Source organism: Tetrao urogallus, assembly GCF_951394365.1.
Source record: "Tetrao urogallus genome assembly, chromosome: 4".
NCBI classification, from domain to species: domain Eukaryota; kingdom Metazoa; phylum Chordata; class Aves; order Galliformes; family Phasianidae; genus Tetrao; species Tetrao urogallus.
In genome coordinates, this window is record NC_136817.1 from 63694733 (window position 1) to 63838911 (window position 144179).

Sequence of the window (144179 nt, forward strand, 5' to 3'; positions counted from 1 at the left end):
GCTTTTTTTTTTTTTTTCCCCCTGTCTCTTCAAAGTGGGAACTGAACATGAAATTTGGGGAAGAACTCTGACCCCCATGACCCTTACAGTACTTTTAATATGTCAGGATCTCAGTTGATTTCTCAAGGCTTTAAAACGGAGTTATTGACAGCAACGTGAATTCCTGAGAATAGAGCTGATGACTCTGCTGGAATGAGTGGTGCTACCCTCGTTTTCACACAGATTTCTAAGACAGAGATTGCCATATGTTTGGAGCTGAATGAGTCTGTTGTTACTCAGAAGGAGACTTTGCTTCCAAGGCTTACACCATGTTTTCTTAAATTTTCAAAGGACAAAACCTGGCTGTTTTAATGAACCTAACTCAATAATTCCTAATCCTAAAGTTAAACACTAACAGTGAGGCTCAAAAACTGGCCTCCCAAGTTTCAAAACACAAATCATGACCAGAACCCATTGGTAAACATTCCTGAAAATATGTTTTGTTTTGTTTTCACCCTCATGCTCTACTGCACCTTGGAAAAACTAACTCACTCCTAATATTAATCCTAGAATAAACAGATTAGAAGCTCCCCTTCTCCTTGCCCCACGAAAAGTAATGCCTGTGAAAAGACCTTTTTTTTTTTTGTTGCATCAATGGAACCTGAACACCTGTCTATTTTATGGACTCTTTAAGAACAAATTATCTCCTATTTTGAAGCAGGAAAAAAAAATTCACGGGATATAGAAAAGGCAGTTTCTACTCTTGATTAACAAAATTTGTGACTTCATAAAAAAAGTAGGAAATCCAGTCCTTTTCCTCCTGAAATGAGTGGGTGCCAAGTATCCAGTCAGAGCTGTCTCACAGCTCTTTCACAGCAGCAGTGCATGACTACAACCCATTAGGAGTACCCTGAATGACTGCCGTGGTGCATGGTTTCAACCAGGCATCTGAGCTGTGATTTGGTTGCTGGTAAGTCATTAACATCAAGATAGCTTCTATGGGCTCTGCATCTGGCATTTTTTCTGTGCTTTTCCACTCTTGATGCAAAACTAATGCCAATATATGCATTCATCTCTGCAGATCCTTTATCCAAATTTTGTTGTCGTACAAGGAGCACCTTACCATACATGGACAATGTCATTCCCATAGCCTTTAATGCATGCAATTCCTATGGCTAGGTTTGGTACATTACTCCAGATGTAAGGTGAGGTACTACTGGGGAAAACAAAAAATAACTACATGACATTGAAAACACTGTTAGAGACAGTCCCTGGGAAGCTGAAGTTGCTGGAGGGAGCCACTGATTTGCCTCTGTTGATTAGATTCCCCCCAAGTTAGCTAACACACCTCCCTGTATCACACATGACTGCTAGAAATCTCAGATAACAGCATGCACTCCAGATTTACAGCCAAAAATGGACATCTTGGGATACGGGGAACTGCAGTTTATGAACATTTGGTTATATGTTGGGTCAGACAGAGTTAAAGACAATCTTGGAGCATAGATTGGGCCATCTGTTATCAAGGGAATGGCTGAGCTGAAAGTGTTTGTACTTTAACACTTCAGGCTCAACTCCTGCAAGCACTGGAGCTTGAAAGTGACTTTCTTTGTTCATGTGAAGATGTTGTTCACAGATATAAACTTTGGGAGCTGGGTAGCTTTGAATTAGGAAGGTAACTAAGCAAGCCAAGACACCAAGGCAGGAAAAACAAAGAAGGGAAAAAGAAGGGAAGTTAGAGAAAAGAAAGACAAACCAGATAGAAAGAAAGATGGATGGATGGAAAGATATCTATTAGAAGGGAAAATGCTGCCAAGACATCAGAAATCTTGCCAGATTCTGGGAGGTGCCAGACTGTCCCCCGAGGGCCAGAATAAAGGCCAGTTTTTGTGGGTCTCACCTCCTCTTCTAGAATCCACATGCTGAACATAACAACATGATTTGCAGAAAAATAACTCAACGGGTATGTGCGTGTCATAGCCTGACAGTCATTACTCATTTCCTGAATACATTAAGTGCAGTTTCTTCAACATTACAGCAGTGACAGAAAGGTTATTGGGGTGGGGGAATTAATGCATTAGTACCTAATTTAAAGGAGTGTCTCAACAGAATTGATATAAATATACCTATGAGTAGCAGATTTTCATAGCAAATTTTCTGCTGGAGGTCCAAGAACTAGAACATAGTTTTCAAAATTTTCCCCTCTTCACAGGATCTGACTTACTCCATGTTTCATTTACTGTGTAATTCAGGACAATATCTGACTCATCAAGAACATGTGCTTAAATGTCTTAATATGTTGAAGCACCATACTATGCAGAAATGGCTTTAATCACACTAGTGTTCTAATACAGACAAGGACTGCCATGTGATTTTACATGGTTTTACCCTTGCTTAACATTATAGTCCATTGAGCTGACTATGGTTTCCCTCTTTGTGTAGTTCTGCAGATTTTATAGGTATTGCACAACAGTATCAATAGATGGATGGAATTACTATTCAGCATCAATAAATGATAATGAAGTAACATTATAAACTACATACTAAGCCACTTGTGTTGCTTTTACAAATCTGCCATAGAGAAATTCCCAGACTGTACTACATGTACCATTAGCTGTACACAAGTTATTTTGTGTCTTTGAGATTTTTCTGGTGGTGATACCAGCCAAAATATTTTCATTTCAGGTACAGCAACAGTAATCTATTTTCTAACACTTATATGAAAAGCAGTTCCACATATTCAGTGGAAATCCAAGCCTATCCACAGGCTGGATATTAGAAAAAAATTCTTCTCTGAAAGAGTAGTAAAACATTGGGACAGGACACTCAGGATAATGGTGTAGTCACCATCCCTGGAGATGTTCAAGAAAAGGCTAGATGTGGCACTTAAGGAAATGGTTTAGTGGGCACGATCATGATGGGTTGATAGGCTAGATGATCTTGGAGGTCTTTTCCAACCTTAATCATGGATTCTATGATTCTATGAATCTCTCTGGCAAGCAATAGGTCATGTTCTAAAAGGTACTAGAATTAGTATTTGTCTTTCCCTTAAAAAGAAAGAACATTGCAATGAAACATGGGAGGAAATCACACCACAGCCCATTAGGAGTCAGCGCTTTCTTCAGTCATCTGTGTCTACTTGGCTTTAGATAGTAGATCCTACTTCAGTTTTCCAAGAGACCTCTGCAAGACCACAGGCTGGCAGAGCTGTTTTGAAGGCTAATATGAGTCTCCCTCTACAACTGTGTGGACTGTTTCTAGGGCACCACCAAATATTAAGTCCAAACCCTGAAGAAGAGAGTTGAACTGAGGGAGAATAATCTTTTCCTTTCTGCATAGCTCTGATCAAACACTGGTGATCAGATGTTTGTAAGAGCTGCTATGTGGGCAGCTCATGTGGGTTGCTTAACACAGTTCTGGGGTCCCTAATTATTTTTGCATTTGCTGCACTCCTGGTCAGCCTCCTAACTCAACATCCTAAATGACTTCCAGGAAACATCCACTTTTTGCCATTGGCATGAGATCTTTTGCAGCCAAATTGGGCAACTTTGACCAGTGATGCACATATCTACATATCTCTTCAATTTATTTCAAGCCTAGAGCAGCTCCATAACTAGAACAATGTACCATAGACAGTTATTCACACAAGCTTGGTTGGATGGATATGAGTTTCACATTTCAGCAGAATGTTCAAGGAAGAGGGGATGCCCCCCTAAAAGCTCGTGGCTTTCCTCCGTTTCACAATCCTACTGAGTTACTGCTGGCCAGATCTACAGGAGTCCCATCACAGTAAATACCTTCTTTCCTTCTCTTGCAGACTCAGCTGCATGGTCAGCTTTGGCATGACACTGGAAAATATAACTGCTATTAAAAAAAAAAAAAAAAAAAAAAGAGAGGAAAAGAAAAAAGATTTCTAGTAAATCTCAGACTACATAGAAGGCTCCAGGGGTACAAATGACCAGTATCACTTAATGGGAGGATGGTGTTTCTAAGCAGTAATATACATGTCTGCAAAAGGCCAAATTTGTGATCAGAATATTCTAAAGCACAGTTTATGTGAATTAAGAGCTGCGGAACAAGATATGCAATTAAGAGTGCTATGGGCTAAGATTAATGAAAGCTCTCTGTCTGCTATACAGATGCCTGTAATGAACATCATCAAGGTCCAGGGACTCTTGCCACTCTCCGGATCCCTGCACGTTCAAGGGCACCCTTTAATTGAGATTAATCTCAACACAGTGTGTTGCAATCTCAGAAGGTTCAATCTTTTGGACAACTAGAGCCCCACATGCTCCAATCCATTTTGTATTCAGCCTCATGGATCCTCAAATTCCTCTTTTTCACTGCAGCCCCTGATGGCTCCTCCACTCCTTTGTTTTATCACCTCAACTGGCTCCTCAGAAGCCACCAAGATGTCCAGAAGCCCCATTTCAGTTAGACCTGAGGATGAGAGAGATATCTGGCTTGGGAGAGCCAGAAGATGAGATCAAGTGCCTGTGGCACTGTATTCCTGCACCACCAAACTGGTCCCCAAGCACAATGCTCCAAGGCATTTGAGGTGATGAGGCTAGCCAGGGAATGGCTTGTGGCTCTAGGCAGACATGGGACCTGAAGGGACTCACCTGAATGAAGAGAGACAATGCAGATAAGAGTCAGTAGTTGGGCTTTAGTTACTCTAGTTGTGGGACCACTAATCCTTTGGAACTCACACTGATGAAGAGATTTACTCTGTTGGCATTTCTCTGACTGCAGCTCCTTCTGCTTGCATGCCATTGTATTTATGCATGAGGAAGATATGGCTAGCGTAACATGAAGCGTACTAAAGCCAAGAATTCTCTACTAAATCCTGTATCAAGTCTTCCTTTAAAGCTGTTTTGCACAGCAGCTTTAGGAAAGATGTTTTAGATACCTATTTACAGGCTGAGGCTATTTAAAGGTGTAAATGTTCCCACAGCTTTCCTGGGAGAACAAGACAAAAACTTAAATACTCCTCAAAGATAAGCAACTCTGCTGGGTTTACATGCTGGATTAGTGTTTTTATGGTTTCTTTTATCTTCTGTGCAGAGGCATGACTCATGCTTTTTTATTGAAGAAGTGCATATTATTACTGTGGTGCAGTCCTATGCTAAAAACATTTTCACAAGGGAGTGGAGCATGGGGGTGTGTAAGAAGCTTTTATCCAAACAGTTTTTTCTTCCCTCTCTGAAAAAACTGCATCATGACCTCTAAGGACATGGTTTGGAGGCCTAGACATTAGCAGGAATGCTTCTTCCTCCTCTAACCCATTCTTGTTTTTAGCCAGACAGCAGTTTTGCTCACATCCAACTTCGTGGTCTCAGTATTGGAGCTGAACATACCTGGTTTAGAGTCATCACCTGAGTCACTGAGTTTATCCATCTACTGGTCTCTGCAATGACCCAGAGGGAGATTTGGGACTATTTGTATGGCATGTGAAACAACACCAGCCCATTTTATTTTTTGCCCACTGCCACCACTGTGGGTGCAGCCAGCAATGCCCTTGATTGCTTATAAGCTTGTCACAACCCTGCATAGCAGCTCAGGACTGGAGAAATACACTGCCTATAATAGCAGTCACTTGTGAGACCTTGCACATTTAAACACATTGAAAATGCAAGATATAAATCAGCAGAATGAAATTTGGGCTGGGGCTGCTCACTGAACAAAAAGCTGATAGATAGCTTATCTCTGGAGAAGCAACTCATTTACTGATAGCTTTTAACTGACTATGAGGGCCATGTTAAGAGAGACAAGAAGTGTTTTGGTCAAGGAGGGACTGGTGTGAAGCACAGCAGAGATTCTGTGACAATCTGATGTTCAAACACACAAAGTATCCCCGTATCAGCTGACTGTGACACCAGCACAGCCCTACTGACTCCGTGAACATTAGTCCTTATCCATGCTAACACAAAGGTTCAGGACACAGGATTTCAGACCACCGGGTAGTTATATATCATTGTGTGTGGTAATGTGATATTTGTTTGCATATTAAAACCACTCTGTGAATAAGAGATCTTATTGCTAAGACAGTCTACTGTGAAAAAAGAAAATTGTGTAAATGAAATGGAAACCTGTCTACTCTCAATGCTTTCTTTGCTAAAATAGATAGACAGCTACATACTTCTCATGAACTTGTTTCTGAGAAGTCAATTCTCTCACAATGCCAGAAATATAAGGCTGGATTTGAGTCGGAGTTCAAGAGGTAAAAAAAAGGCACCATCTACAGTCACACATGACCCTCAGCCATACAAAGTGTGAAGGGATATACACATTCAGATACTGATGATGCTGTAGCAATAGCAATTTCCTATTGATCCCAGGTGTAAGACCTCTGCACGGATCTCTGCAAGACCTTGTCCAAATTTCATTTTTATTTTAAATCAGTTTTAACAGGCAAGAAGAAATTCACAAGAACATTCACCTTCAGGCTTGTTCTTCCCTGAGAGTTTTCTATATCCCAATTATGTTCTTTCTCTTACATTTGTTTGGAAGAGAAATAAAGATTACAGATTTTCAAAGTAATGTTTATCTTATCCTCACTCTAAGAGGAAACAAACACATGCATCAAACACATTGACATTTGGAGATTCATCCCTCTACAAAACAGCTGTAACAGCTCTTCAACAGATATGCTTATAATTAGTGAAGACTGTAAAAGGCCAAGGCTGATTTAATGCTGCATAATACCGACAGTCACCCAGGAGGAGACATGCAGGTGTGCATAAATAGAGGAGCTCTGATTTAGTTGCAAGAGAGCTTTAAAGAAAATCAGACCCAAAAAAGTGAATTTGTTGTAAGTCCAAAACTTGCCTTAGACAAACAGCCGGTACCATTTCCATGAATATCATGCAAAACCTTGTGGGGTTTTGCACAGTTTTGACACCAGCTGCAGCTGTAGCTGGGCAGAGACTTGCTTCAGATTCGACTCTCCAAACGAAACTCAAGAAGTAGAAATCCACAAGAACTTTTAAGATTTCATACTGTGGGGGAGAATCATTAGAACCATAGTTTTGGTCTGGAGAAGCATTAGGAAGACCAGCACTAGTGTCACAACTAGCTAACTCGGGCAGTTACAGACTGTAGAATATGCTGATCACATTTCCTGTTCCTGGAAGTTTCAGGGTTTAGATGAGGTTTTGAAAAAAATTTGGAACTGTCACTTGTTGAGTGACTATCTGAACTGAGTGAAGACATCCAGACATACTTGTGGTATCCAGAGATCATATGGGCATGGGACCAGCAGTTTGTTCCTGTTTGTCTCAGTATGAAGTTAGGTGCCCAAATAAGCATGAGGAGCCCAAGCACTCTATTGGGTTTGGATCTCAGCACTCAGAAGATTTCTGCTTTCTTTCAAATTAAGTTCCAGTTGGTTTGGCACAATAATAACTGGAGTTACTCATTACCCTGCACATATCTCTGTCTAGGAATCTCGACCTTTAATATCACATTGCCAACACCTTAATAATATGTTTCTTTATTAAAGGTTTGGGAGGAAAGCAAGAGTGTTTTATATCACTTCTCTGGTGGCATTTTATTTATTTATTTTTTCCAGATGAAGTCAATGTGGATTAATATATGTAAATGACCATCTTTATATGTCTCTTCTTTTACAGACTTTTACTCCAGCTTTAGTGGCCTTTGCATGTGATGCATGTGTGGGATCCATGTGCCTTGGCCCACACTGTTCTATTTGCCCTTCCAGAAGAACAGTAGCTCATGTGTAACAATGGCCAAGTCCATGTCGATGTCTTGCAGGACTTGTGTTGTCTCGACTACATTATGACTGTGTTTGGGCAACCAAGTCATGGATCCTGCCTGTAAAATCCATAAGTTTTTTGTTTTTGTTTTTGTCTTTGTTTTATTTTATTTTTTCTCCAGTTATACAAATTATTCCTGGAAAAGATACAACTAAAAAATTTGTTTCTCATTTTATATTGAGTGGAAAGGACAGTTCTATTTTGTCCACAAGGAGCAGCTCAGGAAGATGAGAACATTGTCTCTAATAACATCCTCTTGCATTGCAACTGAACATCTGAAAAGGAAGAAACTCATAAGAATAAGGAGTAATCTATTCTTAAGAATAACACTTTCTTTAAAATAATTTAAGATTTATACAGTCTCAGCTCTAAATAGGCTGAACATTGATTTGATGAGGGAGAATTTGGCAAAGCGAATTTATCCAACAATGTGCTGGCTGTGAAACGTGAAATGGTGTAAGATTTGCTTGGTTTTAAGTCTTGTTTAAAACATAGCTTCTTTCCCTTCAATGGTTTCCTTCAGCTCCCACCCTTCTCCTGCAAATATGATGGGGCCAATATGTAGCAAAGTTGGACACATTATGTTTCTGCACTGATTCTGTGCAGAGTTCTGTGACTTCAGATGGTTCTAACATGAAACCAGATGAAGAATTTGTTCAGTCCCAAAGCTTACATGCAATTCAGAGGAAGAACTCATGTGAATTGAAACTAGAGCAAATAGCTTTGTAATCCTCTTCAAAGAGAAACAGCCAAGCAAAGCAGAGATTCTGCTAATAGTTCAAGGAAGCTACATTGATTAATGACCTCAGTTTATTTATAAGCAAAAATAACTAGAAATGAGTTCTAAAGGACTATCACATTCCTGTCACTTAGGGGACCTTGACTACAATGCAGACACGTTGACAAGTGCATGGCTTGGATATGAAGATCGTTCACTGATTTTAATCCGTATCCATCTTAAGTTACAAATAGGAATTATGTCAAATACAGAAGTGTTACAACATCCTAAAGATTTTTTTTTTTTTTTTTTTTTTTCCCCAGAATACAGCAATGACTGTAAGGGAAGTTGTAGTACTTGAAAATATATGGTACTAGACTTGTGTGTGTTTTTAATGGTTTGTTCTACTTTTTGCCTTTCACTTCCAGAATTTACTTGGAAGTGTCCTTACCACTTCTGGTGTTAGGACTTCTAAATGTGGTTTGTGAAATAATAAATAAAGAAATGCAATTAACCAATTACTATGTTGAACACATGGCAAATCATGTAAGAAACCTTAAGCCCTCAGATAATACTGAGGAGTAATGTATGAACAATCTGCTCTCTTCTGGGAATCTTTAAAGTAGCAGACCTAGAACTGACACTTCCATACCTAGTCATGGTTTTATTATTTTTTTTTCCTTCCTACTGGCTGTAAATTTGTATTCTTGAACTGCTGTGAAAGCTAATCAATGAGTATCACTTTATGCCAACATGCAGCCCGGTCACTTTTATGCCTAATGAATGACCCAATTGCATTTTAGCCTTCAGAGTCACTCCTTGCTTTGTGCAGTTCAAAGTGGACACTTGAAATTGGCAGTTTTAGATCGAACTAGAATAAAAGAAAGCTTGTTTGTAAACTGCAAAAAGCTTGAAGGGATCTTACTGAGAGCAGGGAAAGCAGCTAAGTCTGAAATCTAAATGGAATTCAGGCTCTCAACACTGTGTTCCTTCAGGCTCTTTGTCCTTTTGAAACAATATGTTTCTGCAAACTACACTTTGCTGCAATTTGTTGACCTTGGCTGAGAAATCCAGTCCTTAAATAATTGACATGAAATCAGAGTGAAATCATGAAATTATGCTGGACAGCCCTTCATACCATCATACCATGGGTCCTTAGGGATTGGTGGCAATGATGGCGCAGGTGACTCACAGTATTCATGTCTCTGTACTCAGTTTACTGACTTGAAGAAGTGACCACTTGTAATGTAAAACTGTGCTTTATTTTCTGCAGGAGTTTCCTTGTCCTGTGCAGTGTGGGCACATGCTGTTGAAGAAGAGCCCAGCCTCTGTGTGGCTATGGTTCATTCAACAGCATTGATGGAAATTAAGTTTTTAAGGTTTAAGGAAATGCCCAAACAAAGCAAAATGACACCACCAAAAAGTTCATAACAAAGTGAGTCATAGCATAGCCAAACAAAAGCCTGTGCTATTAAATTTAATTTGCAGTGTCTGTCTGCATGGTATTTTAATTGCCTAAACTTTAAAAGTGTACATATTTATATATACATTGATTGAGATCCAGCATTAAGCTATCTCAGCAATATAGTTCCAAATTCCCTGTGGTTTGATTTTTCTGTCTAATTTATGTATTTCTAGAATATGTTAAATTATTCCAACCTGTTGATTAGGAGGTTCCCGATCATGAACTACAGCTTCCTGAAAGAGCAAAGGTTCAGTCCTCTTTAATTACACAGACATAAGCATGACAGGGTCCAGTGATTGCAAGATGAAGTGAGGAAAGAAAGCTGAATATGAAATAAAATGTATATATATATATTTTTTAATGATAAGCATAATTATTGTGACAGATTCCTAATAATTGTGGTGAATCCTGTGTTCCCAAGACTGGATCTCTTTCCAATACAAATACTGTGACTCATCTCTCAGCTGTTGGCTCTAAGCAAAGAACCACATGAAGTCAAGCTTAGCATGTTAAATGCTTCTTTCCTCTGTTTTAATTTCATTTAATGTGCAGTTCCTCTTCATGAGGATTACCAGAAGATGAGGAAATACCATGGGCAATATCAGGGAATGAAATTCCCTTTGCTGCAACCTTTCTCCTCCTGGAGAGACTTTTTCAGGAGCAAATGTAGATGCATCTGTGGGTACTGGTGACAATAAAGGAGGATCTTGGTGCATGTGAAAGTATCAGGAAAAGCTGAAACTATGTGAGACAATCTATGCATGAGAGAGAAGAGAAACTTCTGGAAGCCTCCGAAGAGGAAATGAGAAAAAAATCAAGGTTTCCTGGTCCACATATACAGTTAAAAGATGGAAACATTTCTCATTATGCGGAAATAATTGCATCATTTTTGTGGTTTAGGAAGTCGCTGGAGTTCTGTGAGGGGTTTAACGCCTCGTAATTCACAGGGTGTGCATGTGCCTGCGTGCATGTTCCTGCACACTGCTGTTCTACATGTGTGCCTTGCTCTGTTGGCCTGTTTTAGGTTGGTTTTGGGAGGCAGCTCTGTCACAGCGCATGGTGAATGTGCCTCACTGTGTCTCAGTGATTACACCGAGGAGCAAATGCTGATTCCTGCGGGACCACACTGTATGGGCCACACTGACACTGGCTCTCGGTCAACTGAATCTCAGCATCTGTAAGCAGTATCCATCTTGGCTGGAGTTACATAGGAATGTTGGGCTTAAAACCACTTCTAGCTGAATTACTGCTCTTGAAGTCCTCCCTTTTCAATGGCATCAGTGATGATCAATCTAAAAAGATTTGGGCTGGGGTGGGCTAGAATATTTATTGAAGGTTGAGGTATCTGTGCAAACTAAAACAGCACTGGTAGCTCCTAGAAACCCAAAATTGTTCTATGATGTTTCTGACACGTCTTGTTCCAGAAGCAAAGGGGAAAATTAAAGCCTAAGTACTGAGCCCATTGAGGATTCCAGGCCAGACCCAGAGGATTATTCATTATTTGGCTTAGTGGTTGAAAGATAATTTTGTGCTTTTGTAGATGTTGATTTTGTTCCCATAATGGTTTAGTTGCAGGCATGAAATGGAGTAGCCCGAGAACTGCTTAATGTGACCTGAATGCAAATGGCCTCAGAAAGTTACCAAACAGGAGATATTTCTAAGACAGAAGGATAGCCTGGCCTTGCCTTGTATCAAAGACACAAAAATTATTATATGGCTTCTGAGCACTGTGTGGATTCTATTGAAAGTTTAGGGGAACGGAGGATCTGCAAGAATAAAAAGCTGTCCCATCCTTTGTGAGTATCAGGTTTTCCTTTGGTTCAGAATTCAGTTTTTTAGTGATAAACAACAGAGGGATCACAGTCATTTTTCCACCCTTTTTATCATTCAGTCTGGCCAACTTTCAATAAAAGCTTGTTAACTCGTTTTGATAAGGGGAACTCCCACAGCATCTATATCACAATCAGAATAGCATAGCAGTTCCCATTGATAAAAATCTGTGGGATCATATTCCTGACTGCTACTTTTTAGCAACATTTGAAGTTGACTGCACAATTCAGATAAATAATGCACTTTAACTCCATGGTTACCAATGTAGTTCTGAAAAAGTACCGTTACATATTAAAACTGGAAGAAGAGTGGCATAAACACCCTAAACACTGTACTCCTCTGCCATTATTATTAATTTATTACTAACTGAAAGTGTGAGATTCATAAGTTCACCAAGTGGTGTTCACTTAGCTCTGCAGGAAGAGGTGGCAATGCATATAGTTAGAGACCAGCTACCTAAAGACGTTTTACAAAGCAACTCAAAAGTGTGTCTGACAGGCTGCTTCCTTCGGGTGTTTACTGCTTTTTGGCTGAGCACCATATGCCACTTCGTGCAACCCCTCATGACCTGCATATGGTTTACCAAAGAAATAAACAGCTTCTTATGCAGGAGGAGACTGCTAATAAAGTCTAGGATTCTGTTGACACAGGTAGATATTACCTGAGCATCTTCTCTGTTGCTAGAATGGATGAACTGCTCTTTCTCCATTTGTAACCTTTTTCCTTTTCTCAACTAAAGAGTAAATGACAGACATTGCAAGGCAGAAAATCTAAGGGAAATGTGTCTTTCCTTACAGGAAAAGAAGATAAAGGAGAAAAAAAAAAAAAAAAGGAAAATAAAAACCAACATTAGAGTGTAAAAACTTTGGTTTCACAACTTTTTTTTTTTTTTTTCCATCTGAGAAATAGAAAAAAAAGGATACATTTCCCACAAAAAATTCTATCACAATTGTGAACTTCCTTTTCATCGAAAGCAGACGTCATTTATGAATAATGTTCCACTGAACTCTACAGAAAGCTATGCTGTAGTTAGCTTACACTTACACTTGGAGGTTTAGCTCCATTTCAACTCACATGCAGATTGTCATCAGACCAAAAATCAGTTTTTACACCTAAAAATTAATTCCTAATCCACAGGCAGCAGAAAGCCGAAGCTGTGGATAGATCTGCTTCTGTTCAGCTTCACCAAGCACTTTCCTCTGGCAACACACCCATCTACTTTGAGGCCAAGTCTGATGGCTCTGGACACTGAGAACCTGCTGTTCCTGTTGTCCTGTGGGAGGAGAGGATTGCAATACCAAGCAGGCTAACGAGCAACTTGTCTTCAATTTCTCCTTATATCAACAGTCTAAACCTTGTTATTTAGGGAAGGAGTTAAGGCAAGCAGGGTAATAATCATCCAAAGTGTGATTTTAACTGTGTCTTTGGGGCTCTGGGAATTGACTGAACATGTCACAGAGAAATACTCTTCTTCGAGTTCTTCTACTAGAACTTGAGAAAAGATGATTAGGTTCCAATCTGGATAGCTTAAAATCATAAACTCACCAGAGAGCTTTAGGTGTATGAATAAATGTGGTACTGAGGGACATGATTTAGGGGGCATGGTGGTGATGGGTTCATCATTGGATTGGATGACCTTAGAGGTCTTTTCCAACCTTAATGATTCTGTGATTCTGAGATAGTTTCTTTTTCTTGATACAAGGCTGCTATAGATTATCTGCTTGCTCAGGGAATTTATCCTGAAATTTATCTTTCATTGAAGCTACCCATTAACGAAAATTGCCCAATTGCTTCAAAACTACTTTTAACTTCATTTGCATTCTCACTCACTTTTAACTCTCCTATAAGCACCAAAGTGCTGAAAGAATACAAGCAGCACAGATGGATATGAGTGTCATAAAATTGCAGAATGATAGAATTGTTAAAGTTGTAAAAGACCTCTGAGATCATCAAGTCCAACCATCAACTCATCCCCACCATGAACACTAAACCACATCCTTTAGTGACATATCTCCACATTTCTTGAAAACCTCCAGGGACAGTGACTATCATCTGCTTTGGCAGCCTGTTTCAATGTTTGACCACTTTTAAAGAAGTGGAGAAATTTTTTTTCCTTAATACTCAACCTGAGCTTCCCCTGGCATGACTTGAGGTCATTACCTCTCATACTATCCTATTGTTCTTTCCTGAAGTGCAAGATCAGGACAAACTCAACATCAAAACTCAGTTGGGTGGAAGACCAATTACTCCAGTAATGCTTAAATTCTATCTCAGAACAGCAAGTTCTCATGGTCTTTTCAAAAATACATGAATTTCTGAGCGAAGCAAGTTCCCACATCCCCAGCACTGATGTTCACATTGCATTAAGGATTTGAGTCTTTGCCACCACTAAAACCCAAAGGTACCTCAGTGGCACCTTGGGTGCCAAAACCCACTAGATGCTGGCCCCGCAAGACCAGCCACCCTCACCCTTTGTGAGCCTTTTGAAAGAGAGATTGTTCATACCCTCAGCCCAGAGTTCCCCCACAAAGCCAATGTGTGATGGCTCAGCCTTCTGACAGCCCATCCACCGACACGTTCTGCAGACAGGCTGCAGCTGGGGGCTTGGGGCCTGTGGAGAGCCATCCTGGGTGGGAGGACTGGCCATCACAGCCTGCTCAGCAGACCTGGGTCCTCCACTTCCACTCGCCTCTTTGTTTATCGATTCCTAGCTAATGAGCCCTGCTCCTCAGCAAAGAAATTTATCCAAACTGATAGTAAAGACGAGAGCTGCAGGAAAACAGGGAGAGAGCAGGGGGATGTGTTTGAACTTGGGGCCTTCAGCCCAGCTAAGTGGAGGGGAGAGTGTTGTTGCAGTGAAAGGACTATTAAAAATACAAAGTACAGACTCTCTGGGGCCTCAGATGTTGTTTTACTCTATGAAACATGATTTCTTATTTTTAAATAGCTGTCATGCTTGTTAGTTTAATTTATCCCTTCTCAGCTGCAAACTACAACATTTTATGAGCCTGACTGAGGGCATTTTCACACAGGCTCTGTGGCTTTGTGAACAGCACTGCCAGAGCCCGACTGTTCTAAGCCAGGATCATATTTTGTACTGAATTATACCCTGTCTGCCCTGCTCACACCAGTGCAGAGCCCCCTGAAAAGCCCATGAGGTTACTCAGCTCTTTAAAAGGGGTTTTGGAGAGGAAACACCTTGAAACCAGCTTGTGAGGTAGGTTCCCTTGTAGGATCAGAGACTCCAGGAGGATGATGCTACTGGGTTCCCATTATGCATTGGGGGGTTTTTACAATTTTATCCAATAGTTTTGCTTTCTGCTAGCTCTTTAGAGTGGCCAGATAACTAGGTCTGCTTTAAAAAGCGACTACAAACTATTATCCGTAAAGGACATGTTACTGAGTAGAGTCGTTGAAGCCAGACTGTTTTCAGTGGTGTGCAAGGGGCAACAGGCAGAAACTGAAACAAAGGAAGTTCCATGAAAACACAAGGAAGAACTTTACTGTGAGAGCGACAAAGTACTGGCAGAGGCTGCCCAGAGAGGTTGTGTAGTTTCATTTTCTGCAGATATTCAAGACCTGCCTGGATACTTTCCTGTGCAATCTACTTAGGGAACCTGCTTTAGCAGGGAGCTTAAACTTGATGATTGATCTATAGAGATGCCTCTCAACTCCTACAATTCTGTAGATCTGTGATTCTGTGAATAGCAGAAATATCACTAATGGCTTGTTTTAGAAGCAGAACACAGACCCACATGTCCTTGTTTGGTTTCAGCTGGTGTCTAGACACAGCAGCGACAGTTCTGTATCTTTGTCAATAACAGTAAAGCCAATTGTTAACATGCTTATCACTAACGTGTGGAATGCTACCTGGGAGCAGAGCCAGTTTGAAATCTCACCTTATATGTGCAACTTAGGTCCTCTTGGACCTCTCATGGATCCAAGATACACATGGAGTGCTCACTGCCCTGAATTTCCCATGTGTAGAATGTGGGCCAGATTTGCAAATGAGCCAAACCTGTCCTTAGGTGCAGAACACTGGGCAGATAAAAGCTTCTCTCTGGACAGATTGATCACTTGAGCAGCAGGAAGGATTCAGGCTGTGACTTAGTCTAATTAGATGGGCAAATAACATCCGTTCCTCTCTATACTTTGCCTGGTTTAGCCTTACACAATTGACCTTAGCTTTTCATCAGCTGCAGATTCATTCAACAAATCTAAAACTGCTTTCCAGGAGGGTGTAGGATTAGACACAGCGGAGCCAGAGTTGCTGGCTGTGATCAATAATCTGGTTGTCAGTTCCTAGGTTTTCACAAACATACATTGCGCTATGTGAAGCAAAACCAGAAGCAGATCTTTTTGTAATACATGGGAGGGCTTTACAGGGAGCCTTCCTTCAAGCAAACACAGGCAGGAGGTATCTCGAAATCTGGAAGGCATGAGAATGAAACTATCATAGAGAAAGAGAGACCACAGAAGACATCTGTAAGCCTAACCACATGAGACATCCAGAGGCAACTTCAAAATTACTAATACTGCCAATCTAGGAAAACTTCATTGAAGCAATATGCTACAGAAATGTCATTCAGGGCTTTGTATTGGTATAGGATGATGACTGCTGCATATGGAAAACAACCCATCTGGGCTGAATGAAATGATAAACACAGAGCAGTTTTATTTACTTATGGCACTGCCAAAGCTCTAGAGCCAACTGTCTGTGTTTCCATTGTTTTGATTCAATTTGACCTTGGTCAAATCCGCTTTGCTTTCATGCTGCTAGGAAATTGGTATTGAGACACAGGGGTCATAAGGATTGGTGTGAACTTTAACAGTTCTTGGATTTTGAGTGTTTACTAATGCAAAGGTGGAAAGCCCCTAAAGTGTGAAGACTGTTAAAATGCAATCAGAACATAATGATAGCTTGGAATTATTCCAATGGGAAAGAGATATTCTACTGTTAGACACTTATTGTTAATAAGGTATTTAATTCAAATCCCTGAGACCGAAAAAAAGAAAAGAAAAAAAAAAAGAAAAGGAAAAAAAAGAAGAAAAGGAAAAAAAAGATTAAAAAATGGTATGTAATCTGTTTTGGGGAAAAAAAATTTAAAACTTGCAGTATCTTCAAATTACTTAGATTTTAAGCTAAAGAGTGATGAGGTGATTTACTTCATCAGCTAAACTACAGGTCTCCAAGGAGAGAAAAGCAAGCATTTTCTCTATCTTGCATCAGTTCCCAAGAGTTCAGTGGGAAGAGTGGGAAATGAAAATGTCTCTTTAACAGCTCTTCTTTCTATGATGCCATTCATTCCATTAGGAAAGAAGATCTAGCTGGAATGTTCAGCTTTAGATGAATCTTTTTCTTTAGCCTCTTTTTCATTATAGCCTCTTATTTGAACAACAGGGGAACACCATGCTGCATGGTGCTGCGTACCAGTGGCGTGTTTAACTGAGCCTGGGGCATTCCCTTCAAGGAAGGGAGGTCTCTGAAAACTCCGTTCCTGACTTTCCAGTGCACCTGAATGAAGGACAATGTCAGGGGCTATGAATATGAAACACTTAACAAGAACTGATATAAATCAAAATACTTCAAAGAATTCCTATCCCCAGTGTAGAAAAAAAAAACAATGAAAAGGCTTCCATTGGTCTTCAAAGGCATTAGATGATATTCTTACATAATAGGAGGGACAGATGTTGGTGAAATATAGCCCCATTTCAGCTGTGATGAGAGTCAGTACGAATGTCTTCTCCAGTTTCACAGCCTCTGCAACAAATCTCATGGAACCACATCACCTTGGAGAAGCACTTTCCTGATCTGTGCACTAAGTGTCCATGATAGTCTATTCATAACATCTGCTTGGCAGCACTTTAGGATCACACAGTTATCAGTAGGGATTCTCTAGTAATTAGGGGATGGCTATACGGAGCATGTAGATGGTCAATAGTTTTCCTAAACAGCCTGTCTCTCAGAAGATGGCGACATAATGAACGAGTGTCAGGAGGTCATGAGTCAGAAACAGATTTTGTCTTGCTGGGAAAAGTTATGTTTACTAATCATTCATTAGGTGTCCCAGATGGATGCCTCCAGGCAGAAGGATGGGGAGGAAGATCACCTTACCACTATCCCAACTGACCCTAAAAGAGCAGAAATATTAGCAAATGTTATTGCTCTTTATTCCTTTGTTTTATATCTGACCACTTAAACTCCAGTGAAAAATGCTATGCTCTCACTTTTAAAAACTGAAATGATTTTTGCTGTCACTATAATTTAGGTGTCTGGCAGCTGGTCCTTTTGGGACAGTTGCTGTGATAACCCCAGATGGGTGATGCCTCATGATCTCTACGGCCAGTTGGGACATAAAACATCCCCAGCTCACGAAAAAGATAAGTTGTGATTCCATTTCCAGCTCAACACTGGGACTCCCCGTGGTTTTGAAATGCTTTCACCTCTTTAGTTATATGGATGTCTCTCAGCCCAGAGCAAACCACAAAATTAAAAGGAGAGACTTCTCCAGAGCAATTATAGTTGGTTTTATGAACCACAATGTTCATTTACTGTGGATGATGGATGAGTCAATGAAAATGAAACATCCAAGATGGATGATCCAAAATCAACAGAGCATTTGAATTTTTACAGAATTCTAACACATTTTTTACAGTTTTGATCAGAATGAAAATGTGACAGCTGGGAGGTGTGTGTAGTAAAAGCAACATGTGTGGTACTGGGATTTTGTATGACAGTAACTAGAGGGTACATGGGCTAAAGCAAGAATTCACCAAGCCTGAAGGAACCTCCAGTTCCTCTGGAGGAACTGTCTTCTTTTCCACTCCTACAAAGGCTGACTACAGCCATTACTGCAAGTAATGTTTACTTCAAGTAATATGTATTTTCCATGGTTAAAGTTAGATGTGACAAATCTCTCTCTGGTGCTTCGGTCTGATAAAGGACTGAAGCAGCTGAAATTTAAGTTGATATTCTGCCTAAGCCCTGCAAGAATTTATTTTCCTCCTCGCTCAGATACCCATTGACCCAACTAGCTACAATCTCAACAAGGAAACTATATACACCTCTCAATTGGAGTCAAAGTAGACAAATTAACAGTAAGATTGGCCCACTCTTAGCTAGATTGTAGCCTCGATGTAGACAGGCAGACTGGGACATGGAGAGACAGAAGAAAGAACAGCACCTCCACGACACTGTGCCATCTGTCCGTGATATATCTGAAGTTGCTGTGTTTGGGTGGCAGCCGAGAGCAGAGGCATATGGTAGAAGCTCCCCTCCGTAGCTTGGTCCTACTTGCTTTACATATGTATGTTAGAAGGCAAAGAGTCCTGACAAAGAGCGCAGTCCAGTGCATGGATAGGTGGGTGCAGATGTCGTGGGTATTCACCTGGGATACATGTATAGTGTCTCATGTTGTCCCAATGTGGAATGCAAAGGATATCTGGGCTAGGCAAATTTGAACAGGTTTCCCTGAAAAATATCTTTTACTTCAGCTCTTCTCTCTTCTTACAGTGAAGAGAGTTAGTTTTGTGTACAATTCAAAATAAATATTTGGGTTTTGGATGTTGACAGCTTGTTGGATCCTCAGTTTTTAAGATGGTAATACTAACTCCAAAACCTGAATTAGGAGAACTCAAGGACTGCCAAAATGATTGCGGGGAGTTGCACCTGTGTCTATCATACCCTTATAAGTCTCACACTTCTTCAGCCTCAAAGTATAACAGCTCTATTGTCTCTATTTTACAGATGAAAGAAAAAAGAGAGTTATGAGAATGGGGCATGAATTTGTTTGTGCCCAAGAGGCCTGCACTGTGGAATGGAGAAGCGCTGTGCTGAAAGAAAATATTGAATTCAGGGATTCAGCACTCATGCCCACGTGCATTGGACTGCTGTCTGTCGTTGGGTTTAAGAAAATCCTCAGAGAGTAACAAATTCAGTTGATGTGTCACCATAAAATACATTGCCTCCAGATGAGTGGAACCTTGCAAAACGAGGCGTGTGTTCAGCTCATCGTCCCCATCCCACACGCTGCGAGAGCAAGTGGAGGGCAAGGAAAGAAGAGAGAGGTCAGGGCTGAGACAGGACGAGGCAAGACAGAGCTCTCTAGGTTATTATTGTTCCAGTAATTAGAGCTATAGTAATTCCCATTATTCCCAGGATGCTTACACAGAAGCTGTTTGTATTCCACAAACCTCCCCAGCTACTCAGAATGGATTTACCTAGTGCAAGGTAATTTGTAACCCCTTGTCTGTGCATTTGCTTTGGGCCGTACATGCTCTAAATGGGGCTGAAAAACCTCAAGGGTGGGGGGAGACGGAGGAGGAGGGATTCTTTGCTCTGATGAATTGAAGTGTTGTTTGAAAGAGGCAGGCAGGATTCCCGATATTGCTTCAAGTTTGGAGGGCAGCGCCAGGAGCCGGGGGGGAAGGGGAAAGGACAAGTCCTTTAATGAGAAAAGGGGTTTTTTCTTTTTTTTTTTTTTTTTGCTAGCAATTTTAATTATCACTAAAACCTCCAACCCATTCAGGCTCCTGAGAATACAGTTGGGCTCTCAGCTGAGGTCTGCATTTATTAAAATCCACCCGTTAAGCTGGGAATGCAGGCTGGTTTCTGTAGTGGTGTCACCGCTGGTGCTGCGGGTCTCCTGGTTCTCACATTACGCACCACGGACTCCACCACTCCGCATTAGCGAGGCCCAATTAAACCAAGCAGTTGATTAAACAAGCCAATCAGGGTAATTAGTTTAATCAGATTCCCTCGGTAGCCAGCACTGAACTGCTTGTAAAAGGCAGTTGAAGAATGAAGTGCACCTACTTAAGCTCCTATTTTATTTTATTTTTTTATGCTTGAGGTAATTAGAATTACCCATGGTGAGCCGAAAATCCAAAGGCCCAAATGGGGAGACTAGGAGGGGAGGGACGATTAATGAAGGCGATGATGTGTGAAGCAAACAGAAAGGAAGACAGGATGTGTGGTAAACAAATGGAGAGGAGGTAGCCCTCTGGAAAAGGGCACAATGCACAGCTCAATGGCTCTGTCTGAAGTGGCCAGAGACGCCAGGGCTTTCATGCAGAGAGAGGGCCACTACCTTCCTCCTCCCTCCCAAATGTCACCAAGCCACGGGAAAGCTGGGAGAGATGAGAGGACTTTCAGATGGTGGCTGCTGGTGGGCTTCCCATGCTGTCCCACGGCCTTTTTGGTGCAGGGGCAGCCCCAATGGGTTAACCAGGTTGGGTCCCAGGTTGGATGGGACACTTGACCATTCTCTATCCAATTTGGACCCTCCAAATTTTTTTGGTGACTTTTGTCTCACTAAACATTGGCCAGACTTTTTGTATCAATTCTGCATAAGAATAAATTAAGAAGGACTGAAAATGTGGATTTTGATCCTGCTTCTGTCACAGACTGCCCCTTCATCAGCAGCTAACTGGATTGCATATGGGAGTATATGCAGTATAATGCAACAGGCAGTGATGCTACCCCACAACATCCTGCTATCCTCCAGCAATTGGAAAGATGGGAATTTGAGATCTTCTTTTTTAATGCTCATGTATTCTTCTTGAATTTTCCTCAGAGATTTTTTTTTTCCCCCCTAAATGCTTTATAAACTCAATTCGTTCACCCACTGTGCCTGCAGGTTCTACATCTGAACCACACAGAGGGTGAAGGGCTGTCTCCTTTAGCTTGTTTTCATCTGAATAAGTCTGGGAGGTTTTCTGTACCCTCAACCCTTGGAGAAAAGTCATTATCTACCTCTAACCCGCTTTGTCCTCCTTCTTCATACAACCTTTGCATCTTGTCTACCCTTTCTTGAGCACCAAAGTTCTTACAGTATTCAAGAAGTGGGTGCTGTGTGACTTTGTACAAATGAATGTTACAACAATTTCTGTTGCATTCCTACTTATTTTACTTTATGGAATTATACTTCTGCCCTCAGTAACCTACTGTAGTAATGAATTCTACAAATCAGCTCAGCAGCTTATCACCTATTACCTTTAGAGACTCAGAGATGGAACAACAAGGTCTGATACTTTTGTTCAAGACCATGGGTCTTTAAGAAACACATTGCCAGGAAGCACTCAAACCTATCTACTCTATCTGTTTATGCTCAGGTAATTGTGCTGCAATATGCTAAAATACACCCAGACTTCTAGAAAGAAAAAGAAAAGACAGAAAATGGCAATATACCCATAGCCTCACTCTTTCCCTTGATCTGCAAAAGTCCCCAGGATCATCAATCTTGAATCTCTGAACATTCTCCTAAATGGATATTTTTTTCATTTAAAGCTTCATCCAATCTAATCTCACTACACTTACAGCACTACACATTTATAAATCTTTCTCACTATATTTAATGAGTGGCCAGAGCCTGTGACCCCCAGGAGGTTATAAGAAAGTTCTCTGAAATAGGTGCTTTCTATTCTCCTAGCTCATTATTTCCTCACACAATAATTTTCAGAGCTATATCAAATACATTAACTGAAGATATTCTTGCAAAGCACTTACAGTAATTACTTTTACCTGATACACTGCGGTGTAGCACTCAGAAGAGCTAATTTCTCTAGCAGCTCTTATCTATCAGCAGAGGAAAACAACCAGGCTTTGCCATGCTGACTATTGGAGGCTGATAAAATTGACTAATTAAATGTTCTTGGCTCATTCAGCTTTGAAATGTTTTGGGTGGGTGTGCTCTTTTAAAAATCTCTGTCTGCCTATGTCCTTACAATTACTGCAGGTGAGAAGTGCTTGTGAAGACTTTATGCACATCTTCCAAGAAAGTAACCAGACTCAGATGTGGCACAATCAGATATGTCTGTCTTATACCTCATGCCTACCTGCCTCAGACACATAAGTTGTGTCCACACTTCTCTTGAAGGACAGCGGTCAGCCCTAAGTGAAATGGACAGCCCAACAGAATGACTTTTATAGCACGGACATAAGTAGAATCAGTGCTGAATACATACTAAAGCAGGAGAGAGCCCTTAAGGATGCAAAACCTGCTGAAAGAGGTCTGCAGGACTGTGAAAAACAGAGGTTGCTAGATTTGGACCACATAAACTAAATGAGGTTCAATAAGGCCAAGTATAAGGTATTGCGCTTGGGTAAGGGTAACTCTAGATAAGTGTACAGACTGGGAGAAGAACTAATTGAGAGCACCCCTGCAGAAAAGGGCTTGGGAGTCCTGGTGGATGAAAAGCTGGACATGAGCCAGCAGTTGCTCTTGCAGACTGGAAGGCTGATGGAATCCTGGGCTGCATCAGAAGGGGAATGGCAGCAGGGACAGTGAGGTGATCCTGGCCCCTGTTTTGCACTTGTGAGGCTTCATCTGGATTACTGTGTCTAGGCCTGGGACCCCCAGTCCAGGAAGTATGAGGAGCTGCTGGAGTGGATCCAGAAGAGGGCCATGAATATGATCAGAGAGCTCTTCACTTATGAAGAAAGGCTGAAGGAGCTGGGCTTGTTAGGTCTGAAGAAAAGATTCTGAGAAGACCTCATTGCAACCTTCCAACCTTTAAAAAAAGGGAGTTTGTAAACAGGAGGGAGGCCGATTCCTTACACAGTCTGACAGTGATAGATCAAGGGGAACAGTTTTAAACTAAAAGAAGGGAGATTTAGATTAGATATCAGGAGAAAATTTTCACTCAGATGTTGGTTAGATCCTGTCACGGTCTGCACAGAGAAGTATGGATGTCCCATCTTTGGTAGTGTTTGAGGCTAGGTTGGACTGCCCTGGGCAGATCTGGTGGGGGGTAATCCCCAGCTTATGGCAGGGGATTGGAACTGGATAGGTTTTAAGGTCCCTTCCAATCCAAGACATTCTACAGTCGGAGATACTGGACCAGTTCCTGGTATTGTAAGTAGTTGGCTGGAGTAGTCCAAATCAGACAGGGGGACAAGTTAAGAACAAGTCAAGGCTTCATAGGCATCTGTTGATCAGTGTAGATACACCCAGACAAAATGCTCTAGATGTGGGATAGAATGTAGGTAACATCCTATAAGAATACAAAAATGAGTCACGAAGGAAAGAAAAATGTTTGTTTGCTGAATGTAACTTACACTGATCAGAGAGATCTCATCTCTGGATATTTAGATGCATCCAAAGGTTGTTAATTTTGTTAATGAGCTGGGAGAGTAGAGGGCACTAGTAACACCATGAAAACAGATGACTTCATTAAGAGTTGGCTGAGTCAGTGTTTTTTTTTCCCCCAGGAGGCCAATAGATTGCATTAGGAAGCAGGAAATGGCTTGTAGAGCAGCTACAAGCTTTTCATTCCAGGTGGAGGTGGATAGGGCTGAGGAGACTGAGTTATGGAGTTGGAGATGTAATCATAAACATGATGAGAGGTGGCAAGGAGTGGCAACCACAGGCCACATTGCTCGCATAGGAACACAATGTCACAGCTGACATTGCTCAGATAGGAACAATGTGCCTACAGCCTCAGTTCCACCATTTAAGCCATTTCAGTGGGCAGTTCTTGCAGTGGTGCAAGTTTGTAGAGACAATGCAATGTCTCTGGAGCCCTAATAAAGCAGACAAATAGGAGAAACTCCTGTGGAGAGGCCTTGCAGACACCCCCTGTTACCAGCCCTGTTAGGTTATTTTGCGTGAAACTCAACATGTAGATGGTGTTTGAGTGAAGTTTTTTGGAATGACCTTTTAAACTCCTCACTGCTTAAGTGTTTTTGGCATTAGGGCTTTCCCTCCTGTGTTACAGAAATGGTATTCACAAAAAGTCTTGAAATTTGAATCCAAATCCTCCATCTAGATTTGGGTTCTGAATTTGAAATCAATTTTAACTCTCCCAGCACTCCCTTTGAAAAAACACATGAAATCTTCCATCCCTGGAACAACTACAGGAGACAAGGAACATCTGCAATGAGAATGGCCATAGCAGGCATGCTGTACAGTACCATGTGTCAGCTTTACAAATTCCCATTAATCCCACGACTGTGCTGGGTTTCACCCATAGGAAGACAACTAGCTATGCAACACGGCTAGCAAAGACATTCCTGACCTCGTCCTTGTAACCCACAATGTAGATGAGATATCTGTGATGCTGAGAGAATGAAACGCTTCAGTTTTACATGAAAAAAGGGTATTCAGGCTTCCCTGCCCAGGAGTACAAATTATTAATCACTCCTCACAAGGAATCCGCAGATGGATGTTTAACACTATTCACCGCGACGTAACTGCAAATCAATTAGTTCATTTTGTCCTACCCTGAGGCTGTCTGGCAGACAATGGCAATGTCTTGTGCAAATGCTTTTATAAAGAAGACACAGGGGGAAGGAACCACAAAGGCCATTGGTTCTAACGAGCAATTAGTAAAGTGTGCAGGGCTCGCTTTCTTTTTTTTCCTTCTTCCCCCTTTCTTTCTTCAATTCATTCCGAGGCTCTAATTCTGAAAATGATGCTTTTCTTCCCGACTTCCTGTTTGTCAAATGAAGTGCTAATCAGCAGCTTAGAGCTCTCTAGCCAGCAAGGGGAGGATGAGGTAAGAAAGAGTTGGGAAAAGTGGAGAGCCAGGGAACAATGTGAGGGAAACAATGCTCACTTATGCTCTTCAGGCCTTCTGGGCAATGAAGGCTGTTGCAACTCCCAGGAAGAATAACCTGCCCTAAAAGACTTGGTCATGGTACTTGGAGGAAGCAAGTCCCTTGCTCTGGGGGATTTGGGGAGGGCTGCCCAGCCAAATCTGGTACCCACCAGTATGCTGAAATGTCTCGCCCATATATAATCAGTACAGAAAACTCTCAGGAGGAGATGGGAACCCTTTCCAGTGATGACAATGAGATGTCAGGAGAAAGAGTATCCTGAAACAGATGTCTCACTGCATGCCTGAAATTAAGTGCATTGAAACCAAACTTGGCCCATCTGCCTTCCCCTTGGAAAAGTGCAATGGGAAGAGCCCCGAGGTGTCTCCCCTGAGGATAAGACACACATGCTGCTGCCTCTCTGGTGAGGACAGTGCAGAGCATATACACTGACAAAGCACAGGTTTGCTTTCAGACCTTCTTAAGATTGCGAGATGCACCAGTGGATGAGAAGTAGAATTCCTGCTGGTGAAATGAGTCATTTAATATAGATGTCCTTCCCAGGACATAGAGCAGCCTTTAGGATTCTCACTCTTTGACATTTAAGTCCTCCTCTGTCATGGTCATAGAATCATAGAATCATTAATTTTGAAAGAGACCACTAAGGTCATCTAGTCCAATCATCACGGTGCTCGCAAAGTGCTTCCAACAGCAGACAGCAATGCCTACAGGGGGCAAATCTCTAAGAATTCCCATGTCCTTACTTCTCTCTTACATTTCATCTGCCTGTACTATGGATTTAAGGCAATATGGAGGTTGGTGACAGTTTGTAAAGCTGAAAAAACAGAATTGAGATATTAGGTAATATAAACTGCTGCAATATAAACCTCTGGAATAACAACTGAGTACTGCTGATGTACTTAGCACCCAGCAACCAGCAGAGATGGAGAAGCTTCACAGTGTCTGGGCATGCATGGTCTCAGAGTGCACAATATGAATTACACTGGGGAAATCTGAAGTTAGTCCTGAAGTCTCAGCCCCTGAAACCATGTGCATATGCGGGGTTTGGATGCAGTTGGTGATGTGTGGGACAGAACTTCAGGAAAAATTTCCTCTGAGAGGAGGTGACTTGATGTGGGCCAAATCATTGCATAGCGTTCAGATGCTGCATTATAAGTACTTGTACATCCACCTGGATGTATGCTAGTTTGCTGTGTTTTATAGGATTATTTTATAGATGCTCAGGGATGTATGCAGCTGTGTTAACAGTTCAGCAAATGGGTTAGTCTAGAGATTAGACCGGAATACATTAGGCTAACCCCTAGTTAAATATGCTACCTAGACACATTCTCACCTATAAGCATTGCAGTTGGCTGAACTGGGGCAGGAAAGATTGCATTTCCTGAGAGTACAAATAATCTGGCAGTCTGTTCTGCTCAGAATAGATACTGCTGATGCCTGCTATTATACATCCACAAGCTCTCAGTCACATAAAGCTGTATATTTACTTGTGTGCTGCCAATCGTATTTTTTCTTTTTGTTTTCCAACTAGGCACTTATATGGGTAATGACTGAGATGCCTGTACACAAGCAGTTAAAATCTCATAAATGGTATTTGCACAACATTTGAGCAATATATGCAGCCATCTGGAAAGTCTATTCCTGGCCAATCCCTGCTGGCATCACCTTGTTCTGAAGATATACGTGCTCTCCATGTAGCTGTCTAGTTAGCAGGGCTAGTTATTTGATTGTGGTTTCAGGACAGATTTTTTAGTACTACCTCTGCTTTTTCCTCTCCTTTTTTGGCTTGCTACTACCTGAACTTTGCTGCTTGTCAAGTGACTGCCTGGTGGCTTGTAGGAGATTTGTAGGAAATTTCAATGTCATTCCTTTTGTAGAAATGCCTCCTCTGCAAATGTGCTCTCACAGTAGAGAGCTGGGAGCATCACAAAAGACAGGTACCAGACTGCGTATCAGTAAGTTCAGGGTTTCAGCTGTCTGAAGCAATGAACTAGGTGGAAATTGCTATTTTCATAGGATACCATCTCAGGCTCTGAAACTGTTATTATTATTTCTTCAGGGATGCAATTTAGGTAACCTGCCTTTTTGGTGAGAGAGTCACATTTCTTAATGCATTTATTCTTGCAATCTCTGTGTCGGGTAAGGACATCCTAGTTTGCTGCTTTAATAGATGAAGAACTGTGAGAAAAGCCTTCAATAACTCTTCTGAATACAGCTGGGCAAATTTTTCTGTGCAAATATTTTGTTTGCCAAAAATGCATTTATGATCAACTGAAGCTGTCTGTTCTCTTAAATCTCTTGGATTAGTGGTGAATAATGTCTTAAGCCAAGAAAAAAATAACAGCCAAACTGAACTTTTAGAAGTTTTTTCACCATCCAACTGAACTGACTGGACCACCTTTTGCCAAAAACGATGGTCATGTTCACCTGTGGCTGCTAAATCTTGTTACTTTCTCCTGTCTGGTGACAGTACTCGTTTGACTGACTTTAAGGTCCTACCCAAAGTACCAACCCTAGTAAAGTTTTACCACTACTTTATGTTTTGGGGAAGGTTGGAACCAGAAGAAATAGTGAAGCTGAAATAGAGTCAACCCTCCTGGTAATCTCTTGCAGCTTGTTAGAACTTTGGTTGCTCTAACAAAATCTTTCTTTTCCATTTTTTTCTTGCCTGAAGATAGCTGGAATCTTAAGATCTCACCTAAGTCACTTCTTTCATTATATAGACCCAGAGGCAGTTCAAGACCTCTGTTCCCCAGGCATTTAAAGAAGTTTCAGATTTTGTTCCAAGTACTCAGAAGATCTTTGGTACAGCAAGTTCTTAAGCAATGATCTTCTAATGTTTTGAATTAGAACCCAATCACTGACCATCCTTCCTCCCTATCAAACTCTCAGTGTCTGTAGACTCAGAACACCTTTAAAGAAATTAAATAGTGCAGGAAGACAGGAATGATCTAATATTCACATCTCTTTTCTACTCCACCTATAACCAGAACTTTTTTTTTTCAGAAATGCTTTGTTAGAAGGCAGAATTCCACTTTATTTTGCTGCTTATTAAACATTATATTGATTTTAATAGATGATTGTTCTTTTTTGTTTGTGATCTTTTAATAGAGATACAAGAGGTGCCTAAGCAAAAGAAGACCCCTTACTTGAGTTTGTCTTGAAAACCACTGAAGTCATACATCCTCAGCTTAATTCTAACAGCCTTTGCATCAGGTTTGAGCAGATAGTGGCTTCAAGCTGCAGTGGCAACAGATTCTACCTCCTTGTCATCAGCTCCCTGTGGATAACCATGATCTGAAATAATGCAAGAGGCCTTTTTTCTTATCCCACCTGCAGCAGTCCACCTGGTACTTGTCATCCTCCCAGAGCTGAGGGAAGGAGCTGCTATGCTCAGTGCATAGCAGAAAGGTACGCAAAGCAAATACTCTACTGTCTGCAAGGTTCTGCCACCAATCATCCGCAAACAAGAAATTAAAACTGATCATGACAAAATATCTGTTGTCTCTTAAAAAGTTGATCATCCAGATTAAAGCATGCCATGGAGGTGCTGAGCTTCAGAAGGGCTTTGCCAGCCACAAAATGTGCTCCTGGTGAAGCTGCACTTGCTAGACAGCATTCAACCCTCTCCCAGTGTGCTCAGCTGCTAGCTTGGCATGGTGCTGGGCATCCTGGACCTGCCAAGTTCAGAAGTCACAGCAACATGAGGCTCCTGAATTTCCCACGGAGCCAGCCTGCAGGGGGCAGCAAGTGTGTCTGAAGCAGAAGAGCTCCCCTCTAGTCTTCCCTTAGACTGTCCCCAAACAGAATTGTCACAGGATTGAGCAGAAAAAAGATATTTCTTCCTGTGAATTTCAGAAGGTTTGATTTTCATCCTACATTTGAACTAAAAACAACTTCTGAAAAAAAAAAACAACACAACAACCCTCCAACAACAGATTTTGAAATCATGAGTCGAGGTTACCTCACAACTCAAATATACAAACTGGGCCCAAAGAAGAATATTTAAAGAAAAAGGAATGGACAAAGAAAGAAATGAGAGAAGACAAATGAATGAGGTTTCCTCCAATCCCCAGTAAGAAGCACACAAACCAACTTAATTCAAGTATCCATAAGCCGTCTCAAATTGCTCCAGAGACCACATCTATTTGGCAGGACCTGAGCTGGATGTAAAGCATGGGATCGCTGTGGGAGCATGCACTGGTTCTTCTTTCCTTTGGAAGGAGTCCATGGCATCCCTACATCCTTGAGGCTCCCAACCTCAGTGTACGTCTACCACACTTCCCATCCTCCTGGATGGAGCCAAAGCTCAGGGCTAGCTGTCTTCCCCATGAAAGAAGGAGGTAGGGAAGGTGATGGAGATCTGGTTAGAACAGAGAGAATGGTCATCACCTTTTTTACCACTTCATGCAGCTCTGATGGCCCTGCTTGCCTCTAGCAGCCTGCTCTTTTCCTAGGCAGCCTTGTTTCTCTGGTATTTCCCACTTGGCAAACAGTTTGCATTCAGGCACAGTCAGTATTAGTTAATCAGCACGTTTAATACATTAGCATGCACATATTTAGCTGCATCCACGGAGCTTTGTAAGCTGCAACTCTTGTAGTTTGGGCTGGAAAATTAGTTTCACAGCTGCAGAGGGTAGCTGTTCATTTATTTACAGTCCTTGGAGACCTCACTGAATGCAATGGCACAAAACAAAATGAGGCCTCTAATCCAAAAGCCAGGAAGCTTAAGCACCTGTAGAAACAGTTTTGCATTCCAAGGGGTAAATTATCTCTAATCTTGTTAAATGACTGCACTGTGAAACAATCGAAAATGCTTTCTTCGATGGCCCATAACCAAACACAAGAGGTCCATTACTCCTGCATGTGAGGAGAGCCAGTAATCCTATAGGAGGACACAGCTGATCACAAAACAAGGGCTGCAGTCAAAAATAAAGAAGAAATGAAATAAAGCTTGAACTGTTTGAGAACGGATGCTTCCAATTTTCTAAATTACAATAGCAACTTGTTGCCAAGCAATTACAGTGTTTCATCTGTTTTTTCCTGCTTTGCCCCCCACCTCACTTGTTTTTCTTCAGCAGATGCTGTTTCTGAACTTTGTCATTCATGTCCCTTTCTCCATCCTCCTCTAATTTACAATTGATAATGAGCCACCACCCAGAAACTGCCACCAAAAAGAGTAAAAGTGAGATGCCTTTGTGCTCATTCCTACTCTGACCCGGCAAAAACACCTTTGACAGTCATGTTAAATCGCTGCTTTACAAAGCAGGCTGCTGAATTTTATTCTCACTGGATGGTTCAGGACAGATGCTGCACATAACTTTGACAAAATGCCAATAACCATTCATTGCACCAGTGATAAAGGGACTGAGAAAATAGTAATTGTGTTCCACAGAACTCCAGTAGTAATTAAAGCCTACAAACTTCCTACAAATTAAAATAAGTGCTTAATTTAAATAGGCCTCGCTGGAGTGCTGGAGCCAGACTTTCTGTGGCTGCACTACCCTTGGTTTTGTGAAAGACAGTCAAGATGAGTGACTCAAGTAGACTCAGATCCACTAAAATAGGTCACTTCAAAATGAATGTGCTGATACGTGCCCAGCCCTGGACAGTTACTCACTTTCTAAACAACCCAGCACTCCCCACTCCCTGTGCTGAGCACCATCTCGGAAAGTGCCACTACCAGTCCACTCATTGCCCTGGTTGGGGAGATCAGGAAATGTAGGTAGATGTCACTCAACTCTTCAGCTCTGTGTGTTCCTATGAACTGAGGATGACAGAATTGTAGAATCGTTTTAGTTGGAAGGGACTTTTAAGGGCTATCTAATCCAACTTCCCTGTAATGAACAGGGACACCTCCATCTCAATCAGGTTCTCCCTGTCCAGCCTGATTTTGAATGTCTCCAAGGATGAGGCAATGACCACTTCTCCGGGCAACCTGTTCCAATGCTTCACTGAATCTGCTCCTCTTTGCAGTTGCTAAAAGATCTCACCTTAAGGTCACATTTCTCTGGTTTTTGATTCATTGCTTTTGCATTGCTCATTCAATGCAGAAACATCAAGATATTTTTTTTTCCCTGAGAAGACTGTGGTGAAATTAGTGAGATAAAGGAGGCAAATGGTACTTATGTCTCTTGGAACTAGCTTACTGAGCTGAAATCAATGAAGTGTCATGGATCTGTATCATCTGAGGTTTGAACCCATAAGAAACCAGACTTGAAGTACACAAAATATAAGCCGCCTAGCAGATGATAGGCAGATTCCATGGGGGACATAGGGTCCTTCTTGGCTAGCTGATGGATATTGGAAGAACCAGCAAGTTGTAGGGGTGGGAACTGGCCTGAGCTGAAGAAGCTGGGTGGAGGGTGGGCAGGAAGAAGGGAAGCAATTACATCCAGCACATCTGCTGTACAGCATTTGAACTCACTTTCAGTTTTCAAACACACTAAATTTATATACACACACACCCCACACAGCTGACAGTGTTTTAAGCCCATCTTTAATGAAAGTAGAAGAATGGTGTAGATTTTTACTCTAGCTCCTATATCCCTTATCTCCAGCTCTGCAACTCTACTTTTATGCAAGTTTGAGATTTCTGTCAAGTTCAAGAATTAATTAAACTGTCTGTATAGGCATGGCTGGGATACACAGCAGCTGCTAAACTTAGATTTCTGACCCTCCACAGATTCCCAAATACTTCAGACTGGTCCTATTGCTCCTTCTACTTCCCATCTCTCCCCCTTCCTTTCCTCCCCTTTTCTGCCTCTTCTCATGTTATTCACCATTTTCTTAAAGGACCTGAGAGCTAATAGATCACTTCAAAATGAATGCAACTGCTCCCAAGTTGTGAGATGCTGTGTTTCCTCTGCAGCACATCTATGCACTATTCCACTAGATAAACAGCACCAAATGTCACCTCCGAATCACATCCTGCTTTCATTCTCTCCCCTTGCATTCGGGGCTCAAGCTTTGTGTGAGAATGATTCACTTTCTCACTGAATGCAGAGTGAAAGACCATTTTCAGCACTCTCCCAACAGCCATGCACAACCAGCTATTCATTTCCAACGAATTTCGTTTGGAAGACCTTAAACACCACAGAGGATAAAAGGAAAACTATTCAAGTGAAAATAAGATTGGCAATGATAATACATTGTCCAGCTGTCAGTGCTTAGTTAAGATGAATAAATATTAATACCTTTTCTTGCCTGGTTTTCTAATGTGCTTGAGATTTGTATGTGCTTCTATGAATCTGTATGCATATGTGTGTGTCTTTGCTGTTTTTCCCAAATTACTGCTCAGGCCCATAACCAGTTTTAACTAATTAAGATATTAAGCCCCTGCAGGTCTTTCGAAAACTGTTGCCTGGGAAGCACAGAGAGATAGTAATGACAAAGAAAATATAGTTTGATCAGAAACCTTGCTAAACACTAGAAACTGCACAGTAATCCACCCTATAAATACCAAATCCAAAACCCAGAATTAGCATACCTGGAGACCAGATATCTGGTGTTCAGAGGCAACTTTTCTCCCAACACTGTAAATGTGGTTCCAACCCAAGCCCTTAGGTAGGAGTAATATGTTACTTTGCTGTTCAACCCATGTTGATTAAAACAAGATTTTCATTCCAAAACCCACAGTGTCATTCCTAGTTCCCTCAAGAAGGAGGAAGTGAGCATAGCCAGTTATCCACTCATGGCAGACACACTGACGGAGAAATCTCTCCATGCTGCATCTCCATGTATATAAAAAGGTTGCTTGCTCATACTGAAGACCATTCTTTAGTAAATCCTCAACTATGTTCTTGTTGGATCTAGAATAAGGATATTTTGCAATGACTGTATCAGCTCAAAAGGTGGGACATCACATTAAACACACAATGCTGGGTGAAGTTACCTTGCCCTGAAGAAATTTTGTCATGGTATCCCTTATTCATTAATAATGGGAATGGTGAGAATTGCTGAAGAAGAAAGAGAAGTCAGATGAGATCAGTCAATACAAAAGATGCTGGATGTATCTTCGTTTAGAAATAGGGGGACATTTGAGCTTCCTCAAAAAAGAGGACGTTTTGAGCCTGATTTGAAGACTCCTTTTATAATACTTTTAGTTAAATTGATTTATCTTGTGATCACAGATCCAAAGTTTTTCTCTTCTCTAGAAAGAGAAAAGAATCTTTAGAAAAAAATCTAGACTATCAATGGAAAAAACGGCGAAGATCTGCAAGGGAACCAAAAGCTTGCTGAATGGAGCCTCCACAGCTATGTAGGTCTGGGGGCAAGAAGAGGAGCAGCAGGACTGGGGAAGAAGTCCACCCCATCATAGAATGGAGAGCAGGAATCAGCAGAAAAGAAAAGAAAAACAAAATAAGAGAAAATTGAGCTATCCAGAAGCTACCTTGGAGACTACACAATAGGCTGCAAAGATGTAAAAGGATTAAAAAAAGCAGAAAGAACAGATGAATACCCGTTCATCCACTTGTCTCCAGGCAGGGAAAATAACACCACTGGTTCATATCAGCCCCAGAAATGCAGGAGGTGGGAAGGTCCTTCTCAAAACAAACTAGCTGACTTGTCATTGGAAAGGAGCCAGAGTGAGTGACAAATGTAATGAGGTTATAGAAATGAATGTGAATCCCTAAAGGAAATCAAGAAAATGTATGCCCATTTAGCAGAGATTCCAAATAAATGAGTCTTGAATGATTCTTTCAGCTTTTGGAAAATGTAGGTGAAGTTGTTGTGTGAAGGTCAACAAGAACCTGAAGTACTCATCGGAAAGGATGGTTATGGGATGTTTGATTATGGGGAATTACTAGTAAAAAAGAGACTCAATGGGTTGATCTCAGTAAAGAGGATAGAATTGTAGGATTAAATCCAGCATATATGAAGGTCTCATGAGAAAATGAGAAATGAGAGAGTAAGTTTGAGAGACATCTGCAATCCTCACACCTGGATTTGGCACGAGGGAAGACAAAATTCAGTGCATTAGGGAAAAAATGATGCATACTAAAATGTGAGATGATGGAACGTGTTCTGTGAAATGAAAATTTACTGCTGCAAGAAATAATCAAAGAGGTAATTTGATAACAAATGTTCTTTGCCTAATACAGGAGGAAAGCTGATATTGGCCATTAAAAAACACTGTAACATTTATTTACTAATTAAAGAGATGTTAACAATAAAATGGAAAAACTGAGCTACCAATGCAGGATGTAGGATAGGATATCATAAAGATAACGTGGTGAAATAGTCACTGTATCTGGAATGTAGGAAATGAGGGATATATGCTGGTCAGAAGAGACAGAAACAAAAACTGGAAAATTTTCAAGCTGAGTCATACCAGAGATCTTATATAGGCTCCCGGGCTGGATCTAAATGTTTCTTATATGTGTGGAGCAGTATATCTACAACTGAGAACTGTTCCATAATTAGAAGCTTTAATTTTGGACATGTGTATTGGAAAAAAAATGCTACAAAGAAAGTTCAGCCTAGGCAGTCCTGGGTGTGGGCTGGCACATTCACTGATTGATTACAAAATAAATATGAGATGATGAGATATTTTATTTGAATTTGTAAACTGCGAGATCTCTAGAGAAGAGAAAAACTTTGGATCTGTGATCACAAAATAAATCAATTTAACTAAAAGTATTATAAAAGGAGTCTTCAAATCAGGCTCAAAGAGGTAGTTGTAAAGAAATTAGAAGAATTAGCTATAAAATCAACAGGTTTGTAGAGTTCTGGGACTGCTGTGCAGAATATCTTTTTGACAGCACCTTTGCTCTTATGCCCTGCTCAGGGATAGGGACCAGAATTGTGAAAAAAATCTCCAGACTGAGTCCACTTCAAAAAAAGATATTCAGAGTGAGCAAAGGGAAGTGTTCCAGAGAGCGAAGAGCAAATTTGGCCAGCAAAAGAAGCCATGCATTTGAGGTCAAAAAGTGTAGAGGGCTTATGAGAACCACAAGCAGTTGAATTGAGTTAAATCATCAAAAGGAAATTAAAACCAAAACCAGAAGAAGAAGAGAAAAAAATTCCACGAGAGCAAACAGATTAAAAATATGGCACCAAAAGTGAACAAATTCTTTGCCTCAGGGTGCAGTTTTGCACGATGGAGTGAGATGGCTTTAGAGATTTCTTACTTCTGCCAGCAAGTAGAGGTCCCGCTATGCTTTCCCATTTCTCCATCGCAGTCAAGCAGTTTCACCCTGTGCCTTGTGCCAGCTCCACTCATTAGAAAAGCACCCCAGTTATCCACAGGGCCAATTTTTCTGCCATTTTAGCAAGTTGATTCGGCTTGGGAAACTGCTTTTTTAGTACCCAAGTTGGTTCAAGGGCTGAATGGAACCATGGGGGAGACAAGGGAAGAGAGAGGCAGGATCTTCCCCTTGCAGCTTGTATGGTGTTGGAGTGGCTCAGCTGCTTGTGAAAGCACCACCTTCATTTTGATTAAGGACATGGGTGAATTTGCAAGTGAAAGCAAATGAGGATGAGGCTATAGAAATGGACCACATAGGAGGGGGAAGGCAGACTTGGGGACAGATAGTCTCTGTCCCCAGAATCTGGAAGAAGAAGCATGTGAATTGGCTAGTCCAGCAGTAATGATGCATTCATTCAGTCATGGGTAGCTCATGTAATTGGAAAATAGGATTTGGTCTCAATGGGTAAGTAAGAAAAGCAGAGAGAGGGCGAGATGTTCAAACTACAAAGACATTAGTTTGACCTCAATGTTATCAAGGGCTTTATAATAATTTTTTGAAGGAAGATAAAATAGTAACACAGATGTTAACAGAAAATGGATAAAAGGCAATCAGTTTATCACAAGTGTGTTGTATCCTTTTTGCCTACTGTGTGAGCTGATCTGATCCTCTTTATTCAGTCCTGACACAGAGGCCGGGAATTGGCTGGTTTTCTTCCGTCAGAATTGTTCTACTCATTGGCCATTCACCAACAAAAAAAAAAATCCCATTTCAATAGCCTTGGGAAATAGATGTTCAAGCAACACTCGCTGTAGCTCAGTGGGTTTCTAGGGGCCTTGCAAGCAGTGGGTACAACAAAGTGATGTAGCTGGGCAGCAGTATGGCGGCACTGCATGCGTGCTGTCAATTCGCCTTGCAGCAGGGCGCCTGTATACTCTCACAGAGCAAAATCTTATTCTATTAATGCTGTGGCTTTCCAAATGTCCTTCAAAACACACCGGAGCCCTCCAAACAACATCTGTAATTATGTGTTCTTCCCTAGGCTCCCCTCAGCTCTTTATTATATTTTTGAAGGGTTTTGCTTAGAATGGTCTTTATACTCTGAAGGCATGACTGAATTGGAATGGGAAGCGGGGTTTCTTCTCATTGTAAGGTAAGCAGGGCTGCCTTCCAGTTTCCCAGCTGCAGAGATTTATAACCACTACTAGATTCACTAGGTGGCCAAGGTTTTATAACCCAATTGAACAGAATAAAACAATTTGGACTGAAGGCAATTGATGCAGGACTCGATGACTTTCAGGAACTTGATGTATTACTATGATCATGTAAGTTACAAATTATATATATATATGTATGTATTTGACAGACAGTCTTCAAAAGCAATGCAGTTATTGGGAATGATTTAATTAGAGTGGACGTGCATGCAAAGCATCCCTGGGAATTAAGAAGGAAGCCTTAGACTATGTGGAGAACTTTCAATCTGTGTTAAATTCTGAAGAGAGGGGCTTGCTTTTTTTAACAAAGCCTACACTCCCTTGAATATGAATTTCCTTTGAGCATCTCCTGAGTCAAGCACATCCAGCCCATTCCTGGCTTATTTCATGCTCAGTGCAGCGAAGGAGAAGTGGCATCACTGAAGAGACTACTTTAAATCTCCTTGGCCAAACATTAGAGAGACAGGACAGAGTTCAGGACAGCTGGCTACCCTTGCAGCAATTGGAAAGAAGCAATAGGACATCTGAATGCTTCTCTTCCAGGATGTGCTTTGAATGGGGAGGCCTGCATTGGCAGGAGGAAAATACAAATCCCCCAAGTAGCTGCAGGAATGGAGATATTTGGAGTGGCTATGCATGTTCCCTTGTAGTGGCAGAAACTTTGGTTCCCCAGCAAGCTTGCAGCAGCAGAGTCATTTGGTGAGAGGGAGAAGAGAGGAGGAGTCTGGCATCTGAACCCAATCAAATAGAAATAAAGATGAAAATTAGAGATCAAAAGCTAATAAAATGACAAGGAAATATCTCAACAGGAACCTTATCTCCAAGGCTGGGATTTCTTTTGGAATAAAAATGGCTGCTAATGACTTCTCTCCATATAACCAAACATGTTAGCTGCTCCCACCCAGACGCCTGCCACTTATGCTTCCCCGCAGTTTTCATTTGCTTTATTGCTTTCAGATGTAGTTGGGTCTGAGTTCCTCTGGTAGCTGTGTCATTGCCACCAGCACTGGGGGGATGCGGCTTCGGCTGACGGGGCTGCGAGGCGTCAACGCTCCTCTCCAGGGACTGTCTGACACGAAGGCAGAGCTGCCTAACTGCAGCCGGATAATTAAAAACGGTCGATGCTATTAAATGAACACAAGTCCCGGCAGCTCTGGGTTTATTCTCATGTCACAAGGCTCACTCAGGCATCAGGAAGGGAGGCTAGTAATGGAGCAACTAGTGGGAATGATACCTACAAAGAGAACTACTTCTTTACGCACTACTACAGATCTGAAAGGACCTTTTAGGTTTGCCCTTTTGATTTAGTAGTGCAAGTTAGCTAAAACTCTGCATATCTTTTCCTTCTGGTTTGAAACACTCCTCCACATTCATTCTGCTCCTGCCCAGGCTCCTCAGAAATCTTTCCAGGGAAAACAGTCCTGGATTTATTTACAGCACATCATTATTTGTTTTAAGAAACTCTTTTTGGGGAGAAAGCAAAGAGAGATCTGAGCTCACCATTGAGGGCCTCAAAATGAGCTCTGTACTTCCAAGGTGGGGGTATTTTAATTGAAAGGTTTACAGAGGGAGAAGAATGCAAATGCAGGGTGAGAGCCTGTTTCTCTCGATGTTTTCCATGTGCCGTGTTTCTGTAGAGCAAAATCCAGCAAGACCCCACAGAGAACTGTAAGCAAACTTTCTCTCCTTGGCAATACTCTCACCTTGAAAGTAAAACCAGGTTGTTATTTATTTATGTGTTTGTTTTGTTCCCCGGAGTTTCCTCAGGTTACTTCTGTTGCTTACAAATCCTCCCACACGTGCACATGCATCCTTGCTTGTTTTCTACTTTAGCTGAGAAACACTGATGAATGAAGGTGAGGCCTTTCGATGCCCCAGGACATCCCATGGGAAGTGCTTTTTACAGAGCAATTTAAGGGTTATGCGAAGTAGGAAAAGTAGGGCAGAAAAGACCATTACCTATGTCTTTTTTTTTTTTTTTTTTTACATTTGCAGTTATCTAAAGAAAAAAAATGCAGCTAAAGACTGCCCTTGTCCCCAGGTGGCTTCTGAAGTGGCAGCACACAGAAACCAAGCACTAGTGAAAGCCAGTGCACAAAAGCTCAGTAGTAGCCATGTCAGTTGGTTTGCAGTGGTTCATCTCCTTTTCCCACACAAGTTATGTATTTGTTTTTCATCACTTAGAAGTATGAAGGTTGGAAAAGTCCTCTAAGATCATCTAATCCAGCCACCAACCCATCCCCACCATGCCCACTAACTCACGTCCCTCAGTGCAACTTCTCCACATTTCTTGAACATTTCCATTGACAGTGACTCCACCACATCCCTTTAAGCCACAATTTTCAATCTGCAGATCAGCACAACCCTCTGGACTCGTGAGCTGCTTGAAAAAGACTGAAAGCCTGTTGTCAAGAGGCATAGGTTTCTGATACACAGGCCTGCACATCTGTGAGGAAATGTATAGGGATAAGCAGGTCAAAATGCTGGGTTGCCTCTATGGCAAGGTGTGACTTAGCAAGGTCACCTACACTGAAACTGAGGAGAGATCCTAGGGCTGACACCCCCCTGCTGCATTGTGTTTATGATGTCTGCAACTCCTGACCTCCTGTGAGAGGCCATTCCTGTCCTAAGGAATTTTACCCATCAGCCCAGTCAACCCTGGAGCATCAAACATGTACAGTCATTACTGGATGAACATTCAATTCCCACTGCAAGAAGTTTATTGCTTATGACAGCAAGGTTAAAGCCAAACAAGCATGCTGATTGATTTCTACCCAAGAGAAGGCTGAGTTTCAAGAATGCTGTTTACACAAAGGGCTTGCTTCTGATCTACCATCAGGTTAATTTTCTTTCATATCAATATAAGAGAGATGTGAATGAGGCCTTTGGCTTGCAAAATATTTTAGAGCTCTTTGGGGAGAGGCAGCTTTGTAAAAACAGAGATTACAAAGAGAACAATCAGTTCTTAATTCAAAGAGAAACCACGGGAAGATGTGCCTTTGATGCTAATCTTCTGAAGCGCCTGGCATTGCCAGTGAGATGCAGGCTGGTATGCTCTGGATAAACCCTAGCTGTTGACATTTATAGGGCTCCCTGGTGGTCAGTGGGACTGCCCCAAATATGCACCAACAGAGTCTGGCTCAGCCTTGTTTTTGCTGGTAGATCTCAGTCTGTAAGTCCCAGTGTAGTTTTGCCTGTGGGTGCCTGAAGATGCTTTTATTTTAGAATACCTGCAATATTCAGCCACAACTCAGTAACTCAGAAGACTCCTGTAGGAAGTGAGCATCTTGGGGTACAAAAACTTTTACAAGGAGTAGAATGACAGAACAGGAGTGAAAAATGTTTACCATTTTTTCCCAGTTCACTGTGGGCAAATATCCCTTCCTGACAGACAGTTCATTTAGATGCCAGATGTATTGTAACTGTGGATAGGATTTATAGGAGCATTCAGGCAGACTGAGTGCCTGCTTTCCTTTCATTCTCTCTACAGTTCTGAGACCTGCAAGTCCCTTTGGCATGAAACTCATACATATTATTATATTCACTGTAGCCATTGCAGTCATCCTGGAATGAGTTTCTCTGGACTTTCTTGTGTTGCTTTTTTTCTTTTAAAAAATTCATTGTTTTGAAAATCTTAGGCCTTGTCCTGCCTAACATACCATGTTCAAAGGCAGAGAAGGGCTTTGAGTTTGTCTGTGGTTTTGCGGGCGAACTATGGGAGAAAATCTCAAGGAGAGAATAAGAAATTTATCAAGATAAAGAGTATGGGTTGAGGATGGATGATGCTTTCTGGAAAGCCAGGGTGAAACCCACAAATAGATGAGAACTTTAGAATGACTGAAAACTCAGGAAAATTCATAATTTTTTAAGATAAAATCCCCTCACTCCACTTCCAAGGGGCAGCTTTATTTATTACCCCTTGCCTTAACATTGTGGAATCTGTAGTAATGGAAGTCTTTAAAAACAGGTTGGATAAACAAATATTAGGCTGACTTTACGTGGGACTGATCCTCTCTTGGGAATGGACTCTGAGCTCATGAATTCCTTTCACAATCACAGCAACTCTATAATATTCTAACTATTAAAGTCTACCTGAAATATGTGTTTTTTTTAAAGAAAGGAGATAGAATCCATAAGTCACTGAAGTTGATAGGCAAACAGCTCATAACCACTTTATCACTGGAAATCACCTACACAAAGAAAATAACAGTAATTGGTCCAGAACGGCAGCGGGCCTTAAATTGACTCTGTCTCAATAATGTTCACTTATAGCAGCTCAGAATTTGATTTATTTTCTTATTTATTCTATTTATTTTCTACCATGACTATAAAGCAGCTCTGTCACTGTCACTGCTCAACAGCTTTGTCAGGTAAAATCATAGAATATCTCAAGTTGGAAGGGACCCATAAGGGTCACCTAGTCCAACTCCCAAAAATCCATTCATTTAACCGTTCTCTTGGAATGAGAATGAAGAACAGAAGATTCTCAATTTACAGAACAAATCTTAACTCCATATCTAATAATGGCCTCAACCCATCAAAAAGAGTTTTCTTAATTTTAGTAACAACCTTAATGACCACAGACTATGCCTGAATTATCAGGTTCTGATATTTTCATTTAAGAGACCTTACCCCAGTCTCCCACTGGAATCAGTGGAGAAACCACAAGGCATGACCTGTTACAGCTTAGAATCATAGAATCACCAAGGTTGGAAAAGACCTAAGAGATCATCCAGTCCAACCGTTCACCTATTCCCAATAGCTCCCACTAAACCATGTCCCTCAACACAACATCCAGTCTTTCCTTGAACACCCCCAGGCTCGGTGACTCCACCACCTCCCTGGGCAGTCCATTCCAGTGCCTGACCACCCTTTCTGAAAAGTAATACTTCCTCATGTCCAGCCTGAATCTCCCCTGCCGTAGCTTGAAGCCATTCCCTCTGCTCCTATCACTAATGACACGAGAGAAGAGGCCGACCCCCAGCTCACTACAACCTCCCTTCAGGAAGTTATAGAGAGCAATGAGGTCTCCCCTGAGCCTCCTCTTTTCCAGGCTGAACATTCCCAGCTTATGTCTTTAAACATGTCTTTTAACATGTCTTTTAAGTCACTTTCTAACGTATCCCTTTAGAAGCTGACTATATTCTTCCTCTCATATAATAAAGTTAATTTTCATTCTTCCCTCTATTTCAGCATGTCAGGAGGTGTAAAAGATTTCTGAAGGTCTCAGAATTAAATTCAGAGATAAGAGCAACAAAGTACGGCACTGAGCCATTCCACACTTAATGCAGTTACTCTTCAGAACTGTCTTGGAGGGGTTTGCGGACAGCAGGAAAAGAACAAAGAGGATTTGCTGTAAACCAGAACCGCCACTGGGGCTTGAAGAAGTGACACTGGGGGTACTAGAAGGACAAGCAGGATGCTTTTTTTCAAAGCTTAAGCCAGAAGTTGTTGAAATTGGGTGGGAAAATTTTCCTTTATCCTTCTAGGCCTTTGGCTCAGGTCCAAGGACAGAGAAGTTGTAGCTTTAGTTTGCACATTCTTTCCATGCAAATTCCATGCAATTTTACACCACTGCTTCCAGCCATTTTGGTCAATGCTCCTTCTGATTCCTCTTTGAGAGCAATAATTCAGTTGTCACTCGGGGCCTGATGCCATCAGGACAGCTTACAGCACCAGAGATCTTCAAGTGAAAATAAAACTGTCAAGCTCATCTGGCCTTCTCTAATGGATATAAATGAATTCAAGAATGCATGCCAAGCTTTTTATGAACTGTATGCCTTACAAAAAACACTGCCAGTGAGGTTGGAAACCCCATTCCTTATGCCTTGTAGTTTAGGATATATATGCTGTACTGGAACACTAGAAATAGCTAGATGTATTAGTTTAGGCTGTTTAATAAGAATGTCTAGGCTTATGAATTGTCTTAATTTGAGTTCTTCACAAGCAATATGAGTTCTTCTGTCTTAAATTATTCTTTTTTGGTGGTTTTGATATCACTACTATTACTGGTTCCTGGCTGACTGGATACTTCACAAAGTTTGTCATGAGGTCATGATTTCCTGACATCTTGGTGCTATGGAGTGACTGCACAGAGAGAGAGCTTGCTGCCATCTCACAGAATCACAGATTTTGCAGCTTGTCTATGTTTCTACCTAATAGGCACAGTATGAAGCCACTCAATAAAAATATCTAAGCAACTGGAACAACAGAAAGCCCAAAATGCAGAGTCATTTCACACAAAAAATCAACTTTTTCCTGCTGCTGATGACCCAGCACTTTACTTCAATCTCACCTTCAGCTTGCCTTTTGTTCTTGCCTGTTGTCCTATTTCCTGTTTTTATAGTTACGGTAGCAGACACACTAGCTAGAAACAGCTTTTTGTCTTGGGTCAGGTGAGCCAATACTTTCCACCTCTTTTTTAAACTTTATTTCTACACTTCCATGTATTGAAACTTACTTGATGACATATGTACCTCTGTATCTTATACCTCTTGCTTGTGCGAGAGATGAGTATAGTGCTTCTATGAGAGTTCTAGCTTTGGCTTTTGCCAGTCCTCCCTCTGAGATCAAGGGAATTACAAATCCACACATTGGAAAAAGCATTTGTAAAGGACCAGAAGCCAACCAGTTGTTACCTGGGTGGAACCAGAGGAACTAAACAGAATTTTGCATAGGTTGATGTATGTAACATGCACACTGTGGAAGAAGATCAAGGCTGCCATGGGACCCAGTCAAGAACTGCCTTCCTACATCAGACACATTCCAGATTACCTCCTCTGGGAGATGTACACACTGTCTGTTGCCCTCCTCTATTTTGTGCACCTAAGTGAATAGGCTGAACTCATTAGCATTCACCCTCTGCCAATAGAGAGGAAGACTCTTCCAGAGAGTGTTTCAAAGCAGCTGACATAGGCCAATCCTCTGAAGAAACCTCTGCAGGACTTGATTTCTCTCCTCTGCACCATTTACACCATTGAGAATGGTTAACTTTAAAGTTTGATGACTAAAGTAGATGAGCTGAATCCTCTCCCCTCCATTTTAAGTGTGCTACAGGGACACAGATACAGTGTGTATTGCACTCCTTAGGAGAAAGGAGGAGGCTATGACTACACACTAACACATTACTATGCACTGTGGATGCGTGATCTGAGTGCCCCAAATAAGATCTCTCTCAGTCCAACTCAACTTCACCTCAAAATTATGAGTCATATAGTCATATACTGCTGGATATATTTCTGGCTGCCCATCATCTGAAAATGCTCTTCTAGACTCTCAGAAAGCCTGATGAATGTTGTATTTAGTTACAAAATTTTGGTTTCTAACTTCCACAGACTTGAACACTTAAATATTTCATAAGATAGAGCCTTTAGATACCTTCTTGAGAATTTTGAAAGCCACATCTATGCTAAAATGAGTAGATTCTAATTTTTCTTAGGAAATGACTTGTTCTTAGCTTGCCAAGGACACCAGACTCTTACCTTTATGTAACTGAAGAGTTGGTAGTCACCAACATGACATCTTGTATAAAACAGGCAACCAAGAATGAGTGAACAGCCATACTAATATGTAGTAGCACCTACATTCCACACACCAATTGGAGATGAATAGTCATGTACATTCTCTCATCCTTGTTTGCAGTCCACCTCCCATTAGGCTTACTTCCTATGTAGACATAGGCTCATTTGCTCATCAAATAGATCTGAGGTGTCCAGTGCTGATCTCATTCTTGCTAAAGAACCAAATGGATTAAAAGCATTGCCTATGTTTCATAATACTGCTGTAGCTCTCATAATCCACCACAACACTGTTAATTGGGGTCTCTATTTATATCCTAAAAGGATGCTTACGTTATGTTTTTTTTCCTCTCCACCACATCTCTTTCAGAATAAGGCTTTTAATGCAGGACCTGCCTCCATTTCCAGAAAGCTTCACAAGCTTATTAAGCCTACTTGCAATTTAAATGATTAATGAAAATATTAGTAAACACTAGCATACAATCAAATGCATCTCAAAAGATGTGGAGCTGATTTGAGGAGAACACAAAATACTATTACCTTGTAATTAATTTACTCACCTAATTCATCATCTGATTTTAATTACTTACAAATAAACATCCCTGGTGCTTGCTGGGGAAGAGGGTTTGAGCTCGTGCTTTATCATCATTAGCTTTAAATCATGAACAGGTAAACCATGGAGATCAGTGTAAATTACCCCACAAAATTCTTAATTTTTTTTTTCCTGAAGGAGCAATCTGAGTCCTCCTCTTTACTCTTGCAGGTTATCTTGCAACTTACAGGTCCAGGAGGTCCCTACCAACATAAACCAGAGGGTGCTGAAGCTTCAGTGTTGGTGTTTCAAGTCTCTGGAGCAATGACATGCCATGGAAGAGTAAAAGAGGTGTCTTGAGGCCTGATAAAATCAGAGAATTCCTAAACAAAAACACATGGATGCAGCTAGGAAAGGCACAATTCTGTACCTTGCAAAGAAACTCAAGAAATTCTTCCTGGATCCAGCACCTGGCAGTAAGTTTAATTCAGTGTATTTAATCCTCAGGGTGATTTGATATAGCTAGATATATTCTGCGTCCCATCTCCAGCTGCGACCAAGCTCTTAATCTTCAGAGGAAGGTGAAAGGAAGACAAAAAGGCCAGCCTAAAAACCAAATAATGTCTCAATGGGGAACATCTACATCCTTGTTATTAAAATATTACATAGCTTTAAAACATGGACACTGTTTGTAATATTTTACTTAATTTCCTGAGGAAATGAGGATTATGCAGCTGTGCTGTAGTTGTTTGTTTGTCTGTCAGGTTTACCCCCTGCTCAAAACTTATTAGGACTGTTAGCTGATTTCAATGCATTTTGATGTAAGGGGGAAGACATCATAATATTATGTTTTAAAATATTCTGAAAAATTACCAGTGCGGTACAGGAAAGAAACTAGTGGGAAAGGTCACAGTGTGAGCTCAGCATAGTTATTAAGCATGAGAGAATCAACATGGAAAGGAGCCACAAGAAGCCCAATAAATATTCCCTAAGTCCCAGTGCTTAAGGAACAACTTGTTAATGCATTTCTTTCCAACCCCACTAGAATTCTCATCAAACTGGCCCATTCCTTAGGATTCCTATCATCTCTTTGTTTTATCTTCTAGCAATACTGCTTCTAGCTTAGTGCATCTTTCTTCCCTGTGACACTAACCGCATGACCCTTACCTCTACCTGGGGTTTGCTCAGAAACAAACTCTAATTTTGATCTTGCAGATCACCTCTTAGGACACAAAAATATGTTTGCCTTTACCCTGAGATTCAGTGAAAAAGAAAGAGAAAATCTTTTTTTTGTTGCATTTTTGGAAAATGATAGCTAATATTTTGACTTGATGACATTGATACTGCTTTTCCTTGAAGGAAAGCCTGGCTAAAAGTGCTCATGAACAACATAAACAAAGTTTCCACTTTACTATAAATTAAGCTAAACATTTGGGCCTCTGTGGTCATTCCAGAGTGCTTAGTAAAAGATGTCCTGCATGGTCCACATCACAGAAGTGCGAGATGTCCATGCACCTTACTGAGTGCTTTCTCAGCCACTGAGTCGCCAAAATGTTTTTCACTTAAGGCCAGCTATTCATTGACTTCAAATACAGGAGGAGAAGGTCTAAATGGGCAGAGACTCAACAGCCTTGTTAAGCATAGAGAAGGGAAGGGCTGAAGGGCTGGATTTGCTCTACAGAAATTCTGGGGTTCTCTCAGTGCATGTGCACACACCCACTTGTACACACATTTGCTCACCTGGATAAAATGATTCAGGGAAATACTTAAAGAAAGAATAGGTATTTCAAGCAAACTGGCAGAAGAAAAAAAGAGTACAAAGTGGCTGTAAATAAGCTTGTGTCTGGAAATTAGAAAACTTCCAACCATCTGACCTTTGAGGTTTTTCAACAGCATCCCAGTGGAAAGAGCAAAGGCACACAGGTTGTTGGACTGAGGCTGTGTTATGGGATGGCAGCAAAAGCAGAAGGCTGTACCCACTTAGACAAAGAATGAATATGAGAAAAACTTAACTGGTGGCCAATATATTTGCCACTTGACTGAGGAAGTGTTAAGCCCTAATTTAGCCTCTCAGCAGCTGAGCTCATATTTAACATAACTATATGACTAATGCCCTGACTGTACTTCATGCAAAGCTGTGCACACCCTGCAAGGCTTTGCAGGAATGGTTCTAGGTAGGCTTTTCCTAGTCTAGCAGGGATAGAGCCATACATTTTAGGACTGTTTTCCTGTCAAATAGCAATGTGTTTTGGTTTTTTTTTTTTTCTTTTTTTTTTTTTCTAGAGACAGAAGACCTTCCAACAGCAAGACCTATATCAAATCTGCGATGCCATTTATTCCACACTGGGCTGATTCATGTCACACTGCACCTTCTGTCTGTCCCATGGAGAAGTCCTTTCCTTCGTATCAGTGCACCAGGAAAAGGGAGAATGGGCAGGGGAAAAACCCAAAGCACAGCATGAGCTTACAATTAACTGCCCCTTGTCCTCACACAGGCAGGCAAGAGGGGCAGTGGAGCAAGACAGCTGTCTTTCAGTGTTTCCAAGATACATTTCAAGCTCTGCACAGCTGGAGCTATTCAGTAGCTTGTGGAGGAACTCTGTACCCTTGCCAAGGCTCTGCAGCTGCCAAACCCTCCTTTATTAGCAGCAGCGCTTTCTGTCCTCCATAGCCGAATGCAGAACAAATCTAACATTATTTTTCATCCAATCTTCCCAAGCATGCTAAGATAATCATAATAATCACATAGTGTGATTATTAGTGTGTATGCACTCTTTTCAAGTGTTTTCTTCTTTCTGTATTCTTGTATGTACACATACACACAAGCACACTTATAATGCTCTGGATGCAGAGTCCTGTAGATCATTGAACATCTCTTTCCTATTCTGGTCAGCTATACATGTCAACTACACTTAAACCCCTCATTTCTCATTATCTGTGGGCTCACCCGTAAACAAGTCTTTGTTTGGGTCCTCCTGCTCTTTGTAGGTGGTGTTCCCACCCCTATAGATGGCCAGAACAGCCCTTAAGTCCCGTGTAAGTCTGATATTAACCGTCTGAGTAGTTCTCAAGTGCTCTCCATGTCTCTTCTGAGCTGAGGTGAAGATAAGCCTGTGCAAATACCTACACTGTAGAGTGACGCAGGGTAACTGTGCAAGAAAATTCCTGCTTCCTTTCCCTCTTGCTGCCTATTTGGGATTCATCACTGGTCACTTACTGATGCTCAATTTTTAAAGCATTTCTCTGGTCAAGGGCCCAAAGCAAAATAAACTTACTTAGGGGCCAGTCATGTATTCCAAATAATAGGAATCCTATTGCTTATCTAAGGACAGTCTTGGCTTCATTTACCACCTGAAATTTTTCAGGTCAGGGCTTGCTCAAAGTGCTAGTGCAGGAATGGGTATGAACATCACCTCTTCTGGGCAATAAAGGCTTGAAAAAATAAGACAAGCCACAGGCAGCCACGGCTTCCCTAGCTCTCCAGGCAGTTGCACAAGCACAGTTGCAGGAATTATAAGCCATTTACCAACAGCTGAGTATTGTTTCTAAAAGCAAGTTCTAACATTGCTCTTAACATTCAATGGCTATTCATAGAATGTTTAGACATGTATATGATAATAATTCTCTAAGGACTAACAATTATAGAACTGTTTGAGTTGGAAGGTACCTTCAAAGGCCATCTGGTCCAGCTCCCCTGAAATGAACAGGGAATCCTACAGCTCTATCAAGGTGCTCAGAGCCTGTCCAGTCACTTGGCAAACAATGATGGTGTACACTATGTTAACATTAGTCTGATTAGATGAGTACTTCAATTTCCATTTTTAGGTCAACAAAAGTAAAGCAGAGAACTTCTGTGGCTTTCTCATCACTGTTGGAGAAATCTGATTCAGAACTGGGAATACAGCAAAGCTACTTTATTCCTGTTAGCTTTGTACATTTTATTGCAGAGTCATGGAAGCTGAATATCTGTGTCTTGAAAAGGACTTGAAAATCATGTAGCCTGACCACTTGATCAAAAAAGGGCTAGTTTGAATCAGTTGCCTCAAGACCTATTCTAACTGAGCGCTGAATATCCCTGAGGATGGATATTGCACAACCTCACTGGAATGCCTGACTGCCCTGATATTGTGTGGTGGTTGTTTTTTTTCCTATTATCTACCTGGAATTCCCACAGTTTGAAGCTGTTTCTATGGTCTCTTGCACACTATACAACTCTAGAAAGTTTGACTCCTTCACCATATTTTTTTCTCATAAAAATGAATTGTGGCCAGTTATTTCACCACCTCTTAAGACTCTCAGCTTTATTGCTGCAGTTTTAATAAAGTATATAGTATATACTTTATAGTATATAGTATAGTATATAGTATATACTATAGTATAGTATATAGTATAAAACTATATACTTTTAATAACTAAAAATTCTTCATTTTTAAAAAGATTACTTCTGATGACATGGCTGAGTATTACCCAGAGACTATGGAAGAGATTGCGTTTGGTGAAGTCAGTTATTTCACTCAGTAAAGTGAAAAATCAGTCCAATATATACATCTTGTTAGCCTCTACACTTGGTTATGAGTTCCTGATAAACCCTGGCCATACTAGCACATCACTACAAAAGGAGTTTCTCCTGGGATGCATCCTCTACAGATGCAAACTGTCATCACCCTATTAAGTCATTGGGACCATGATGACAACACTTGCTATACTACACTAAATGAAATTTCACTCAGAAAAAATGCATGAAAGTACATGAAAAAGGATGTCAAGGACACCAAGGAACCTGAAAAGTGTATGTAGTTTTCTCTTGGTACAATAAATTGATGCCTGCTAGCTATGGTGGAGCCTAATGAATTATTTCATATTAAATTTATAAAGCTGCCAAGTAAACATACTAATGTTTACTTAAAGAAATGTATTTACCTACTGGTTCCCATACTAACTCAGTACTAACTGGCAGATATATCTTCATAGGCATATGCTTGTTATAAGCTTGCAAATGGCTGTAAGCTAAATAGATTACATCTGTCTTGTGTGTTTGCGAGAAATATTTAATTGTGAGGGATACTCAATTCTTATATAGAAACACCCTTGAAAACACCCTTTTGGCTTGAAGGATGAATAGAAATTTGCAAAGGTCATTCCATTAATTCCTCATCATTCTCTCACTGAAGACCAGACAAAAATTATATCACAGTCACATAAAGCAATAATGTCATCCAAGATCTCAGAAGATCATAAAAGAATTCACAAATTTCTGATGTGATGCAATGGATTCCTATGGAAAATGCTGGCAGAGGCTGGCTGGTTTGCAGCATCATTCCAGAAAATAGCATTCACATTAGTGTAATGGGAGGACTATGTGGCAAGAGGATCATAATCAAGACTCAGTGGTATTTCTCTATAAGTCATATGCTATCAGGGCCAATTTTACAAGAGCTAAGACTGGCCCTATGTCTTTTTAACTCGTCCTTCTAATGCAAGGAACTGTTCTGGCATAAATATTTTTGTGTCTGCTGTGGTGAAGTAGAGTCCTCCAAATGACTTTATCCTGCTGTTAAAAATCAGCAACAGAGAGAAAGAATAACTCCAACAAGTTGAGTAATTTATAGGAAAAGTACCTCTGAGAAAATGCTCCATAGCTGCTTTTAACAGCAGTTTCATTCCAGCTATAAAAAGCTGAGCAAGCTAGACCCCTCTCAGATATTTGCAGCATAGTTGCCCTTTGCTTTTTAATTTTTTGAATAGCTTTTCTTTGCTCCAAAAAAGTCATTTATTGCAACTGACATCCTTTGGAATAGGAGCAAAATTCCATGAGGCTTCAAGTGAACCCTAATTACATTGCAAGTAAGTGGCAGAAATGGTCCTATGTTTAGTGCTATGGCTCTGCCACTGGGCGAAGAGCAAGACGGATTTAATTTTAGTCTGGGCATGGATTGTCTGGAGTATTTTTCTTATTTTATATTACAGCTATTTCTAAAAGAAAGAAGGAGAAAGAACCATAACTGCAAACACATCTGTGTTATATATTTTCCTTATGTGACACTGCAACAGCTTCAGTCCATGAAAATTAATGGACTGTAACAATATGATTGGAATTCAGATACAGGGTTGGCACCAGAATGAGGAAACGGACAACACTCCCTGGTTGTAGAAACAAGCAGATCACCTTTTCTCACTTATGTAACGTTACAAGGAGCAATAATCCTACTAGTATTGTCTTCATGTTACCACCAATAAACCTGTATGCGTAGTATAGGTTTCCCTGCCACTAATAAGATACACCGACATGACTCAGATGATTATATGATTTTTTCTCAATTACTAAACATGAAAATTTGTCCAATAGCATAATTTCCACACAAGGGAGTCTGACACAATGGGAACTTCAACAGATCTTACAAATCCAAGTTATAAATTGTAAGTAGCAGTCCCACTGGTCTCATGCATGATTGGTCTCCCAACCTGTGATTACAGGTTCAGGTCCTAATAGAAGGTAAGTCTTGCATGTCAAAATAATAAACATAGGAATAATATGATTATAATAACAATAAAAGTAAAAGGAACTGCTTTACTTACAAAAGGTTAGAAGAAAAGCATACATGAAATGGATGCTGCACAATGATATAGTATCTTCAGAACTACAGCAGTGAATATGAAAAGGTGTAGATTTAAGTTTGGTCCAGACAATGTATATTTTCAGTTTAAAATATATATATATATATTTTTTTAGGAAAAGGGTGGTATTGTACTGATTGGGGTTGTTTGGGAAAGCTGTATGTGTTCTGTCATTAAGAAAAGGTGAGACAAACCTGTGGCGAATTACCTAGTTATAACTGCTTCTGTATAACCAGATACGGACTAGCTGGCTTCTTGAGGGCCTTCAACACTCCAGGGTTCAACGATGAAGGATGTTGCTAATCAGTGTTTGTTTTGAAAAGCTGATGCATACATTAAAGGTTTCATTTTTATTTCTGATAAGAAGTTACCAAGATACAGTCTCTAACAGCTCCTCTGAATGGAGCATCACTCATCACGGGTGCACATTGTTCTGATACAGCTGAAGAGGAGATAAAACATGTGAGCTTTAGCCTCAACAAGAACCCTAAACCAGAGTATTTAATCCATCATCATTGGCAGCAGCATTAGAAAGCACACATCACTCATTACCATGGCTTGGTTCGTTCTATGTGACAACATTGCATATATAAAATCAATTTCATACTATCATATGCAGAAGGCATTTATCTTATTTCCTTTGAACAGGGAAAGAGAAAGTGGAAAGTGCACAGCTCATAGTCCATAGCAAGGACTAACATTAGTTTTCAGGTGTGTCTATGTTAATTCAATTTCTCTTCTTTCAGCCCAGGGGAAAAAAAAGAGCCTCTCACCAAAGGAATAGGTGAGGCTCTGTCTATGGAGACTGTAAAGCAGAAGACAGATGTGTGAAGTGAGAGAAATGAAAACAAGGTGCCTGCCCACTTATCTTTTGGGATATTTTGCTTTTGATTCAGAGCACTACTATATCATTTTTCCAAACTTAAATAACATGGATATTGGTAAGGACAGTCCAGTTCCTGTCAGTGTGAGTATCCAGTGATATAGGTCTGGCATTATTGTTCATACTGCTTATTTTACTAATTCCTTGTCCTAGCCCTCCCTGCTAACTTCAGTTCACCTGTACTGTCTGACTTAACTGTGAGATTCCTGAGACAGGTACCCAAGAAGTGAGATTTGTCAGATCTCCCATATGGATTTAATTTAGCATATTTTATATTAACAAGTGCTTCCTATCTTCAGATCAGGACCCCTGTGCGACACCCACAGTCATTGAATAAGTTGACCTCCAGCTTTACAAATATGGCCCCAAAATCTTGTGGATTGACAAGAATCACATTTTTCAGAATACTGCTAAGGGTTACAAGGTGTTGGTTATTTTGGTGCTTTTCCCATGATAATTAATCAGTAACCTTCCCATGCCAGTTCACAGCAGCGCCTTGTACTCAGGCCTCTGGGAGCCCTTGGCTGTTGGACTCATTTAATTGTGAGTACAACTGATGTCAATTTGTTGTTTCACTAAGCAGGGCACCCTGCCAGTTCCTTCTGTGACAAACTGATTTTAACGCTATTAGACTCTCATTGCTACTGCAGTGCATTAAGTACTTTATTGTTGAAATATGTGCAATGGCACTAATGATGGATTTACTGTTCCCCTGAGGTGTGCAAGTGGGGAAAAATACCCAGACCTTAGAGAAACACAGCATCACTCCTGTGGCTGGGTACACAAGTATTTTGTCCTGGAATGGCCTATGTGAACCTTTAGGTACAGTGGGGTCCAAAGCCCCAATTTGAGATACTACTGACAGTGATGAGGAGTAGGTAAAATGAAGGAGGAGAGGTTCGTGGTCTGGCAGCTCAAAGATAGTGCATATTTTGAATCATCTGTCATCTCCTGGACTTAAACATGATGATAGCTCCTCAGCCAACTGAAGATGAACAATAGTGGGTGATCTACATTTGTCAGGTATCCTCACCTGTGGGACAGGACATGGCAAGGATTTGTCTCACTACAATGACATAGAAGAATTACAATGCTATGAGACACCCTAAGTGGAAAGGTGGCTCTTTTCAGGAGCACTTAACATTAATGAGCATCAAAGATGGCAAATGGGAAAGGCAGTGTGTATGTCACTCCCTACTACCTCCGCTATATTCAATATTTCAAATAAATTTTTGTTTATTTTTCCTATTCCTTTTGCTTGTGGTAAGTTGATACACAGTTTGGAAATAAACCCTCGGCCTCTTAATAATTTTAATTTTAAAATCTCAAGACCCATACTGTGTCTTCCAATGTTGATCAGTCGGCATTTTGGCATCTGCCATAGCAAAACTTGGTCCTACATGGCTGAACGAGGAAGGCACCAAGCATCCCAAGGTCGATGACAAGAAGGAGAGGGCTTCTTTCAGGAAGCAATTTTAGCATGGGTATAATTCACAGTGAAGCTGAGCTGAGCACACACTTAAAGGATTTTCTGAATAAGGACAGATGCATGACCATGCTTAAGAGATTTCCTGAATCATTCCATAGGATGGCTTTTTACTGGGTTCTATAAGATTTGACTGGAAACCAGAAACCCTTTTCCTAAGTTTTTGTGGGTTGTATATTTGTTCAAACTTTCTCTATGTTGGGGGGTAGAACAGCATTTAAGCACGAAGAAAATGAATGAAACAAGATACCAATTGAAAACAGAGACTCCATCATGGAGAAAATGGTCATTTAATTTTTCTTTCATTTGTTATTAAATTCAAGAAAGCAATAAAGTAATAAAAAATACAACTACCCAATTTCATTAGGTGGTTGAAATAAATGTATATCATCAATGGAGATATTAGGTTGCATGAGTGTCATCACCAAGCTTTTTTAATGGCCTTCCACTACCAAAGGGCTGAGAGTTTCACTCTGGGTGCACAGCCCCAGCTCCGTTTAATTTCAGTGGACACATGCTCTCCATCTGTGTGTCTGGGATACTTCCTACCAAATGTTTCAAAGAGGAACATTTCCCACATGCGTTCTTCTGAGCTGTCAGAAACAGCCCTGTAATTTATTGATTTGACCTGATCAAATAAAATGGGTTCAGCTCCAACCAAAGCAATTTTAATAAAGTTGGGTACAGTGCACAAGAAACTTTGTGGAAGGCTTCTGAAATAAGGTGCAGAAGTAAAATGCTTCTGGCAATGTGCTCCCACAGTCTCAAGCGAAGAGAACAGTGCAATGGAATGAATTGCTGCCTGGAGCAAAGCTGCAGTAAGTGAACTTTTGGGCACTTAGCCTGCTTCAGAGGCAAAGCCAAACACCTTTAAGTCCATATAGGAGCAAGCAACATCTCCTCCTGCAGCTCTGAAGGAAAGATTTGCTGAACTGAGCCTGTAGGATGACTTGCTGGACACGACTGGTTTGGGACACTGGGGTTTGGCTGGGTGCAGGGCAATTGTGCTTTACATGTATATATGTGCTGCTTATAAAAGGTCTCACTCACTACCTTCTGTAGCAAAAACACACATGGCAAAAAATTCAGTCTGATGAGGAAGTTTGCAGCAGAGCCTAATTGCACCTCATAATGGTTCTTTGTACATGAAATGAAATCCAAACTTGCCATTTCTTACAGCACTTCCATGTGAAGTGTGTTGTAATAGTGTATAGCAAGGGAACTAAGCATTTTCTAAAACATTCAGGATTTATTTTTGAATTCATATACATTCATATACATTTATATACATTTTGAATTCATATACTTGACATATTTTACTGATACACTTTTTTTGCTCAGAGCTTTGCTCTGTGGATGTGCCATGGCAATATCCATGTCTAATTATGTAATATTTTTATTGAGAGAATTATGCCCACAGCTTCCTTCCTGACAGGTACAGAGGTTTGGGCATCTGTCTGGGACATCTGTTCATTTCTAGCTGCAATTTTGAGCATAGTGCTTTGCTGTCTCACTCCAGAGTCTACTTCAGCAGGTCTTTTATGCAGACTTATATTGAAAAAGTAATTAAAAAATTAGGAGAAAATGTTTTTTAAACATTAATGAAAATAAATTTTTCTTCTGTGCTTCAAAGAGGCCTGATCTAAACTTGATTCCTTTTCTTTGTTGGTTTCAGTGAAGTTGCTCTGGGATTACATCAGAGTCACTCAGTCTCCTCTGGGAAATTGATATTTCATGCACTCTGCTGCTGGCCAAAAGCCTCTGTCCTAGGAAAGGGATGAAGAATACATACTTATCTACAAAAACAGACCCCTGCAAATCTGTCCTTTGAGGACTCTGGGAGCTGGGGAACTCCGAGCTGATAAATGGAGGAGGTTGGCTTGTTCTGGAATGTGAGGTTGATAACTTCATGAGGAAAGTCCCAAACTGCTTTATATATCATACTGAAGTGCCTGGTGGAGTGATTAGGAGTTTGGTTGCCCCACATGGACCCTCTGTAATTAAAGAAGAGATCGAGAGGCACATTCAAATCCATCCTCTGCACTCCACTGTCTTTATCAACCATGGTGAAAGCCTGGGATTATTAATATGTTAATATGGGATTATTACTGTTTTATTGCAGATACTTCTACAAGGATCTAAAACAATTTAACAGTGTTGAAGAAACCTTTACCTATATTTAAGATATGTTCTTGAGACAAAGCCTATTCAGAGCTGCATTCAGGAATTCACTGTAGCGCAAAATGATGAGGCTGTTGAATTTAATAATTTACTGTCAGGCATATTTTGATTCTAAAGGTTGATTTTGGTTTTATTAATTAGCTCTCCCTGTTGACCAGCAAGGACAGAATTGTCTCTCATGTAGACACCCAGTAAAGAATCTGCACATAAACAGCCAACGTGGTCAGACCTGACAGAGAGTGGCTGGGAGGTGCAGAACTCTAATTTCATTTATGAAATGATGATGATCTGAGCCTGAATTGTTGTTATTTTTTGCTATATGAATAGTCCACGAATACGATACTTATATTTACTCGGTGATCTCATGAAAGAATTACTGTTCTTTCATTCTGGCAGCACTGCCAGGGGACTCAGTCCTGTACAAAGATGAAGAAACATGCAGTAACATGAAATTCTGAACACATCCCACACTTTAAACTAGCAAATTTGCTTTCACCAAATAGCTGAATGTTTGCTGTCAACAATCTTTCACGCTTAGATAATTCAGCTCTTGAATATTCACAGAAAGAGGTTGTGGTCAAGTCCAAATTCATGTTTCAACCTAAATGAATGTAAAAAGTCTGGTTTTCCTCCCACCCTCACCCTGCATATTCATGTGCTGTGCACTGAAGCAGCACACTTCCTCATCCACCTAATTTCCACTGAGTTTCAGGTATGTGCTCATGTTGAACAGCTACTTACATATGTTTTTCTTGAATGAAGGAGCACAGATCTGGCCCCAGAACCACAGAGAGTGCAGTTTGAGTGAAATTCCCAATGTTTCTTGCCTATGCATTCAGTGGACAGTTGTGATTGGGCTCCCTGCATTGCCAGTGGAAGAGAGTGAGCTGCCCATAGACAGGTACATCACACTGAAGATCACCCTCTACCTCTTGCCATGCCTACAAAGTGAGCTGAAGGAACCAGCTAGGAATAGGTACTTGATTTTGAAGGAAATTGAGTTTAGGGAGATGAACTCTACCCTATTGTTGGTTAGGACCCAGAACAGAATAGGCTGGAGATATTCCAGCTCCAGTCAGTTTGAGTTGTATCTATTTTCTATATTCAGTTATTAATGAGAAGATAGAGAAGTTGTGATGTTTGTGTCTTATACTATCATTCCTGAAATGGAATGCTGTATGCTCCAAGCTCCAGAAAGGGTTTATTAAAAATTTTTTTTTTTGCTTATTTTTGATGCTTTTCATAGAAATGTACATTTTTATTTACCTGAGTTAAATTCTGGATTCTGCCCAGGTTTTTCTCTTTGGCCTCACTAACAGTGGGTTTCTGTCTGTTCCTACAATCCATCTGTGTTCTGTCCAGAGAAACGTTTTCCCAGAGCAAACCCCATGTTTGTGGAAGATCTTGCCTTTGGAACAGGGGTCCATGATTTCTCATGGTTGAGTTCAGTGATTAAAACGGCAGCTACTTCAATCCACCTGTGGAAACAAACAGCACTGCAGCTGTGGGTTTGCTATTAAAATGAAACACCACTCTCTCTGAAATACAGGCCAGGAGGCTAGATGTTCGTGATAACGCTGGGTGGGTAATTCCTTCTGCACAGGGAGTCCATCCTGACTTCCAAGCACTCATTTACCAGACACACCTCTGAGACAGACATCACAAGCTCCTGATGCACTGGTGGGGCAGAAGAAAATCAGTTTTGAGTTATAGGTGCTTATGCTGAGATCCCTCTAATGTTGGGAACGTTATGCCAAACTCACACCAAGTCCCAAAAATTGAGAACTGCAGCTGGTTTATTTCTGCAGCAATGTCTCCTTCACCTTGCCCATTATACCTGTGATTTCATCATGACCACAGTGCTTACTGCAGGAGTATTTTTGGCATCAGTATGTTCCTACATTTGAAAGTGCCTTCAAAACTGAGGACTCCTGTGGTTTTAGGATTCCTTTTTCCCTTTATAATGGAGATGGACAGGAATGATGTGTGGGTTTGTAACACAAGTTGTGATGGGAGTCCTTATTTCCTGTTTTTTTTTTTTTTGCTACAGTATTGCTCTGGCTGCCCATGCCTGCTGCACTCATGTGATTTTCAGTCACCTCATGACACAGCATAGCAGTAAATTCAAATAGTGATCTCTGTTATGAAAATTGATATTGTATTTTTGCCATATTACTTATCCAATGCATGATACAAGAAAGACGAGGTACACCAGTTGGAAGTGCCCAGGGATGTGGTGGAATCACCATCCCTTTAGGTGTTCAAGAACCATGGAGATGTGGTACTTAGGGACATGGTCAGTGAGCTTGATGGGGATGGGTTGGTGTTGGACTAGATGATCTTAGTGGTCTTTTCCAACCTTAATGATTCTATGATAAAGCTTAATGCCATCCAGCTGGGCTTCATGATGTTTTAAATGATTTTTTTTTTCTTTTTCTTTTTTTTTTTTTCCCATTGGGCACCACAAGCATATCCAAAATAAAAGTCAGCCTCTTCTACGTTTCAAGGGCCTGGTGAAACACTCAAGCCAAGAAGAAAACCCTGTTTAGTGGCAATCAATGGGATGTTCATGGGATTTTATATCTCTTACAGTCTGAATTAGCCAACTGAAGATGAAAAATCAGTGAATAAATGCATTTATTTTGACTCAGATTAGCTGATACATTTCAGCACTTGCAGTGAATCGGGAACTATAGCAAAAAACCTCAACTACCACCACGACCAACAGAAAAAAAACAACACAGAACTGCCTTTTATTAATTACTCTTTCAGACTGGCTTAATTTATGTGTCTTTGGTAACCTGGCTTGACAGCAGAGCGAGTAGGGGAAAATGGGTCCAGCTTGGGAATGTTCTTCCCACACAACCAGCTGCATAAGCAAAGATAAAGTTGAGAAGTGATGACCTAAAGGATGCCCTGCTGGCAGAGTACAACTTTGTTTTCTTCGGCTGGCAAATATAAAAATATGAACCCTCTGCTCCTCAGATGGAGGGCAGAATGCAGAGCTGCAAACAGGAGCACCAGGATTAGCCTTGTTAAAAATCAGAGCCTTGTGTGCAAACCACTGGTAGGTAAATAACTCTCTAGTTCATGTGTCTGAGAAAAATGATAGAAGACCAGAATTAATTAGTAAAAGGTACTGACTGTGGAAAATGGCTAAGTGTCATGCTGAAGGCTTGAGTGTGAATACTTTATTAGTCTGTTCTGAGATGTTCTGCACTGAGTCTCAGAGATGTTCACAATGTTGGAACAGCTGCATCTTAACTCTGATTCTTAGGTTTACTTGAATAAATATCACCAGGGCTGAGACCTATCATAAAGGGCTTTAGAAAGCTGACAAAGTAACAAAGACGCCTCACAAAATAGGTCTCAGGCTGAATGCTGGGCTAATATTCTCTAATCCCACAGGACTTTTCAAACAAACATATCCCCACAGAGGTCTATTTACTCAACAACTGGCTTTTAAAATAGGTATATTACCAAGATCCAGCATTCTGTGCCTCTGTTTATATTCTGAAAATCAATATCACAAGAAGAGGAAAGGGTCTTTGGCTGTTATTATCCTTGTGACTTTATAATTCCTTCTCCCCCTATTGCCTCCTGAGATGTCTGTGAATAGCTAGGAGTGAATAATGTCTTAATTGCCCATGAAAAGTATACTTAACTGCTAATATAAATATATACTCAGAATGAGGTCTTCAGGCTACAGAATGTCTTATTATTTAGGAGCTACAATTATTAACTCAGAGGGTAAATGAACTAAGATATGCTTCATTCCTCAATTTTAAGACTGTCAGATTGTTGATACAAATAAAACTCAAGTTTTACTTTGTTTTTAGTTTATGTTTGTTTACCTCTTCCCTCTGATTCTAAATGTGCTTGTTAAATGGAAAATAAAGATCATAAAAGGAAAATAAATATATCCTATACTTCATTATTCTAGACAAAGTTTGCATATTTGAAAGAAAGACAGTCAGTTCATAGATGACGATAACAGAAAAAAAAAAGCTTAAATCACCAGGCATTTCTTTTCATATTCCAGCCATTGCTCAGGGGCTCATCTCACACAGTTTTAGAAATTTGAAACTTTGGCATTGAGTTTATGCTTTCTGCCTTTTTCTCTTCAAGCACGTCTCCTGGCAGGAAAGACTATCTCAGCTGCAGCACTGAAGGAGCAAGCACAAAATGTGGAGGTATCTAGGGGACTTTGGCTCCTGACTCCTGCCATACACCTCCAAGCTCAGCTCTATGAAAAAACAATATGCTCACAGAGCAGCTGAACATGAATTTGCATCTATTTGTGCTGTCTGTCAATAAGCACCAGCAAGGCGGCTTCATGCATCAAATAGAGTTGTAGAATGGCTTGGGTTGGAAGGGATCCTAAAGATCCCTTCAACCCCTGGCCATGGTTTGGTTGCCCCACTGCCAGATAAGACTGCCCAGGGCCCCATCCAATCTGGTCTTGAGCACCACCAGGGATGGGGCATCATGACTTCTCTGGGCAACCCGTTTCAGTTCTATCTTCTCATCTTAACACAGTGATCTGGGTTTCAGCATTGCCCTCTCCACAGGGCAGAACCACCAGTACTGATACACCACAACAAATGGAATAGCAGGCAACAAACCTTCCTGCACTTCTCTCCCTCAGAGAGCACACAGATACCAACAGCTCAGCAATCAGGCAGTATGCACTGTGCTGCCAGAACATTGCTTTTTTCTAATGTAAGAAATTTATTTATAGGGAGTTTGTTTGTTTTTATTTGTCTTCCCTCAGGCATGTGTTCAAGCAACAAAGCTCGTGGTAACCATTCTATCCACTATTATCTAGTTCTTCTTGGCAGTAGAGTTCAAAGGAGCTCACAGAGCTGGAAAGCATCAGTACCCTTATTTTTGTCCACGTGGAAAATGAAGCATGGAGATAACAGTGGCCAGCTCAACAAACACCATTCCCTGTGCAGTAACTATGTACTATGTCCTTCTCCAGAAAACCACAGCACTGTGTAAAAGGAAAATAACTTTATTGATTGTGAAAGGCTGCTGAAATGTCCTCACTCAACAGATTTGATCAGATAATACAAAAACCATGAACACCTTAAAATAATCCTGCTGCTATGTCAGCGACAGAGAAGCGGTTGTCTTTTGTGCTAGAGATCTGGAGTTATCTGCTTGAGGAATTCTCTGCTCTTGTACATTTTTATGCTTACATTGTTCAAGGGGTACATGAAGCCAAAGGGGCACTTTCAGCATACTGCAGTGGGAGAGGAGCATACCAGACTGAATCAATGTAATTCAGTGTTACCCTGGTGCTTTAGCTAAAGGGACAGGCTTCCTTGCAGTGAGTTTGGAGCCAAAAGGCAGCATGATGACAACAAGGGCCTCCCAGCCCTTGAGCTTCAAGCCTGAGCTCAAGCACTAAGTTTCAAAGGCAGCAGACACGTGGTGATCTGCAGACCAAGCCCATTGCTTTCCATCTGTTGACACAGTTCCCCTTGGAGCCTCATGGCTTGCAAGGCCAAGCTGAGTGAGCTGTATACATTCTAATAGCTCCATCATGTGCAAACGTGTGCTGTTCTGGGCTTTTACTTCCAGATGTGAACAGGGCTTGGTAGTGCAGTGTTTGGGAGCAGTGCGAGGATAACTCCATGAGCGGCCTTACATGGGGAACTACCAGCCATATGAGCCCTCTCCCCCTTCTCCAGGTGGATGCATGTGTGATGGTTTGTAACTCAAGAGTATGTATATATCTTCATAAAATCTCCCCTCTCAAACATTGGGGACTCATGGGGAATAAAAAAAAAATCACAAAAATGTTGCCTCTTCATGTTGTTCCAAGGCGAATGATCTAACAGGGGGTAAGCTCTGTTTTGTCTCGCAGTTTAAAGAGTCTGCAATGAGGTTTTGATCCTTGCTATGTGGATTAGAGAAGTTCCTTATAAATAAATGGTTCTTTGAAAAAAGCATCCCCTCACTTCAGTTTATACAGCCATATTGTACAGAAGATGAGCTTGACTTCTCTCTGATTGGATCAGACTTCCTCTCCAAATCAAATGTGAATGGGATAATTTCTTGCAGATACAGATTATCCAAGCAAAATAATGAAAGAGACCTGGCACAAGTACAGAACAGAGGAACACCCAAGATCCTCTGCCTCTGCCTTATTATATCTGTGGATGTATGAATGGTTTTGTGGATGAAGAAGAGGAGTGTGCCCCAGGCATCCAGTAATGCCTTATAGCACGGATGTGCACTCCTGGAAGGTATAAAAGAAATCAGTATTTCAATAGCAATATTTCAATGTTTTCCCATTTTGATTTGAGAATCCAATGGAAAAAATGTCATAAAATCTACATTTTGTGGGTTTGTTTATTTTTTTCCATTCTTCTCCCTTGTCTCTGTCCCCATTTTTCCTTGTTAAAATATTAACCACATGATGTCCAAGCCTGGTGCTTTTGTTTTTTTTCCCCTCTTTCTCCTTTCCCTTATGTGCTTTTCTTAAAAATTCTTTTACCATCATAAAATTACAAAAAGACAAAATAGCAAACGAACATCAGCTCTATTACTGTCAATATTCGAAGCTTCGTCAATATATTAGATTTATAGAGTCTAGGTTGTACATCCTTTTGCCTGTGCATTTCCAATGTAGAGACCATTTTAAAAACCACAGACTAAAAGAAGAAAGTCCAGGAGAGCAAGACTTGAGATTGTCTCATTTTTAATCTAATGCTGAAATGACTCACTTGCATCACTGTATTTTGAATTTCATGAAAGAAAAGTTTCTTTACCTAACTCTGGGGGGGGAGTTTGTTCAAGCAAGGTATACAGGGTTAAAAACAACAGAGAAAATATGAGCATTATGAGAAGAGTACAGATTCCCTAATGCAGCCTGGACATCTTCCAATTGCCATTTTTGTAATACCATCTTCCTTACAAAGGAAACTATCTGGCATTTCCTGCCATAGGCTTTAATTGCAGGCAGATGATCAGTAATTTTATTTGTCAGTGTGAGCAATCTAGATGACACAGCTTGCAATCTGTGGCACCAAATAGATAAATCAGATGACGCAATGGAAACCCTTACTCTTCATGTCTTCGTGCCTGGGCATAAACCAGAGCACCCTCTACTTTGAGGGTCCCAGAGCACCCTCAGCTTTGTCCATATGGCTCTGGAACTTGGTATCCACACTGAGCTCCTGACTTTGGTGCACACAACAGCTCTCTGCCTGCAGCCTGCCCCAAGGCAACAGTTGGTTTGTGGGGCAGCAGCTCATGTCTTCTCCTTGGGATGTCTCTCAAAGGACCATGCAGAAGTTCCTAAATATACTGATTTTGATACAAGATCAGGGGAATGAAACAAAGATACAAAGCCCATTTTATCCATCAGGGGTTTTGCCAGTGGCTCCTGGTGTGCAGCATTCCTTCTATCAGGGAGTGACATCCCCCTGCTTCACTTCATCCTTCTTTTTCAAGTAGAGCTGAACAGAGTCAGCAATGTGACTTGTCCAAGGCCACCCAGAGCTTGGGATAAGATTCAGTCTTCTTGCTCCTGAGATCAAGGGTGGGTTGGGGCATTTTTTTTTTAAGAACAAGACCTTCCTTCCTGTAAGTTGCTGAGAACGCTGGCATCTGCCATAGCAAACAGTCCCAGCTTCGCCTCTATGCAAGAATGAACTGGGCACAATTTCCAAGCAATCTGAGGGCTGTCTGCTGGGCCATGGTGAAAGAGGCTTCCAATCCAAACAAAGCAGGGAAAATGTTTTGCAAAATCACTTCTCCATCCCCTTCCTTCCCACTCTTTCTCCTTGTGTTGTGTTGACAGGAGATGTTTCTCCTGGCTGCAAGCTAGCTGCTCGGACATCTTCCATTTGGGCTTCTGCAGCCCCCGCAGGTAGAAGTTCTGTTTCACAGGTAATTTCAGCATTTTGTTATCTGGCTTTGCTCCACATGGGCATTAAGTTTCACCTTTTCTACAAGCTACCATGAAGGAAACTGTCCCCACTCTATTCACATAAATAAGACATAAATTGTTAACAAACTAATAAATACATAAATACATTTTCTTGGACTGTTTCTAATGCTTTATTTCAAGAAATTATGATACTGAGTGTCTCCATAGGAGTCAGCTGTGGGTGAGGTGATGGGAGAACCCCATGCAACACCAACCTTTGTCCACGTGTCCTAACACTTCTCCACCAGCCTTGTGATGACCACAGCCACTTTGGTAACAAAGCCTATGACAAGAGAAAGAGAAACTGTAAATCCAAAGTTAATTCCAAAAGAAATGTAAAAGCAAATTTAATTCCAAAGTGTCAAAATATCGCATTTTAGCACTCTCAGAGCTTTCCTTCTATTTTTCAAACCATTTTGCAAAACTTTTTAGTTGAGATGACTCTCAGAACTATGAAAAACCCCCATCAAATCTTTCCCAAGTAGCCTTAGAGGAGTTCCATTTCCTAAAGAAATTCATTTCTAATGGATTAAATGTCATTCTCTTGATTTTTAGAATGCAATTATATAAAGGGAGAGAAATGAAAAGGAATGGCTATCAGTATACACACACTGGAATCCTGATCATAGCTTTGCCATTCATTCTGTTGTGCTTAGGGATACCCCTTGGTACAGCCACTTTTTTTTCTGAAAAACAAAATAAATATCTTTTGTAGGAGCCTATTCATACTCCTGCTAGGAAGCACAAAAAGTAACCAGAAATACCCATGTGCTGTATGGCACAGCACAGATCACTTCTTCACCGCAATTGCATTTCCCAGTTCCAGAGGTTTTGCTTTTCCACTGATCTTATTTATTTATTTGTCTGTTTATTTATTTATAATCCCTCCCCCCTCCCCCCCCCCCACCTCCCCAAACTGTATGGCTAGGAATGCTGGGAACTCAAGATATGTGGATTTTGTAAAAGTTGAGAACCCCATCCCAAAAATCAAGCCGCCTTCTAGGGTTTGAAATTTGGTATCCAAAGAGAAGACTGCTATAAATCATCAGCCACTTCTGGAAATCTCAACCACTTCTGCAGAAAATGGGAAAACCTTCAGCTGGAAGTTAAAAGAACAATCCCTAAGTGGTTTTAGCAGCTACTGTGTGTCCCTGCCGCACTCAGTTATTTGAACTGAGACTAAGTTTCTTCCCAGGCTCCTAGCCCAACATGGCATGTTTTCTCTGCTGGAGATTCAGTTCTTGTACATCATGTAGTAAATATCAAAAAGGAGGTTTACAGACCAGTGAATAGAGAAATCTCTTTCCAGGTCAATGCAAGAAATTATAGAGCATTGGAAAGCCCTAGTTTTATCTCCTGCCAAAGGAGGGATTAAGCTACAATGATTCCCAGGCCCAGGGTCTTTTTTTTTTCCTTTCCCTCTGCCTTCTTTGAGTGCAAATGGACAGAGACGAGTTTTCACTCCAAACAGCTGTCTGTTATTTGAATGGAGTCAGTTCCTAATCCTGCACATGACTGCCATCAGAGGCTGCTGTAGTGGAAATGTTTCTAGTATCAAAACAAAGCCTCTGGCACAAAGATCTGCTTGAGAGGGCTCTGTGCGTAACCTCTCCTTTCAAATACTATCTTTTCTCTGAAGGCATTGCTCTGCTGGCTACCAAACTAGTCATTATCCATTTAATTAAGAAAAGATGCACTCTATTTTGCATAATTATAAAGGAGGAAAATCAATATAAGATGTTCAAATGAAAATCAGTTATTGGAATCCTTCTATTTATTTTTTTCTTTTAACATGTGTTTATCCTCCTTGAATTTTCATTTGGAAATCAGAATTTCAAGTGAAGTAGGCTGAGATAATGAATGGGATTTCTCTGAGAACTATAATTCCCAAAGCTCAGCTGCTGGAAATGCTCAAACCAATCACTGATACTAAAATATCTAAAAGCTGAGGTAGTATAAACATCCCAAGTATTTCTCTAGTGCCTTGCCAATCTATGTGTTCTTCAAAAACAACAGAAGTCTACATTGCATTCATTCCAAATACCATCACCTTTGCTTGCCTCAAATTAAGGGGAAATAATTCCAGCAGATGCAATAATAGGACTCAGTTCATGGTATCATGGAAGTGACAAGTTCTCTTAGCGGTATGACTGACAATTTTCTTTCAGAATTTTTGCAAAAGAGTTGCTCCTTTTGCATCCTGCCCTACCTATAAAACTATGACAGAAATACATACTATGACAGAAATTTCAGGTAGGAAACTCTACATGTTTGTACAGCATCAAGGACACTGCACCTCATCTGGATCACACTTCTTATACCTGGAAGACCTGCCATTGACAGAGACTCCAGACTGGGAATAAATTTTAGGATTGTAGAATCATTATGGTTGGAAAAGACCACTAAGATCACCTAGTGCAACCATCAACCCATCACAACCATGCCCACTAAACCATGTCCCTCGGTGGATTCAAGCACATGCCCAGGCTCCAAATCTGAGACTGTAATTTCTGAAGTACACAGAAATAGGAGATGTATCCTCCACAACCAGAGCTATTCTGTTGGGCTGTGGTGCCTCCAATTTCCTCAGAACATAATTCACATACCTCTCCCATTGCCAGAGTAGGTTTTGTTCAGAGAGGAGTCAAAATGATCTTCTCACTTCTCTATTTCAGCTCTGGTCTTGAAAGATCAAGAAAGATGTACAAATCTTTCTGATTTTATCATCCTTCTGCGTTTGCACAGAATCACATTGAACCCATCAGTCTTCTTGATCTTTCAAACCTGCACGTACAAATGGTGTGGGACAGACTTCATGAATATATATCCAGATTTCCATTGAGATGGAAAAAAAAAAAAAAAAAAAAAAAAAAAAAGGAGGTTAGCTAGTCTGGGGATCATTCTATCTCTTCCTTAAAGGCTTTAGTCTGAACAGTAGAATTTCAGGAATTTTAGAAATTAAAAAAAATTGTTTCTCATATACTCTGGATTTTTCTAAGCATAGGCAGGCAAGGTGAAATGAGATGCTGTTCCAACTCCAGGGAGAGGCACTGCTGACAGCAAAGCACTGAGCTACAAGAACACCCCACGGAGCAGTGAGTACTCAGTTCACCCAGAAAACTCACACTGCCAAGAATAATTTCTTTGGCTCTGAAAGCCAAGGACAGAAAAAACAAATTTCACTTTCTAATTTAGAGTCATATTTAGGTGTTATAAGGACAGAAGGACATGATCATAGAATCACGGAATCATGGAATGGCTTGGATTGGGAAGGACTTCAAGGATCATTTAGTTCCAGACCCCTGCCACAGGCAGGACTGCTTTCCACTAAATCATGCACTAGGTCAGGTTGCCCAGGGCCCTATCCAAACTGGCCTTGAACATCTCTAGTAACAGAACATCCACAGTTTTGATGGGTGGCCTGTTCGTATGATATTGGTATCTTCAAGGATGGGAGAGTTCTGGATGATGAATGTAAGTGTTGCAGCAGAAAAGAGAGTGAAGAGGGAAAAGTGGTGCACAAATTGGCAAAACTCACACTGAAGGAAGGGCTGGAGGCTTGATGGGCTTTGACAGTCCTAGCACAGTTCCCATAATGACATGCCTAGTGCCTTAGATAGTGAAACATCATGTGCTGAAGCATGTCTCCCTAATTAATTTCTGTATTTGGCACAGTAAGTCCAGATACACTGACTTAATGCTCAGTTCAAGAAGTGCTGGAAACTTCTGAGTTGCCTGCCTACTAGGGGCAGATAGTATTTGGTGGCCATCACACCAAAGGAAAGTTAAAAAGAAGGGTTTAAAAAGATAGCTCAAGAGCTTGGCCAGAAGAAATGGCCTCTGGTGACAAAGGCCTCTAGCTCAATCCATTTTGCTCTGGTGCATCAAATGCTGAGAGAAGGCTCCTTGTGGCCAACAAGGGGCAGGAGCCAGGGGTACAGAGTGGGTTGACTTCTGCACAGCATGTGCTTTGGGTCTGTGCAAAAGCAGAGTGATGATAAAATCAGAAAGAGTTGTTTATTTCTTTGCTCGTGTATGTGAATAGAAATTCCTTCCAGTGCTGAGGTAACCAATCCTCTTGGAGGCAGGATCCATCCTGTTTTCAAAACTCCCTGAGTGACTTCAGCCCAACACCACTTTCCTGGAAGGCAAGGATCTGGTCTACAGCATCTCCCTACAGCAATCTGTCCAGACACACAAGTTAGTGGTGCAAAGGGGCAGGAATGAGTGAGTTTGCCAGGAAATCTGGATGTCTCAGGCCAACCTTTCCTCCAGATCATGTGTTTTATAAAGCTGCTTATATAGGCAATAGTAATGGGAGTGAATCCTCATATGGCAATGGAAACTAAGATTTCACTCAATATCACAACTTTAGATGTGGGTGATTATCTTAAACAAATGCTTTTTCTACTGACAGGAATATTTTCTTTCCAAGTAAGCAGCAATGCTCTCTATGATAGTTTATTTTACAAGTGAATTTGGTGTATTTAGGTTGCAAACATTTTTCAGAATTTTAGAAGAGGGGGGTTAAAAACAGCTAAAATGTTTGAGGAATAAATTTAAACAAAATTATTTTTGGACCTTTCTCCATCTTCTTCCCAGAGAATATCTATGTTAATCTACAGTGTTTCCAGTCAGAAACTGAATGAAGTGTTTGACTTTCTGTATCACTTAGAAAAACAGAAAATGATCAAAGCCTCTTCACAGAGTGGATAGGCAGAGAAAAACTGATCTGTAGTGCCTGAAATAAATATTTCACCATCATGAAACAATAAAGAAGCACGTCCTGTTCATCCAAGTGATAGACTGAAAGATTGGCTTTGTGTTTCCTTCCAAGCAACTTTATTGGTATGCGATCCTCTGCAGATCATGTTCAAAATTTCTGTAACTGATACATGGGACAGCCTAGAGCACTTCCCAAGCTCAATGTACAATGCCTACACTCCTTGAATTTTGGCTGTTCCTGAGCCTTGCCAGAAACAAATATGTGAACACAGAGAGGAAAAAAATCAGAATAGTAGACTCATGGAATATCCCAAGTTGAAAGGAACCTGTAAGGATCATAGAGTCCAATTCCTGACAATGAAATGCTTTTAATAACTGCTCTGCAATACACATCCCGCAAGCCACGAATGCTCCAGAGGACTTCTGTCAGGGGTGGCTTAAATATATTTTCTGAGAAACAGCAACTCTTCACCACCCTGGTCTCTCACCACCCAGTGAAGTGTCAGGGAAGCCTGGGAGACACTACGCTCTGGATGGCACCAGGAGGAGGAAGATGAAGGACTGGAAATAGATAGCTGGATCCTTGGGTGGTCATGCATGAGCAAGGGGAGAAGGGATGACCCCCCTGACAAAACCTCCTCCAAGCATCCCAGTGCTCAAAAAGATGAATTGCTCCCACTGGGTACATAAAGAAGAACAGGTTTCTGCTGCAGGACCCACCAGATAAGGGTGTCCTGGCTCTGCTTCCCCCAGACTATCAATGCACACCTCAACCACGAGCTTCTCCCTTACTTCCTCTTGCTTTAAAACAAAAGGTCTGTTCAGGGAATGCCAAAGTACAACTGGATAAAAATGCAGAAAAGCCATCCTTTTTCCCTCTGCTCCTCTTAGGGTGTCTGAAAGGGTATGCTCAGCACGCAAAAAAAAACCTGCTGACTTCACACTCTGCTGGAGAAGGCGATTTGAAACCAACAAAAATAATTGTCACTGTGTTTAGCCAGAGTCAATAAAAGCACTAAGGGCCTGGCAGTGTCAAATCCAGGAGAAAATAAATTGCTGGTTCATGAGCACTCCCTGCAATGTATCCTGAAAAGACATTTTCTTCCCTTTCTCCTCAGAAAAAAAAAGATAGGGAGTGAGAGGCAGTGAGCTGAAAGGGGGGAGAGCCTGGCAACATACATTTCATGTCCAATGATATTGTTTTTAACAGTGAGAAATATACTGCAGGGTTTTGAATGATGACATAGGAAAGAATAAATAAAGGCCCTGCTCTTACAGATTCCCTGTTGTCTCACATAGTAAATCTGCAGGGAAGTGTCTTACCCATAGGGACAGGAAAAAGAGTTGCAAAAGCAAAGGAGTGACTCAATTTACCTTTTCCAAAATGCTTGTGATTTTGGGTACCCAGCCTAACACGCAGACAAGGGGCTGTATTTCAGGGAGGGAAATTGCTCAACACAGTTTCAAAATTACTAGCATGCTTTAGCTTTGGAAAATGAAGGTGCCTTCTGCTACAGCTACAGCAAATCAGACCTGGGGGGCTGTGTCCTCATAACTGCCTGGTTTTATTCTCTAGTTCTGCCAATCTGCCACATAGCATTGCCCTCTCCACAAATCTTGCCTCACCAGACCCATTTTGAAAATTGGAGCCAAAACCAGAGTTCTAATAGTTTCCAGAAAACATGAGAGTATGAGGGAAAACCACATCCAAGTGATCTTATATTGAACGTTTAAATAAATTGAAATAGATTATGGCAGAATGTAGAGAAGAAAAAGTCAGGCAGAAAATAAACAGCACTATTTGTGTTTCATTTTTTGTCTTGTTTACCTTACCTTAACCTTCTTCTATTTTAGCCTTGTTTGTTGTGACTTCATTTTCAACCTGAAGCAATGTCCTCGACATTGTTAGACATTCAGGCAGATGTTAGGCTTGCAATTATGGACGCAGCTCTATATGGCCCACTCTGTGTCTGAAAGACATCTCTGTTAAGGAAATAGCAACCCAATGATACTGACCTGTGTCATCTTCTAATTATTCTAAGCACAAAATACATATTAATTGAGTCCAGAGTAATTCAATGGATGTGAAGACAGTATCTAACCTGGAGAACTGAGAAGCCCCAGAGGAAAATCAGCAGCACTCAGAAAAAAAAACTGGTCTTGAGATGAGACAGTTATTGAGTAACAGAATTGTAGAATCATTAAGGCTGAAAAAGACCTCTCAGATCATCCAGTCCAACCACCCACCTACCACCAATATCACTCACTAAACCACATCTTTAACTGCCAAATCTCTATGTTTCTTGAATACCTTCAGAGACAGTGACTCCACAACCTCCTGGGGCAGCCTGTTCCAATGCCTCACCTTTCCTACAGATAAGTTTTTCGTAATATCCAATCCGAACCTCCCCTGGTGCAACTTGAGGCCATTACCTCTTGTTCAGCTGACTGTTCCTTCTTTGGAAACATCCCAACAGATGGAGAGTGGCAGCCTGCAAGCAGGGAATGGATGTGTTTATGTGTAATGTTGGCCCATGTGCAACAGAAATTCCCAAGAAGGCAGGAACATCCCTGCCACACAAACAGAGGTAAGAATAACACTTTCTGTCTCCAGGGCAAGAAACCTACGTTGCTCAGACAAGGTGACCATCATTTGCACTTCTCTCCTGGATCTGTTCTGAAGAAGACAAGACCAAAAAGCAGGCTGTTTTTCTCCTGCTCACCTCTGCCATTCCTTGGCTACCAGCCCAGGTGGGTTTCACATAGTCAAAATGAGTTTTCATAGAGAAAAGCAAAGGAAGGCCCTAATGAACACACAGCTGCCCAGCACTGGAAAATACCCACTGCTGTATGCAAAGCCTCATACCACATTTTTAATTAGATGTGACAGCCCAGGGTTCAAGCATCTGAGGAATTCCAGGCTAGATGAAAAGGGACCGGGCAGAGATCAATAGGGATAGAGAGGCAGTGATAAGGAGAAGGACCTGCTTAATCTTGTTTTTATCTCTGTTTATTTATCCTCTGTCAGCGGTGCTCTCCTGATCAAATACACAGGCATGTAGAATCCAGCGTGCTTACTCCTTGCAACATGACAATAACAACAGAGTCAGTGTTCCCATCCCTGCCTGCCCCAGTGCTGGGCAAACAGGGCCTTCTGCTTGCTGACACACAGCAATTGCTGCCAGTGTTTGCTCATCAGCTCATCAAGGCACTCAGTGCTGCCATGTCTCCTTTCTCTTCCCTTGCAGCTGATAACAAGTGTTGCTCTTCTCTGACAACTTCACATTTGACAACTTGCATAGGGTTAGAAACCAGCAAGATGCTTTCATGAGGTGTTAAGGAACAGAGGTCCTTGGCCATTGCCTCCCAGCACCTCGAGAAGCCCAACTTTTTTCAAGATGTTTTTACAGCACATCTGTTTATTGTTGGTTAAGGTGGAGAAATCACAGTTTGCATCCATACAGAGGCACTGTGCAGAGAAGAGAGCAGGGTGCAAGGGGCCTCCTGGGGCTCCATGGGGAGTACTGCTTGGAAGCAAGCCAGGGCTGGGTACTTGCTCATTAGACCTCCTTGTCAGGGTTAAGTGGGGATTCCGTCTCAGATTTACACCCTTTCTGATGGCTCTGTTGTACGTAACTCCAAATTTGGGCCCTAAATATATTTCTCTGCTCCTTGGGGTTTCATTAGCCTGTTTATACAAATGCAGGGGTGCTGGGCATTCTGAAGAAACTTGTAGCAAAACATGGTTAGGATTTTCATGAAACATGGGGTCTAACATTCCTATCTGCCCATTCCTTCTGCACTGCCTGAATACACAATCAAGCTACACCCCAAGGCAATTGCCTGATTTAGAACGGCTGGGGGTATAGTTAGATTTTTGGAGAGCACACATGCTGTGACTCCTGAGGAAAAATCTGTCTCTAAAGCACAAATATATGGCAGCCCATACTTAGCCATATATTCTCTGAGATATTTCCAGCCCTCCAGGCTTGTTGAACAAACCAAGCAAGGCTATTTTAACATATCGAGTGTATTTCCAGGATGATTTGTCTGCCAAAAGTGTAACATGCCTTGTTTTCCCTACAAGGCTTTTCAACTGAACGCTGCAGGAGGTAAAATACTTCCAGCATTGCCCTAATAACCAGCAATCCCTACCTACAGATTAGCAATTTCTGTAAGGCACTCAACAATATTAATCATAATTACTATTAGCACATGAAAGATTTAACATCTAGTCTATGTCAGCGTAGACAAAAGGTGTTGATGGCATATTTATGTACCTGCATTGGCTGTGACACTACTGGGAAGAAAATACAGCATTTTCACATAGATTAATTTCCTTCTAAAATTAGCTACTCCATTGAAATGCCCAAGCTAAACCATGTCAATTAACATGCTGTGGACTGCAGAGATGGCTCAGGAAGTGAGTGGTCTCCTTTGCATTTTCTAGAGGTTGCTCATTCCTGCTGTTGTCTAGGGAGGAGATCTTAATTGATAGTTTCCCTTGCTTAAATAACTAAACATGTAACAGATTCATCAGGCCAAGGCATTTTTACAAACAATTTGTTAACCCTCTCAGACCCTTTGAGATAAGCAAAGGCTTCACAAGTGTTTTATACCAAGAGAGAAATATTTGCTTTACATGTGTCTGCTGGGGACCCAAGGTGACTTTGAGATGGGACAAGCAAAATGTTTTTGTCTGTCTGTTCAAAATGGGTTACAAAAATCTTCTGTCAGGATCACCAGCCAACAAACAGCACCATGTTTAACAACATAGAGCTCCCATGGTTGCTCTCATAAGTGATATTTGCAAACAACCCAGAGGCAACTATGGTGTTTTCACCTGGGATTGTCCAGGTATCTCAACTACTATCACAATTTTAGGCACACCTTCACGGATTACCTAAGCAATGGGATGTAAATTCACCAAATGTTTTTCACCTTTTAGTTTAGTTTCTTGTTAACTGGCTTTGATGTTTTTTCTGTGTTCACACCTGGAAGAAACTCCAGGTGTCTCCTTCAAATCCTTTCCCTAAGACCTGCCCTTACTTTGACCTTGTCATGACCCATGTAGGTATCAGAGAGCTGTTGACCACTTCTTATCATATCAGTCACAGCTATCTTAATATTTCTTTGCTCTCCAGTGTCTAGTTAGCTATCTCTATCTCCTGCCAAGTAGACAGAAGTACTAAACATCTTAGATGACATTCTGGTACAGATAGTAATTGTGATTTAAAGAGCGTTTGGGGCTTGCAGTGGATTTACAACAGCGGATGGGGTAAAAGCACCATACCTACCTGCTGAGCTACCTATGATCTAAATGGGCTCAGGTGGAACTGCTTTATGCTTTAGCTTTTTCAGACCAAGTTGCCCTTTCTGTAGTCCAAAAACTTCAAATGAAGCAATTAACAGTATTATTTTCCTCTGGTCAGAAGAGAAATACAGGAACTAGAGCAGGCATTGAATCCCAGCACACAGGTTCAGATGTAGTTTTCGTCTCTCGTCCCCTACCAGTTTGAGAATATTTGCACCTGGAGTCACCTAATAGTAAAACAAAGAGGGAAGCTGTGAAATAAAGATAAGAGTTAGGGGTTAGATTCAGAGCTATCATTGTATTTAGATGTGAGTATATAGAGTGGGGAGCTGTGTTGCTTATGCCATTTTCAAGATGAAAGAAAAAAAAGAGGGAAGAGAAAATGAAAAAAAGGATAGTGAAGGAGAAAAAACAAGAAAATATATCTTACAGTATCGTGAAGAATGCAAGGTAAGGGAAGGCACTTTGTTAAATCTTAACTGTAAGTTAATTTTTGGCTGAATTTTCTTTCAAATATTTCTTTAGGCTTCTTAGCCTGCATTTTTCCTTCATTGGAGCAAGCTGTCTCTCAATCTGCTGAAGAAATAAGGCTTTATGACATGTTCATTACAGATGAGTGGGGCACAGAACAGACAAGAGCATGCATGTGGATGGGACAGTCTGGTGACAGATGCAGACTAAAAAGTCATTATGAGCCTTTTGAGAAGTTCTTTGTATTAGTGATGATCTCTTAGAAGTAATGACTGTCCTGTCCTATTTCTCTTGATTTTAGGCAGGCTGCTTTGCATTGTATGTACAGTTTTTTGAGAACTAATTTCCATGTTTTCCTAGGAGGTCACACTCATTCAACTGCCTGTGCAACCAGAGTAAGGGATTTTTATTTAAGACTGCTCATCCAACCTGATGCCCTCAATGAAATTAGAGTTTTATAAGCTAGTTTCTGAAAATCAGAACCTATTTATGATCTCCCATCAAGACTGCATTCACCCACAGCAACAATGATTTCCATCTAAGAAAGGGAGTACCCATCTTCACACTATACCTCCAAGACTGCTGTTCCCAATCCCAGCTTCTGATGAGAGGGGATTGATAGGGTAAGAGGGAATGGCCTCAAGTTGCACCAGGTGAGGTCTAGGTTGCATATTAGAAAAAACAACTTCTCTGAAAGAGTGGTCAGGCATTAGAACAGGCTGCCCAGAGAGATGATGGACTTGCTGTCCCTGGAGGTATTTGGGAAATGTTGAGATACGGAACACAGAGACATGGTTTAGTGGGTAATACTGGTGGTATGTGGACAGATGGACTACACGGTCTGATAGGTCTCTTTCAACTTTAATGATTCTATGATTCTAGACTGGTCAGCACGCTCTCTGATGTTGCCTGGGCAAGGATTGTCACCCTATGCCAGCATCTCTTCATGCAGAAGAAAGCTGATGTAACTGTAAGATGTGGCATCCTATAGTGTATGGTCCACTTGCTGTCATGTGGACACAGCTTTAGAGCACTCCAGAATTGTCCATTGGTAGGCATAAGGAGGTAGATCAGGTACAGGCATTTCTTATTTCAAGAATCTTAAAAAAAAAAAAAAAAAAAAAAAAAAAAAAAAAAAAAGATTTCTCCTACTTCCTCCATTGTGACTGTTACTCTGATGAAATATTTGCTTATGTTTAGATTTGGAGTGTCCAAGATAGAGATTGCTGATAAATTCTTTCTCTACTTAGCACAGTACCTGATAGGCATCAGACATTTATGGGAGAATGCCAGGCACGGATTACACAGATTTAATAAATAATAAATAAAAGTACTGTTGAGGCTGGCTTAATTTTTAATTGCTCACTGTATTTTGAGATGGCTCTCAGACAAGTAAAGCAGCTTTGCCTATTACTGCACTGTGTCTAAAATGAAGGCAATATTTGAAAAACTTGAAATTGAGAGGCCAAGGTACCCAGACATATGAACTGGGCACAGCACTCTGATAGATGATGTTCCAGCAAGAAGACTGATTTTGGGAAAGCAGACTGATACAGAATTTAAGAATTGTACAGTAGAGGTAAGAAAAGATCTGCACAGTATTCAATAAATTTCAAACTCCTTGTGATCCAGATGGTCCCTCTGCTCTCTTACTGATGTGTGATCATTAGCAGGGATGTGTAGCCCATCAGTAAATCAACCTAAATACTTTGTTATAATGATCCTCATTACAGAACATTGATAGATTAACCGTGCTCCATTTCAGTTTATGAGCAAAGCTCTTTGCTCTCTCTGGCAGCATGATTAATGTGAGGTTTGCATACTTAACATTAGAGACCAGTATTTATGGTCTTAAAAACATCAAGAAAAAAGGAAAATGTCTGCTGTGACAGCTCATATAGTACAAGTGTCAAATCTTATCAAGGATTCTCTCATCCATTTTAGCTATCATTTACCAAGCTGACCTGGCAGACCTCAGAGCCTCATTGTAGCATTCTTTGTATGGCAATCCAGTTAAGAGCAAGACACAGGCTAAGTGAGACACAGCTTAACACATTCATATTCTCAATAAAACTGTTACTGTGAAAGAAATCATCAGCAAGACAGGCGAATTCATTCTTCTCTAATGGGAAAAGATTCTCCCTTGCTGTACAAACAAACTGAGCAATGATGCCACTATAGTAGTGGGTGGGTGGAGCAAATTCTGAGTAAGGGTAAGATTGAGGTATGGCCCAGACCAAGTCATCATTAAGCTTTGCAGTGTACAGTTGTTTTCAATGTTTTAATCAAGGGGGATGAAACTTAACAGGGGCTTGCAAAAAAGATCTCGCTGCTATTCAGCTTGAAAGCTTCAAGGAGCACAAACCCAGCTTAAGCTTACTAATTTTTTTTTACGGGATTCAGAATCCAAAATCCTGAGTGAGGGAAGCAGATCAAATAACTCAGTCTGGACATCTTCTTGTGAAGTCAGCCCTCTCAAAAAGACCTGAACTGCCCTCCACCTCCCACACATCAGAGATGTGACTATAATAGGCTCTGCCTGCTTGAGGAGCTGCACTGCTCGGTGGTTGCCATCACAACATGTTTCGGAGATGAGCTAAGAGGCAGCTTGACCTGGATGATTTATTAATACTCTCCTGTAATAGGTGTTACTGAATGACTAATACTGGCCCTATTCAAGGTGGCTAAGCATTCAAAGGCACTTGATCATGCACATAATTACTGATACCTGTCAGTATCATTGGCTTCAAGGAGACGTCAACATGAGTCTAGGGTAAAACACATGCTTAACTGTTTTCATGAATCAAGGCCATCGTTTGATTAAACTACTTGTGATATTTGTGAAAGTACTGACAAATTGCAGAAGTCTCATAGGCATAAATTTGCGTGATTATTTGTTCACAGGTATCAATGACTATCATCCATCTTTATCTGAGCTGGTTCAAAAGGCACGTCTCTTCTCTACTGAAGGTGAGTGTGTACCAGGAGCTCCAATATGCTTCAGTGTCAGTACACATTGCAGTGATTTTAGGCACACAACGGCAGTCAGGTTCTGGGATCATCATTTCTAAACATGCCTTATCACATCTAAAAACAAACTATGTCCAGGATCAGGGTGTGAACCAATAACATACAAAACAATAAACAGGACTAAGTTTGGAAGGAAATTGAGTAACATTTAATAATTCAGTCAGCTTTATATACAGGGCTCTGAACCAAATGAGCAGGCAGCTTTTTAAAGAGGAGACCTTAACTGGCTGCTGAGGAGTCATAGTTCCTGATTTCAAGGAGAGAACATACCAGTGGGACATCGGAAAACACGCAACTTGCATACATAACTTCATGTAGAGATACACTAAGTGGGAGTGAGAACATCTGTAAAAGACAACACTGGGAATTTTAGCATACTGAAGATATCACTATGCCACACAACTTACAGACAAAAGCTGACTCCAAGCAAGAGTCTGAAGGCCTTGGTGTTCCAAATCACTCTCACTATTTGAAGGCCAACATGTTATCTGTTGGGTTTTTTGTTTTTGTTTTTTTAATGATAAAGAGCTCTCAAATTCAGTGGAGACTTCAGTTTAAATCACTGCCTTTAAGTGCCTCTGAGGTCAATGACAGCTCTCCTGAGTTGTGCAGAGATAGAAGCTTACAAAATATCTCTACTTGATGTAAGGGGAAGGACTTACGCAGAGATTTACTGGGGAGAGGACGGGTTTGTGCCACACTTAAAAGAGAACATGCTTCTACGAGATAAATTCATTTTCATGTTTATTTATTTAGAGTAGAAAAAACGGTGCTGCCTAGTAGAGCATATGCTAGGCATAATGAAAGACAAACGTCAGCTTTTGAAGGAAAACACCCATTCATCAAAGGACACAGAAGAACAAACAACTTCTTCATTAAAACACAATTGAAAGGTGGCTTCTTCTCTCTACTCCACCTGCTTTCCCAAGTTGGGGGTTGCATGGGAAACTGCCGCTCACTTCACTTTCTTGTTACTCTCTGTCTTGAAGAAGATGAAAGTCTTTTCTCATCCCAAGAGTTTCTTAAATCTCAGAGATAGAAAAAAAAAAAAAATAATAAACAGTGGTCCACAGTACTTCAACAGCTTTTTCTTCACTGTTTTGGAGATGGCAGCATTCGCATTCAGTCCAGCCCTGTTGTGACAGATCCCAGCTGAAGGATAGAGTACATACCTGCTAGGCATTCTGTGCTCTTAACGAGTCCTTTTGGTAGGTGTTGGAAGCTGGTAATACGATACATCCCCAAGATCCTACTAAATAGGAGGAAGCAATCAAAATCTTCTAAATTTTCCCAGGATGGAAAAGCAATTTCCTCCTCCAGCTGGAAGAATGGGGGAGATTGAAAGGTCTCAGGGAAAGTAATTATGCCCCTTTGATGAGTCCATCAGGAAGCCAAGACTGGTTCATTGGCGTGAATAAATATTTTCATCTTTGACCTAACTGTCTGCGTAAATCTAACAAAAAGAAATCACCAACTTAATGTCCCTAGTGTCTATACTCCTATGTGTGATGCTGATTAGTTTTGTGAAGTGTCACAGGGATATATGGAGAAAAATAAGTAATGAGGAAAAAAATAAGAACAATAGCCAACTCATATAGTTGATATCTCAGATAAATCCATCCAGGTCTGGGCTCTGGCTGGTTTACGTTGTTTCCTACCTCTTTCTCTGCTTCTTCTGGCCACTCCTCTGTGAGGTTTTTGATTTATGTCTGTAATAATATCAGTTGTCTACATCTCTGGAAGCTGCAATTAATTAATTTTTAAAAAGATGAAATAGGACAGAGAAGTACAAGCACTGCTATAGTTGTCCCTTGAATGGTCTTTTAGCATAGCAACAGACATGAAAGCTAGAGATTAGAAAATGATTCAATCACTGCTTGATTTTTGCAAACTTTTAATATGAAATCTGACTTCAGTTCTTTAAAACAGAGGGTCAGCTGAGCCCAAAAAGATCGTGTTTACAGTTCACAGTTATCAGCAATAACTTGCTGCTTAAAAAACAAGGGAGACTTTGAGACTCCTCTTAAAGTGCAGATTAGATATAAATAGTAATGAGTAAAAGAAATTCTGCTTTGCACTTGAAATCTGAAAACTGGACCCAAGAAGGAACAATACAGCTTCAATCCAGGAACACCTTGTAAAACCAAAGCCTAGAAAAATGTAAGTAGTTAAAATTACTCACCATCCTGATCACATAACATTGGTGTTGACTGTTCTTTGGATGTAACTGGAAACTTATTAATGATGATCCACTTTAACTGGGGATTTTCTTAACCTATAAAGTTCAAGTAGCTGTTTCTTCTCCCCAAACCACTGATCTGGCTTTGCTGTCTTTGAAACTAAATAGACCCCTTGTGCAAGTGACCTTATTGACAACACTCAGAACACAGGCTTTTATTTTCAAAATGTTAGCAAGCAGACACCCAGGTTTAACTTGTGACCTATTAATATATCTAGCTGGGACATAGCAAGGCCACAGGCATCTCAAATTGGACATTCGTTTGAATAACATACTACTTTGTGCCCAAGTACAGCCCAACCCAAGGAGTTTTGTGGGCCAGGAGAGAGAGGCAACATAAGCTGAACCACCTGGGGAAGAACTGGGACAGGAGAAGGCAGAATTCTCAGTCTTTCTTTCCTATTTTTTTTTTCTGGTTTTGATCCAGGAAAGAGTAACCTGGATGAATCCTTCAGCTGTACTGGCTCAGCTGTACTGGCCATTGTGTGCAGGGCTATTAGCTCACACCTTTTCATCCATATGAAAAATAGCAACAGCCCATTCCACACCTCTCCTTCCATCTCTCTTCAGGTTGTTTGCTGGTCTCCCAGTATGCTGCTAAGGAGAGGAAAGAAATAGCAGCTTTTATAATTAAGAATAAGTGTACTCACATAAGAAAAGGTTACTGCACTTACCTTTTCTTCCATGTCCTATAGCAGTTATATAGGATCTGTACCTGGATGTACATCAGTCAACTTTCATGCTACTCATAATTATGTCACCTTACATATCTGAGGTTTCATAAAGCTTGTGCAAACAGTGACTGAGTGAGTGGAAAACATCTGACTTAGCTTCAGCAACCAAAAGTCTTGACATTTGGTCTAAAAGATCAATGATCAATGATCAATGGAAAGTAAGACATTTTCCAATAGATGTTAGCTTCCAGATCTCTGAGGGTGGCGTGAAAGTGCCAATCTCTTTCTAATAAATAAAAAATGCCAGAGATCAAATCTCTTCCAAGAGCAGATTTTTTTATTATTGTCATATTTTGGGAGGATAACCTCACCAGGGTTAGCTACACTGCTAGAAAATGCATTCTCTCATACCTGCTCCTACCAGCCCATTGCCAAGGGCTACCTCCCAGCCCCATCTGAAGGGCAGATAATGTGAAAGCCACATTGACCACCTCTAGATAAATTAGCCACGGCAGCTGATCCAGCCCTTTGAATTCGGCTCTGCTAATATGGCTTATCTTGCTGAAGTGACAGGCAATATTTACATGCTCCACTCTGCTGGTAGAAGCCAGGGCATAGCAATAGCACAGAAATAGAGACATGATTAGTCAGGAATAGGAATTTTTTCCAGAGACATAGCTGGGGCCAGAAACAGTGTTGGATAACAGGATAGAGTAGAAGACTTCCACTTTTTTTCTTAGTTTATCAAAAACTAAAAGCTATTGCAAATCCTCAAATGATTTGAGGATTAAAGCTTGTCTGCTTTAGTGTTCTGATTTTCTTGTCCCAAGCAAAATGAAAATGGCAATCCTAGATGAAACTAAGCAGTCAAAATACTCAGAGATCTGTGCATATAAGCACATACCTAGTTTTCAAAGTAAGCCATGAAGTTCCGTTGCTTGGAAAAAAGACTAACACATCAGGCAAAGCAAATGCAGTGGTTGAGAAAGCCACTTAAAGGCAAATAAATGAATGAGAAAGATCCTAGGAAGCAAATAATACACTAAAATTTACTTCATTGTAAAGAACAGGGTATCAGAGGTCACCATTTCTGCTACTAGTCAGGAGTCCTGCACATGGAGCACAGAACTGAGATGGCTGAATGGTACTTACACTGCATTGCACCTGGATCCGACTCTAGAAGAAAAACTGGGTACATGCTAAAATCAGTGTAGGTGAAGCTACTGTTCGAGGATTTTCTTCTTGCTGCAAGTTATCATCTCCTCTGTCATGTCCACCTGATTGTTATCCCAAGTTTAAAATGGGTCAGTAAAAGTCCAAGAGAAATCAAGAACTGATCATTTACCTCCAATACATGATGTGGTTCTTGGAGGAAAAGGCCTAATTCATGTTTACCTTTCTGAATCACCCTGCTCCCTTTGCTCCCTAGGTGTCAGCAGACTAGAGGAGGTATTGTGAAATATTTCCAAAGCCAAGTGGAGCAGAGATGAAAGGTGGGCAAGTTCACAAAAATTTTGGATCATATTTCTCACTGGAGCTGAGCAGCTGAGATCTGGCCATTACAGTTGAAGAAAGAAAAGATTCAAGGATTTATGTGGTGTTTTAGCAATCTAAGAACTGCCTTCTTCTAGAAGAATGCTGTATGAAAATATTTAGCTCACTTAGTCAAGTATGTCTTGTTCTTTGTTACTCCTGTACAATAGAAAAAGTGACATGCTCCCAAAGAACCTGTTGTGCTCACAGCATGGCTTTAGTGCTATGACTCAAAATGAAAGACTCCCCAAGTGCTGATTCCCTCACTAATGAAGGTTAAACTCATTACAGGTGAGCCAAGCTTGAAACAGCAGGCCCAGACTTTCTCCTGCAGGGCACAGCAGATGTATCCCCACCAGTGAACCCAAGCATGCCAGCCCCAGTAGCAGTTTTGCAGGTGGCTTTCCCATCCTGGAGGCCAGGAGAGGCAAGATGTGGGCTGCTTTTTGCCAGCTGGTGGTAGGGCCTGGAAATGCTCCCAAACACATCAATCACCAAAGATAAAAGTAACCAAAGACTTCAGCATGCTGCCAGTTCCTCAGTTCAAGGTAGGCTACTGAAAGCTATAGACCTGTAGTTTAGGTATCCCTTCTACCCTCTCTGAGCAGCCTAGCAGCTGTGGAATTTCACCTGGACAGGGCATGAGGACCAACTTCTCTGCAGATTTCCCTTATCCACCTTCCTTCTTGATAGAAGAAAATCTACCTTTTCATTAAGTTTTATAGGTAGATCTCTTCTATCAGGAATAGGACACAATTTGAAGATTAAGAAAATAATTAGGTACTCACATAGTGAGAATCTATCATGTGGAGCCTTCTAATCTCCTACAGAAACAGTTAAAATATACAGAGTGATTGAGCATCATAATCATAGATGTTTATTGACCTTTGAGATGCTGTGGAGCATCAGACATCTGTCCAGGGTTGGCACAGGCCACTGAGATGCATATTCCAAGAGGACAAAAAGTCCCATGCAGCCTTGTACAAGCTACTGAGGCACCATGCAGTTGAGAATTGTGCCTCTATTCCATGCTTTGACACTTAATTTTTGTGTTCTAACCTAGGTGCTAAATCCCACCCCAGCAGTCTGGTGAATCCAACCTGGTATTTCAACACGTGGGATGCATGTCACATGGACATAATATATGCATAATATAATTCCAATGAGAATATAACACTTCTATATCCCAGTTTAGAGAAACTCCACTTCACTCCTCTTTGACTCTGGAGTGGAGGTGATGCCATGTATTTTTAAAGATCATAGAATTGTTTGAGTTGGAAAGAACCCTTATAAGTCATCTAGTCTAACTCCCCTGCAATGGACAGGGATACCTACCGTTGGATCAGGGTGCTCAGAACTCTGTCCAGACTGACTTTGCATGTCTGTAGGGATGGGGCATCTACCATCTCTCTGTTCAATTCTTGTTGCCTTGCAGCCTTACTATTCTTGTTGTAAAAAAATTTCTTCTTTAATTCCAATCTAAATCTCTCCTATTAGTTTGAAACCATTTCCCCTTGTCCTATAACATCCTCATATTTCCTGCAGTCCCTCTACATGCTTTTTTCTCTGCACAGTTAAACCTTGTTATCTTGTAGAGTTGTCCTAGAATGCGTGTGACACTGCTAAAACACTTCAAAGAAACTTATCAAAGCCCATTTGCATAAATGTAAACTTCAGAAAAGACAACAACAAAATATTGTGAAAAATGTATGCCCTTGAGGAGAGAGAAACTCTGAATTCAGTGAGTGTGTGTGGTAGGGTAAGCGATGGCTGAGTTTTCTCCTGCAAACAATGGGTCTTTTTGGAGCAATTTTCTGCAAGTTGAACATAGTTTTCTTCCTCTTTCTGAGTCTGCAAGCCCAAATATGTCAAAATCTCAATATTATTTCTGTCATTGCTCAAAATAATCAATTCAAAGAAACAAACAATGAAAACAATTTAGTAACGGCAAGGCACCTTGGAAAGGCTTCTAATAGATAAAACTTCATGGTTAAACTGTCTGCACATGTCTGTTTATTTTATTTTATTTTATTTTATTTTATTTTATTTTATTTTATTTTATTTTTTCCTGAGGTTTTAGTTCTCTCTCACACAGGAATATCATGTGTTAAAGGGCTGTCAGACTGTATGTTTTCAAATGAAAAGGAAGAATGGTATTTGTAACATCTAATGAGAACTGACATCATATTGTATTACGGTTTTTCATATTATCAATATTATTGTACTACAACATACATGCACACATTAGATTAGGGTTGCTTTAATTTCAGCAAAAGTCTACCTATTTCAAATATCTCAGGCTAGTTTTACAAAATAGAACAATTGTTTAAAACTTTCTTCATTGTTTTGAAATGAAGTAACTATGTCAAACTGCCTTCACAGGGCACAGGATTTTTCCCTTGTCATCTCTGTAGCACTTTGAGCTGTTACAAACAAAAAGGTTCATTGCTATTTTGACTTAAAACTGCATTATTTTGTATGAGTTACTTCCTCCAGGTAGATTAATATTAATGCCAGAACAACTATGAAGACATGCTGTCTATGACATGAGAGCAACAAGGGTGGCATTTTTCAGATACTTCCCATATGGGTACCTCAAACCACTTCACAGATCGCATAATCACTGTCTTTGCTTATCAATGAGAGCATTAGAGTAATAGTAGATTGATGATTTGTCTTATTAGATAAGGTTGATAAAGCAATGCTAGAGTCTACACTTCCTTAGGGCTCATTCCACTCCTTAGTGTTTGGCCTTCTTCCTTTTACTGTATCACAATATCCACAAACACACAGAGAAAGGTGCCCGCTCTGCAAACCCTTGGTCACTTGTATGTAATTTTCTCTTCCCATCATGGCAACGTGAAGCCTTCCTGAGTTGGTAAGAAACACATCTTTTTTTCCACCACTTGTGATGTTATGTTTTACTTTGTCCATTCAAAGAGAGGTTCAACTCACTCATTTCCAGTATAAAGTTTAATATACACAACAGGCCTGAGTTCATAAAGTCAGAAATGTATGGAATGAGACCAGAACCATTTCAAAAACGTGAAAAATATACATTCAATTATAAGTGGATCAAGATGATTTATTTGTGCAGTAGTGTTGAGAATATATGTTGAAAAATATTGCAGTATAGTTCATCTTGCTGCTAGAGGTGAATCTGAGTCACCATGCTTGGATCTCAGTCTGAACTTTCCCAGAACTTGAGAGGAAGCCTTTAGATCTCACTGGGAAACACTAACTTCAGCATGTTAAGATTTTATTTATTTATTTCTAGGGTTTTTCTACCTGGAAACATCATGAATGTCAATCTATGCAGTCTCCTGCTGGGGCTTCTATCTAGTCTCAGTGCAGTAATGCTTCTGACTCTTTGTTTTGTTGAACCAGGAAGGCTGGAAGGACATTAAAGAATTGGTTTCTTGTCCTACAGAAAGATGACTTGACTCTCCATCACCTCTTTTCATGTCTAGCCAGATACCAATAGCCTACAGCCCCTGGAAGATCTTCTTAACATCCCAGTCATTGCTGGAGTGGTCATTCAGACTCTGGAGCAAGAGGGAACCTACCTTTTTTGAGAGAACTAGTCCAGATGTTCTCAAAATCTCTTCAGACTCCTCCAGCTGAGCCAACATTCCTCTCAGCAGATAAGCTTGGCCACTCGGTTCATTCTCCAGATGACTTCATCTTCTCTGACTGTGGCCACTTCCCTGTCTCCCATTTCTGCATGTTCGAACATGCAATCTAATAATCTGAAAGACAACCTGTAATGCTGTAAAGCAAGCTGCTCTTCTCATTTCCAGCTGCCAGGCATTTCCTCCATCAGGCACAGTCATAGAGTGCCAGATAGCTACCAGGAGGAATTAGTCATCAAGTAACATTTGCTTTGGCTTAGCATACATTTGTTTAAATGTTAAAATCTCAGCCTGTTCTTTATTCTAACATGTTTTGTCATTTGCCTATAACCACCTCCAGTATGCTTTGTAGCAGCTTCCTTAGGACTCTAGGAAAAATGTCTCAGTGTGCACTCTGTTCCGGGCCTTTGCGTGGTGTATGAGCATGAGTCCAGGACCCAGTTAATGAAGGAGGCTCATACCATGTGGGCTCTGCTGAGTGAATTCAGTGGAGTATGCCCTAAATCATGTGCAAACACAGCATTTGTAAGCTATAGTTTCTGCTGAGTCTATGACAGCATGGTGCCAAGAGTAATGTGGAATTTCAAGATAGCCTTGTGTATATAATAAATTACTGCAATCAGTGAATTGTTGACCATGGGAGTCTTTTAAATCCTGCCATGATTTTGCCATTTAGAAGAAGCTCCTGCTTCACATCATGATGAACAAGAGATCATTTAGAGCAGTGAAAAGCAAAACTTTGTCTACAGAACAAGCCTTAGCCTGGCATGAAGGTAACGTTATGAAATGCAGGAGCCCAACATACAAACTGCCTGATTTGATCGAAGGTGTATAAACTAATCCCATGTGTTTTCTGCCTTATCCTTAACTACTAGATCATTGGGAGAATACAATGCATGAGCTATTCTGCTTGTGTTATAAGTTACCAAATGTGTACTAGACAAGAGACAATCTGCTTCCAAATCACAGAAATAAATCTATTCTAGGATAGGTAAAAATTCAACCCTTTTCCATCTGACCCCAAATTCTATTTTTGTAAGAATTTGTATATTTCTACAAAAAGCTTCAGCAATCCGGTGTCTTCATACAGGAGATATGAAGCTATTCAGCAAGCACTACTAAAAAATGTTAAATGTAAGTAAACTGCTATTGTCAGCACTCGGGACTTCAATATTTCATCTTCTGTCTGCCCATATTTTTATTTAAACAGTACTTTTTCAAGATGTGGAATATTGTGGCTAGATTCTCATCTGTTATGTTTTCTTCCACCTTTAAAAGTAGAGTGGTGTTTCAGAGAAAACAGCGTTTTGGCTTTTCTAACTACTATAACTGGAGGGCAGTAAAAAAAAATTAAAAGAAGAGAAAGCATTTTCAATCTCTTGATCATGTAGGCACAATGATCATTAGATCAAAATGATGGCATCACTGTGATAATTGCTGCTATTGGAGAGCATGTCTTTTAAGATTCTGCTTTCTCTAGCAAGTGCCTTGTCACAGCAAGGAGTGAGTTGGTAGAATGAGCAGATGGTGCTAAAGACTCAACCCGCACTTCTCTGTGTTTCAGGAAACTTTGATTTGGACCAGTTCTAGTCTGTGCCCGAGCACTCATCTTGCTTTGGCTACTGAAGTGCTTGAAGTGTGTTTCTGACCCACAGCTTGCCAAGCCATGCCCAGCATTTATGCAGAGTACAGCTCATCACCAGGGCTATATCAGAGCTATGACACATGAAGGTTGAGGCAACATTTTGTGCTGTCTCCAGTGTGGCATCTGCTCTTTTTTGCTTTTTCTGCATTTCTGTTGATTTTACTTCTTGTGTTTCTTGAAAGCCCTGCCAGTGTGTCCCAGCTGCCATAATTCTTTGCAATTTGGAGGCAGAGAAAGCTCCAGGAAAACTATGACCTGTGGGGTGGGTGCCTAGGAATGTCCTCCAGGTCAGTAGGCTGAGCCATACTGCTGTGTTACGGCAACAGAAGGCCAGGAGTTTTTCTTATGAAACCCAGAGATTGACTGAGCTGTGAGAAGCAGCTGGTTTTGTTCAATGCCAATGAATATTGCACAGAAAAGGGTTCCTGAGTCTCAGATGAGCATCTTTCAGTTGTTTGTTTTTTTTTTAATAACTGCAACCTCAGCTACATAAGCATAAATGAAAAATGCCAATGTCTGCCTATCCTATAAATAAATAAACAATAAAATTAAAACCAACCTCAATATACACAACAAAGACCAATCATGGGATGTTTCTCTGTAAAACTTACACGCTGCCATAACTTCAGGCTAAACAAGTCTGAACCAAGAAGGGTTTTGTCCCAGATCTGTATATTTTATGGGAAGCTGATGCTTGTTTTCCATGGGAAACTAATTTTTCCAAAGGACAGTTTCAGCTTGGCGGCTCAATACTGTGCTGCTGTGACAAGCTGCTCTTTTAGCAGCGCTGACAGATTTTTGAGAAATATTTATTTTCTCAACTAAGCTATGAGGCCAATGACAGGTACATTCTGGAATGAAACAGAATGCAGGGAAGCACTCAAGAAAATATGGAATTTGGAGCACAGCTTTTTACCAACGTAGCCAGATAGGACACAGGTTGAAGTCATCTTTGTGTAGCTCTCAGCAAAAAGGCATTAATTATGTGGTAGTTCAAGTTTGTTCACCAAATTAAAGAACCCAAGTGGAATTTTTTGTCAGGTAGACTCAAAATTTCGGGGATTTTTTTTTGTTTTCTTTCTTTTTTTCTCCTGCCAATATGTAAGATATAAATCATCCTGCTTGATTCAGACCTTCATTTTTAGGCTAAAAACAAGAAATAAATCAAATGAAAAATATGTTCCATTTCCAATTCTGACCTTGATGAGGAAGAAAACTTGACGCTAGTGAAAAACTGTTTCTGTTTAGTTCTTAACCAGTGATACTTCTGAAGTTTTAGTGCATGTTAAGAGAAAGCATCAAGCAGAACAAGATCCAAAAGGCACAGACACGGAGTTTTCTCCAAGTTAAATGCCGTCTGGAACTAATGTGATGCCTTTCTTATTCATTCAGGTAAGAAATCAGACATGTGAGCCTGGACATCTATTCAAAGCAGTGCCTAAAAAATGGATTTCTCACATGAATCAGGCCACAAGTACCCGTAGCACATACAATGTTGTTTTGATTCCTTGCCTATCATGTGACCCTAGCCAGTGTCAGCTGTGGTGATGCTGTCTGGCACATGATGTCTAGCAATTACCTTTTTTACAGAGGACTTCCAAATGGATGGTTATCAATCACCGAAAGCTGCACAGAATAAACAGAAAAGGGACCTGTAGGGTTACTGGTGAGAAAGTTCACTTTGGGATATCAGCTTGTCCTAAATCCCTTCTCATACACCATCAGTGACCTGAATCATCATTTTCCTCCAAAATTCTTCCTGGTGGCTGGAAACTGGCATTTACTCTCTTCTTGCTTTTTTTACTGAACAGTTTGCACACAAATGTCTATGTGGGCAAAATAGAATAATCACATCCAGTGTTACACTTTCTACATGTATTTTGGATTATTTCAGCACTGAAAAGAGTTCATGCATAACCACAAACACCTAGAGAGCAGAATTCAAGAGATATCCAAAGAAGATGACTTTCCAGAAACTGAGCTGACTTTTGAATTATTGGCTTTTAAGATTACACTTTGCTTTAAAAAAGAAAACTTTCACAACCTTTCTATGTGAATGAATATTTATAAAAAAACAGCTCTCTAGTTTTCTCTACTTCTAATTGTCCTTACATTTCTAGAAGTTGTGCAAAAAGCTGTCACTTGTCAAAATGGGCAAACACGAATGGGATAGACAACAAGGTCAGACAATTTTAACACATAAAGCACTCACCACAGCAAGCAGTATCTTGTAAACTGGTTCATATCCCACTGTTCTGACTTCATACTGACATAATTTGGAAGGTCACATAAGCACATTGGAAAAACAATGAAGCCAATGGTTGAACACAGTGTAAAGTTTTACATGAAACATTGATTATGAGCAGCCAATGGCTGGCTCTTGTGTTCTGCCAATAAGATACCTGGAAGCAATTGACTTCATTGAGAGATTAAAACATTCATCACCACTCAGGAAGCCTAATATGCATGAAATAGTCAAGCTTTCTATTGGTAAGAGTACAAAAACATTTGCAAGAATGCCCCTATGCCTTTCAAAGTAAGGTAGGACCCTTGTAACTGAGACAAAATAATCCACCCTGTAAAGTCAGCAAAATGGTCCTTTGCAAACTTTCTCCCAAATAGTAGTCTGGTGGGTAGTGTCTAAGCGAGGCTGGAATGCTTCAGGAGCCATTCCCAGCAGATGGCTGGTCACAGGACCACGGATGTTACCAAACATTTTTGTGTTATTGGTTTAGGCAAAGCTTCAGCATAAAAATTTCCCAGTGACATAGGAACTTGATGAGGATCCCAGGGTGCTAGAAGCGTAAAATACATTTTCTACAGATTGATTTCTGCACTTTCTCCAAGCTTGTCTGGTTGTACCAGGAAACATGGCAGGTTGTCCTAAGTTAAAACATAATATTACTGTTAGAGTGAGCCCTTGGGAGCCCTGAAGTGCACAGCACTCTGCAAATACATTACCAAAAAAAGCCCTCCCCCAAGTACGTGTAACAGGAAGAGAATAAGAACCAACTGGGGTGTAGATGGAAGGAAACAATGCAATGTTCCTGGGCAGCACAGCAGGAGATGACTCAGCTGTAAGCGCTGCTGCGTTTTTTAAAGGCATGATTGGGAGTTTTAGAAAGTGTGAAGAGGCATTTTCACATCTGGGCAACAGTATCAAGATGCTGCAGATCAATCTTCACCCATTCTGCCCAGTGAAGCAAAGCATGCTGAGGGAAGACCTGCTAATGCAAAACCCATCTCTCCTCCAAACGGCAACTGTCAAGACACCTCTCCTGGGACTCCCTGTTCCTCGTCTTTCCCTTCATTTTATAGCAGATGTTTCACGTTTACACATATTTTTCCTATCCTGGCAGCTCTGCAAACTCACAGCTGGATTTGTTCCCTCTTTGCCTCATCACCATCAGCAAAGGAAGCCAAATACTCATCATTATATGCAACCTCATGATGTCCAAATTCAGCTCTTTTTGACACTTTTGCAACTCTATTAATTCAGGTGGTCTTAGGCAAGTCCAGAAAACTAAAAATGTCTCTCAGAGCATAGTCATGACTCAGAGTATTTGAGACGAGAAGACTCATAGCCACAGTTCTTGGAAATAGGTAATGAGATCTATGGCTGTTTATTTTAATTATATCTCTAACACATTTGCAGAGCAAGGCAAATATTTCATTTTCAAAATCTTACTGCTTTTAAGCCAACTTCATCATCTTTGAAGCCCAGCTCTGAGCTTTTTATAGTTTAATAGAAACTTGAGAACCTTTGAAGTTGTGAATTTTACTGTCTCAGGAACCATCTCAGAAGCCCCAGACTCAGATAAATGTCTGTGACCTGGCAGCAGTAGAGTTAGACTCACTGAAGCCCAAATCTCCACCATGGGAAGGAGTCATATTTACTCAGAAATATTTCAAAGTACAAAAGCATTCTAGATCAGCTGTCTGGTTGGAGAAAATTAATCTGCAACTAATTGTTTCCTTAGGATTTTCATCATTGTTCACTACAAAGAGTTTCAGTTTTCCCATTTCTTTGCTGAGGAGCAGTAAATACAGCTGCGAGACTTTGCTGAAATCGGTATCAACCTCAGTGCCTTCCACAGGGCTATGGTGCTTAAAACAAACAAATAAGCAAAGAAAACAAACATATATCAAAAAACCCACCAGAAACAAAAACAAAAACAAAAAACAACACACCACCATAATAAATATTGCAAAGGATGTCCCAAAGCCTTGAGTAAGTCAGTTCCACTTCCTCCACTGCAAGGACAAATGACCATGTTTCTTGCACATTTTGAGATATTTCTAGCAGATATTATTCCAGAGCAGTTACCTTTGTTGTGTAGCTTCTTCTGCCAAGGTTGACAGCATGGATGAACTCCATCACAAAGAGAAATCTTGTATTCCTTGTGCATTTTTGCAACTTTGCTCTTCACCTCCAGATATTCCCTCCTTTCTCTCATTCTCTTCTCCTTCTTTTACTCAAGAATTTGTGATGTTGTTTATCCTGAATAAATAAGGAATAATATTACATGCAGCTTTCCAAAAGGTGTGCATTTTTTTTTGTCCACTTCTTTTTTTTTATGTCCACATCTCCTGTATGAGGAAAGACTGAGTAACCTGAGTCTGTTCAACCTGGGGAAAAGAAGACTGAGAGGGAATCTGATATATAATTTATATATATCTAAAGGGAGGTGGGAGGCAAATGGATGTGGCCAGGCTCTCCAGTATGTAGCAATAGGACAAGAAGCAATGGCCCGAGACTTGAACATAGGAAGTTCTGTACTAACACACTGAAGAACTTCTTTACAGTAAGGGTGACAGAGCACTGGAACAGGTTGCCCAGAGGGGTTGTGGAGTCGTCTTCTGTGGAGACATTCAAGACTCATCTGGATGCCTACCTGTGTGACCTACCTGCTTTAGTACCTGCTTTAGTAGGAGGGTTGGTTTTGATGATTTCTTGGGATTCCTTCCAACGCCTGTGATTCTGTGGTTCTGTGGTTCTTCATAGAATCAGAGAATAATTTTAGTTGGAAGAGTCCTTTAAAGGCCAGATGTTCCAGCTCCCTTACAGTGAATAGCTCAGGTTGAATGACGAATTCAAAAGAATACCTACCAGGAGTAGGACGGAGAGAGAGCTCTGGGCAAGAAGGAGCTGTGAAGGCAGGTAAAATGCACCAAAGAAGCACAGGAACAGGATAGTTCTTCCTCAGCACACAGAGTTTTCCCCTCCTTGGGGAACAACATGGGTCAAACACTATAGCTCAATCTATTATTGAATCATGAAAGAAAAGAAAAGGTCATCATGGTAAGCAGTGACACAGTGGAAGGTCTAAAGATTTGCCTTTGAGTTCTCTCTTGAAACCTTCTTACACTCTCCCTAAAAAAACACCAAAGTGTTCAAAGAGATTTCACCCATGGAAAAAGAATGGAAATCAGATGAACAACAACAAACTCAGGTCAATAATATGCAAACTAAAGGTGAAAGGATTTCTCTCCACCCAGAGAGAAATGTTGGGTTGCTGCTTCTGCAGCAGCTGACCGTGCTACTGTGTCTCATTTAGGATGTAGGCAAGGTTGTGCTCACTCCGAATTATATGACAAGTCAATGTTTTTTAGAAGAAAGAAAGAAAGGCAAGACTGGAACATAACTACCTCCTGCTGAAATACTGGCTGACATAAAGATTATCTCTTCTTCAGGTTAGAAATAAAGTTGGCATGAAAAGTTAAAAATACAAGACTTTAATTTGACTTCATAGTATCATAATAAAAGTGCATGTTTTTTTGTCAGAAAAGACAAAAAGCTCTCCACCATGTAGATATAAATTTTATGCTGAATTTTATGTGTAAGAACCTATTTTGTTATTTACTTTTTTTCCCCAACTCTCCATTTTACTTTTATTCCAAAATAAGTGGCATGTTTGATATAAAATAATGCATTGATTTCTTCTGAATTTAATCCGGGATGCAGGGTGCCTTCACCTGGTTTCCTCCCAATCTCCCTTAAAGCCCAATAAATCTGTGACTATTTCCTTGCTGAAGTCTCAGGGGATATAGAATTACTTCACAACACCTCGAGCCCAGAGCCCTCAGCATGGCTGATGTAGAGACAAGATTAGAAGGAAGCTGCTGAAATTGGGATATGAAACAAAAATAATCCCCTGGAAAAGAGCAAAGCACAATGACAAAAGCAAATCCTTATTGCAATTACATCATGATCATTTAAGCGTTAGAAGAAGGAAGGAGAGAAGGAGGGAAGGAGGGAAGAAGGGAAGAGAGGAAAGGAGGAAGGGAGGAAGAGAGGAAAGGAGGAAGGGAGGAAGGGAGGAAGGAAGGGAGGGAGGAAGGGAGGAAGGAAGGGAGGGAGGAAGGGAGGAAGGGAGGGAGGAAGGAAGGGAGGAAGGAAGGGAGAAAACCAAACCACAACAATGATTTTCTGTGCATTTGCCTCTGCCAGTTGTTAAAACAGTAGCAAGTGTCATATGTTTCCAGTTGTAGCTCATCATTAACAAAAACACATGGTGGGGATGAGTTGACAATTGGACTAGATAATCTTAGTGGTCTTAATGATTCTATGATTCCATGATTCTACAATTCATTTGATAAGGTCATGGGCCAATGTAGTTTAGTTTTATCATAGTACAGTCAGTAGTTCCTTGCTTTTCCTGTAAAGGGATAAAGTATGCTTCTTTTTTGCTTCACTTTAATTTTATATAGTTCTATTTTTAAAAAGCCACTTACAGTCCCTATGTTGCTATTTTACTGCTTGATCCATGTCATATTAAACTCCATGTTCACGTAAATTTTATTGAGCATTGTATTACTGCTGGCTTTGAAGAACAGTTTCATATGTACACATAGGTTCAGTCTAAAGGAAACAACAGATTGCTCTGGTTGCCACTTAACATAATGCATAGTTCTATGACTGTGATACACAGCATGGTGTGAAGGATTTCAGTCACCAACACTGTAAGAATAGACTTCTGCCACTCCTTGTCCCCAGCAAGGGAGAAATAAAAGCAACATGTTTGGCCACTATTTCATTTGTATTCACCTGAGGATCAAAGTGCAGTTGCATAGATCCAGTGCCTCTGCAAAACCACCTGTTCCAGTTCCCCCATGCAGGGAATTTCCATGGGCAGAGACTGTTACTTGTAGATTTTTTTCTGCATACAGCAAGAGATATGGAGATTACGGCCACCCTATAGTATGTGGCAGAAGCTCTCATGTACTTTTCCTAATGTCCCTGTTTTTAAAAGCTTATTCCCTGTATATTTTTGCAGACAGATCCTTAATGGGATTCTGAGGTGGGAAGGTTTCTGTGGTATGCTGATGCTTCAGACTCATCAGGATTGTGAAACTTGAAAGGGTTGGGTGGTCTTTGGTGGCACAGGAATTGTTCCACAAATATCAGAATCCACCCCATCATCACTGAATATCCTACAGTTACATCAGTGGCTATATCACATTAGGGACTCTTCAGACATTCCAGTGTCTCACCTCATTCCAAGATGATACAGATTTCACATGGCCCAGGAACCCCCTTGCTAGTCTTAGCTCTGCTGGTCTTTCTTCCAAGTGGAACAAAATTCTCTTAACAGAATGAAGGCAAATTGCTCAATTTGTGCATGTCCCTATCAAAACGACTTTCTCTTCCATCCTTGTAGTTTTAAAGCAAGATTTGTAGACATGTCACTACAATTTAATGATCTCTCTCCTTTCTGCTGAGTGCTTCTAGCATTACAGAAGCTAAACCATTAAAATATGTGTTTCTGTCACAGCATGGACACTTGGCTCTAAGTATTACTTAAAAGACACGGGTAAACACAGGAAAAGACATCCCGGCAGGAGGGAAGTGATTGTGGGGACAGTATGTTCTGACAGCAATTCAAAATTACCAGTAGGCTGCAGAGTAGGAAGTCACATAAAACAAGTTGTTTTATTTAAATAGCCAGCAGGTCTCAGCCCAGAGAACAATAGTGTCTGCTCCTACAGATGGTGCCATGCTCTTGCTGGGAACTTCATTTGGTCAAGCTGATAAAGGCAAGGAAAAAGCAGATAACATCGCAGGGGGATGCACTGGGATGAGTGGTTGGCCCCGATTCTCCTTTTGCACTCAGCAGAGAAAGTCACATAAGGTGAGCAACGATGTTCCACAGTGAAGCTGGCAAGCAGCAAGACATGCCTGGGCCTTTCCAGCCCTGTGGTGGTTTACATTTTTTCTTTAAACACCTGTGAGTTTCTCAGGTCACAGTTATAGTCATGTTGGGTTGGAAGGGGGATGTGGCACAGATATTGGAAAGGGCAACAAAGCAACAATGGGGACCTCCCCTGATCCACAACAGGAGTACAAAAATGGCACAGCAGTAAATGGCCAAGAAGAGGTGTTCCTACAGAAGGGAAGGGCTATTGTGTTTTAAATACACCTCTTTCTTGTGGTCTTATTATTTCTTTGTGAGTCCTATCTTTGTGGGATCTCCATCTCGTTTCTGCTCCTGCATCTCTCTGCACTCTCTGTGGGCAGCCCACAGCACTTACCTCTTCCTCTGCAAAGAATGACAATTTGGAAAAAAAATAAGCCACAAAATTCTGGCTTTAGGGATGGTTCAAGGCAACAGGTGAAATTTTGCTGTGTTTAAAATAGGTTGAATAATGTGAAAGTGATTCCCATTTCACAACATTTATAGGCATGAATTTAACATACCGCCATTACTTGCAGATTATTGATGTTGCTGAGAAATTTCTTATTTGCTCCAACGGGTCCACATCTCCCACAGAGATACCAGGGCTATATACAAGAGGCATATATATCTCATCTCTTCTTTCTATTCATCTCTTGCAACACACTGAGCGAAAGTCTCCATTATCCAGAATTTTATATAGCCCTTTATTTGCATATGAAGTCACTTTAAACTGTTACTTAATGCAAACAGCTGTGATTTTGGTTCCTATGACCTTCAGAAAGGTAAAAATCATTGCAATAAGTAACTTTCACTCACTCTTTTTGTTGTAGTCAGCAAAGCTCATCTGGTATTTAATTACTGACCATAAAAATAATTTGTTCCTTTAATAAAGGAAAAACAAACAAACAAGCAAAACAAAGCCTAGGAACCTCTTCTGCCTCTCTGTGCTGCAGAGTATGTGTGTGTTATATTCTCCTAATCATGGGGAATAAATAAGCTTTCAGATGTCCAGTGAGATACATGGGTGCCAGACAAATTCATATGTGAGCCTAGGTTAACAGGGCACATGGTATAGTCTATGAGACCTGCAAGTCTCTAGCAACACTGAGAGGGGGCTGGCAGCAGACTGGTTTAATTATGCCCATCAATAAAACAATTTGACATAAAAGGATGGTTGGTAACTGTGACTGTTAGCTAGTGAGATGGCAAGTTCCCAAGTCTTCGTGGGATAGACAAAAGCACCTGTGAAAATGAGAGGAAAAAATGTAGAAGAACATCAGGGAAAACTGAAGACGTCAGAGACTCTATCTTTATGGAGTCTGTAATTCTAAGTATCTACTGGAGTTGTTAATTCTATTTCATGTTAATGAGCTCCCATATTGATTACATTAACTTACAGAAGTAGCACAACCATCCCTGCGGTCCAGCAAGACATTACACATGCAGGAGTGTAGCAAATCATTTCCCATCATTAGCAGTTCACCTGAGGAAGGTAATAAACCATTGTCTGTGTCTCTGGGCACAAGAACAATGCTGCTCACACAGCAAAATTTCATTTAGATGTTAGAAAAAAGGCTTTCCAACAAGAAGGCCAGTGACTGGGCCAGTCATGCAATGCCCATCATGAGAACAGTCACATCTCTGTAATGGGTTGGCTAGGTCTAAATGATCTTGCCTTCACAAGCTCTCTTCCAGCCTAATATTCCATTTTTCCATTTACAAAATATGTTCATTTTATTGGGATGTCTTTGTTTCCTATTTTCCCTTAAGTAGCAGTTGGGAAGCTGTCTGTCCACTCAGCAGAAAGCTTTCCATTCAAATCCACTGAATGTATGAGCTGGCTGTCACCCATTTTGACTAAGACTCTCAAAGAGTGGCTGGGTAAGCTGAAATTCAGTGAGATTACCAGTTCTTGGATGTGGAAAGCATGCTCCTCCACTTGGGGAATGAGAAACTTTCATGTATTTCACATATACTGTTGAAAAAGCCATCCGAGGGAAACAACTGTGATGTTTATGATTGGGTGTTGTTTATGATCAATGATGACTGGGGTGGGCTTCAGAACAGCAAACCCAAGATGAAAGTCATCTTCATATCACATTACGAACCATCCAACCCAAATGCGCCAGCAGAATTAACAGAAACCCTTTGGAAACTCATAGAATTCAATTATTTTGGCTAAATTACCACATCCATGGCAAATTACAGGCTGTCTACTGGAAAATATCTCTTCTCAATCTTGCCATTTTTTGTTCTTCAGTTTTGTTTATCTTCCCAGCATTTTCCCCTTCTGGCAAAGGCCCAGTGTTTTTTGGGAAGAACTAAAGATAGGCTTTTGATCCACAGAACACTATTTAGTGGTTGGACAAGGTTGCAATTAGACAGTGTGGTCTTCGATTCCTGTGCAGGCCCATGATATCAAGCTTGTGGTGTGACCTAAAATACTATATTCAGATACAAACCCTGCCAGACCAAAGCTGCACAGAAAATATGATGAGTGTTTAGAGGAAAATAAGGATCATGCAGTCACAGGCTATCAAAAGCTGCTTCTTATCTGGACTGTCTTCAGTGGGACAGTGGAGAGGGACAGAGGAATCCACTGATTTTAAACATCAAATGGATGAGCTTCACATCATCACCTACAGATCTTGTTTCTGTCAAATGGTGCACAAGGAGCCCCAGGGAGAGAAAAGTGCCCAAGCTCAGCACTGCACTGCCCAATGATACTATGAGTATATCAAGAGCAGTATACTCATGCAGAAATCAGAGGGGCTTCAAAACGCTCCAACTTTTCCAAATAGTGCTAAGAGGCTACAGACGGAGCCAGGCTTTCTCTCCAGTATTTTAAGCATTGGTTTAAGTATATGCACCCTTTCTTGTTTCTGGTGGGCATTTGAGATCTGATTTTCAAGCATGCTTCATCCTTCAGGAAGTCTGTATGGGCAGAGGATGTTCAGCGTCACACTTCACAGTGTGAGCTGGGAGCTCACATTCACTGCTTGACATCATCAGCCTCCCTAAGCAAAATTGGGATATCCGACAGTAAACACTGTGCCACTAACTAAGTGTCTGTGCTGTGAGTGGTTTTCTGAGTTGTGAATCAACACATGCTTGGCAGTGCAGCAATGCCTAGTGATTTCCCAGTTTTTAACATGTTTATCACCACATCAGCACCTTGAAATATGGGATTACAGGTGAGAATTTGAAGCAAAAAAATCTTGGATCGGATTTTAAAAAGATTATGAAAGCTTAGGCATATTATCTGCAGTTTAAAAAATCTAGTTTCACAACAGTGACCCAAAATGACTGTGGAGGAGCTTGGACTTTTCATCCCAAACCCCTCTCTAAAGGCACAGCCCTGTTCCTGCCTTTAAAACACTTTTTCTTGATTTGAAATCATCCCCTTTAAGGCACGAAAGGGAAATTACAATTCTGGACTTACAAACAAAAACATGTAAATATTACTGAACCCAGTGACATCCATAATCAAATTAAATAGAGTTTTCTAATATCACTGCTAAACTTTCCTCAGAGCACATGGCACGGTATCTGTCCTTCACTGCATGCAGAGAAGTCTGTAGGAAACCAGACAAATGAAACTAGAGCCACTGAATTACTTCAGTAACATTTAAATACATTACATATTGAGAGACTGCTCCTTTTGTTTCTTTTTTACTGCATTAGTAACTAGGTTTTCCAACATCCTAACAATGGTTCCCTATAAATCAGCTTTGCTATATTTCTCCATGAAAAACAACAAGAAGGGAATTGATCAAAGCTGTAAAGAAAGACAAACTTTTGAATCCATACTCTGTGCAGGCTCTATAATTTCTTGATGGTCACTGGTTTGTCTTGAGGCATACAGGAGGGATGAATGTACCCCATAGAAAAGTTTCAGTTCAATCAGTTCAGCTTTCAAAGCCAGATGAAATCTGAAAAAGTTTAATTTACCCCAGGGAATTTGGGAGGAGAGAGATTCTCACCCATTTCGGCGATTTCACATTAACCTCCAGGTCAGGCCAAGATTGTATTATGAGCATTAATTAACAAAATTCATTATTTAATTAACAAAATTAATGCTTTGAAACGTAAAATATTTGCAAATTCAACCCCCTGTAATTACTTTCATTCATTATTATTTATCTAGGTCTGGAGTCAGCCTGTAGCAGCTCTCATTTCCCGCAGTGGGAACAGCCAGGGGAGACAACCCCGTCACTCTCTGGAGGTGTTTAGAAGGGAGCTGAGCTCCTCCAGAAATCTGGCTCCAATTACGAGCACTCCGTCCTTTGAAAATCTGACCCTCACGCCCAGTGTCGGCTAGACATTTTACAAACAAGTCTGATGATAATGGCATAGTTATATAGGCAAAGTGCTCCCAGTGTAGACGCAGCCCAGGCTTGGGGTTTTGCCAATGCAGCATTTTGGGGATGGGCTCGCACCTTGTCGTGCTGCCAGCAAGTGCTTGTGAGTGGGGCTCTGCCACTGGGCAAAGCCCAAGTGCCCAAACTCACCATCACATCTATGGAAATGTGCCATCAGAAAAACTCTGCTGTGAAATAAAACCTCAGGTTTTCCAGATTGCACTGGGAGAAAACTAGGCATTCATATTCGTTGCTTATTTTTCAAAAAATCAAAATATTTTACTTAACCTTTTTTAAGGAAATGTTTTTTTTTTCTTTTCCCATCTAAATTATTTTCAATTTCATGTTTTCATTTAATAAACAATCATACTAAAAATACCTCATTTAACTCACAGTATTTTCATCTTGTGTTTGCCAAGGGCTGCTCAGCCTTTGTCATCATCCCGATGGATGGCCTGAAGAAAAACACGTCACCTTCTTCTAGCTCTGTTCTGCTGCTGGTTGGAGGCGAAAGTGATGCTGACATGCTTCGTAAGTGCTTGGAGATTAAAATGCTCACACTCCTGATAGATGGAGAGAGTCTATGGGTGTATACATGGGAGCTAATAAAGCTTTCAGTACGGCATTCTGCCACCATGTACCTATGACACTGGTAAAAATATCCACTGATGTACTTTACAACGCTGTTTCCCACATCCAACCCTCTACCTGTCAAACCCTCATGACCATGAAGTAATTGAAATGTGCATGACTGGTGCCTATAAGTCCAGCAGCAACAAGAAATTAATCTGAACAACGACATCTACTAACTACTTGTCCCAGCACCAGAAGCTATGCTTCTCCTTTGGCTTTTAATGAAGGATTCCCAGACTTAGCACTCATGAGATGGGCCTGCACTTGCTCTTGCCACCAGCAAAGTTCTCAGGTAAATGTGGATATATGTTCACATGCATCAGCCCCAGCTCTGGGTGCCATCCTCTAGTGGCCCTTGGCACCCGAGCTGTTCCTGCATCTTCCATTGCCCAGGGCTGTCCATCCCGCTCCTGGGGTCCCTGAAGCCCCTCTCTAAGATCCTTCTGTGTCAAGCATTTCAGTGGAAAGTACAAGAAACCCTCTAGTGGACAATTAGAGGGAGTGGGCTTAGCCTTACGAAGAGTGAATATTTTAATTGCTTATTGGATTTAATGCCAGTCTGACCTTGCAAAGACTATTCTTCTACAGGGAAACTCCTAGCTCCTTTTATATGGTATGTTTTTCTCCTGGTTTTGGCTATACCTCAAGCCAATGCTCTGAGCTTGGCAAAAATTCCGTTCACAGGTGTTGGAGGTTTTGCCATGGGTAGAGGGGCCAAGACATTGCACAGTGCCTGCATCCCAGGGGCAATGCACGGCAAAGAGGCCGGAGCTGCTCTCTGTAACTGCAAGCAGAGCAGTGGATATTTAGAGGTAGTCAGGCATGTAACTACCTAAGTACCTAAGATTTCCCCTCAGCATCCTTGTAAATCCTGAAAGTTCTTGGGTAGTTTAAGCTCCTCTATCGATCATTAGGCATTAGGTGAGAGCCTTGCAAGGGTCCCAGGGTAAAGTGCTGTCTCTCAGAGCCCAGTGGTAAGCTGAATAGGGTAAAAAAGCCTGCACTGACATGTGACTCTGCTGCTCAAGCATGACCTCAGAGAGCTGGCATTCAATGTCAACGAAGCTTGGCCCTCTGACCCTGTACAGGGATGCTGCACAGAGCCACTCTGACTTGGACACTGCAGGGAATAAAATGTGCACAGCTGTGGTCAGCTCAATTTTAATTTGGTCTATCTGGGCTGATTGCTCAGCCTCTCAGACAACTGCACATCCAGTTCATGGTGAGCACCCCATTTCCAGCACCAAACTAACCAGGCCTGGAGCCCTCAGCACAAGAAAATTGTGGAGCTGTTCCTTTTCCGTCTTAGTAAATAGTTTTTATCTCAATCTAGAAGTTCCACTTTGTTGGTTGTTCTTTTTTTTCCAATCTTCTCTCTCATCCCACTGGGAGGTGGAGCGAGCAAACAACTGTGTGGTGCTGAGTTGCTGCAGGGTTAAACCACAGCAGGTGGCATGCAGAACTGTGCCCTTCATACACCCACTTGAAATCTGATCTCCAAAACATGGCTGGGAGCACTCCCTTGGTAAAGATACCTTTCCTCTGGCTTTGTGGCCCATCCTTTGTGCAGCTGCTGAACCCCTTCTCAAGAGTCATGAAACCCAGGCTCCGTTCCTTCCTTTTGCTTAGAGAAAATGAATATTCATTTTCCCATCTCGAGGTGCAGTGTGGAGAGTGACAAGGGCTGACTTCAGCTCTTCTGGATACAACTGCTCTAGTGTGGAGGAGAGCCTATTTGAGTTTGTTCCTGAATTTTGTTCTATTCCTATTTAAAGCAAATATATAGGTTAGTTCAAGTAGGTGCAGCAGTTGCTGTGCTGCAGCAGACTTCAACAGGAGTCTCTCAGTTTCTCACTGGTGTGAAGGTGGAGAGTGAGCTGCCATGGCTCAGTGAGCGCCTTAGAAAGGATGCTTGTCAAGTATAAAATAATGTTAACAAATTAAAGCAATTAAATTTAGGATGTGGTATGTTAGAAGAGGAAGAAAAATGCAGTCCCTGGCATCATGTTGGGGTGCATTTGTCACCAAACATCTGGGGGGGTCCCAACAGATAGAGGAACCTTTCACTAGATGCAGAAAATGAAACTTTCATAATCATCCTAGGTTATAAATGGGACTGTTGTTGATTTTCTTCATGTGAAGGTTGTCTGCTCCCCAGCAAAACATTAACGGTCACAGAGAAAAATTCACACAAGCAGATTTTCTCCCCATTGAGTTCCTTCTTTCAGACGCAGCCACGTTTACTCCCAGCGCGGACCGCAGCTCAGCCATCAAAGTACCTTTTGTGCTTCTCTCCAAAATAGTTTATTCTTCTCTGGCAAACAACATTATGTAGCACTAGCTGGAGAGGCTGAATGGGCTCAAGTTAGGAAAACCAGATGTATTTGAATCACCAGTCAAAATTAGAGGCCAGCACTTGATCTATGGCAAGGTAATGAAAAGAGTCACTCATACATTAATAGGGCTGATCCATAGGAGCGTTGCAAATCACGGAGCGGGATATTGTATGAATGTGTCAATGTTACTGATATCCAGGGGCCCGTTACCGAAACACTCACTGATGAAAGATTTTTGTGTGTGCACGCGAAAACAAGCCAATAAAGTCCTGCTCATTGCATGAAAACAAAAACAAGATCTCAAAAGGCTGCACAGTGCTAAAACAACAGTCTCCTGTTGCTCTTTTTGCTGTCACTGGAGCAAGACACTGGACTTGAGAGACTTTTTAAAATTATTTTTCTAAATGTTTTTTTTAATGTTTTAACAGACTACCTCCAAGGTCATGCCATGAGAAGTGATGACTCAGATGCCATCAGTGGGTTTAACACCCTGTCCTGTTCTGCTGTTATTTATTGCTGGTTTTAAAGCAGGGCCTCAGTGCATGAAGCTTTGTACAAACACACAGTGAAGACAGCCCAGGCTGAGGTCTCACAGTTGTTAAAAGCAGGCTTCAAACTCTGCCTTGTGCATTACCAGTGGTGTGCAGAGCCACCACTGGTGGCTCCAGGAAGAATGCCAGAGTATCTCCCTGAAATCTTGGGAGATGTCACCCAGAATGAGTCATCTAAGATGGTGAGAGGGGATGCATTTAAGGTAGAGAACTGTGGGAGTGTATGGAACCATGAACCTGAGCCATCTCTGACCTCTGGAGTCCATGAACATGCATGGCTGGGGCAGATAGGGTCAGGCACAGCCTTGTATTTGTGTAGTGGTTTGTTTTGAGCTACAGTGTTTTTTATTCTGAAGTCTGGTGTCTCTGAATGTTACTACTTGTGGTCTTAAAGAACATGTTCAGGGTCACGCTGAACTTTAGGGATAAATATTAGGAATAAAATTCAGAGTGCCTTAGCCCTATCTAGGTGCCAAGGCAAATGGGTTCTGGAGGATGCATGTGGTCCCTAATAAGCATCCTTCATGATATTCTCAGTGCATTTGAATGGCCTTCTGGTGAATAGATAAGAAAATGTGTAGAATCAGATCTGCAGCTAGCATCTTTAGGAAAACCAGCTTCTTTTGACTTGATTTAGCTGTCAAAACTTGACACCAGTCTACAACAACTGAGGATTCAGTCCTCTATTCTTGGCAAGTGATCTATAATGAAAGAATGTGGATACACTTAAGCAGCTTGCTCTTTTTTATTTTAAGACCATGATTCGTTCCAGACTGGTAATTAAATTTAGTTCTTTCAGTGATAGGAACTGTTCTGACAGCTGCAAATCATAATAATATGCATTTGTATAAGTTTGTGTATGCATGCTTGTGCATTTTTGTTGGTGAAACAATGAATAGTCACTGACTTAAGGACATTGCACTGTATCTTGGAATTGTTCTTGTGAATAGCCAGTGTTTGCATGGTCAGAAAAACCTATTTGCAGGCAGCAACATCTCCACCTATGCTAGTTGGGTCAGCCCCAGATTACCCAGACCCAAACTCCAAATTAAACGGTTATTTCTTCTGATGTGGCCATGAAGTGTGCACTGCTGTGTGCATCATGGGGCTGTCCCAGTACACTGGGATCACTGTCTTTGGTGCAGATGGACACTGGGGAAAGAGAGAGTTATTAGCAGCTGAGTAATATAATCCAAATCTTGCCAGAAGTGGTGGCAGATAGCTAAGTGAAAGTAGATGCAATGCATAAGGCAATGCATCCTGCTGGGGCACCAGCTAACTGGGATCATGTTCTCCATGGAGGCAAGGAAAAGGTTGGGAGCAGCTCCCCAGCTAGAAGTTGTGCTAACCCTGATGTGAAGAGATGACCAAGAGAACTCACCGTCTCTCAAACATGCATTTGCAAGGCATTTGAATGGCGATCACAAGTAGAAATACCATCAAAATATTGCTTTAGTTCTGGAAATCCAGTGTAATTCAAAGCAGTTTTTGTGAGCTGCCAGATCTGTTTTTATTGATGAAAATTAAGGTTTCCCAAAAATCAAATGGTGGAGTGTTAGCCTGCCTTAGGTGGCGGCACTGGTTGCTGAGTCTACTATCTGGGCATGCAGCATGAATTCTCCACAGCTTCACATTTGGCTCCTGTGGCTGATGGCCACGTTCTTGAACCCCACATAACCCGGTCTCCTGGTCTGCCATAGATCTGATCATGATAAAATCCAGCCTCACTGGGATTTATTTTCATCCCTCTAATGAAAGTGTTTTGATTCATTTTGCAGCATGGTTTAGAGAGCAGGAAATTTAAAACCAGCTTTATGTGCAGTAGGCTTGAATGCAGAAATGTGCTTTCAGCCCACCCAATGGGGTATAGGCTGGCGTGTGATAGAAAAGGAGGTTTGTGGGCTTCAGAAACACTTTCCTCACTATACCACCAATTCACTCCTTAAAGAGCAGTAAGCCATTTACAGTACCTCTTCCTGAGTGTGAGTGAAGGTCTGTCAAGCAAGGAGGATATATAGGAACTGGATCTTTGAAGGGCTGTCAGTTATCACATTGGACATGATGTAGGTGCTGGTGCTAAGTTGATGGAGAGCTATGCCCATGTGTCCCAGCTGACAAACAAGGGACTTCCCCAGTCTGGGCATTATTTTCTGAACTTGTTCTATTAGACCTAAAGGTGAACAAAGAGCAGCTAGCAAAAAGAGGCAAGTATGCCCATGACTTGCTGGTTACAAACACAAGAAATAGGAGAGTGCAGTACAAATCCCTGCTCTGCATCAGCCATAGAAAGGATGTAAATCTGAACATAGAACTGTGGGAACCACTAGGCTTTTTAGCATAACGAAAGTGGTGAGATGACACTGCATGGAATAGATACTCCTGTCTTTGCTGCAGTGAGAAAGGCTCTTTTTAGGCTGAAAGGACTTGCTTCTGTGGATTGCAGGTGGTGCCAGGCATCTCCCTCTGATCCAGAAATGAGCACCCCATAGCCCTTGTTTTAAGGTGCCCTCAGTGCCCTGGGACAAGCACATTCATTAGTTTGTTATGGGCGGCGGTAAAGGTTGCATGAGAGTATCTTACTCTCCCATACCTTCACCAGCATCTCCTTGCCAGTTATCACCACTGACAAATGTGAAATAGCTTTTGAAATCTTGTTTTTCTCTCTCAGAGAATCAGCTGAGTTTGGACAGCTTAGAAAGCTAACAGAAATACTGGTTTTAATTTTAGGGGAGCTTGAGTTTGTTCTTCGACTTCCAAGACAGTGACCACATCCTCCTTGGTTTACTGCTTCTCCTTATCTGACAGACGTGGTCATGCTGCAGGGACAGAAGATACTTCCAGTGCAGAAGTCTTGCATGCTTATTGGGAACAGCTATATCCGTACCCAATGCCTTTCTTAAAATGTTTTAAGAGTTTCTTTGATGGCTAGTATAGGGGTTGTATTCCTTAATTCTTCTGAGAAAAAATGACCTTTAAGCCTCCAATTTTGAAAGCTGTTCCAAACCATGGAGTCCTGAGTGCCAAAACATTTCACATTCAAATCTCTTTCAGTCAGAACAGGGAGAGGAGACAGAGTTAGTGCACTCAAATGACCTCATTTGCCACATCAAAGCACAGAGCATTTATTCTATAAAGAGCATCAGTATGTGTGCAGAATCCAGGATGTCTTGTTAGCCAGTTGCTGCAATATTACTACTAATAATCCAGCTTTTATATGGTATGGTTTGGCTGGGAGCAAATATATAAATTCTGCAACACACAAAATTTTGAGGTCCCGATCAGTAAAGCCACTTTAGCACATATGTAGGTCCAAGTACAGAAGTATGGCAATCATAAGAGCTTTCCACACACACACACACACAAAATTTTCCAATAGAAAAGTGACTGTGAGATATTTGGAGGGTGAAGGGTATTTTTTTTCTCTGAACTAATTTATTTGTGAAAGTTACACTGTTTGAGGACGATGCCAAGTAATCCTTCATAATTCAAATACTTACTTTGAAAGCAAAATGTTTAGATTCGGCTCACTTTCCGTGGCAAACGGTGGCAGTTTCAGATCCCTTCCTTTGTATCCCCATTCTTTTTTATGGGCTTGGCCAAGTTTTATCTCCCAGAACACAACTGTTTTCTCACATCATGAGAGAAGCCTGTGGTGTATCACTGCAAAGAGAATCTGAGCTAGTCTGGTTGACTGAGGCAAATGTGTGCATAAGGAACTTAAATGGCAGTTATTTCAGGGTAGCACATTAGCATTTCCAACATCAAAAAAAAAGAAAAAAAGAAAAAAAAGAGGAAAAAACAGTCTTCAGCTGTACAAAAATTTGCCCTTTATTGAGAAAACCTTAAATTTTTCTGCAAAGGATACTAATGAAAGCAGTGCTGTTTTCATTTATGTTAAAGCACTCAAGAGGAAAAGATAGCATTTCTGAAGAATTTCTGAATAAGTAAATTCTGAGGAACACCAAATTCGGCCAAAGAAGAGGGATTATATCTGGATAAGGCCATCAGATCTGAAAACAGTAAATTTTTATAATAAGAATCAAGCAGTGGCTTCACCTTTCAAAATCACCCTTATTCAGCTGTAAGCCCTCAGATAATAATGCATTGTACTTTGGGACCATCAGTGCTCATGTCTAAGACTGTAGCCCATACCACTGCAGGACAATTATATCTAGCTGTACATTCACCTGCCAGTTGCAAGGAATAGGGCACACGATGAATAGACTGATAATTTGCATGGGACATACTATGGGAGCTATTATGGTTATAGATACTTCACATTCAGTTAAATGCTGGTAGCCTGCTTGGTTCTGGCCAGGATTCTATACTAGAGGCAGTATTGTCTCCCAGGACTTGCACTGTATGTGTCAAGCCTTGGAAAGGCAGCATGTAGTTGAGGAGGGATTTGTTTGGAATTTTTCTAATTATTCAAGGCTTAACTCAGCCCTTACTCAACGTTTGTTGCTTTATGAAGCATTTCACTCACCAGCAGAACTCACTTCAGTGCGGAAATCCCAGAAGGTTCAAGTCTCCTCAGCTGCCCTGAAACATAGAACTAGGGCAGATAATGCCCCTATCTCTTACCTGCAGCTGCCCAGAGGTTTCTGTTGGACCCTGTAATTGGTGAATGTGCACAGCAGTGACATTGGTGGAGAGGAGACCTCACAGTCCTCAAATCAGCAATAATAGCAGTGCCTTATGGGGTTGCTTAAAAGCTAAAACCTCTGTCTAACCATCAATCACTTCTTTGCTTTGCCATGAGAAACTTCAGTGATAGCAAAGCACTAGGAAAAATAAGATGGGGAGATGTGCTAGTGGGTCTCAACTGGACTGAGTACAGGCAGGAACATAGAATTATAGAATCATTAAGGTTGGAAAAGACCACTGAGATCATTTAGTCCCACCATCAACTCATCAATGCCATGCCACTAATCCACGTCCCCAAGCTCCATATCTGCTCTTTTCTAGAAAATTTCCAGGAACATTGACTCCACCACCTCCCTGGACAGCACATTCTAATACCTCACCATTCTTTCTCAGAATAAATTTTTCCTAATAATTTCCTAGTAATTTTTCCAATCTGAACCTTCCCCAATGCAACTTGAGACCATTGCCTCTGGTCCTAGAAGTTCATATCCCTCAGTCAGCCTCAAGGAAGGAACAATGCAAAACACAAACAGCTCCCATAGGGCCAAATGAAAGCCTGACTTCTCCTCAGTGTTGATGGAGGATTTCCACTGCGTTTGAGGGCTAATAATAGTTTGTCTCTGTTTCTACCAGCCCTGTGATTCAGGACTTACCAAGTCGGGGTCATATTAAAATTGCAGCACTAACGGTTTGCAAAATTGATAGGTTGAGTGAATATTATTTTAAGGGAATAAAGCATTGCTTGTAAAATTTTTCCTTTAGTATAACAGCATTACAGTCCCAAGGCACCGCTTTAACACGCACAGTATTGTCCACCATGGTACCCCAGCCAGCATGTCTGACAGGAGGCCAGAAAGATGTGGTTCAGCTCTGCCAAGTGGATAAGGCAGCAGTTTTGCTTTTGTTTTGCTTTGTTCTGTATGTGCGTGTTTGTTTCATGGTGGGGAAAACATGAAGAATTAGGTATCAATATTTGGAGTCTGCTGCCCTGTAAGCGGACGCACTGTTCCAGTTCTTCTGCCAAGGAGAAGATTTTACAGAAAGAGAATGAATTTTCTAGAAGAACTGATCTTTATCCCTAGCAATACTATACTCACCCCTTTCTTCTGACAGTCCAGGATGCCTTATCTGACCCCAAACGCCCAGCCAATGGGGACAGAGGAGACAATGTCGTCTTTTACTGGTTACATCTTACTTTGCTCTAAGCTTTCTCTTATTACGCAATGCATTAATCTTTGCACATCTCTGTACTGTAACAATTGTGCTGGCACAAAGCACTTGATTTAATCATGCTGTGAAACACAGATGCATGTAACAGAAGTTCTTCAATCCCATCAGCAATGCGAGCATGATGGGAACAGCAGCCAGAGCCCCTTGGACTGACCCAGGGTTGTCTCCATTCCCCCTTAGAGATTGCTGGGATATGTGAAAAAAAATACAGAACACAGGATCCAAACCATTCCACACCTCATTCCCATGGTGTACAATGACTGTAACAACCAGCTCTTTCAGAGTGCTGCCATTAAAATAAAAACCCCCATCAGATCTGCTGGCACTGAGCACTGTGCGTTCCAGGTATTGCTGATAGCTGGGTGTCATCTCAGCCCTCAGCAAGGAAACACTGGGCTCTTTTTTCTTTCCATCAGAACTGCTGAAAGTTTGTTTTGTTGTTGTTATCACTTTCTGCTAAGCAACACTAAGAGCCAAACAGAGGGGCTCTGGGAAGAAGTGCAAACACCCGGTGCCTTCCTGCTCTCCTGCTTGGAGACATGGTGGTTGTAATCAAGGGCACTTATGATTGTAGAATCATTAAGATTGGAAAGAACCACTAAGATCATCCAGTCCAACTGTAGACCCATCAACTTGTGAGAGACGAGCTGCAGGATCACATTCATCACTGCCTTGCCGCATGGCTGCCATATGCTGAAGAGGTACTGGGGCCATGGGAATGGGGGACGAGGGGACACCTGGGTAGGAATATATATGGCAGTGGCATGATGACTGTCTCCTCACTGACTGCCACCATTCCGCCTGGGGTAGTGCGGCAACTCTTTCTTCCCTTCTTTGTATATGGAGAATTAATTTTGGTTCCCAAGTGCATCAGGCTGGATGCAGGGCTTGAAATTCAGTTTAGCACTTTGGCAAGTGCCTGGTTTTGAGTAGATGCTCAAGACCCTGCAACATTCATGGCACTTCAATGTGTATCCAAAAGTGAGTGCACACTTTAGGGTTTTGCTAGAGCAAAGCAAAGCAAATGCATCTCAATTTGTCAGGTTTCAATCTAAGATGCCAAAATGTCTGGGTCAGCATATGGGAACAATGTCCAGAAAAGCTGGATTCATATATTTTCTTGTCTTTCAAACTAAGCCATTCTATCATTTTATGGTTCTGTAAAAGCCCCAGTATTGGGAGCAGAGAGCTATGAACCTGAGATGCTTTCAGGAAAGAAGCTGAGCTTTTTCTCTTGCTCCCTGACAGAGAAAGCACTCTAAGAAGAAAAAGTGGCATTTTTCTAATTTCCTTTATGAATCTGCTGTCTCAGCCTCGTCTGGGACCATCCTCAGGGTCCTGTTTGCGACTGTCTCTGACCACTAACAAAGCCTGGATGATAAACAGGAAGGAAAAAAAAAGAAACAAAAAAAAAGGGGATAAATGGTAAGTACGTAAACAGAATATCAATGAAAAATGCCATTTGTTTCTCATTTTTGCTTCTGGAATTAATTTTAATGTAATGTTCAGTTATGAATTTAATTCTACAACAGTTAGTAGCCTGATGATAAGATGTTTAGTGTTATTCAGGGATTTGATCTGTGCAAGCTTCTTTATGGATATTTTTCTCAGAAGCAACATGATACTGTAGAAGAACTAAATACTATCTTTTCTTAATTCAAAGGAGACATATCTTGAGCCAAACTTATTTACAGAGGAAGGAGATAAAAGGCACCATTAGGGATTTCTTTATGCTGTCAAAGACAAGACAGGTAGAGACTCAGAATAGGTAGGAGTAAAACAATTAAGAATGGGAAAGAAATGCATTTTGTCTGTACTACTCTGGGGTGTCATAGTTTAGCAAGGTGTATGCTGGACTTTTAGGAACAATTTCAGGGTTTAAAGGTCGGCACAGACCTCATTGCCATCTGAAGGCATCAGCCATGGAGACTGGATGCTCTGCAAAGATCCTGTAATTTACACAGATATTAACAGTGTTCACTTCTCATGAGTTTAACTTCTGGTTAAGCTCTCAGACCTGTTGCATAAAGAAGATAATTCACCACCAGAAAGGCATTGTGGAGGTGTCTTTTTGCCTTCAACCACTCCCAGAGGAGCTCGGATTTGATTTCTTCTTTCATTTTACTTTAGCAAGAGTGAAAACAAAACAGACCACCATGACCTAGTGGAAATCTCACAGCATCCCATTTCCTAGGCAGGAGTTTCCTTTAGGACTGGATTAGGCTAAATTAGATTATGCTCCACAGACAATAGAGTCCGCAAGCTGTGGAAAAAAGATGTCAGGGCAAATCTCTTCTCAGACCCACCAACATTATTCCGGAGCAACCCTGTGAAATGAGTTCCCTGAAACAGTGTTCCTTTTGTGGATAGACACTGGTGTAGCAGATCAGCAGCAGAATGTGTATATTTAATTGAAATAAAACTTTGACCACACACCTACATCTATATCAAGTGAAAATGAAGTGAAAGTTGTATACCAGTTGGCATCTACGCTCTGTTGAACGGCCAAAGAGCAAAGCTGCAGGGCAAATGAACATTTTGAGCAAAAAACTAGATGCAGCCATCCCTCACCAAGATTCTCCCCAGCCTTTCAAGTCTCAGCACTCCTCAGAGAGCTCAACATTTTGGATGAAGGTAAATTAAGCTCTCACCAGATTGGAGCTGGCATTATAATGCATGAATTTGCAGTTGCAACCCAGCAGGAGTAATGAAGAAGCATTTCCAAAACCCTCCTGTAAAGGGCTCTGTAGAGTTTAGTGAGCTACAGCATCTCAAAACGCCCATTAGTAGAGAGTTTCCATGTCCATGCATATGCATGTGCCGTGAGCACTAAATCTTCTTTCTGAGGCTTCTTAGATAATTACAGAAAGCATGAAGCTTTGTAGACCTTCCTGAATTCAAGCTTCTTTCTTGTTTTTTGTTTTTTTTTTTTCCCCTTCCTTAAAGCATAGCTGTGGTTTTAATAATTTATTGTTTCATGTTAAGATACTCATGAAGTATCTAGGCTGGTTTTTATGACTTAAGCCATTTATACACGTTCCTCCACTTTAAATCTTTCTCTTCCTAACAAATGACACTCCTGAGCAGGCCTGGGCTACCAGATTAAGCAGTTTAAAACCATGGTCTTTAGCAGTGCCTTGAGTAGAAAATCCCACTTGATTTAAACACTTTCAGTTGCCTAGTCATAACTGTTAGTATAAGAGTAGTTACTTCAGACTAACTCCTTAAAACAAGATGCCCTTATTAAGGCATTTGGAAGTCAGTATCGTCTTTTCTGTTCTCTTCCAGGTTTTGCACAGCTGAATCTTGACCTACATTACGTCACCAAGCATTGAATTTGATGTAAGCCAGGATGAAATCTGGCTTATTGCCTATATTATAAACAAGGAAGGTCTGAGAGCATTTTTCTCCTTCCAACGTGGGATGATGTCACTGTATTGTGGATGTATTGCTCATATCAGAGGCTTTTGCAAAGAAACTTCAAGTCCAAGAAACTACAAGGCAAAATCTGTGGTCATCAAAACTCTTCAGCTGGGCAGTGCCAGCAAGGTACACAAGTAAAATGGTGAGGCAACTATCACTATCACCACCACAGTGAAAACAATATTTAGTGGAAAATTGTGCAAGAATCCTCTTGGATTTTTTTATTACTTAAAAAAAAAAAAAAAAAAAATAATCAAGGCAACAAATATTTTGCAGTGCTATTTATCCCAGACCGAATGAGATTCACACACAATATATTTTTATTAACAGATACTGAATTTTAGTTGCCTCTGGAATTATGATGAGATGCCTAACACTTTGGTAGCAAAACAAATGAGGAGGGGAAATGGCTCAAGCAATGTGGCAAAGTCCTTTTCACTTCTTTATTTCAGATGGAAAGAGGTAAATAGACCATAGAGGAGACACAGACATGTTTCTGCAAACCCAGAAGACATATACCTGAAACTCTACAGATTCAAAAGCACAATGAGTAGCAGGTTTTCAGAGGCTTCCAGTAAAACATTTTCACAGTTACTGTTCAGAAGTTTGGATCAAGCTAACAAAGTCAGAGTCGAGGGTGCTTAGCAGTGTGTGCAGCATGAGCGAGTTACATTCTTCTGTTCAGAGACTGTTCAAGCAAACAGCGGCAAACACAAGGAGACATGACATCAATGCCCATATAAAGGATTTAGCTCACCTACAGGCTTATAGCTCCATATATAGGTGGAGGCATGTGGGGAAAGGGAGGCAAACTCAAGATCGACAATCTTCTGATCTTCCGGAGGTAGTCAGTACAGCGCTCTTAAAGAAAGAGAACAATAAAAATGTATGTCCTAATCCTACACAGTTGTACTTCTAATTGTTTTTCCAAGGGAGGCTGTCCTGGTGATCTCTGCTTTACCTTGATTATTGCAGATTGTGATCATGTGGGCTGTTTCCAACCACTAGTGTAACACTGGGCAGAGGCAAAGGGACCACATTCAAGGAGCAACATAAAGGCTGCTACCAGCCCAGTGCCTCCTCTCCAGGATGGTTTTGAACCTTCTGAGGTTCTTTAAGCAGCCCTACCACTGCTCTCCCTGACACAGGACTTTCTCCCAGTTTGGACATTTCCACCATGAGAGTACTCTATGGATTAATAGAAAATACTGCACTTTGGCAAAGAAACAGTGACACTTTTTCATCACTGTTTACTCTGAAACATATGCTCTGGCAAGTACATACTCTTTATTTCTGTGAAATCCAGAAGATAAATGAGTATGTCTAATACTGAACAGAGTTTAGAAATATGGTCCAGTCTACCCTCTGATGCAAGACTGAACCATTTTTAAATCTTGGCTAGAGAAGCTATATTATCAAATATACATACACAAAGGTCATTAGAGTTCAGTCTGATTTTTTGTCTCCTTCTTAGCAGTTATTTTATGTTGGTGCTTGAAAAAATTTATTGCTTTACGCTCAAATTATATTTACATTTGAGCATAGAATTTCAGCGCAGTCCAGCCATCAACAGTTTTTCAAAACACTTATTTCTTGGAAAATCTCCACACACTTTCCGTTGTGATCAAGGGACACTTATCTTAAACCACTTAGGAGCTGTCATGACTGACGGTACAGTAGGTCACTCTGACCACATAAAGAATAGTTAGCCAGGAAGAACAAAGGGGAGGATAATGACTCTGTCTTCAGGACTTCTGACACACCAACCCCAAAAACTGTGACTATATAATATGTCCTGCAGCATATTTACATTCCTGAAAATATAGACAGTTTAAGATATATTTCAAGCAATTTGTTGGAATTAGTAGAAAGAAAATCTTTTAGAGAGTCTGCTGTGATAATTCCTATTCATTTTATCTTCCATTTTCTTTTTTTCTTTTTTTTTTTCTTTTTATTTCAGAATTGGGGATGTTGACATTGAGACAGAAACAAGACTTTATTGGGACTGCCAGTGGTTCAAAGATGAAAAGGCCTCGAGAGGCTTTTTGTTATCAAATTCCACTTACCCTCCCTGTTGTAACTTTCATCACAGCAGAAGGGATGGTGCCAAAATCTGACTTCACTTCAGAAAGTGCCAGGATACATCACTGGAGTTGCAACAGAAGAAAGATAGTTGGAAGGAGACAAAAATTCAGGTTACGACCTGAGAGAAGGGGAAAAGGCGGGAGGAGAAAGAAAATGGTTTTGTGTTTCTTCCCAAACCTTCTCCAAAGTTGCTAGGCAGGTGAGGCCAGCCTAGCTCACTCGCTCCACTTTTTCTAACAATCCTGTTTGGAGAAGTTGTTTTTGGAGCAAAGGATCATTCTTTGCATTTGTTTGACAAGTGTGTAGAGCAGTGAGGATCCTCAAATCCCTATTTGTCTGTAGCCACAATAATAGAATCATAGAATGGCCTGGGTTGAAAACGACCACAATGATCATCAAGTTTCAATCCCCCTGCTACGTACAGGGTTGCCACCCACCAGACCAGGCTGCCCAGAGCCACATCCAGCCTGTCCTTGAATGCCTCCAGGGATGGGGTATCCACAACCTCCTTGAGCAACCTAATAATGAGACTAATAATATCTGCATGACCATCATATAAGCCAACATATTCAGGAGGGACAAGAAGGCTTTGTTACCTCCTTCATTTTTGGGTAGCGAGAGCAGACCTTTCAGAATATCTGTTTTTTCAAGTGTAGATGCTCACCATTATCTCAAAAATCAGCTGACTCTTTCTGATCTCCACTTAGGTTTTGCCCAAAAGGAGCATCCCAGCTTACTAATCATTTCAGGAAATTGTACCTTATTGTGTTGATTCATCATTTTTCCCTGATTGTGCAATGGAAATAAGACTGCTTACTCCACCGTGATTTCTCAAAAATACTTTCAGTGACTCCAGAAAAAGCCATTTGTTACAAAGCATTATTAATATTGTGAAACAATGAAAAATCAACATGTGTCAAATGTTACCCCATAAACATCTGTCCTTGGGCTCCTTTATACTTGATAGGTCTCTCAAAGGCAAGGTGAATTCAGAGGGAGTCATTATAGAATAACACATAGATAAAGGCTCATTTTTGAGTAATAGAGCCACTTTAGATTAGTCCAGCAGAAAATACTGTTAACCAGAAATAATACATAGAGTTACTCAGAGATAGATGTCTCTGGAACCTTCAACGTTACTCAGAATAACGTTTTGTCCACCAGAAGTCCGTGTTTAATGTGAGACACTACAAAATAGAAGATTGCAGGATGCTCTGCACCGAAGTCATCAGTCCAGTAGTGAGCACTGCACTATTCCATTTCACTGAAAATAACTTATTTTACTCTACTGAAAAACTACAAGCAATTTTGTTAAAAGATTATTTGCTTCTGTTTGAATTTGTTAATAGAGATAGAACCAACATGCATCTTGCATTGTGTCCTCCTTCAGAGACATCAGAAGAAGCCTCAATCAAATGAGCTTACAACTTCCTGTAGTGCATGCCTGAAAGTCTTGCTGGCCTTAGCTCAGGGACCTTCTGATACCTTTGGGTTGTATTTATGTTTACATTTATTAACTCTTGAAGGAATTTTCCTTCACAGCTTTGTCTAAACATATTTTCATAAATTTATATTTTTCACATAACACCCTGTGGAGGTGAATTCCACAATTAGGCCAATTGTGGTGGGAAAAACTACTAGATTTGTTGCGCTTTACAACATCTCCATGATCATTTCATTTCATAGAATCATTAAGGTTGGAAAAGACCTTTAAAATCATCAAGACCAACTACCAGCCTGTGTCCACTAACCTCAGTGCCACATCTCCATGTTTCTTGAACACTTTCATGAATGGTGACTCCACCACTTCTCTGGACAGCCTGCTCCAATGCATTAACACCTTTCTGAGAATAAATTTTTCCTCATATCCAACCCAATCCAACATCTAATTTCCAATATCCAGCTTGCTGGAAATCTGTTCTGATGCGGACCTACCAGAAATTGCTGGGTTCTACTACACTTCAAAGCAAGCTCTTACCTGCTAGCATTATTTTTCCCACTGACTTCATGGAATTAGTTGTACAATTTGTGAAGGAACATAAATCATATTTAAGGCATATTTGGTGCTCAAAGTGGGTTCTTATGCCACGCTTCCTTGCTCCCTGCTGCAAGATTTACATGCTACTTCATATTTCATTACCTGACAGACCAGGCTTTTTTAAGGCATCAACCAGAGATAGACAAAAATCTTTTGTTTGTCACTTATCTTCTTTGCTCTTGCTCTCTCTCCACCCCTCTCTCTTGCTGGAGATAAGTTCACAGCTAATCATGAGAGATGTCAGATAAACTTACTGTGAATTGAAATCCTGAAAGGCTAAAAGGAGCTCTCTTGTTCCTTTCTCAAGCAGGTATTGTATTTATACAGCCAAGCGAACAGGCGATGTGAAAAAGATAATTCCCTCAAAATTTGGCCCATAAACTCTCTAAAGAAAGATAAATTATTTATTTTTTTTCCCCCCTCTTGATGTACAGCCAGCAAAATGCCCCTGGTGCAGTGAGCCCATTATGATCTGCCTCCCTGGATTTGCAAACATTCAAATTTGGGTCTGCATAGTTCATCTTAAATACAAGCCCTGCTTTAACTCTGATGGAGTAACACACTTTGGGAGTGAAATCAATTTTGTATATTGTATGTTGAATATATACATTTTGTATAATGACCAGGCTGCTGTTAGGGCACAAACAGTAAAGGGGACATTGCTAATGTGTCACTAATCAATCTTTCTCTAAACAGCGTCTCTCCATTGAAACTGAAGAGATTTCATATCACTGTTTGGAGTAAAACAATAATCTTTAGTTAGCTAGTAATATGTGTGCATTTCCTCCTTTGAGCAGGGAGGAACTATTTAAACAGAAGACAGCAGGGTGAAGGACAGCCCTGCCCTATGGCAATCTCACCATATCAGAAACAGCACAGAGCAAAGTGTGGAAAAGTAGAAGCACGGGGGGAAAAGCAAAACTCACACCAGATTTGCATTTGCCCTGACCTGGCATTTGCTCCAGCTTTGATGCAGAAAATGGTAGAATCATCTGATTTGGAAGGGACCCCTGAAGGTCATCAAATCACCAAAACTGCACTGCTAGTGTCTAGCTCCACAGTTTTGCATGTTACCTTGTCATTTCTTTCAGCCCTTGTCTGCCTTTCAGCAGCCACTTATTTTGCAGTGTCAAACTCCTGGAAGCCTTACTAGTTCAACGCAAGTGGATGCCAAGTCTCTACTCAGCTGCAGACAAGGATTCAGACACATATTGATTTTAAATTGCCCTTATCTCAATACTTCTCCAAGTGTTGGATAAAGCTGCAGGCTGTTCTCTGATGGTAGATGGAGATACCACCTGGCCAAATACCGCCCCCAGACTGCATTGCAAGATCAAAGTGAACAGCAGGACTGAAAACATAAATATGATCATATTAAGGAATGTGAGGAAAGACTGCTGAGATCAGATCTCTGCCTGCAGTGAGTATGAAGCCTCAGACGTAAGGTTTTTCAGTCAGGTACCAATTAGCTTCATGAGCAGGGACTGCATGGGCTGAGCATGGTCTCCTCCTTCAGAGCTGCCCCATGATGCTCTGGAAGCATCAGTTTCAATTCCTATGAGCCACCAGAGGTAACCACCACTTAGGGGTGTTATTACACCATGGCACTTTATTTAGGATGCCACTGCAGCTCAGCAAGAGAGCAGGATATAAATGGGATCTCTGTTTTTGATCTCTATGGAAAATCCCCTGTGACTGTGACTGACTTTCCCTGGACGACATAGTGTGATGGACAGATATTGCAGTAGGATTGGAATATAGCCAGATACCGGTTGCTTGCAAATTATCTTCAGCAGCTGATTAAGATGTGCAGAGCATCTGCCCCTCCCATTGAAGCCAATGTGCATAAAAGGCTCTGGGCAGCCCCTTGGGAGCACACCTTCCTCCTCTTCCTCCTCCTCACCTCCCCCCCCCCCCCCCCCCCCCCCTTTCCTCTCCAGGTGTAAATCTCAACTGATTGACCCTGGTCCAAATTTGCCTTCAGATTTGAAGCACTGACTGGTTTCTCATCAAGCATTACTCATTGAAAAAGTCCCTTGTCATTCTGACCACACTCGAGACGTACAACTAGCACACAGCAAGGGATCCTATTTATAAGATGTTGTGTCATATGGCTAATTTTAAAATGGCATTTGTCAGCGAAAGCAGTAATTTTTTCAACATGCTCACACAGGGCTCCTGAGCAAATAGCCCCGAAAATTACAGGCTTATAAACCTCACTTTAACTCAAGCAACTTGACAATGTTCACAGCCGGCCCTCGAATAGTTCTGCTATTTAAACACAACGAGCAGTTCATTATTGCTTGTGTTTTCCTGCTAAGCTTTCACTCTTTTGTCAGCCCACTCCAAGCCCGGGATTGAGACATTCACAAACCTGCCAGGTCACTCCTGCTTATCTTTCCCATGACACCCCGTCTCCTGACGCGTCCAGGGCCATGCCCGTGCATCCCCACACAATGCCATTCTTCTGGCTGAGCGGAGGCATTTCCCCCGTACCTCCGTCCGGGGCCTGCACAGACAGCGTGACAGATGTGGGCTGCCTTTCCCAAGCAGAAAGGCGATGGAGGCTATGGGCTGAATGCTAAATGCACCCTACAGCAAATATAAAAACAGACCAAACATGCTTATGGAGATTTATACCAACGCTTGCTCTCTCCGGCTGGTCAAAGGTTCAGATGCTCATAATAGTTTCCCAAGGCACGTTGACTGTGACAGATTTTAAAGAAGAGACTCCTGAGGGAGTTCAAGGCGTAAATTGAATTACAGTATGCTTGGCCTGTGGTTGCTAGGGAGATCTCAGAGCCAGAGAGAGAGTTCCTGGTGATTTTTCACTGTTGTTTGAAGGCTGTGAAATTAAGGCTTTGTGCGGCACTCACCAAGACAAGGTTGTGGTTGGCGTTCACCATTGACGTCAAGCTGGATTGGCCCAGAGGGGGCAAATTTTTATGAAACAGATATGACAAAGCAGCATTTTGATCAAGTCATCGCCCTCTTTTAAAATTGCCACGCTTGATTTTCTTTGCCCTGAAGTGATGGACGTTCCTATTTAACCACTTTCAGAGGCCTGAACCTCAGCCTGGGAGCCCCAGCTTTGGGAATAGTGTGGAGTGGGACAAGAGCTTCGCAGCTAATCCCTTTACCACCGGCATGGGTGGAAGCAAATTCCCAGCACTGAATCCACCAAACTCTAAGAAAATTCAAGTCAGAAGCTGTGCTTTGCAGCCAGAGCCTGATTTCAGCTCATTACATGGACTTCTACAGGTCTTGGGAGGGGTGAATTTCAGCTCTTTGGGGCAGAGGGGAGTTCTCAAAGAGAACAGGGAATTTTTCCTCCAGGGAAACAAGTGCTCTAGTGATGGGAAATGGATCTTTTGAGAGAACAACTTGCAACTCCTCTCTCCCAATTGTACACAGCCAACTGTACATAATCTGTTCTTAGATAAGCTTTCATCAAGCTATGCTGTAACTTCTGTCTGTTGACAACAGCATTATCAAGGACCAGCTTCAGCCAGAGGCAATCCAGGCAGTGGCCAGACGTGGCCCAGGGCAGACTGACTCACACTTTCCTTCCCCCAGTGGTATGCTGCTGAAAAAGTCTCTAGTGTTCAGGAGGTACACTATTGGATCTTGGTAGAATCATATAACCACCAAAGCTAAAAAAGACCACTCAAGTCATCCAGTACAACCATCCACCTATCACCAAAATTTCTCACAAAACCATATCCTTCAGTACAGCATCTACACATTTCTTGAACAGCTCCAGGGATGGTGTCTACACCACCTTCATGAGCAGCCCATTCCAGTGCCTGACTACTCTTCTGTAGAAGTTTTTCCTAACATTCAACCTGAATCACCCCTGGTGCAACTTGAGGCCATTCCCTCTAGTTTTATCACTAGTTGCGTTGGAGAAGAGGCCAACCCCAATTGGGTTCTTCCCTTTGGGTAGTTCTAGAGAGTGATAAGCCTCCTTTTCTTCAATCCCAGTTCCCTCAGCCTCTTCTCATAAGACTTGTGCTCCAGATCCCTCACCATCTTTGTTGCCCTTCTCTGAACACACTGTAGGGCCTCAATGTCTTTCTTGTCATGAGAGGCCCAAAACTGAACACAATACTTGAGTTATGGCCTCACCAGAGCTGAGTAAAGGGGGACATTACTTACCTACTTCTGCTGGCAACACTATTTCTCATACAAGCCAGAATGCCATTGGATTTCTTGGCCATCTGGGCACACTGAGCATCAGCCAACACTGCCAGGTTTGTTTCTTCTACACTGCCTTCCAGCCACTCTATACCAAGCCTGTAGTATTGGCTGGGGTTGTTGTGGCCAAAGTGCAAGACCTGGCATTCGGTCATGTTGAACCTCATCCCGTTGGCCTCAGTCCAGCAACCCAGCCTGTCCAGCTCCCTCTGTAGGGCCTTCCTACCCCCAGGCAGATTGACACTTCCACCCAACTTGGTGTCATCTGCAAACTTACTGAGGTTACACTCAATGCCCTCATCCAGGTCATCAATAAAGACATCAAACAGAACAGGCTCCAGCACTGACCCCTGAGGAACACCACTCATGACTGGTCACCAGCTGGATTTAATTCCATTCACTACCATTCTCTGGGCCCAGCCACCCAGCCAGTTATTTATCCAGCAAAGAGTGTTCCTGTCCAAGCCACGGGCTTCCAGCTTCTCCACAAGAATACTGTGGGAGACAGTGTCAAAATCTTTGCTGAAGCCTAAGTAGACTATGTCAACAGCCTTTCCCTCATCCACCAAGTGGGTCACTCAATAGAACAACAAGACAAATACATTTCTGCATTCCTGGGATGGGAACAGTATCTCAGTGCTGCAGATAAGCCAGGGACTGAAGAAATAAAACTACATAGAGGAAATGGTGCTCTCCTAGGATTCTTGAGAGATAGGTTCATATACTAGCTCTGCCACAGGTTTTCTACATGAACTCAAGCACAAACTGTATGTGCAGTGGTGAATAACAGAGGGCTGTGGGGCAAATGCAGACCATTGACAACCAATCAGTCACATGGCTTCGTGGTTTGCATGCTCCCTTGTTTATCTCTGGAGACACTTACCTCCCTGATCCATGCTGGAAAGACAGCACTGCATGGAACTACAGTGGCACAATGTCTGGAATCCACACTCCTCCAAGAACACTTTGTTCCCTTAAAATACACCCTTACGTCATGCCCAAGGGCTTGGATTGCTCTGTCTCAGTATCACACCAGGGTAAAGAGTTATAAAGTATGGCTGTAGTCCACCAATGTAGATGGAAACCTGTCTACCCAGACTGGCCTCAGAGGTAGTGACCATTACTCACAGATTTATTTTTTTGGCACTATGAGCAAAGGCACACACTGAAAACATGGTTTCTAAAGCAGCTGTAAATATGGCTCTTCTTCCTGATTTCTGGCTATAGGAGTACTTCAATTACAGATGGTCAAGTTATGGTTGGCACACAGCAACCCGTGCACCTGAGAAGTCTGTTCTATGTTTTGTCACTCTTATGCAGTGGAGATGTATCCACCTTCTACCATTTTTCTGCCTTTCAGAAAAAAAAAATACACATATATATATATATTTTTTTTTTAATATATGTATTTATTTATTTATTTAAATACTCTCGGACAGGAAATATTGTTTGGGTTCAGATTCCTGTAGTTCATTTGTCCACATCACAATGTCACTTCTTCAGAGAGGTCATTCTTCCCACTTGCAATTTTCATATTACGCCAATTTTGTACAGGGAATTTTTGACTGGAGCTTTTGAGAGTAAGGAGAAATGGGTGATCATATTTGCAAAGCAGGTGATAAAAGCAAGGCAGAACTAAACAATGAGCATGGGGCCTAAGTCCTAGAGTCATCCCCAGTTCCTACATCCTATGCTTAACAGGTAAAGCTTTCTCATTTCTACATGCAAAGTTGAAAGCTGCCAAAACAAGGATGCAAAGATCCTACTCTTTTGACAATCTCCCAAGGAGGCAAAGAGGAGAAAACATAAAATTGGGATAAAAGAAACTTACAGAGTGGAACTGATAAAGCTTTGACTAAAGTATTGCTGTTGATGTCCCACAGATTTCAGCCTTACCCTTTTCCTTCACAGCCAACTTTCATGTCTCCTCACATGCCTGGGCTGCTTCTGGTGCTAATCCCTTTTCAGCGAAGTAATACCAAAAGTCTTTTTCTCAGAGAGATGGCACCTAAATAATTGGAAAAGGTCCCTGCCTGAGATTAAGGTAGATGCGACCCAGAGTAGCACCTGGAGTGGCCAGGTGGAGCCAATTTCCAGGATTATTATCCTCATGGGTATCAAATAAGTTACAATTTTGGATGACTCAAGCTAGCTCTTGCCTTGACTCAAGCAAGCACCGGTTAGCATAATAGATAGCAGCTACACATGGTGGGAAGAGTCTTGCAGTGCAAATAAAAGAAGATTAAAGTAAACAAATTCAATAAACCTCTGATAGAAAATTTATTACTTATATTACTTATTTCTCCCATTTCTCAATTTTCCTTTGTCCTCTGATCCCAACCACAAGGGATTGATGCAGCCCCTCAGCTGCAAGCTCTTTGGTACATCTTTTGGCATTTGAGGCCCATCTGGACTTGTCTTCATTTTATAAAATACTGGGAAGACTTTGCAAACACAAAAACCCTCCCAGAATGATCCCTCTATTTCTTGTGCTGGCTTATTGTGCACAAAAATGTCATCTCTGTTTGTTGAGAGGAGCAAAGTGAGTAAAATACAGATGAAGAGAGCTTGCTTTCACTCCAGCACTGTTTGCTTTGAAACATTATGCAATGCAGATTAATGTTTGAGCACAAGAGAGTTCAGATGAGGTCCTGAGATTATGCATTCTAAAAAAAAAAAAAAAAAGAAAAGAAACAAAAAAAGAAAGAAAGAAAGAAAAAAGAAAAAAAAAAAAAACAACAAAGAAAGAATCTTGTATGAAAGGAAGAAAGCCCTGAAAAAAGCAAAAAGCAATCGACACTTTGAGAAGTTGAACCTGCTGCAAAAGGAAGGAAGCTTAGTGGAAATATAGGAAGCAGATGGAACTATACCAGGGATAAAAACACACAGCATCAGCAACACACAGGGAAGCTGCCTGGTGCAAGCACTTGGGGAAGAACTGAGTTCAGATTTCATGCAGGACTTGGTTTGCCAGCATACACAGTCCAGCTCTGTTCCTCAATGTAAAGAAATGCATCTAGGTAGATGTGTCAATTAAAAGTTCTTAGCCATAAGTTCAGGCTCTGCTGCAGAGTTCAACTTGCACCCGCCTTGCTCCTACTGCATGGAACCAAACTCTGCTCTGTACCTTCCCATGGCACAGGTGTTGGCAGGCAGGAGGAATCGTGTTACACGCTGCTGGGAATGGCTCCTGGTGGAGTTTCTCAGTGCTGTGACACAGGTCTCTCCCTCTTTCATTAATTTCTCATCTGCCCCTTCCTCCCCCTAGTACAGCTCTGGATGGGGAAACATCTGCAAATAAAGAAGGGATTTTCTCTTGTCTCTTAGAAGACAGCTCCTCATTCATTTTCTCATTTGCTTGTTATTGTTGTTGTTAAATGAGACAGATGCCACACATTTATGTTTTCTGATCCAGAGCACGTTGGGGACAATGAAATGACTTCCATTCATTCCTGCACACACTGGACAACTGGTAATACCTACAAACTCCAGCCTCTTATACACACCTTAATTTACTATTTCTTTTTCCAAACGTCCCAACTGTTCTGTGCAAAATAATATAATATAATTTATATTATATATATAGAATAATATATAACGCACCAGGGTTTCTCTATGTTCCCTTCGGGAATCTTTATCTAAAATTTAAAAGCTATTATTAACTAATGCTTTCACTTTATTATATGCTTGAAAATAATGAAGTCTAATAAAATCGATTTCCAAAGCCATTCGGTTTTAAATGTAATAAATCAAACTGTAGAGAGATGCTGTGAGTGCATGGCTATGCACACCAAATGCAACTAAAGTTCATACTGTGATGTTTTACACTATTATAAACTGTGGTTTTATATTTTCTAAATGCCAACTTGATTAATTGGTCCTCTAACTGAACATTCAGCTGCTACTGTGATGAAATGTTTTGTGGGTTGACTGGCGATGGATTATTATAAAGAGCTGAGTAATTAACTCTATTGGGAGCCTTATATCAGGCACTGGGGTTCAATCTAAGCCATGATGACTTGGTGCTAGAAATGAACCAAATGCCATGGGGTGAATTCATATCTGGTGTAATCCATTGCGCAGCCCAGTGGAGTTACTGCAGGAAGGGGTTTCGTTTGTGCCTTATGTTTTCACTTGCACAGTGCAAAGGTTAAGGCTGTCAGGCCAGGCTGTTTGAAAGCTTAACGATTAAGTATTATCACTGTTTGCAGAGTCATTCTTCAAATGTTTTCAACATAAAACAGTTTATTAAATGGCTGGCAGGCTTTCACTAAGAAAAGCCAAGATTTGATTTCTCCCCTTCCTTGCTGTTATTTTAATACTTAGCACCTCTGCAAGCAGGGGGAGAGAAAGAGAAGAAAATCCCCCAAAATAAATAAAGTTCCATGCTGCAAAACTCAGCTACTCGAAACTCCAAGAGGGACCCAGAGTTTTGCGCTGGGAAGGGCTGTGGGGACGAGGGTCCACCAGATCCCACACATCATGCCCCCTCTCTGTACTCTGTCTGGTGACCACCCAGGAGCTCTCTGCTGGAGCATTTATCCTTTGCATTACATTTGTTAGGGCTTCCTGGATTGTTTTTGGAAGGGACTCCATCCATAGGGACCTGAACAGACTCGAAAAGTGGGCCTAATGAGGTTCAGTGCGGCCAAGTGAAAGGTATTGCTCTTGGGCTGTGACAGTCCCGGATGGGTACGCAGACTCATTGAAAGCAGCACTGCAGAGAAGGACTTGGGTGTTCTGATGGACAAAAAGCTGTACGTGAGCCAGCAATGTGCTCTTGCAGTCCAGAAAGCCAACTGTACCCTGGGCTGTATCAACAGAGGGGTGGCCAGCAGGGCAGGGAGGGGAATGTGCCCCTCTACTCTACCCTTGTGAGGCCACATCTGGAGTACTGTGTCCAGGACTTTCCTGGGCAGCCCGTTCCATGGCCACTGCCCTCTGGTGCAGATCCTTTCTGAGTCTGAGATGCAACTATTTCTTTTTTCTTAAAAAACACACACACACACACACCAAAAAAAACAAAAAACAAACAAAAAAAAACCTTTGGAAATTAGAGAAAAAGCTGTAAAAACTGGAGAAATGCAATATCGAACAACATACACTTCCAGATTCGTTGGGTAGTTTTCTCTTTTGTATGCAGAACTGTACAGCATTTGGGCAAGGCTTGGAGAGTATTTTCTTTAAACATGGATAATTCTATAAATTAACAAACTCAAAAAACTGTACATGACAGCATGCTGCAGGAGATAAAACAATTTTACAGTGGTTAAATTGAATAAAATTACTCCAGGCTAGCTTCCTATTTCTTATCATGAAATAGAAGTGAAACACTGGACACTACAAGAAGAGATCCTTGCTATGCTTATCGAGAACACAGAGAATCGAGCCCATTTTACTAACTTTGTTGGGCCTGTCTAAGACAGATTAAAGGAAACAGTGATTTCTCATGCAACTGCCTATGCTTGTTAAAAAGGAGAGACACTTCATCTTTTCTCAAAAGTATACATCACTAGGAAAATATCCTGTTCCTGCATTGGAATAAATTACTATGCAGCAAGCATATGTTACAGATAATGTGCTGGAAAAGAAGAAAGCATCTACTGCCTTTCATGGCTAACATGTGAGAGTGGATAAGGGGCATGAATTAGCTTCAGAATCATCTTTTCTCTTAGGTTCTGAAAGCATAGATATAAGTATTGGGTTTACAAAAGAGAGAAAATGAATTTATAAATCCACCAATTCTTGAGCTGAAAGAAATAACAAAGAAAGCAGGATATCTGATTACTTGCTTAGTCTGCACTATGATAGCTACAGTGTGTTTAGAATGCCCAGTCCTATCAAAATCAATTCCCTAGTCAAAATCAATTCACATACTCTGCTCTAGGTAAGGAATAAGCTTGAGAGCCCATGGGCTGTTTCCAAATGTACATGAGCAAATTTACGTGAAGTTCCAGCCTGCAGATCTGAGTGGCTTAATCTGTTGGAACTGCAGCCACATTCTCTTGCAAATGACAGTGATGGAGCAGGTTGATGGAGCAGGTTGACAGGGCAGGGTCTCACATCAGTGCTGCATGCAAATGGAGAAGACAAAGCACACAGGAGAGCCTACATACATGGCCCTAAGAGCTGCTGGGCTCTCCATGGGGAGGCATCCGCAGGGATGATGCAAATCATAATTCAATCTGAGTTGCCATTGGTAATGCTGCGAGGCAAGAAAGACCTTTTTTTTCACCATGCAGGCTGAGTAAGAGGGAGCACAAGGCAACTCCTTTCCCTTACTGCTTTAAGTGGCCATCAGAATCTTGTTATCTAAGGAACGTCCAACCACTGTCTAGTGGAAACTACCTCTCAGACAGCCCCAGGCACATGAAAATTTACAGTGCAACTTCCAAATATGCAGATATTAAAATATGCACAGTATGCAAATATGAAATAAGCATTAATATGTATATCTAGAAATTATTGTGAGCAGCATGGACAGATGTTTGACATAAATCTGTAGGTTGATAATATTATTTCATGTCAAAATAGCATCATTCGGAACTAGAACAGAGTCAGATTCTCATCACAACAGGAGAGTTTAATTTTGGAGTAACTCTTGTGAAACTGAGGGCTTTTCTCATATTTATACTGGTGTAGTCAAGAAGCCTGTAATCAGAGTCTGACCTACTCATAGCATGGAGGAGTTAAAATAAGATGCAAATCTCATCTTGTTTCACTACTGTGCAGATGCTAATATCGTATATTGCATTATGCAAAGCAAAAGTGCTCAGACATTGTCCTGCCTTATCAGATCTGCATCACAATGTGAGATTTATGAGCAAAATATGAAGTCCTGTGATTTATGACTCTTTCTCTCCTCAGGTTTGTTGCCTTCCTTCAGGGATCATATCTGTGTTCGTAAGCACTTTCTAAGATTTCTATGCACACCTTAACAAAATGCCCTTTCATGAGGCCAAGTACATCGCATCAAGAAAGCAACTGTATTTCTTTCATACCAGTTTAAGCTCAGTCAGCTATATGAGGTAGCTGGCCTCTGGAAAATAGCCCTCTGTATATCTGAGTGATACAGAAATGATCTTTTAATTTAGAAATGCCTGTGTTTTTGTTGCTGGCCATAGGGCTCTGTGACAAGCATACAAGGACCCTCTGTTTGTGTCACCATGTTACATTCAAGGCTCTGAACTCTTACGCAGATGCATTTCTAGAAAAGTAACTGCCTTTTATTTCACTCATGAAGTGGCATTTTGCTCTAAATGCATTCAGAGTATGTCCAGTTAAAAGATTTTGAGAAATTATCTTCTCCCACCATATCTTCTGTTTCCTCTTGCAACCCTAGGTGGATCTAGAAATTAATCAGCATCAGAAGGAGTGCTGCACATCACTTGAATTTCCTTGGACAGAAGTTACACAGCTGGCAGAGGGAAGAGCCTCAATCCTATTTTCACTCACCATTGCATGTAAGCAGGATTTTATTGGCATGTATGCTGCTGCTCAGGACTTGTTGCAGCAAGGCATCCAGGATGTTAGCACCACGATGCTAACAGCCAGGACTCTGCTACTTTGAAATATTGTGTATTACAAGGGATATGTGTGCCATATCTGAAGATGGAGAAGTCTCAGAAAAAAAAGATGTGCAGCAGAGATAAGGATAAAGAAGGTTTTCCTGTCTCTAAATACTGACACATATTTTCAGTTAGGAAGGAGAGATATAAATGCGTTTCTTTTAAAAAATAATCGTTCATCTGGGCACAAACCCAATTTTCCAGTCTCTCAAATTTATAGCATGTCTTATAGGCTGTTTGCATCTTTTTCATTACAAATGCACCATCTTCTGGGGGCCAAATCCGTCACTAATAAAAATAACAATGAGGACAAAAAGTTAATGATGTCCCCATTTTATCTGCAGATTGCATTCCTGTTCCCCATCACTTGTTCATTCTGGATTCTGTCCAGAATAACACTCAGAACCTGATGTGCATCTCAGGAAGAGTCTAAGCTCCTCTGCTGAGAAGAGGAACTCATAAGGAGCCCTTTGAAAGGCTTTAGTCACTTTAATGGCCTTTATTTTCGGATGAAAACCTTAAAAAACTTAAGCTGTTTTTTGAAAGTGATGGAAGTTAGAGACCTTTTGTCAGTCCTCCTGCCTTGAGTGCTTGAACATAATAAAAAGGGCCAGAGGTTCTTCAAGAGAAAATGGTGATGCAGTCATCTGCACTGAAATATCTGGTTTCAGTTTCTGCTAAAGCTGCTAAAGTTTCGGGTTCTGAACCCTTATTTCTTGTAGGCACAGAACTGTAGCTCTTAATTATGAGCTGCTTCTGGATAAGAAAGTTATTCTTTCTGGTGGGCTCAAGCATTCCCCCTCTCACTCCCAGTATGTGTCTCAGTAGTAGAAATGTGGGGCGCACTCAACCTTCCACATGTTATCATTTTCAGATTCTACAGTTTTAAATATCACAAAAGCAAACATCTCTTCTTTGGAAACAATGACTACAATGCTACTTTCTTTCCTTTAATTTCCTTTTTTTTTTTTTTTTTAAATTGTAAGTTGAGAATCCCAGATAACATCTCTTCTTAGGCATAAGCAAAGTGCTTATTCTTAGTGATACAATGATTTACATCATAATGTCATGAGGAAAGAGGAAGAGGAGCTGGGCTTTTATGTGGCATTCCTGCCACAAAAGAGGACAAAGAAAAGCAGGCAGTAGTTCTCTAATACGGAAAGCTATTCTGTAAGCAGTTGCTTGTGCAGCTGAATGACTGCAGTACCATGTTCATTGCACAATGTCCAGGTTATATTTGGTGAAATTTTCCCACTTTACAGCTGTGGCACAAGAAACATCCTCAGGCTGATGTGTGAACCCAGGACTGTCCAGAATGACCTTCTTCTCCCCATTGCCCATAGAGAGAGTCAAGGCACTTAATCTAGATTCAGCAATGCATATTGAAGATTATTGAGATGAATCATGTTATGCCTTCTCCTCTAAGAAGAGTTCAATGTTCATCTGCAGCAGAAAGTGAAGTGCAACTTGACATCCTCTTGCTGGGCATCTTGAGTGCCCATCCTCCTCCTCCAAAACAATTGAAGAGTTTGCTGCATGAAGCTAATTTACAGATGAAAAATATCTCCTGTGGCAGCAGAAATGCTTGCAGTAAGACAGAGATCTATAAAGGTGAGATCCAGCTCTGCTGCAGAAATCCCAACCAGGTACAAGTCAGAGCTGTATTGGTTGAAATGTGATAGATAAATAAATAAATAAATAAATAAATAAATAAATAAATATTTTCCTTCTCTGGCAGCCAGAAAGCTTTTATTCTGTCCAGAAAGAAAGACAAGAAATTCCCATCATTGTTTCATGCTTTTTTTTTTTTTTTCCTTTTTTCTTTTGAAGTCCATTTTTCAAAAAGTAATTTTGAAATGTTCTGGGAAATGCAGGGGGCGGGTACACTAATCTATCATTTTCTTCTGATAGTGTTTAATTAAAAAACACAGCTATTAGTCATCTGCTGCCTTACCACCAGGCCTGGCCTGACAACATCTTAACACATTGGTGAAAGAAAAATTGAAGATATTCTTTTTCATTTTATCACAGCTGTGGGGGAGTACAAGTATATAATTTAAGGGAGGGCATTCTCCTGCCAGTTTCTCACGAGGTTAATCCAGTGTATGTGCTGGCTTTTGTTGTTGTTGTTTTATTTTTTTACATAAAGTTGTATTTTCTGCTGTTACAAACAATGTAGTTGTTAAACAAAACAACAACAAACAAAGCACAGAGCAACTACTGTGGAGGAAAGCTCTTGTGTGACCAGAGCTATCATCAACCAGAGACTTACATAACTTGTGTTTGTGTCCTCCAGAGAGTTAGATTTCTCACCCAAAGGGAATGGGAAACTAGGAAAAAAACAAATTTAGTTGTAATAGAGAATATTTCCCATACCCCAGTTTTTGAGGTGACCATCAGCTAGTGAGCTTCAGGCTCATCTTGGACCATCTGCTCTTCATATACTTGCTGGCTGGACACACACTTCAGTGGAGAAATGCCTAAAGCCATAAAACAAGGAAATGAGCAAAAGGAAAGTTAAAGAGGTTTCAATTTACACTCAATGGCCTTTTCTGTAACTTAGCTAAAAACTGAGCTGAAAGATTCAGCATCACATCTGAATCTTGAAGGATGGAAGAGGCATAGATGTTCTGAAGCATTAAACTCATGGTCATTATCTTGGGTCCAGATCTTAGTTGCAGACTGAGATGGAGATGCAGGATCATTCACTTTCTGGAAGGATCTAGATGCAGCTGCATAGGAAAAAATGGGGAAGAAAAACAGACAAATACCCTCAGGCTTCAGTAAATTCAGAGAGCATTTAAAATAGAAAGAAAAGGAATGAACATTGTAAAGCAAAACACATTTCTTTGTTGAGTGACCCTCATGCCCCTGAAGCTAGCAATGCCACAGAGAACCTAGACACTCCCTTTCTTCAAATATAAATCAGAAATCACTTGTCATTTTCTTCTATTTCCCTTCTTTCTTATCAAATTAGTCTATATCTGCACAGGAAAGATGCGCTCTTAAGTCACATTATACTAAGCAGGGTTAGAGGAACAGCAAAGACATGACATTTGGCAATTCACATTTAAGTGTGAGTCTGGTGTTAGATGATGGCTAGGTGGTTAGGTGAGCTGTGCAACCATATTAAAATTTCAAGTACCTTACCTTGTATTTGCAGCCACTATTTCAATTTACTTTCTTGTCACCCTTTGTCCTCAAAAACTACTGGAAATTCTGGAAAGTCTCAAGGCTAAGTCTCAGATTCTTAAAGACACATTAGATGCCTAATTTGCATTGCATATGAGGGGAGGATGCTTATGATATACCAGACTTAAAAGGCTAATGTTGGAAACAATTGAATCCCTCTTGGTGCCCTCTTTGTAGAAGAGAGTGCTGGGCTTTACCACTTATGTCACCTAGGCCAATATGTGGGTCGAGTTTGAGGCTGCTATAAAAAGAAGCTATGGTTTTACTTTGCTCACATGATTGCCAGATAAACCCCATGTTCAAGAAGCCAAACCGTTCAGCAAATTGTGGCCTCAAGCAAGCGTCCTCTGGAAGACTATCTCTAGCTAAAATGAGAATGTGCAGCTACCTATTATTATTCTTATTATGATTCAAACTTGGGTTCAGGCTATTCACAGCTATTATGGTAATAACTTGTAACCTATCATTATGAACAGATTTCACAGCACGCGCTCCATGGTTTTCAATTCTTTCTCAGCCCATGGTGAAAGATCCTTACAGTGGTAGTGCTCTCATTCTCATCCTTAGATTTCATGAAAAAAATGTCAAATTCCCTTATTCCCAACACTCTACATAAATGTACTAAGTCTAAAGTTTCCTTACTTTCCTAAACTATCAATGTAGGTTAATGAGCAGTAGAACATGATTCCCTGGTCTTTTCTTCAGCTGACCTGTGTATCTAAGAAAATGTGATCTCTGACCTATGTCCCTCTGGAATCTGAAGCAAGCCCAACCCTTGCTCTTACATTTTCTCAGGTGAGGTTTCCCTGGTGTGTTGTAGGTGAGTAGTATTCAGGCTGCCAGTCTTTTCTCTGACAGGAAAATGCTGATGTTTGTCATTCTCCACTGAAACATCATCTTAAATAAAACTTCAAAGAAGTTGGTATCTCAGAGACATTTGTGACTCCACCAACTTTGGCTTTAACTGGTAAGAGGATTCCAAAGTTGCTACAGATAAAGGTCAGTGTACAGTTCAACTACTTTGAGAGCTGCTAGAACACAGACTTACAAATATTCTTCCTCCCTCTACCAATACAAAGATAAAATTACAGCAAGAGCCAGCAAAGACTGAAACACAAGAATTCATAATACTGAATGTAAGCAGGAGAACATGTGCATTTCTGTGGTTTTCTGCAGCTCATGCCCACCTACATGCTACTGCAGCCACACTGCTATCAGCACTTGGGCCGTGCCACATGAAGCTACCTCAGCTACATTACTGTGGGCTGTAGTCACACCTTTGGCTCCAGTTTAGACATACTTTGAAAAGGCTTTTTAAGCCTGAGGCTTTCATGGGCTGTGGCTGGTCCAGCCCACGGTGTAAAGAATGCAGGGCAGCAGTGCAGCTCTCCACCTCAAGCACAGAACAAAAGGGGCATCAACTTGGCTTTGTACCATCTGGAACTCCACGTGCCTACACAGATATGGCACAAATGTTCTGTGTACATGCAGTATGCAAGATTTGCACATGAAGATTACTTTTCCTTTTCTAAAGTCATAATTACATGTCCAATATTTGCAACTCACAATCCTCATTTGCAAGTGTACCAAACTTTCACAGACCTAGCAGAGCATAAAATGAAGGTATAAAACTCTCAGATTTCCTACTAACTGCATGATTTTGTCTACATAGAGTTTTTAGGGGACTTCATAACATTTTAATGAATCCCCTGCTGAACTCCAAGTTATAAATGTGAAAAAGGTGAATTGATGCTCCACACTTACTTCTCATCTTCATTTGTTCAAGCATGTGGTTTGATTTGGTTACAAAAGTAGCTAGAATGGGATGTGACCACAGCACCCTGGATAAAAATGTAAGAAAAATCATACAAATGTTTTATTCATGTGGGAATGTTAATTAAGATGCAGCTGTAATTACAGTACCATCATCATCTAGTGGTCTGGAAGCGCAAATGTTCTTCCTGACATATGGAATAATAGAAGCCATCTCGGTTCAAATGCTGATAAACGATACCCAGACAAACACTCAGCTACACACATCTCCTAGCCCCCGGGGTGCCCTTCCAAAAGGCATCAGTCAATGCCACTCTCACAAACTGTTGAAGACAAAGCTGCATTTTGCATCTTCTGGCTTAAAAAAGATCACACAGCATCCCAGGATTGAAAACAAATAAACACACAGCTAACCTCAAAGTCCTCACTGACACCAGAACAAATGTTGGGAACAGCAAAAGTTAGATGCTGAGGAGGTTTCTTTGTGACCATCTTCACTTGGAGGGTATTAATGGAGACATGGAATGGCATACGTGCTTTCTTGGCTATGTGGAGTGCCCTGGGGCAGGAAACTCTGGCACATGGCGTTTGTCTGAACAGCATAGCTGATATTTGACTGCACCTGGTACAGCTCTCCTCCCTTGACTACACCTTTGTGCAATGCCACAAGCAGGAGCTGTTCGATGTTGTTCTTCTCACATGGTGCCTTTTGATAAACAGTGAGAAAACAAGGAGAGGATGCACTACTTTTTGTCTCTCTCCTGGCGTTAAGTTGAGAAAAAAATAGTTTTTACATGAACCTGAAGTGTTTCTGTGAATGCTCTTCTGCTTTCCTGAAGACCTGGCTTAAACAAAAGATGAAATCTAGAAAGCTCTGTGTTATGAAGTATGTAATCTTGTGAAGCCAGGAGTTGGACTCTATGGTACTTGTGGGTCTCTTCCAACTTGGAATATTCAATGATTCTATGTTTCTGTGTATCTAGCTTCAAAATCTCTTAAAAACTTTCCTTTGTTGCAGGTGCTACAAAAATCTCAAGCAATGCCTAACATTTTGGCATTCTAATTTTGTTATCTGTCTTTTTGTCATCTGTTAGTTTTTTTATCTTTACACACCTCTGCCTTTGTCTTACAAAGATAATAAAAGTAGATGTGTAGATAATAAAATTTTGTGTAAAGACCATCCTATTACTCTGTATCGATGACCAAGATTCCAGTCACTTCAATGAAAAATATTCACAGTGTTTCAGGGATGAAGAACCAAGATACTGACTTTGTCCTCCACAAAAGTTAGGAGCCAGGCAGAGAGTTCAGACTTGCACTGAAACAGCTTCCAAGTTCACAGCTCTGGGGCTGGTTGACACCCATCTGTAAGAAAATCACTCATAGCTCACATAGGCTGGGAAAGCGTATTTTCATTCTGTACACACATCAACATATCTAAATTAGGTTCTGTTACAGAATGGAAATAGAAATCAAAATACTAGAAAAATAAGTCTCAAAACAAAATTTCAGCATTGTAGCATACAAATAAAACAAGCAAACAAAAAACCCTTAGATAATATCAAACGGTTGTTTTCAAACTTCTGAAATGTAAAAACCAGCATTTTGTGGTAAATGGCAAGTCCAAATCCATTTTTTGTTCTGAATCACATAAATCTGAACCTGCCATCTGATGTAGAGTTCCCTGAAGAAAAACATATATGCACACAACACTCTAATTTAGTGTGTCCTCTAAAAAATATCAGCTCAGTACTGCCATGTGGTCAGTGGGGATATTTTGATTAAAGGCATTTCAACCAGCTTGACCTATTGTACAAGGGAAGGACTCCTCTGTGCATCTGCTGCTTCATTAGTATTTGCCAATCACCTGCTGTGCCTGGGGACTTTGTTCTTTGGGTGGACAGGAAAACCCCAATCATTCAGTTGTCACTGCAAATTTCTTGCTTAGTGGTTGTGGTGTTTAATTGTATTAATTTCCTAGTAGTAGAGGGTCAATACTTCATACAAGCAGTTAAATGAAACAATTAGTGTAACATTTGCCAATCATGAGGTGTGTCAAATATTAACACTAATAAAATATTATCTGTTTATCTGTTCTCTAGAAATACTGAACCCACTTCCATAACTGGAGCTCTTAAGATCAGAGATGCTCCCAAGAGCTGCTTGTTACGTTCTTGGTGCTGATGACAGGGAAGTGGCTCTGGTCCTTGGCACAGTGAAAATAAGTAAAATGAAAGTCATCCGAAGCAGGTAAAAATATTACATGACGGTTTCAGGGGACTTCCTGTGCGAAGGCAGAGGGCTTGTCTTGTTTCCCTACACATATAGTCGGTAACTTATGACTAGCCGTGCAAGAAGGAACTGCTGATTATGACTCTGGCCTTTTGCTTCAGTGGAGGATATAGTCTTTACTTCCACACTTCCAAAACACACTGAATTGTTAGCTTCTTATTTCATTTAGTGCTGCCACCCTTCTCTCCATTCTTTTTTCCTGCTGTTGCCTTGACCAATCCATTGACTCTCCCTCCATTTTGAGGAAATTCTGACTTCTGGTGGAAAGTGTCAAGACTTTCAGGAGACACTTCTCTGAGGTCCTGCTGAACTGTTCATGCAATCATCACAGAATCGGAATCGTAGAATCATAAAATGGCTTGCACACATAATCTTCAGACACGTCCATAGGTGATATGTGAGACTTACTGTTAATATCCCCAGGCTGTTTAAGTACTTACGTCCCCACGGGCACACTGAGTGGGCCTTGTGCACTGTCTCCTGATCATATGCACCAAGCATTTGCTGGCACCGCTCCTGGTATGGGAGAGAACAGGCCAGGGACTGTGTTCAACTGACATGTGGACAAAAGCCACCTTGTTTTTGGAAGAAAAATGATTTAGTTGCAGAGTCATGATCTGTGCCACGTTACTTTTCTGAAGTTCAGGGAAACGGGAAACAAGGAAACAGGAAGGCCCTGTTTGTTGTATCTGCTGCTACGGATGCAGTCTCAGAACTTGTACCTGGAACTTGTACATCCCAAGAGCAGAGAGAGACACAGAAAATGAGGGCTGTTCTGGAGTAGCAGATTCTGAAGGTGTATGAGCGAAGACCCAGAAAGAGAAGAGTAACTCCACATGGACTCTCAGCCCTGGCCTAAATTTTAATCACGTTTGCCATTTTGCAAATGGACCTGACAGTAATGGCTACAGTGTGATCATATTGTGCTTAAACCTCCTAAAAAAGGCTTATCTCTCAGTCATCACAGGGAATTGGCACTGTTGGCACACCCTGGACTGGAGTAGACCCTGGCAAAGACACCTGAGTATGGAGAATCCCTCAAACCTATGCCAAAGAATGGAAATACTCATCACAACCACTTAAAATCAGGCCTTTTAGCACCAGCCTGACATACTCATCCCCTAAAATAATAAACTTGGTAATTAGCTTGAATCTTAATAAATGTTGAATTTTATTCTTTTAGCCTTTGGACTTGCAGATGCTAAAATCGACTTAGCTGTGATGGAGCTTTTCCCAGCAAGCCAAGCATCATGGACTTTTCTCCCTCTAGAGAGATGTGGAACACTCAGGTGTGAGCAACTGGTTTTCGAATAAGACATTCAGACTGGGAAGATTCAGGTGGCAACATGAGGTACAAAGAGCTCCCTCTACTTGCCAACAGCACTATTTCCACTGTTTCTTTGAATTTACAATACATTTATGTTTACCCTGATGATCCTGTTAGAGATGAAGGGGATTTTATTTCTTTTTTATTTTACTAAGTCTATATAATTACGTTGAATGTGATTTTTATTTTTATTTCTTTATTTTAAGACAGTCCTGAGCAATATCCAGACCTAGAAAAGTCTGCAGCTTCAGCTGCACCATGTCTGGTATTCAGTTCTCCTCCTTACACCCAAGTGACATTAAGCCTCCATGACAATCTTCCATTAGGGACACTGCAAACTTTCATCCAACATAGGAGCTTAGGCTCTGGATGTCTTTAGGGTGGTGCAGTTAAGCCCTTACCATCTAATCCACTCTCACCTGAACAATTGGGAAGGCCTGGACCAGTCTTGTCACAAGTCAGAGCATCCTCAGATTTGTTTCTGTTAGTGCAGACTGCTCAGCAGTAACCTCATTTGGTCACTGAAATGTGGTCCCTTGGTCAGGAAATGTGGGTGCATACTAAAAAGGAAACCACACCCTACATTCATGTGTACATGTACTTGTGTATACATGTATGGCCAAATACATAAGCACTTTGCAGTGTTAGATTGATTTTTACCTGAATTACCTCCACATTGACTACTATAAAAGTCCACTACGGTTCACAATGATATCTTATTGCTGTTCAGAAAGGTGAGTAACTGTAGATATGAGAAATAACAAACAAAAAGTAATGACAACCAAGACCACAGGGAGGAGGACCTGACCTTGGCATCCCTTCCCTGAAAACAAGCAGGGAGTCATCCTGTCTCACTCAGCGCCTACAGTATCTTGTAATGTTGCCACAAAGGAGCTCACCCCCCACACCAGGGCTCCCCTGACTTCATCCCTCCTTCATCCCATCCCTCACATCAGTGCAGCTCCTATAACAAATGGCACTCCCATTTATCTCTCACACCAGCAGAGCTGATGTCAGACTCCTTCTGGCTATTCCCAGGCTCTTTTTCCAGCACTAATATATTAACAAAAATATTTCTTGCTGCTTTCATTTTCCCACTGTTACTTTCTCCACTGACTTTAATTAAACGCTCTGTGGTTGTAGAATGGGACAAGGAAGGTTTATTTCCCTTTCTGCAAAAGAGCCCACCAAGAAGGTTTCCTTAATCTCTCACCAGCATAAAATGAGCTTTCATTATGCCAACTAAGCTTCAAAGTTTTAATTAATTTCTCTGCTTACATAAGCATAACAATATTAGTCATGTTATTCTATAAATTGTACTAGCCAGCCTGGATTTTTAATTAAATTAATGTCATTACATTGAGAGAGATGAAATATATTCCACATGCCCTATCTAGGCAATGCTTATCCTCCTTCTTGACTCCTCCCCAATTCTTTGTGGACTACATAGGTAGTTTAAAGCTGGGCTCAACAGATGAGCTTACCAGCAAGCCACTTATAAATTAACAACCAGAGCTTGAGAAAAATATTTCTTCAGAGAAACAAAACCCAATTAAACATACTACAAAATAAATGAAAAAGAAAGAAACCACTGGGGTCTGGGTGTGCAGGAAGAATGGGAGGAATGAATATGCTCCTATATGAAAATACTCCTTATTGTCTGTAATTTTTGAAGTATTGTACAAATGCAAATTTGATTTGCTATTGTAGCTATTTATTGATGCCTAATAAAACATGCATTTGTGTGGTGACCTCTGTCATGATTCATAGACTCATTTAATCATGGAAATGGAAGGCTCAAAGGAACCTCGAGAGATCAATTTTGTCCCCTGGATTTCTCTGGAGTTACATAACAGTAACACGAAGAGCAAAAACAAAATGCATCAATAAAGTGGGTACTTTCTAGAGTTTGGTCTCCTGCTGTGTTAGAGGTTATCGCAGATAGATTGCCCTCAGAAAATACCTCCTCTTATTTGTAACATGCCTTAGCTCAGCTGTAACTCATACCAGATGAACTAAAGCCTAACTAACAACTCTGCTGTTCTTCTTACTGAGGTTTGAAGAGTGTATATTTAATGACTTAAATGTGTTTATTTAAAAATTACATAGCAGAGTAATGACAGTCTTTTTTAAACTCCAACAACCAGCCTGTTTGCTGCCTGCAATTCAAAACAATTGCCTTCCAAAACAGACACTAACCTTTGGTCTCTGCATCCACATCCCGCAGAACAAATTGTCTTACATCACAGATGCACACCACCACTACACCGTAGATTTGTTTAAATCACCAATTGCTAAGCTATTTCATGAGCAGATGCCATGGCTTAGTGCTGTTCTTCCTGTAAGTTTGCACAAGAAGCACAAACCCTATGAGTGTTAATTGTGAGTATGGCTCAGTTCAAAATGTAGACATTGATGTAGATATAAGTGCAGATGTAGGTTTAGGTGTAGATAGATATGGATAGAGATGCATGTATGGGTATGGATACAGTACTATGTAGGTCACTCCAAAAGTAACATCTCCTATTTATTTCCGTGGAACCTATTGCAGATACAAAGAACACAATAACACTATTTGATAAAGCAAAACCTCAGATACAAAGCACTGTTTTTCAGCATAGCCAACACAATTAGATATGTATTTTTGCCATCAATGAACAAGAACCTGCATGCCATGCTTATAAAATCCTGCACCAGCAGAGGTGACCCACTGTTTCACAGCTGCTGAGTGCAGTCCATCTTCATCAGCCCGAACAGATGGAAGTCAGAAGGTGACAAATCTGAACTATACAGTGGCTGTGGTAGGGCAGTTGAGCCACGATCAGCAATGTGCTCCATGGTCTTCAAACTGGCATGGGAGCTAGTCTATTGCAATTTCTTTATTACTATGTAATAATCATGAAGAAGGTTCTTTGTTCTTTCATGGACTTAGGCACCCAGAACCTATCACAGTGTTTCATTACCCCTCAGTCTCCTAGTCAGCCCATAAGCCCAGCCTGCAGGCTGAGAAATTACAAATGCTGGCTTTGAGTCCTAAGGGGCAAGGCCCAGCTCAGTGTTTAGGAATGGGGCATGTCAGGAGCAGACCTGGATCTCTGTTGATGATCCAAGATGAAGGTGGTGAAGCACTGGCACAAGCTGCCCAGAGAATCTGTGGGTGCCCCATCCATGGAGGTGACGAAGGCCAGGTTGAATGGGGCACCACTCATTTCTGTACACAAGTCTAACCAGAAGTTAGTGAAATATTGTGAAGGAAAGACAGGCTTGCTGAAAAGCACTCAGAGCTAACCATGAGGCAAAGAAGGTCAAGACTGAGCAAAGCCACATTTGGAGAGGACTGAAACAACTGCTGACCTAGCATGTGCTTTAATGATTTTTCACATCAGCTGAATTATCTAATATGAGCGCTGTGGAAATCATACAGAATTGTAAAGCAAAAAGCTCTGAGCTTCACTGACATCGAAGACTAACTATATAAAGAGATGATAGATGCCAAGGAGTGGTGGCCACCATTAGCAGCTGAGAATTTCAGCTTCTTTCTGTAAAAAAATTAAAAATATGAGTGGGGAATTAATTGATTAATTAACTAATTAAACAGGCATAGACTGTAGGAATGTTACACTATTCCCTTTTGAGCAGTGGGCTTTGAGGCTATGAATCCTCCTATTGCTTTAGAATAGAAAGATATAATACAGTGGATGGTGGAATTACGTCACAGTATCTTAACTTTCCTGAGGAAATGTGAAGTGCAGCTGAATTTTGTTTTCATTTTGGGGAACTATTCCATTGGAATGGTAAAAGTAGATCAGTTATTGGAGAAACATAATACAATGAAAATATTCCAGTTTAAACACAGCCTAGCTTAAGGCACCCACAACTGTTCACAAACAGTTAAATGATCCCTAAGGGAGTGTTATTTATGTTTGCAGAGTTTACCTCAAATTATAAATCTGTGATCAGGACTTTGGCTGAAATATTGGAGTTCATGAATGTTCACAACAAAGGTTTTGCTTATTTTGACATTAAATGAGAAGATGACATCTCACTGAAGTGTGAAAGCAGGAGGTACTCTTGAGGAAACATTTGAGTGAAATGAATGTTTTCCAGCCAGAGGAAAAAAAATAGAGTTTTAATTTTTAGGCAAACAAACAAAAAATAAGAAAGTATCACTTTATTTTTAGGGCAAACACTTAAGGCAAAGAAACTGTTCTTCACAATCATGTTAATTTAATTGGAAGTTCAGTTTCCCAATGGACAAAGAAGAATGTGAAATACTGAACTTGGTGGAGAATCCTGGTAGCTTAGGAAGGATTTGTGGTCTGAAGGTATGTCTGCACTGTAGCACAGAAAGCAGTAGGATGACACCAGACATATATCTGAAGGGTCTAGGTTCAATAGGAGAGCAATGCATTTCTGTCTACAGTGTAGATGGACAAAGAGGTACCATAAATCAACTCAAGGAACAGACCTAAAAGCAAAAAATCCTTTTACACTGTAGCCATTTTCTGGTCATGCAGATCAGACAGTATTTAGTTTAGCTAAATCAAGGACTGAGATGGCTGGAAAAAAATGATCAGACCTGGGGTGCCCAGCATAGTAGAGGAGTCTCTAGCAATTAAATATGTTTTTATCCTTTGTGCAACCAGAAGTTATGGAGGACTACAGCTTTATATGTTCCTGGAGAATAAGGCTCAAAGAAATCAATCTGTGACATCTGGTATGTGCTGTTGGCTAATAACTAATTGCATCTTTCAGGTGTAGACATTGGTAACAGGGAGAGAGCTAGAGATTTTTAAAGAGCATTGCAGAAAATGAACAGATTTGTATAGAAAATTTAGTAACACGCTCTCTGATAGATCAGATTAGTTGCTGACATGAAAAATTATCTCAGTGTGTTGCTTTAGGTAAGTTGTGAGGGAAATGAAAAAATTCAGAGACTGTCTGCCAAAAGTAATATATACCCATATGCTTGTATAAGGAGAAACAAAAGGACGTTCAAGCCCTCATTTTCCAAAAGTGCTTCACTTATACAGCTTCTATCATAGCCACAACCCCATGTAGACTTAGAAATAGGTACATTATGGATAATAAATGAAAAACACTAAGGAGAAGGCTTTTTCCCACCTTCCAGGTAGTATTTCACAGCATGACAAGCATGAATTACATGCCCACTCCCTGTCAATGCCCTCATACTGTTTAACGATAGGAAGCATCCCCAGTACTAATGAGAAACAGGCCCAAAATTCCAGAAAATAAAAATGAGGATATTTTTTCTTGTGTGGTTGTTTGTTGAGGGGTGTGGGTATGGGAGCTGAATGCTTCAGTTGTTGGTAATATAGAATTATGTACTTTTAGGCTAATTAAAAGGATATGCAAGTACATACATAATTTCTGAACCTAGTAAATAACATGTTTTAGAAATCAGGAGGCTGACTTTACTGGGGGAAGAGGGAGAAAAAGCAGGGGAATCCAGCATCACAGGTATTTCACAATGATGAAGGCAACTCTCCAGATTAATCCTCCTCTGCACGCCTACGAGCTTTCATCTAAGAAACTACATTATTTTCCCAGTTGCCCTTTTTGTCTCTTTTTACCAAGAATCATGCCAGCATACTGCTTTCTCTGATATAATGAAGAGTGGTAGTACAGTCTCTAGATACTGTCTTCTTTGAAACCAGCTCTGTCACCATCTGATTTTTGGCATAAAAGTCTTCTTACAACGATCCCTTCCAGTCACTCTCTATTCCTGGTCAGGTTCTCATTCCTCTGTATTGAAGTCACTAATCTCCTCCTGACAGTTTATGTTAGCCTGATGTCTGATGAGAGATCTCCTCTTTCATCTGTCGTAGATGAAAAACGTGCCACTAGCACTTATATCTGTAGCAAATTTTCTGGTTTTTGTTTTTTTTTCCTCCACCATCCCTGTATGTATGAGCTATGAAGATGTGGCACTGAGGAACATGATTAGTGGGCAAGGAGGGGATGGATTGGTGTTGGACTAGATGATCTTAGTAGTCTTTTCCAACCTTAATGATGGTTTGATTCTAAATGGAAACTCATCACCACCATGAGTCTTTGTACAGAGAATTAGTTGCACTGTGGAGGGGTTTCTCCTTCACATAACGTCTCCTGTTCTGTGATAGAAAGTATTTGTATTGTGGAGTATCAGATCAATATGTTAGTAAATCACTGTCTTAGCTGTGCATATAATATTCTGAGGCTGACTTTGCCACAGATATCAGAGGACTCCTTCCTATGATGGCTTCCTATTTACCCTCTGAAAAACTGTTATAAAGAACTTCATATCTGAGGAAACGATCCAAATATCATAAATACAGTAGGTTAGAGTTGTGGGGAGCCTTTAGGATCAAATGCTAACAGTTTCATTCCATTGAAAATAATGACAGATAAACATTAGGCGATGGGTAGCACTAGTAGTGGCTTTGTGGGGAGACAAGGCAATGCTGGTAAGAGCTCAACTGAGCTCAGTCTGTTATGTGGAAAAGCTTTATTTCCAGGATGCTGATTAGATTGCTGTCCTGCCACAGAGCAGCAAATAAAATCTCTATATATGTTTTTATTTTAAACACTGCTCAGGGCCTTCTGGCTCCCTGCTTCTGACCGAGCAGCTCCCTGGATTTATCTCTCAAGAGAAAATTGTTTGCCTGTCATTCAGTATTACAAAAATCTCTACAATTAAATATTGAACAAGTGTCAGTCATAGTGTCTTCAATTGAAAGAAAAACTTTGACAGTGACTTGACGTCTTTATTTCTCTCTTGGTTGCATCACCGCTTGTGCTGAGCACCCATTTACAGGCTTCTAGGGAACCTGAATAAAATGGCACTTCAATGGCACAATGTGGTTTTTAGAAATTAGAAAATAATTTATTGGATTTAACTATCAAACCAAAAGCAAGAACACACTGACTATGAAATTTCAAGGTATGGGATCATTGCAACAAAAAAGTCAATAAAAAAAGAAAATAAAACCACAGTGTGCAGATATTTTCTAATAATTAGAGCTGCCAAATTTGATTCTTGGTGCAGTTTTTGCCCTGGTGGGATTTTTAACAGTGGCCAACATTGCTGTGGCAGTAACCAGTGCGTTCTCTGGTTCCTATGCATGCAGTGTTTCAGATGGAGCTGTATGAAACGACAAGGTTAAGCACAGAAAAAAAATAAATCCTTGAATTCTGT